Source organism: Corvus moneduloides, chromosome 21 (assembly GCF_009650955.1).
Source record: "Corvus moneduloides isolate bCorMon1 chromosome 21, bCorMon1.pri, whole genome shotgun sequence".
NCBI lineage: Eukaryota > Metazoa > Chordata > Aves > Passeriformes > Corvidae > Corvus > Corvus moneduloides.
In genome coordinates this window covers 4373673-4498228 of record NC_045496.1, presented here as the reverse complement: position 1 = coordinate 4498228, position 124556 = coordinate 4373673, and the positions used below count along the sequence as shown (strand labels likewise).

Here is a 124556-nt window from a genome sequence, read left to right as displayed (position 1 = left end):
CTCCTGCAAACTGGCAGGGAAGTTAAAAAAGAGCAATTGCAGCAGCTGAGGGAAGGAACCATCCGTGTCCCTGTCCCCATCCCCATCCCTGTCCCCACCGTCCCCTCTGTCCAGGGCTCTGCAGGGTCTGTCACGGAGCTGCACATGCAGAGGAGAGCAAAGGACAGTGACACATGGGGCCACCCATGTGTGCCCAGCCTCTCTGGTATAGAACAGAGGCGAGGGTGGGCTGGAAACACAGGAAACGTTTCAGCTTCTTTTCCTTTTGCTTTTCAGGTGAAAAATCCAGCCCTGCAAAGAGAGGTGGGCAATGTCCCCACTCTCAGGGATGCTCCAGGCTTTGAGCTGTGGCCGGGAGTGCTCCCAGGCTCTTCCCTCGTCACAGCAGTGGGAGCAGCTCCCGCAGGAGGGGTGGCCCCGGGCCCCCTGAAAGGCTGCCCCGCTGCAGGGTGAGGAGCTCTCAGCGAATGCACTGCGTTCCGTCTCTCTTTTTTGCACACCCCGAGTTTTGTGCTGTTAGCTCTGGTTTCAGCCTCGTTCCTGTATCTCCTCTCCTCCTGGAGCATCTCCGTTTGCCTGGGCGAATGCGACGCTGCTTAATTAGTGCCTGCCCAGCGCTGGCTCCGTCATTAACCCGCCCGCTGCTCCCGGTCCGAGCGGGGTCTGCTCCTGCAGAGCCCAACCACGGCTCAGGTCACAGGGAAAGGCAGGAGCACACCCGGGACACCCAGACCCCATCCCTGCCATGCCTGGGGTCCCACACGGGGTTGCCTTTGCACAAAGGTGGGCAACTCGCTGCCAAAACCCCAGACAAACTGCGTTCCTCGCTGCCTTAACCTCCCCGGGCAGGGGGCGGTGGGCACAGGGGGCTCAGCTCAGCTCTGCTGCTGCTCCCCCCACTCCCTGCTGTCCCCATCCAACCCCCCCGTGATGCTCCGGGAGAGCCTCCAGCGCAGCCCTGAATTCCCGCAGCTCCCTCCCTGGTGCAAAGCCATTCATCAAGGCGCACAAACAGCTCGGCTGCTAAAGGCCACGCCGTGACAAAATGCCAATAGCTGTATTTACATTCAATATGTCCCGCTAATCTCGCCTTCAGGAGGCGTCTGCTGAACCTGCCCGTTCCTTCCTGGGCATCACCTCTTTAATCAGCCTCTTGTTACTGATCACAGATTGATTTCCGTTCCAGTAGCCAATAGGTTTTCCTTTTAATTTTCAGCATCATGTTTAATTAAAGCAGGGTGGGTCCGACCCCATCAAATCATATCAAAGTCTGTCTAAGCCCCAGGTGAGTGAAAACACCAGCATAAATTATTGATCAAACTTTGTTCAGATTAATCTATCACTGCCTCTCCCCGGGCAGTGCGAGGACGGAGCTTGTGAGGTGTTTGTCTCGTGGCAGCTCTTCTGTGGCAGCTCAGGACACCGTGGTGGCCCAGCCAGGGAGATCAAAACTTGCTCCTCAAAAGCATCACATCTCCTCATCCTTTCCTCCCAGAAAATCCCAGCCCAGGGACACAGCAGGTGCTGGGAGATGCTGCTAAACTTCCCGAGCTCATTATCCACTGGGAGGAGGATGCAAACCACAGTGAGAAGCCAGGATTAAAGAAATCCCCATTTCTGCACAAATGCCAGTCTAAAAGCCCTGGAAGAACAAGTGTTTTTCCTCAGTCTTGGAGGCCCTGGAGCTTCAGGGTCAGTGGGAGTGATGCTCAGGGCAGGAAAACCTTTCTCCCCTGCCCTGCTGCAGAATTCCAAGTGATCAATGGAAACACAGCTCGTACCCGGAGGCAGCTTTATGTCAGCGTGAAGAGGAGATGAGGAGCAACAGGAGGTGGCTGTGATGGGCAGAGAAAACCAAGCAGACACGATGGGAGGTGCTGCTGCCCCTCAGCCCGAGCATTTCCCCCTGAGCCGGGAGGGGTTTCTGCTCCTCTCGGGCTGGGCAAGAGCCTGAGCTCAGAAAGGATCCAGAAATGCTAAAAAATCAACAAAGCCTTGGAGCACCTAAGAGGGACCTAAGAGGGTTCAGCCGGAGCCGGCTGCTCCGGCACTGCAGCAACCCCAGCCCGGAGAGCAAACACGCCTTTGGATTATGAATAAAGATGGAGGCGAGGCATTCCTGCCGCTCCCAAGGCTCTCCTGCCTGAATACTAATTGCTGGTCTGAGCTAAGACTGCTGAAAAGCATGTTTGGGGCCAGGGTCTGGAAGAGACTGCAGTGCATTTGCATCATTCGGGGATAAAACAGGTGGTTTTGCCGGATTCAGAAAACTTCTGTTCTTGGAGTAAACTTTGGATGCTGCCAAAACCCGAGAGGGGTGAAGGGCTGCATAGAAATAGCTGGAGAGTGGGGAAGGATTGCCAAGAGCATCAGCTCAGCTCGTGAGTCAGCAGCATTAGCTCTCACCTCAACAAGCAATCTGCAAATTGTGCAAATCTGCTTTTCACAGTTCACCTAACCTGCGAAATGGCCTCAGATTTACAGCCCCGGCGTTCACGCTTAAAAACAACTGAGTTAATGAAGAAGTGGGAGGGAGGGGGGGAATTACACAAAGGCAGAGTTTGGGTTTCACCTGGAGCCATGGCTGGTGCCATTCTGCATGAGGGTTTCTGCCACAGGATGCTCGGCCGGGCTCGGTTTGCAGTCCCGTCCCTACAAACACCTGGGGGTGGTTCCTGAACCAGGCATCCCTTTTGCTTCCCTATTTTCCCACCTGTTCACTGCAGCTGCAGCCCCCATCTGAACCGAGCAGGGGGATTCTTTGATAAGGCAAAGATTTCCAATCCTTTCGGATTAAAACCCTCCCATCATCAGACGCAAAACGGACAAGGAGATCAGTCTGTGCAAGGAGAAGATGAAAGGGGCCGTGTTTCCCCTCCCTTTGTAAAGTGGGGAGATCAATACCAGGTTTCCAGTGGGATAAAAGAGCCAGCTCGGCTGTGGGGAAATTGCTGGGGAAGGAGGAGGCAGGAGCAGAGTGAACCGGTGGAATGAGCCACCCCAGGGTTTACCTTTAAAGTATTTTTAGTACTGAGCTCAGAAGAAAAAGCTGCAACCAAATAGTTCAGAGCAGGACAAGTAGAGGACATGGAGGAGTTACCTTTGTGCACAGGTCGAGGGGCAGAGCTGGGAATGGAGAGGGAGCAGAGGAGAGGAGGGAAGGTTGGGACAATTCCGTCTGCTCCTTGCACTGAGCTTCTGGAATGCGTGTGACAGGAGGGTGGTGGCTTTGAAGCCTCTCTTGGGGCCTTGCCCCTTGGATTTTAGATCTTTAAAAGAGAATCCATCAGTTCTTCATGCAGGGCTGTGTGTGAGAAGGTACCTGTTAGTCCCATGTGTGTGAAATCCCAGTGTTCAGAAACCCTTGGGTGATGCTCTGGATAATCTCCAGCATTCCATGGAGCTGTGCCACCGTTTGGCTCCTCCAGCCCCATCCTGGCCCCGAGGCTGAGCCACCCTGAGCAAAACTTTGCCCACATTTTGCTGCCAACCTGTGCACCAGGGGCTTTTTAATGGGAACAAGGAGTCACTCACCTTTTCCTGCAGAAACTGGGACTGTCAATCCCATTCCAATCCTAATTTCAGATGGTGTTTGCTCTCTTTCCAGATAATGTCATCTTAATGTTCTCCAACGGGCTGCTATTAATCTTGTGCTGCAGACAGACGGATCATTAGGGATGGGGGGAGTGGGGGATCTGCAGCACAGATTGATCAAGCCCGTTACAAAAAGTGATGTGATTTATGTCCATATTACACCCCACGTATGGATATTTCTGTGGGCAAACCCAAGCACGTGCCCCCCACACAACGAGCACGGTGTGGAGGCATTTCAAGGGCTGTAAGCAGATCCTGATGGGGAAACAGCTTCCTGCAAACTGTGGCTGGAGAAGAGGCCAGGCCAGGGCTCCTCCAGCCTGTACTGGGGGCCTGACACCTCCTTGTCCATGGGACAATGCAAAGACTGTGGGGTCTCCCCATGGATCACCCCCCATCCCTCTTCTTGAGGGTTGGATCCCTTCTCTCTCTCCCCTCCAGGCTTCATTTCCCCTTCCCGCACAATGACTGAGGTGAGCATCAGACAGAACCTCCCTTCTCATCCAGCACTGCTTGGAGCACACCTGGGTCCCTGAGCCATCCTCCAGGTCCCCTCTGTCTGTGAGCCTCCGTCTTCAGAATGTCCCAAGCTCAGTCAGAGGCTGCAGGGACGCCCTTGGAGGGGTCATTAAATCAACACTGGAATCCAGGCTCTTTGCCCAGACCTATCTCCAACCTCCTGCTACTTCAGGGGTCAGATCCAACCCACGAGCTCCCTGTGTTTTATTCAGGCTGACAAAGCATCTCCACTTGTTCTACAGCATCACCCCGTGAGGTTTAACAGCTGCTGCATCCCCCTGTTGCACTGCTGCACCCTGGGACCTGTCCAAGATCTAGGGAAGCCAGTGGAAAACTCCCATTGGCATCAATCAATCTACGATTAAACAGGGGCTGTAAAGCCTGTGATACCTGAGGGATGAAAGATATAAATATAAACTCTTTTTCAAAATTTACATTTTAAAGCAATGCAGTTTTCCATGATGAGTAAAACCCCAGCATTGCTTGTTGTAGTGAAAATGAGGAGATCGTTCTCCTGATTTCAGGAGACACTGAGCACAGGGGGAAAGCTGCTGAAATCTGAGTACAAACCTGGAGGATAGAGAGGAGCACGTGTGCCAAAAGCACCTCAGAACTCAGGCTGAAGGATGCCACAAGCCAGGAGACTCTTCAGCCCCAATGGCCTTTGAGTGCAATGAAGAAAAGCCAAGAAACTCTTTATTTTTTGTGGTTTCGTTGAAATAACAGGGGGAGAAGACAAAATGCCAGGTATCCCGAAGTTACTTCTTTGAAACAGGAGCCTTAAATGGACCAGTTTTATCTAAAGGTGATAAAACAACAAAACTCAAATGGCATCTGAGCAGACCAAAAGCACATTACTGCATGCTAGGAGCCTTACAGGAGAAAAGCTCTGGCTGGCAGCAACAATTTAAAATGCAGCTTAAAGACCAGCGACTTTGAGGTAGGTTTTTTGTTTCTGTTTTGTTTCATTTTTAAAAAAATTAATTACTTTGCCTTCTGAATGCCCTTCAAAAGCTTTGCTTTCTCTATCCAGCAATTCTCACACAGTGCTTGGGCAGAGCCCTGGTGGCACCAGACTTGTGAAAAATAGAGTAAATCCAACTTTTAATCTCAAGGGCTGAGGGTGTTAGGTTTTTTTATATCACCACTGTTTAATGTTGAATATTTTCAGCACTTCTGATAACCAGGGTGAGGGTGTATTGATTTCTCCACCCTATGCTATAAGGTGGCTTGTATTAAAAAAGAGATAACTCAGCTCTTTTCTAGTTCAGAGCCTGCCCATGTCTGGCTGCCCCCAAGAAAATCCTTAGAAATATTCATAGATGAAAATTAAATACCAACTTTTCTGCTGAGTTTTGTAACAGTCCATTAACAGTAAAACAACCAAAAGGATTTTTAACAGAAGCAAATAAACCAGTTTAACTGATGTAACAGGAAACTGAGGTGTCAAATGTGGGATTATACCCAAAGATTAGAGCTAAATTTGTGAGGAAAATTCATGGTTTTAGAGCTTCTTGAGCAAGTTTGGGAATTTCTGCCTCGCAGAGGGCAGGAGCCCCTGCACACCTGCAAACTCTCCAGGGATCAGCTGTGATGATATTGGAGAGCTCACCTGTATTTTCCCAGCACGGCTGTCAGGTGAGTTTGGCAGGACTTCCTTCCTGATCCCCCACCACTGCTTTAAGGATGGAAGAATGTCCTGTCACAGCAATTTAAGTGTTCACCAGCCTGGCCTTTCCACTCTCCTACCTCAGCAATTTGCAGTTTTAATTTCACGGATGTTTGTAATTACAGCAAGGGGCTCAGTGAAAACAAAAAGCAAACCGGGAGAGCTTGGCAGCTCCGCTTCTTGGCGGGGTTTGTTGAATACTCTGGGATTAATTTCCTCATGTGTTTCTGTAGGAGAAAAGTACTTAATACAATGAATCTAATTTGGCTGTAACCTTCCACGGCCTCAGACCCAGATGGCACCTGAGCTGAGCTGAGGCCAGGAGCACATCCTGCAGCAGCATCAGTTCCTTCATCCACAGGTCCAGGGGAGGAAAAACCACCCAAAGCTCAGAGAACCACATGGGGCCTCAGCAGAGCAGACCTTGATGCGAAGGACCAGCACAGTTTCTCTCCCTCCCCTTAGCTGGGAGCACATTTCTGTCAGAAAACCAAGGTTTGGGAAGTTGAGGAAGAAGGGTTTGGAAGCGAGCGCGAGCATTTCATCAGAGTCACCTCCTGGCTCAGGAGGAATTCATCACGAGAGCAGGATTTACAGGAGAGCTGGGTAAAACCTCGGAGGAAGAAAACAAAATCTAATTAAGCCTCCTGTTAAGGTCGTGGTTTAGCAATTTTTGCTCAAATTCAGCATCTCGGGACATCACCCGCCTTTGGATGCTCCGTCCCCCTCCGGGACCGCCTTTATTCCCTCCCTGGGATGCGGCACCAGCCAGCAAATCTCCCGAGCTGCCATTCTCATCTGACATTTCCCTTCCCCTCAGGTCCCCCAGCGGGTTCTGGCCTCTCCAGCTCCGGGAACCGATGCCTGGCAGAGTTTTTCATCCAGCAGAAAATGAGCAGTGGCCACAGGTCACCTCTGCCTGTGGGCTGCTCTCCGGATTGTTCTGAACCAAGGGGAACCCACAGCCCATTGTCACCCCCGAGCCCCGGCTGAAGACACTTTAAAAAAGCACTCCTGCTTTCTTTTCAGCATTTTAAAGAGGAATTGTCAACAGTAGCGAGGCTGTAAGGAAAGAAAAAGGGCTAAAAATACCTTAATAAACCCAAAACACAGGGAGGAGGTGCAGATGGTGAGAGACAAGGGCACGGCAGCGCTGCACAGACACAGGATGCTGCTCTCCTCCATCAGCTTTATTTTTATACCAAGGCTACACCGAAATTTCCTGCTCATAATTCTTCACCTGCGGATGCCGAGGGAGCAGCTTGTTGTGAAACTCGATAGCTGGGACGTTGGTAGCACAGGTTAATTGTAATTGGGTACATCAATCCCAGCCTGCATTACTGTCCCGAGCGCCACTCATAATCACGTCCTCGACGCAAATATTTGTTCTCATGAATTCGAAATGATCTCACCATTAATATTTTTCACGTATTTGTTGTTTTCTGGCAATACTCCTGAGCTGATTTGCAGGAACTGTTGGGAGATGTTGAAGACCAGAGCATGGGGCACCTTTAAACCCAAAATGCTCAGTCTCAGCACCTGAATAACAAAACTTCTCTGTCCTTGATCCCGGCCCTCTGGTTTTCAGAGCAACTTTTTAATCAGCACAACCCTGTCTATTACCAGCTACAAGGACTCCCATTTTAAATTAGCCTCCTTATTAACATAAAAAAGTAAATAAAATGAGAAATGCTCAGCTGTCCCTGGGTTCTTCCACCTCAACAGACAATAAAAGCCCATTTACATTCCTATGCCATACTTCATTTTTTTTAATCCCCCTTTCATTTTTATGACACAAACCCGGTAATCAGGTATTAGTGCTGCTGTTGAACTTCACAGAGGATAACATGCCAGATGATAAAAAATCCTGCTTGCTGCAGGGACACACCCCTGCCCTTCCAGAGGGTCACTGCTCTCCTTGTGTTAACAAGGAGCACGTCTGGAGATGTCTCTTGTTTTGATCATTTGCTTTTAAAGGGGAAGAAAAAAGACAGCCTCACAAAATCTAACAAGTTCATGACACACACGTCTTTATGAGACCTAATTATCTGATATTGGAATCACTGTCCCTCAAAGCAAGAGAGGAGACACAAACCCCAGTGACTCAGAGCCAGCTTTGTTTTGGGGCTGTTGCTCCCAAAACAACCAATTCCCTCCTTGCCCTGCTGCTTCCAACCAGGGAATAACCATGGAAAAAACAGCTGATGTCTGATGTGAAGAAACCCAGCTGAAGCCGACCCTTCCCAGGTGTACTTGCAGCCAATCTCCTCTTCTGAAGGACACCAGGTGAGTTTAGAACAGAAGCCCTGACTTGCAGTGGTGCGTTCGTGATGTCCGGGGCATCGGAGACCTCGGCTCGGGCTGTGGGATTCAGCCCCCATGAGACAGTTCCTGCTCAGTGCTGGGGGAGGGAGTCCAGGACATGGACCAAAGGGCCAAGCTCACTGATGAAACCTGTGTTGAGAGTCATCTTGAGGCTGATCTGCCACCCTCTTGCACAGATGTGAGCTAAATCCATGCACAGATCCATGCCGGGGTCACACCAGCGCAGGTGTGGCTGGCAGGAGGAACATTTGAGGTTTTCCTGCAGTGTTGGGTGAGAGCTGGAATGGGACCCTGAGCCTCCTGCCTCATCCCCTCCATGCCAGCATCTCCCACCTCCAGGGGCTCGGCTCTGGGGTGTTGGTAGAGCAAGGAGCGATGGATTCCCAGGTAAATACTGCTGGAAAGTCCAGTCACAGCGGTGTGAAGGGGCCAGTCCTGGCACTGCCCTCATGCAAACCCTCCATGGAGTGTGGCCAGTTTCTCTGGAAGGTTTTGCCACATCTTTGGAATTCACAGCTCTGGAGACACCAGAACAAGCTGTGGAGATGCTCAGGATGGGGGATCCTGCCACACACCAGAACCCCCCATTCCTGCTCTGACAGGGCAGTGCTACCCAAAGGAGCAGCACCCAAGACAGGACTGCAGCACCACAGCACAACACAGAGCCCAGAGGCTGCCAGTGACAGACAAATATCCTCATATTTAAGCTGCATTTCTACCTTGAAAAGCAATTTGCAAACCCACAGAGCGATTCTGACAAGCCTCACTGAAACCACGTACTGAGTTCGCAAGAAAGATGCTTCTGCCCACCTGCCAGCCCTAGGATTCATCATCAGGGCTTAAAAGTGCTCTACAAGGCAAGCTGGCTCTCACATTTGCAGAATTCCAGCAGCTTTTGGAGCATTGCAGCAGCAGTGGGGTGGGTGAAACCTGTGAGCCTTCAGAGGGTTTAGCCAAGGATGTCAATTTGGGATTGAAGAACCTGCAGGAGCCCTGACAGGCACCCAGAGCCCAGGAGATGTTGGTGTGGCCAGGGGTGCTGCAGTGCTGTGATGGGATTCCACTCTGCTCTGTAAAATTTAAAGCCAAAGTGAGAGGCCAAAAAGGGAAACTTTTCCTACGTCTTTTTCAAGCCCTTCTCCAAAAGGTTTAGCTTTGAAATGGGAACACACCAACAGCACTCTCTTACTGCACCCCTGGGTTAATACTTCCCTGTAGATTCCTCTGGCTGGTGCACAGCACCAATTAACCCAGAGATTAATTCAAAAAAATGTATTTGTTTCCTAGCCAACATTAAAAACTTTGGGAAAAGGCAACAAATATACAAGAAAGGAAAGAGAACAAACAGGCTTTGGTTAGAAAATTAAAGTTGTTTGCCATGGCTTGATGGCTTAATCAGTCGATCAATATTGTTCACAGGGCAGGCAGGGAGGGAGCCATGAGCTGTGATGAAAAATGCATGAGGGGACAAGGGAGACCTGGGAGTAGAAAATTAAAAAGTCAGCCTGTTACATTTGTCCAATATTGGCAGAGAAATTAAAGCGGTTTGGGGAGGGGTGCGGGGAGGGAAAGGGGAGCGGCTGCGAATCTGCTGTGGATTCCCTGCACCAGAGAAACTTTCACATTAATTAAGTTGCTTTCTTAGCAAAAAGATGGATTTTGTAACCTTTAGCACTCGCCAGCACCACGAGCACAGCGGGAGGGGTTTGCACAGGGGAAAACAGAACGGGATTTCTTCCCAGAGGAGCACGTTGGGCTCAGGGTGGGTGACACCAAGTGACAGTGCCCAGGGCAAGGGGCTGCACCTGTCCTGCAGCAGGAGGGGAGCTGGATGGATCCTGCATAGAAACAACCACGCTGGGATGATGCAGCTCCATCTCACACAGCCAGAGCCACCACAGCAGCTCTTGTTTCTGCATGGCCACCACCTCCCTTTTCTTTCTCTGCTCAATTTGGCTGCTCCTGATTCCGCAGCAGCACTGGCCTCGCAGAAATGAGCGTAAGGAAGCCTGGAAGATGCTCTGGGAGAGGTGAGAACCAATCACTCCTTACGGATCACGGTCCTTGGTGTTTGCCTTAGAGATTGGGACTGCTTTAATAACTGCAACAAACTCTAATGGTAAAGAGCAAAGTCACTCATTCTGCAGTTAAACTGCTTTTGGTCACCCATCCTTTCTAAGGGTGACAGAAATAATTAGAATGCCCAGCATCCAAGTGACAAAGCTGAGAAGGAACACAGGAATTCTGTGAGAATGGCTCTGTACTTAGGAGTGACCTCCCAGTTTTCACCCCTCACATTCAGAACTCAGAGCAGCCTCTGCTTTCCTTGGAGATCCACATCGCAGGGATAACCACGCACTGCCACCAGGCACACGGACTGCCAGGACAACGAGCAGGGACGAGCACAGGCTGAATCCAAACTGCTGGAACTCCTGAGTTGAGTTTCACTGCCCCAAATGAAAACACTCCAACCTGCTGCCCTTAAAGGCTTGTGGGGACAGAAATCCCTGCTCCTCCCAAGGCTCTGGCGAGGGGAGAAGATCCTGATCCTTCTGCTGCGCTTCCTGGGGGAAGGAATGTGACAAAGGGGTTTGTGTTGCACTTCAGTAAGACAAATTATTTTTGTACTGAGGTACCTGTGGTGAATTGTGTGACTCTCCATCAGACTCCCCAATTACAGGTTTAAAATTTCAGGCTCAATTAACAGACTTGGACAACGCTGTTTTCTGCAACTAATTATCTCCAAATGCCAAGACACGATTCCACACACGGTACTTTTGTGAACCTCAGGATTTGCTTTTTACACCATTATTTAAGCATAAACAGAAGGGAGCAGCCAGCAGTGCCTAAAGCAGGCTGGATATCATATTATGACCTTTATAGTAACAAAAAAAAAATGCTTATGCTATCAGAAAGCCAGGCCTTCTAATTAGCACAGCAACGGGATGGAGAGGGGGCCGATTATTTCCAAGGCTCGGGCTCATCCAAGATGCAAACGTTGTTCTGTCTTGGCTGATCTTTGGACTGAGAAGGCTACTTGGGTCAAATAACAGCACAAAAAGTTTTCATTAGGTAATTCAACTGCAGCTGGGTTTGAAATGGCCATTATCCCACTGCTGTGGTAATTCTTCTGTTTGGTGATTTGGAGTATTATTACTACTAATAATACGGGAAATAAAAAAAGAGATCTCACTACCAACATTCTCACACACACTCATTCTCCACACACAATGTTGTGCCTCCACAGTCATAAACACGCATTTTCTTTCAATGTCTCTTTCCTACAAGCCACTCCTGCTACAGAAGCTTGTCCACAGGCAGAAGGAACCTCAAAAATTACTCTGCAGCACTGTCAATTTATCTGACAATTAATGGAGTGACAAGGGACCTCCAGAGTTCCCCTTCCCAGCTCCCAAATCAGCCGATTACTGAAACCTTTGTGGTTTGTAGAAGAACAAGGTGACAATGACAGTGGAATTAATCAAATTGGCTGTCAGGGGGTGACACAGGAGATGTGGAGTCATGAAAATACCAGAGAAGACACTTCACCCACTACGCCCCAGGGCTGGGACAGGACCAGGGACCTTTCCCTGTGTCTGGGGGAAGCAAAAACAGCCAAGGCTCATAGGATGAACTTTCCCATCCCTTCCAAGCTCAGGGATTGCTGGGAGGGATCCTGCTCTTCTCCAGCGTGTTCCATGTACATTTTAAATCATTTAGGAAACACTGGATGTCTGTGCTGCAGAAACTGCTTTAGGGCTGAATTATTTCACTACTTTCAGTTGTAGAACACGACTGTCACTGCTCATCACACGTTTTCTAACCACTTAATACATGCAGATTTTGTTAACATTTCTCATTACAATTTTAGTAAAGGAAAACATCTGTTTCCCCCCTGCCTTAGAAAGTTACATTGCATCTTCCAAGCTGCCACATGCCTTTGAAATTCCATGTTTAATCAATGCCATAATCTTCTCTTCCACAGTAAAAATCCCAGCACTCATATAAGCAGCCTTGCAACAACCCCCCCACAACATTTCAGCATGTTTAAATGTTTCCAGTTTTCCTAAAGGAAAGAGCAGCACTGAAAAATCCACACCAAACCCGAGGGTTTTGTTGACCAAGTAACGAAACGAACAGCACAAATTTTGGGAATACAAAATTTATTTCAAACTTATAAAAGTCTTCAGCATTGCAAATTCTGTCACAAAATGCAAACTGTACAATGGATATTTTCATTAAAGCTTAGCATAATGATAATTACTGCCACATCTTCCCAGGCAGATCATTTCAGATCACACACAGCTCCTTCCCATCTTCTTCAAGATGTATCAGTCTCACTTGTGCCTCGCAGATGGCTGCTCCAGAGTCAAATGTTTCAGTGCAATCTCACTGCTTAGGACAGGGAGGTTCAGGAGTGGAACCATCAGTGCTGTCCCAAAGCCCCAGAGTGCTGAGTCCTCGTGGTGGCAGGGTCTGGGCTCCTACTGCCTGCAGGTGTCATGGAAAGCCTCGAGTGTTCGGAAGTCCCTCCATGTGGGTGGCAGGCCATCCTGCAGGAACTTCCCGCAGCGCTGGCACGGAGCCTGGAACAGCTTTATGTAACTTCTTAACCAGGTCTAAAAGGAAAAGGGAGAGAAATTAAAGAAAACTGGATGTGGATGTTTCCCTTTGTCATCATTCTTGTCACACAGGAGCAGCAAGGACAGAGGATGTGCTTTGGCCAGGCCCCAGTGAGGCGCAGGTTGATTTTATAAACACAAGCACACTGAAGATTACAAGGTCACTGTAGAGATGAATTCTCCACTTTATTAATCATCTCTTGCTTTTTTAGTCACTTAAGCAAATTTTTTAATAGAAATTCCTGCCCTGTGAGCAGCAGGCATTCACAGCTCCAGAATCGTGAGGGAAGGCGGGTGCTGCAATGCCTCCTATTTTTACTGGGATATGATTGTTCCTGATGGTGCCTTCTCCAGCTGAGCAATGGTTTGTCTCTTGCCATGGCCATCTATCACCCCCTGCTGCACTCCCACTGCAGGTTGGGCTCCTCAGAGCTAAGACAGAAGGACTCCCACATCCAGCTAATGAACTTCCTCTCTAATGCGATTTTAGGATCAATACTCACTGGTCATAAAAACACGGAGCCATTTTAAACCTGATTACACTGATGACTACATATATATATATATATAAAAGGCCAGTGGTGCTGAACAGCACAGGGTAAGTTCAGATGTTCCCTCATGAAGCTCCTGCCTCTGAAATGGGTTGTTCCCATTGTCACACGCAGCAATGAGCATTACATAACCCAATTCGCCACTCAAGGAGATACACAGCTAAAAAAGCCCCAGACCAGCAGATTTATCCTGTGAAGGATGCACATGAATCTTGTCATATAAAGTCCTATTGAATTACATCGATAAGAGAAAATTGTTCTCTGAAGAAGAGGTCAGCTGAGTTTATTGAAACAAATCCTTCCATCTTCATCAGAGTTTTCTCTATAGCAACCAAACCTTGGGCTGTCAATAACTCTCCTCCAGAAGAACTAGATCTTGTCTGGGCTGAGCAGTAAATATGGGGACAAGGGCAACACAACTCTACAAGTAAATTGCTGTTATTTACTTCAGCTTGGATGGGCTTTGCTTGCACTACCGAGAAATCGAATTTTCTGAGCCATAATACAAAAATAGGTAAATGAAGTTAAATTGTGCACTTGAGACATCTCTTGACAGAAAAGAAAGGAATGGGTTCTTCATTCCCATCAGAAAATTAGGGCTTTAGAACATCCTGTCACATGGATTGCACAAGAGACAGGTGAAAGGCCCAACATATTGACACTTGTGCTGGTTTTGCTTTGTTGGAAGTTTTGGTGTTTTCTCTGATCAATACAGCAGGGCCTTGGCTCACACAAACGACTTGTTCTATTAAACATTCATTTTCAGGACCATGTTGAACATGGATCTGACCAGTAATGGTTGCTTTCACCTTTCAAAACCTATTATTTTAAGATGTACTTTGCAAATCTCTCATCTTAGTGGCCTTTTTATTAAATAACCAATCCAGCACAGCAGGGAGGGGAGCCTGACTGCTCTGAAATTACACACTGGAAATTAAGGATGCAAAAGAGTGAATGGAAAAATGAGATTTTTGTTTCTCAGTCTCAGTTGCATTGCTCCAGGTGAAGGGGCAACATAAGGGAAGGAAATGGAAGAAAAAGCCTGAATTGCAGAGAAAATCTCCCCCCAAATCCTCCACTGGGAGACTGTGGCAGAGAGAACAGCAAGAGCCTCCACTGCCAAAATTCATCTTGGTAGAAGGAATTCTGAATTATAATTCCTTGTTCTCACCCTCTGATTAACAGGGCTGCTTCTTATACAAGTTTATTGCACAAATACGATTCTAAATAGAAACAGAATTAAAGGGGATAAACCTAAATCTGTGTATCAAGGTAGAATAGTATTAGATTAGTTTTATTCAGTAAGAAAAGATCTGAACACTCCAGTATTTCCTTGCTTCTCCAAACACCTGCTGATGTGCTGGAGGAACAAAGTTTGGATACAGCAAAATGGAACCTTCTGGAAGTAGTGCCCAGCCCTTCCCAAACTGGCCGAGCTGCCTCAGCTGGAATACACCGACTGGGAATTTCCTCTTACCAGGGAACTTCCAGTGGAGCAGATTTTGTCCATCCAGAACTTGCACAGAAGGAACAGGCAAAGGGCTGGGCCATAGGAAAGAGTTTGGTTGAGGGGAGTTTTTCCTCCTGTCGTGACAGATGACCCAGACCTTTGCAGACAGGAATCATCAGGCCAATTTTGAGAGCTGGGACAGAAGAGCTGTTCACAGCTCAGTTTTCCAACACCAATTACCCCAGGGAAATGGGAATGAGCTCTTCATCCCTGTCCAGGTATGAGACACCAAGAATCACAATCTCCACTGTCCAGCTTGTTTGAACTGGGGAAATTACAACTGCATCAGAACTGCCTGATGTCAATCACTGCAAACACCCTCAAATATAACTGGAAAAATGTGTTTTCCACCACACTTACCATGAAAGACCTGACCACCACATCTGGCATCTGGGGCAGCTGGTAGTGCAGCAGGGCAGTGGTTGCATGATCTGTCACCTGCATCAGACCAAAGGAGAAAGAAAATACCTTTATTCACTCCCCATTTCAGACAAAGCAATGTTAACCTGCAGGAAAACTGTAAATTCCATGGAGAGGCAGCAAACCAGGAAGGACAAGGATTACTCAGTTTCATTTCCTCTGAAACCAGGAATCAATTAATACGATTACGGTTTGTAAGTACTTCCCTTACTAGAAGATTTCTGATAAAAAGCCTTTTAATTTCCCAGACAGAGCCATAACAAGATCATACATCTGGGAATTGCACGTGGACACAATACATATAAAATGTGTATTTATAGTAACAAGAATAATTAAAGAAAAATCAGGAAAACTAACCAGTGCTGACAGATTTTTTTTTAAATAACTACCATTTAAAAAATTATTCTGAAGGGGCAGTTTCTGGCAGGTATAATACAATTTTCTAGCAGTATTCAGCCTGTCAACTGTTACCAGCACAGTCAACAGCTTACTGCTTCTTAAAAATCCCAGGCTGAATGCAAGAATTATTGGAAAAACTCTTTAGGCTGGACAATAAAGAACTCAAAACAACACAACCACAAAGAGCTCTTTCACAGATTTCAACTCCTAAACCTCAATGGTCCTCATCAGTAATGTCAAAGCTTCCAACAAAATACATGACTTTATAGAGAGTGATTAAATTGTATTTTCTGGTTCTAACATGGAGAAGTGGAGCTCTTCTCAGGGCCAGTCTACAGACTGCAGCAAACTTTGAGTAAGAGAAAGTGAGAACTGAAATTCCCATTGCTATTCTCAGCTAACTCCAGTTGTTCCCTGTTTGCAGTTCAGTCTAATTCAGCACTGGGAGCTGGAACACTCCAAGTTTCACTGGAGAAAAGAGAGGCTCACGCTCGACGCTGTTCAGGGAGGTGAATCTGCCAAAGGATATATTCCTGAATAAATCCATGAATAGCCAGGCTCTCATTCACACTGTACAAACTTCCTCCACAGAACAGTGCATCACATCAGGCTGTCCCACACCGAATCCTGTTTGAGTTTTCCTGCTATTTTAGACCCAGGATCTGCTGCCATCGTTCGCACACTCCCGGCTCTGAGAGCGGCTCCGTTCAGCGTGAGCAGGGACATGTGATTCTGACATTTGGAAGGGAAAACTTTCAGGATTTTGCACATTCTGGTGAGTTTGCAAAAATATTCACAAAATGGACCTCGGCCTGTTTTAGCCATTTATGTGTTACCATGTAAAAATAAATATGAGAAATAATGTGATGAACTGTGCATTAATAGCACAGCATAACTCAAACCAGCCATTTCTTTTAAACACATCTCATGTGGTGCTCAGAAGCCAACCCAAGCCCCACCAGCTATCTGAATTTTTTTAAGATGGTGCTTTTATAGGATAGTAGCAGACATGTCAAAGAATAGGAAGTTCTGAAGATATTTATGAGCAGCCGTTCTCCTTCTGCTGTATTTCTACTTCTAACAAACTGCAGTTTGTTTTTGTTTTTTTTTAATCCTGAACAACAAAGTTGTTTTCTCTTGGTACTGAAAAAAGTTGCTTAAAAAATACTGCTATTAACAAATTTAAATTGACTGGCCACATTGGCAAAGTTGCCCATATGCTGTTCCTATTGTAATGTAAAGATAATGAGATTCCTTGGGGAGATAAAAGCCATCCCAACATTGCTGGAACACTAATAATGCCTTCTGCACGAAAAGAAGGCGATTTCTACCCTAAGCAAGAGCTGGTATCTAAAAAAGATCAAAGTGGGTGTCAAATTTGAGGAAGAAGAGTAAGGAAATGACCTCCCTCCCCTTCCTAACCCAGCAAAGAACGTGATGTCAAACAGAAAAGAGCTGGGCCATGGATAAACTGCTCAGGGCATGGGAGTGAGGGAGAATAACACCCCCCAAGACGATGAGAGAAAACACAAACTGACCAAGATTAAAACAGAAGAGGAAAAAGAAAAAAAAGAGGAGGGGGAAAAGAAAAAATCCCAGAAGATCAATACCCAGCTTTCCTAATGGCAATACAATTTCACACCAAAGCAAAGCAAAACAAACTGTGTATGTGCCAGCTCGCTTAAAGGACACACTTTTTCTTCCAGCCAAGCTGGAATCAGAAACTAATTTATTCTGGCTATAGGATGATATTTTGTACATCTCAGGATTTTATTTTATTAACTTCACTTTTATTGTGGTGCCTTACCTACTGCTATCTAAGTTATCAGTCACTTTCTAATTTCTCTACCTCTTTTTACAGGGAAGCATATTCAGGGGAGCACACATTGATTGGGATAGCTCTGCTCTGGACCTTGAAATGGATTTCCAAGAGATCTTGCAGAAGAGCTCAATATTTCACAATTCATCTATTGAAAAACATATGGGTTTCTTGTCTGAAAAAAAGGTAAAACAAGGCAACCTCCTGCAGCAAAATTCTGCTAAATAAAATAGCCATTGTTTAACTAAGCACTTGGAGACTGAGGAAAAGAGACTTCAGTTACATGGGAAAAACAAATTCTGACAAAGAGATTCAATTTTTCACAGAAAGAGTTGTAATGCATTGGAACAGTACTGCTCTGCTGAAATGAGTTTTCCAAAGGTGACACATCCAAAAATGGTTTTATTGGGCTTTGATGACACTGTTTAGTCATACAGCATTTCCAAAGCTGGAAAATCCATTAAAAAAAAATTAAGTTATACAATTTACAGGTGGAGAAGGCTGAGCAAGTACTTCCTGTAACTGGGATAAGCAAAGACCTAAGGCACAGCTTTGCTCCACCACAGATCAGGTGAACATAGCTACACACCTGGCCTAATAAAACCATCACATGACTATATTATAAAAGCTCTCCCTCCCCCCATGTATTCTATCTCACTGCCAGGAAATACCCTTTTGGAAAGTAGGTGCAGAACTTCCTTTAAGAGCCACAACTTTCCTTGCCACTTACTGGTTTATTCCCTCAAGCATGGCACTGACAACTCCATCTAATATAAAGGGATTCTTTAAATCCCCTGAAAGGTTTTTAATTTTTTCTTTTTCTAAACCCTTGTAAGTTCATGGCCTTAACAGTAGCCTGTAGCAATGAGCTCTGGAGGCTGATCACAGCACTAAGGGAAAGAAAAAAAGGAAGTTATTTTGTTAGTGTTTAGATCTTTTATAGCATGGAAAACTGCATGAATGCCTTTGTTCATTTCCAAGGATTCCCATTACTCAATCTTCTCTCCAGGAACACATCTGAGTCTCTCTGGAGGGAATGTAGAGCACAGAATGTGGTCCCCGAGAGGTGCTGGGAAGGATGATGGATGCAACAGGCACTGATGAACTCCACACAAATCTTTACACACCCTTCCCCACTCCCAGTTCAGGAAAACACCACCACACTTCTCTGAAACATAGGATTTATCATTTGTTTTCAGAGCTCACAAAGTGTTTAGTTATTATTTCGCTTGTTCTGCTTATCTGGATTGAGTCACAGAGTTTCATTTCGCTCAGGGAGGTCTTTGAAGAGAGGCAGGGACTGATCCTGCCCAGGAGCAGCCGTGCAGGTGACCCTGGAACAGCCCAGCTCCTCTCCTTGAGCAGCAGCAGCACAGCCCACGGTTTGTCTCATGCATGCATTCATCCTGCATGTGATCTCACTCTGAGATTATTGACAAGAATACATCTTCATACATTACAATACTTATGTGCCCTTGTGGTGGTGAAAATGCCATCACTCTGGGATCACACAGCTCACAAGCAGCTTCTCAAAGTTCTGGTTAAAATGTGCTTTGGGGAGAAGCAGATCAAGCCAAAATACAACCAGTTTGTGGCATTGCTAAAACTGGTAAGACTAGGTGAAAATAAGGATGGGACTCTGAGATCAGAGCGAAATATATGGGTTTAAAGCCTTTGCATATGATTTAAATAGCCAACCTCATCATAGTACCCAGCAACACCAGCTATGCTGCTCTTAACTGAGCAGCTGTTTGATACCATCTCCCAGTTTGATTCATTCACAGCAGTTCCAAAATTCTTTGTTCTTCCCTCTGTTTTGAATGCAAAGTTATGAACATTGCACCATGCTTTACAATTGGAATTTTGAACCCTCTGCACAATGGCTGGAATTATGCAGCCTTCATGTATACCAAGCTTTAAGCCCCCAAATCTTTCCTTATTTCCTGTTTTATTCCTCTTCTTGTGTTAGTGGATCATGAGACATGAGGTGTTAAAATAAGGAGGTTTAAGATGAAAACAGTTGCTGCTCCTGTGGAGTTTAAATGTCACACCAACATGGAAGTCTGAAAAACCTTTTCTTTGCTCCTTGTGCTTCTGCCCTTTCAGCCTTCCCTTCCCTTCTTTCCCAGCTCCATTCTCTGGATCTAACCCTGCTGGTGTATTCAGTGCCTGTAAGGCTTATTCACCCCAGGACCAGATTCAGGAAGTCTCCAGGGAACTGGGAAAATGACTGTACACTTGAACAGTAATGGGCCCTCTGGGAGTGGCCCCCATCAAATCACACACAGGTATCCTGCCTAATAAAAAGGAGAGAGAAAAGCCTTGCTGACACAGCCAATGTTTGCAAACAAAAAGTCAGGACAAATTTAGCTTCGTTTGACAGGGTTGGATTGAAGATCAGAGGTCTCAGGTCCTTAACCTAGAAAGTCATGCTGCAGCCCTGGGAGAATTTGACAGGCCTGCAGCTCCCCCAGGCAGGGATCTGGGGAGCTCCAGATGTTGTTATAGTATCATTGAAGACAGAGTTTGGGAACTTGCTCAGGGTTTTAAAGAGGAACAGCCCTGTCCTTCAGAGGGGCAATGGATTTTACACTTAGAGGCAGCAGTGAAAGGGCTTCCCAGCCTCCTCCTTGGGAGGAGCAGTTACTCATCCCTATTTTTCCTTCTTCCACATTGCCATATTGGTGACTGCCATGACAAACACATTTCAAGAACATTCAGATTTGCTCTGACACATTTACTCATGATTTTTTAGTGGCATGAAAACATTTGTTCTGAAGATCCTGCAGTACAGATCCTACCCTGGTAACAGAGTATAATAGTTTCTGTAACACTGTTTTATCTATTTCCTTCATTTTGCTACTGCTAAATCACTGCTCCTGGCTATTACAAGTAGACACAAGTGCAGCTTTAGACAATAAAGAGAAAATCAAACCAAGCACTGCACCACACAGAATTTACTATGCTGAACCACAGCGCTTCCTATCACCTGTTTGAAAACTTGACGTGGGTCCCAGCCTTAACTTCTTCAACTATATGCTCAATCTACACAATCTATTGATTAGAAGGTGCCATCACCTTGCATTTTTATCACATTTCTCAGGCAAGAATCTGAGAGCTCTATGCAACCAATTCAGTGAGAACTCTTGTGAAGTCAGCAAATATTACCCCAGCCTAAGGGATGAGAAACTCATCCAAAGAGAGGTGAAGTTGTCCAAGGTAACAAAGTGACAGAGCCAGCAACAAAATCTATAAAACTACTATTAAAAAGCCCCACAGACAGTTGTTCAAACTGGTTACAGGACACCTTTTCCCTGAAGTCTTTCTGGGTTGGTTTTAATTTTTTGGTAAGTATTAACACTTTGGTATTTATCAAGAGAAAACTGGACAACAGGAACTTAGGAAGAGAACAAAGATTCTCATTTATCCATACTGCAGCCACAGAGGCAGCAGTAAGAGGGGTATTTTATGTTTTCTCATTGATCTCCGCCAGCTTCTGCTCTGAAAGCATCACCTGCACATGAAGGGAAATTTACTCCACCTATTTATGCACTCCGAGTTCTTAATGTGGACATCTAAGCAAACTGTACGTTTACTCTACTCTGTTATCTTGCTACAGACCATTGTATCATCAAAACCTGGTTATTTATTATCATTTAACACAAATTACAGCAATATGACTTTACCCTTCAAAATTATTCTAAACCAAAACATCCAGGAGGACAATCTTATGCCCAAATGAGCATACAACCAAACACACACATTGGGAAATTGAGATGATGCAGGTCATTCCAGAACCTTACATTTATTCCACTGCAAAAATCACTTTAAAGCAGGCTGATAAACAAATGCTGGTTTTACTTCCTGCTCTATTACCCTACTTGATGCTAAAATAGAAAGAATATTTAAACCACTAATCTCTGGGGTAAAGAATCAACTGAAGCACAAATTCACTTTAATGCCAGGCAGAGAAGGGAGAGCAACCAAGCTCCCCAAAAGCTGTCCTTTGTTCTCCAGCAGGTTAATATCCCAGGTCAAACATCTCCCCTCCTGACTGCATCTGAAATCTTGGAAGGGAGCTGCATAAACACAGCTAAGATACCACATTTTTGACCCCTGTTTTTACGCCCTTTCGAGTCCCTGACCCCCATTTGTTTCACAAACTGCAAACGTGGATTAAAGGAGCCAGTGAAGCAGCTGGAGCCTCCAGCTCCTTGAACTGGGGCTTGAGGGTAGGGAAACTGGAATTTAACCTCAGATCAATCTGAACTTACAGCATTCTGACAAGAGGCCTTCAAAGAGAAATCTTCCCTTCCTTGAAACTAGCAAGATATAGATCTTTCTAAAATACACTTTAACCTTCCTAGCAGTTATATTTTTATTGCTGCCATTCTCTCATCCGTCTTCTCTCACTTTATGGCAGAACATTCATTCCAGGAAGTCCCTCCTCTTGCTTACACCATCATGGGAAGAAGGGCAGGCAAAAATAACAGCATGGAAAATATTTCCAAACTCATTTTGGAAAGGGAGTTCCAGTGATTTATTAAACTCAAGCCCTCAGGAATGTGAGGCAACCAATCCCAATGAAAACAACAAAGCAAAATACAAATGAACGTGAAACAGTCCTTTCCACCCCAAAAGATGTAAACTAAAGAAAGAATGCTCAAAGATTCCTCATGAAATTTTAAGACTAGTGTAGTATAATCTCCAATTCCCTATTCCAAACCATGGACTGGAACTGTGATGGGAAATAAATCCAAATTAAATAACACCAGAAGTGATCTTCTTTTCTACTCACAGTTTTCCATCATTACAGATTATTGTTTGCTATTTGCAAGTTGTGATGACAAAGAATAAATTCTGAATTACTTAAAATAACGGCCCAGATATTTAAAATCAATTCCACATATGTGCCTTAGGTAGAGAGAAATGATGTGAGACTTACCTTCTGAAAAACTTGATAGTTGGATTTAGACCATATGTCAAGCTACAGTAGGAAAAAAAAAAGTTATATATTACTACAGATAAAGAAGCAGCTTTGGAGAGAAAATGGATCAACAAAGATGTATCTCTGAGTTCACTCTTTTGACCCCTTGCCCTCACCTCTTGATTCCAAGAAAGGGAATTAATAACATAAGATTTCCTTTGTATTGCAATGAAAAATGAACATAGTTCAACACAGTTTCAATAAAAAAAAATACATACAAGACCTGTTGAATTAATGAGTTCTCTTTAAAAAAGCAAAATCTTCATTTGTATGGGGTTGTGGCTGATCTATGCAAATATTCATCAGCTTGAGTCTGTTTCTAAAATGAAGGCATTTTTATAAGTTTATGCTTGTCTTGTGTTGAATAAGTGATTCAGTTACAAACGACACAAAGAGCATTTAGCTGCATTAAGCCAAAGCTTTAGGTCTACTGGGGCTAAATAAAACATCCCTCAGGAAACTGCATTTACATTTGCAGACAAAAATCATACCGAGAGAAGTTTAAGGTTGTAGATGACTGCACACATCCATGACTTAAATGTGTGCTCACCTACATACAAAGTAAAAGGACAAAACTGAAATTTAAGTTTTATTAGCCCCCAAACCAGAAGGTAGGGCTGTCCTTGCCTTGCCCAATGGCTCTCGTGTTTAACAATTCCAGCTGACATGTTAATGCTCTCTTAGCCCAGCCCTGTGGAACATTTTGGACTCTGTCAAGGAAAAGCAGCAGGGAAAAACAAGAGGAGCTTCCATCAATCCTGGACTTGCAAATCACTTTTTTTTTTTCAACAGATCCCAGTGTACTCAACAATTCTGTATGCACAGAACTTGTCACGGGAAAGGTGTTTGATAAAGCATTAATCTCAGGAATCTTGGTCTAGACAGAAGAACTTCTGAGTGAATTTATGAAGCAGGGGTAGCTCCTCTGGTGCCTGAAACCATGGTTGGACACACATGTTCTCACAAGGGGGGGTTCTCTCTTCTGCTGGTACAACTGATTATTTTAGTTCTGCCTTACGTGCCCATACATTCCAACTGACAGTACGAGACTTTTCAAAGGCACAAAAAGAGTCTGAAATTAAGGAAGTCACATGAAGTGAGTAAAACACATTAAAGGAAGGTGAGGGAAGCGAGGGGGAAGGATGCTGCATCCAAGTGATTAATTCACCATGCTAAAAACGGTCAGAATGCTAAAAGCTCTCATTCTTTTAGGAGCAGCAGTGTGAAGTGGCCCATGTCCAAATCCTGCACAGCAGTGACTCCTGAGTCCCCAGTGCTCAGTGTGGACAGGCTGTGATGCTAAAACTTCAAAAGCCAGTCCAGGATCGATGTTTCACGGCTCAGCACCGCTGACCTTGCTGTGAGACAAAAGGCAGCTGAGGTCTCAATGCCTTTTCCAGGCTGCAGACACGAGTACCCTGAGGCACCTCCCTACAAACCTTTTAACATTTCCTGGCTCTTGGGGTGGGATCAAGAACCAATACTCATAAGGTGCAGCCCAGACTTGGACCCAAGCTTGATTTACATGGTATTATCCCACCTGTGTTTGCTGGGAAGGCAGCATTGCACTTCCAGATTAGAAAAGTCTACATTTGAAAATAAAAAATTAATGTATATTTAAAAAAACCCTTGTTTTAATGTAATTTACAGCTTTCTTTGACTGCAGAGTTGCTTTAATTGGAATGTATAGATGGTTTGCTAATCTCCAGTGATCAAACCAAGTATGTGATCCTCTCTAGTTAGGCTCAAAAAAAGTCCACTTCAGATGCTGCTTTAAGATGAGTCCAACAGGTTCACAATGTTCATTAGCTGTCATGGAGATGGGAAAGCTGAAAAAGTAATGAACGTCTGTCTTGCAGACATGATGTTATCCATGAGAAAGAAAAGGAAAAGAAAAGAAAAGATAAAAGGGAAAGAAAGAAAGAAAGAAAGAAAGAAAGAAAGAAAGAAAGAAAGAAAGAAAGAAAGAAAGAAAGAAAGAAAGAAAGAAAGAAAGAAAGAAAGAAAGAAAGAAAGAAAGAAAGAAAGAAAGAAAGAAAGAAAGAAAGAAAGAAAGAAAGAAAGAAAGAAAAGAAAAAAGAGAAAAGCTACTAGCCCCTGCTCCATGCATACATCCTAAATGAGTGCCCACCTTTCCCCCTGAAACTGAGGATTAAGGCAGAGGCAGATTAAAGAATGCATCGTTATAGGTCTATTATTCTTCAACTTTTCACTTTCAATCAAGACACACATTTGTAACTAAAAAACTGCTGAAAGCACAAGTTCAGGGCATCCTTCGCATGTGAATTAAACAGGGGCTTTTTCTCCCCAGTGCCCCTCTCCCCACCCACCCCCAGCAGCTGGAACAAGAGGCCGTTTGCTGAAGGTCGTCTGAGTGATTTCAAAGGCGATAACAAATCAGAATGTTCCCTGCATCCCATATCAAACAGGTCCGGTGCCAACACTTATTAGAGAAATCGGATTCAGCCCCCCCTTCACCCAAACACACACACATCCAGCTTTGAAGTGGTGAGAATGCAGGGATCAGAAATTACCCGAGAGACAGCTCTGCCTGTCTTTGAAGCTTTCCTTTGATACTACCATTTCTTCTCCTCTCTTACGCTAGGAGGCTAAAAGCTGCCTTTTCTTATTGATATGGGGTAATTAATGAAGCCATAGCATTAACATAACCCAAGTTTCTGAACATGAGAATTCAACAGAGACACTTATGTTTCTTTAGTTAAGTCTAAGGGACGCAAAATAGGAATCTGGCTAGGCAGTGATGTGCCCACATGCCCTGTCAAGGTGGTTCTTGGTCTCTGCATCCAAGGAAAAAAGCATGGTATTATTATGCCAAAAAATCCCAATATGGTTTTTTGTTCACAGGCCAATGGCTCAGCTGCCCTGTGGAGATGAGCTGCATAGCTTCATTTATTCAGGAATCAGGAAAACACAAGTAATTAATTACTACCCATGGTTAAATTTCAATGCACAACAAGCATGTCACAGGCTGAAATTAAGGGTGGCACTGTGCCACCACTAAAATCATGAGGGTAATTAAAATGCATCAGTCTGTGGTGGACATGAAGGGTTAGGATGGTGAGCAAGAGCAACTGTGAGCAGGTCCAGCACCCACGACATGTCAGTGTGCCAGATCTCACTCATTGTTTTTGCAAAGTGTCACCAAAAATGTCCAAATTACGCAGCTGGCAGCTTGGCAAAGACATATTCTGCAGGGTCTGTGAATAATTCACGAGAGGTACACGAAGCACTTAAGAAATGCAGTGATTCTGTCTGTATAAGCAAAGCTTGAAAATAAAAGCCCAGAATGGCGTGCCTTGTTTTACTCACTGCAAGCTTAAAACTTCTGCTTTTTCACCTTAATTTTGAAAGTATTTAAGTGTGTAAGAGGGGGCACCCAATTTAATGAGACTTCAGCAGAGACCACGTGAGGCTTTCAGGGAAGCACCTGTCAACCTGCACAGTACAACGTGTAAGCACACAGCAAGATAAAGCAACCCAGAAAATGCAGTGTCAGCTTCCCTGAGTAACTGCTGGTGTGCCACTGTGCAGCTCCACAACCAGGAGAAACACACAGATTTGGGCTTTTTTCCTAGACTTGCCTGACTGAAGGACCAGAAGAGTCTCAACAGCCCTGCTGTTTGCAGTTGTCTCTTCCTTTTTTCCTCCCAGTAATGCAGAATTTGCTAAAAACCAGTGTATTTTCAGTAATAAATGATGACTCCCCTGATCACAGGGTAAATCTTTGGCCACTTCTGTGCACAGTCTGTTTCTCACTTATTGTCTGCGTGACCACTCTCCCAGTAATGGCCAGTTCTCCTTTTTTAAATACCCCATAACACATTTGGTTGCCCCAAGCCCCTCTCTTCTTGGAAAAAGTCTCCTACTGAATTTCCCTTTTTTGTACTTAAAGGACTTTCACCGTGTGCAGTTTGGAGGGTGACTCAACAGACCCTCATCCAGTTATTTCAGTGAAAAGAAAGTACAATGACTTATCCAGTGTCCCTTCTTCAATGTGCCTTACAGAAAAGAGGCACTTCAGCATTGTCAAATTGCATGTTAGCACCTAGTTCCTCTTCTCCCTGTTGTTTACAAATATTAAACGTTTCTTAGGAATACATAAGCTAAGTCCCAAATCAACAATGACTGTGTAAACTGCTCCCTGGAAAAACCATCACCTCCTACTGTGTTCCTGAGGGTTCTCCATATTTCCGTTATTTAATAAAGATGATACTCACTGATCTTTTTCTTACTTTTTTGTGTGTTTCTCCTCAATGCTAGTGCATTTTTCATGCTATCAGGCTAGCAACTGAGAAGCCAGAATCGTGTAGAAACCTCACTGAAGTACCTTCCCAACAGCATCTGTTGTGACAGGGAAGGAATTGCAATGGACTCTGTTCATAACTGACTGCAATCACTCATTCCCAGCAGGCACAATAAGGAAAGCAAATCATTGTGAGAGCACAATCTTAATTCTTATTCTCCAATTACCAGAGTAGTTAATTAGTGACAAAAAAAAAAAGGAGCTCACTGTTTGTCAATATGTGCTCCAGTTGGCAAAACTAGCAAGCTACGCATTTATTTAATCTTCCAAGCCAAATTTGCTCATGATTTAAGTGGCTCCAGCTCCAATTCTACTTCAGTCAAATGAAATGTTCCTATTTATACCTAAAACGGAGACCTTCAGGTTTGCAAAATCTCTGGGATGCCCACTGGAACAGCGAAGTGCCACGTAAAGGTCACAGGTTTGTGCAGCCTTGCAGGAGCAGTCACAGAGCCCAGGCTGGGACAGAAAGCTAAATGGGTAGAGAACAGACTCCCCTGCAGACTGGCTTAAAGCAAGAAATAAGCCAGGTGTTAACAGCAATGCTCTGGAGGAGCAGAACTGCTCCCCACTGACAGCAGGCAAAGGTTAGTGCCCCGTGCCCAGAGCTGGCCTTGGCAAGTCCTGCTGTCCCCTGGCAGCAAACGATGGCAGAGGAACAATGTGCAGCTCCCAGGAGAGTTCACCTTGAGCTGAACAGAATCCCAATGCCAGATGCTGAGTTTCAGAAAGGAACTCCTTACTTAGCTTTTCAGCATATATAGCATTATTGTATTTCAAGGGAGCTTCAAAGGAAACTGGATTCATCAGAGAAAACGAGCACACCCAAATGAAGTGTGACACAGGAATCCATCACACACTGTCAGTGCTCTCTCAGCAGACCATCATTTCACTTCCATGCAGAACTTGGGGTGAAGAGGGGCTGGTGCTGCAACTCTGTATTTGTATGCAAATATACAGGGAGTAGAGAGCAGCTGCTTCTGCGGCAAACTGGTATTTAAACCTGCCTATCTGAAAAAGGCAAATCAAAATTAAGCAATTTTTATTTTACTACTTCTTAGGCCAATCTGCCGCCCTTTGAGGGAGAATGTCTCACCTGGGAAATAGAGCTGCACTATTTCCTTCAGCAGCTCAGCTCCTGGCCTTTCCCAGAGAACTGAGGCTCAGACTCAGAGCAGCTGAACTCTGGGTCAGCACACAACGTGCTTCTGTGTGCTGAAACACAGTTATCACTTTTGAAAGGAAAAGAAGTCTCACCTCATTATAACATGGCCTATGGGTGCCAAATACTCATCTTGATATCATGAACTTTTTATTTTAATAGGCTTCATAATCAGAAGAGAAAGCTCCAGAGAGACAATGTGAAACATGGAGGTATTTAGTGCTGTTACTGGCAACGGAGAGTCCTGGAGGATGTCTTGGGAACAGAGACCATTCCACCCTGGAAAGAGACCCAAGCTGAGCTAAGGCCGTCAGGCCCCGTTAACATCTCCTGATGTGCTGAGGAGAGCCATATGGAGTGTGTGCAGGTACAGGAAATCTCAGGGTTCAAGCAGGGTGAACTGTTCACAAAACAAATCACTTGTGGGAACAGGTAACAGTTGCTGTAGTAGCTGCTGTTCAAGATGTGCTGCTGCTGGCAAGTGAATTCTTGAGGAGCAGCTACCAATGATCCTCTCGGTTGTTTATGAAGCCAAAAAAAAACCAGCCCAAGATTTCTCAATGGCTCTCAGAAGAGAGAAAGCTGAACCTTGGGCTGTTGATGTGCTGGTACACTGCTAAAATGTTTTCTCAGCAGACACTACGAACACAGCAACTGGGGTCTAAGGTGATAAATCAGAAATTCAAGCAAAGGCTTCAGAGCTTAGAAAGAAGTCAAGAGATTTGGGGATGCAAAATCCAAGCAAAGTAAGACAAATTTTAACTGGAACATTCTGCAAACATCCAGAGTCTTTTGCCAGTGTTATGTTTCCAGTGTACTTGCAATGGGATCCCAGTTTTCTGCCATGTAAGTAGGTGGTACAAACGCAATAGGGTGCTGCTGGATGGGCCATAACCCACCTTGCCATCCTCGGTGTAGACGTTCTCGTTGTACCCTTTGACGATTGTGCGGTCAATGAAGAGGCTCCGCATCACCACGATCACTTTCAACACTTTTCCTAAGGTAACCTGTGAAGAACAGGAGAAGGACAAAAACGAGCTGAGGGTGAGTCGATGGTGTCTGAATTCTGTGTCTGAATTCTGTGTCTGAATTTGTAAGACCATCGAGTTAACAGCTTAAGTTGATGCAATTTCAGTTTTCAATATTTTGTAAAGAGACCAAAATAAAAGATCTAAAAGCAGTGTGTGTTATGAGGAGGAGAGAGACTATAAAGTGCAGAACAAACATTCATTTGCAACTGAAAATGTATGAGTTCACAGAATTCCCTTGTGCAGACATGACACTGCCAAGCAATTCTCTCCATTTTATTAACACCACAACTCAATAACTTGTCAAAAACAATGGGCAAATGTGATTATTTTCGATGAATTTGATATTCTCCAATACAAGTCGATTTAGAGGAAAACAATTTGAAAGAAGAATCGGACTCTCCTAATGCTGGCTTGTAAAAGCATGCCATGAGTTTAATGGAAAACATTTTCTGTCCAATAAAAATGTAAAATTATTTCAAAGGAAACTACAGCTTAAAGTGAAAATGTTACATTTTCAAAGGTTTCATTTCCTTCTTGGAAAGTGTTAAAGTGAAAAGAATAAGACTAGTATAATGGAAAATATAGAGAGTCAGTCAGAGTATAACAACAGAAATAAGCCTAAATTTTCTTATTGACACAAATGCAATAATGAAGGCATTTTAATCTAGAAATCAATTTACATTTCAAAGATGAACTTGTACTTCAATACAGCTGTGTGTCTAACAAGAATCCTGTCTTTGTATTTTGTTATGCAGAGATTATTAGAGTTTTTCCTCACCCACAAAAGCATAAAACAGACATAAAAAATAAACAATTAGTTCATTTTAATATTTCCCAACCAGCAGCAGCTCATTTTCTGCCTGTCTCCCTACATTTCGTCCTGTATAGATTAACACACACTAAAACAAATGTGTTTTTACTGCTGACCTCAGCAGACAAATCCGCACCCAAAGAAATCAGTCAATACGCACCTTTATTGATCTGTTGGATGTTATTCCTTTCTAACTTCTGTTAATGACTCCTACCCATCACCTTGTTCCAACACCAGCAGCCCCAACCTGAGCTAACTCTAATCACTACAGAGCTGGACAGAGCCACAGACCCTGGAAAGAAGTGATGACAAGCCTTTGGCATGGGACACGGAGAACTCCAGCAGAGAAGGGTCTGAACAACAGGGCAGGACAACTTCAGGGCAAGAGAGAGGACAGGGAAACAAGAAGGGAAGGCAATGAGAGACTTCAAAAAGACAGGCTCCCAGGCATAATACTGCAAGAACATAAAAAATGGGTCAGAAGAATGGGTTATTTCTGAAGAAAAAAATGTGACAGGCTGAAAGACAGAAACTTATATCAGGGCCTGAGCCATGCACACACCAGGAACCGTGAAGATGTATGGAAACACCATGTTGTGCTATCAGGTGCTCTGAGTTTTGGTTTAAATGCAGTATCTTGCCAGGGTACTCTTCAACAAGACCTAGTTGGTCTGCATATATGGAAAATTGGCAGAGTTATTTCAGCACCTGACACTGTATTAATTAAGGTAAAAATGCGAAGTCATGACCCAGAGGTGCCTAAGCTATGATGCCGATCATCCACTGGAATCACAGAGTTTTGTCATAATTGCTAAGAGGAGGAAATGAATAAATTTTGAGAAAAGTTGCCAGCACATTTAGAGTTAACAGTTTTCAATTTATTTTTCTACCTTATTAAAATTGGCACTTCAGTGGGATACTGGTCTGCTGAGAGAACAGACTCTTATTTATAATTCCGCACTAGATATCAACCATACATAATAAAACTAAAAGGAGGAAAAGAAGACCTTTTAAAGAAAAAGAAATCTTAATGGAAGAAGGATAAGGCTGCCCTACAAACACCCAGATCCAGCTTTATGTATAATATTTCCTATTCCCATTGCCTTCACACACTTCAGTTGATGCTCCCTTCTTTCCTCTTTCTCTTTACATTGTGCATTCATGGCATCTCCCTTTGCTGCCAGGTAGAAATAAATCTGAGGTTGATCTGAAGCCTGTGTGGGATGTTCCTGAAAATCCTCAGAGTGATCTGTGGAACGTAACAAGCTGAAAAATCCTGTGTGTGGCACTCCAGCTTGCTGGAATAAACTTACTGCTGGCCTCAAACCTCCCGACATGACTTACCTGCACAAATGCTTCTGCATTAGCTCCCTGCCCTGTTCCAGGTGATCTGACTTCATACCCTTCCAGTGGTTCACGCCATACTTCCAGAATCCAACACAGCACTGAAATGTCACATCCTGCACAATGTCCAGGACAGTATCTTGATCACCCGTTTGCCTGACCATCAAAATTCCAAATTCTTGTCTCCCACGTGTGTAAGGAGCTGTGTAAACCCAACCCTCGCTGGGTACCTCAGTGAACTCCCTGAGAAAGGTCTTACTGCTGCACCCCCCCCCTTTACAGGGGGCACCCAGGCACCCTGGAAATCCAAACTTTGGCTGGGTCGGTGCTGGGTTGTCTAAAATGGCTCTTACAGTGCCCTGGTACTGGAACAAAAACTTCCCTCTTTTGTACCACTCTTGTTTTGACAAGAGATTCCTGTAGATTTTACTCTGGCTGGAAGAGAGATCGGGACTTTCAGATGATTTCTGTAGGACTGTATCATTAGTTAAGTCTGACAGAAGCAAGAATTTCGTAAAAGAGTAGCTCACAGAAATTACAGTTCATCATTTTAACAGCACTGAAAGAATGAGGGTAGTAGTACAAAGAATGAACAACAGCCTGTCACCAGACTGGAGGGTGCTGTTAGATGTGGAAGCCAGAACTATGCTCCACAGCTATTTTCAGGGTGAAGCACATTCCATATTGTACACAGTAAATGCAATACCCTTTATTTTTTCCTCCAGTAATCAAGATTTGTAACTGTTTCCAGGGCTTAATGTTTTTGTTCTACTCCACTGTATTTTACAAATCATGTTTTTCAGCAGACCATTTTATTCCAATCCCTGCTGAACCTGGCTACTTGGAGTCTGTGTTCAGGAAAGCTCTATGTATGGAATGTAATTTACACTCATAGTCATACAACTGTGTCCCTACAGAACACCTGAAAGAAGGTAATAAAAACCTAATGGCTTTGGTAAACCAGTAATTTGATAGTTTTACTCCAAGCTCCAAGAGTGCAGGTCTCTCCTGGAGGTCCAGACTCACCCAGATGGTCCCTATTTAATGGGCACTGCATTTCCACGGTACCAACTGAAAGAAATTTCTTTCCTTGTACAGAAAAGATACCTTTCAATTGTGACAAAAAGGCAACAATTTCCTTTCTAAGCCAAGTTTTCCTATTAAATTTTGACTTCTCCTGTCGATATCCTGTTAAGACAGCACTTGGCTTTTTAATATTTCGCCTGAAGGATATATGCCAACTCGTCCTTGATGTAGAAAATTTTAATTCAAATCAATACATGTACAAGGTCACTTTAAAATTCAATTAATATGAATGAAAAAATATGCCCCACAGTTCTGTGAGCTGAAAATGGAACAGTTGCAAGTTAAATACTTCTGCAGCTTCTGTTTTGGGCTGTGTAATAACAATGTACTTCTAACTTCCTTTTAACTAAAGTATACTAAATTCAGACAGTTAAGTTATTCATAAATCCCCTGCTTCCTAAAATGGCAAGCCCCAGAAGAAGGTAGGACAGGCAGCTGACTGAAATCTGCAATATTATGCAGCTTTTCTGACAAAGACATATAAAATAAAAATCTTCTTGAAATATCCCAGTTTTAAAAATATTTTGTCTATCACCAAGATAAATCTCAAGGAGCATCTGACAGACACAGTATGCCAAGAAAGGGAGAGGGGGAAACAGAATAATCAGGGAGAATGACTTAGATAATTTCTTGTAAGACTGCTAAAAAAAGTTCCCATTTAACACCAATTATAATCGGAAAAGAAGAAAGTACCTTTCCAAGTAAGTCAGAAGCAGGGTCCAAATGAGTTTCCAAAATGAAAAGGATCAAAATTAATTTACCATGCCAGAACTCTGCCTGGAGGAAAGAGTTTGAAATCCCCCCTTTAATTTTGCCTCCTCACTGAAACTAGTATCAAGTGCAAAGCCCTTTTATGAACCATTTAGGCAACACATTAACAAATGTTCTTTCTTAAAATTTATTTAAGTTTGGTATCAGGAAAACGTAAGCTGACAACGCCAAGCTCCAACACTTTGTGAAAAATTCCCAAAGCTGCAGATTTCCCCTCAGCATTCCAGGGAATTTGTTGCTGATTTGAGCTGCAGATGCTCTGCAATGCAGAGCTAAAAGAAAGAAAACATTATTTTCCGTTAACATGGGCACCTCCTCGCTTCTATAAAAAGGAGCACAAGTGTGTGGGGGGTTTTTATTCACCTCAGAAATAAGGCAACATCCAACCAGAAATGTAACCAAGCTACAGATTTCCAGCAAAAGGCCAGACACCTGCTCTTTGCCATGGAACCAGCCATAAGCTCGGCCTCCCACTCGCAGATCCTTCTTACTAATCAGTACAATGCATGGAAATCACATTTATATATGCTGGGAAAAAAGGTTTTGCATTAAAAATAAAGTTTAAAAAAAACCCCAACACACACAGACTTTCAACTGGAGGTTTTTTCCCTCATTTTTTATGTCTCATCTGCTGCTGGTATGGCTGCGTTTTCCCTCACATGCTCATTATTCTTTAATGATGCCTATTTGTAAATAGCAAGATAAGATGCAATTAAGCCATTAGAGTCTAAATAAACAAACATACTAATTAGGTTCTTTACAAGGATTTCTTTTTTTATGCAAGAGCTGGAATTTACCTTTCATTAGTCTAACCTAATTGCAATAGTGCCTGATAAAAAGTCAACATAAATGAAGGGCTTTAAATGCTTCCACCATATTAAGGATGAGCTGGCTCTTCTCCCTCAGTAACATTCCCTATTCTCTTAATAAGGCAAAAAATTGGCACAGGAATATTGTTCAAAGGTTCAAGGACAGATTTTGCCAGTGGCCAGTCACACTTATGGAAGGGTCACACCAGTCCAGCATTTCTACAGAAGATCAAACGGATTTTGTCTCTTTTTTCCTTTCTCAATTAGAGCACACCAGGAATTTTACACGGATGAAAATGATGTCTGATCTTCCACAATATAAACCTGTGGGAATATCAATACACACCTGGGAGCTTTGGGCACAGTAACCCTGTGGAGGAAGCAAAGCTGAGGCCATTTCTCAGAAGTCTTCCTCTACTTTTCTCTATGCTTGTTCCCTTTTCCCAAGGGAAAAGACTCTTCCTCATCTTCCTCATTCTTCATTAGACAAGCAGAGAATACTTGTTCAATTTACTTGCCAACCCTTGCTCGTGTACTTTGTTAATTCAAGACATTCTTCCCCTGCCTATGTCACCTCAAACACTTAATGCCCTTTAAATGCTGGTTTTAATGCTTTTTTAATGCTGGTTCTCCATCTTAAGGCACAAACTGTGAAGCCACTGCAGTCATGAGTCCCACTGTGAGCTCAGGAGTGATTCCTCGAGCTCACAGGAGATCCTGAAACATCCCAGGAGTTCCATCAAACACCAAAACCAAGCTACTGTCTCCAAGGCAGTAAATCCCTAAATGAATATTCATCCTACAGGCCTAAAAATCAGGTGCCTAAGCCACCAAATGTGACCACCAGAGCTACATCCCTCCCATGAACCTGCTTTTAATCCAGTGCCTGCTGAGCACTGGTTTCCTGATAAACCACCTGACAGGCAAGAGGGAAGGCTTACACTGCAAAGCACTTTGGAAATGAGAAATTGTTTTGGAAATAACACCACTGAATTGTTTCCAATCAATATAACATCGATACTGATTTCAAATCACCTTGCAAATTCCAACCCCTCCTCCCAGTTCTCCAACATCATGCACAGAAATCAGTCTGGTGCCTTTCCTAATGGGCAAATAATAAATTTCAGCATCCATTTTCCCCACAAAAAAATAATAGTTTTATGTAAAACACTAATAAACAAAAACAAGACACAAGGAATTATTCAGTTTCAAGGAACAGATGTCTGGCCTATTTGCAGTAATACAACCCACTGCCACACAATCAGACTGCTTCAAATGCCGGGAACAAGATCTGAAAGTTCAAATGCAAATGTGCCTGGTTTTAAGGAGAATGAATAAAACTTTATAAAATCCTGCTTCATATTTTTCTATGACAGATCTATTAAAAAGCTAGGCAGCAGTAAAAACTTATAAATTTTATTCATTTTATAAATTTTATAAGCAAAAATTTGTAAGATAACCTGGAAAGAAGAAATCATGATTTATGCCCTAAGTTTGGCAGAAACAATTCCGTTTTTCAGACTGAAAGTTACTTGTACATATTATGCTTTAGAAATAGAAATTACAGAAAATGGTTCCTGCAAAACAGTATCTGCAAAAATATTTACCCAGTGATTGTAATTTCTGTAGTAGTTCTTTACAAATATTGAGGATAAAAAGAATTTAAAGACAAAGTAGTTCCCAGATGTAGATAAGAAAATAAGCTTCTTCTCTGAGTAGGCCTGGCTGAGTAAATGATGCTAAGGAATTCATATTTGTCAGCTGAAAAAGTAGGGCTAAAGTTTACTGTTTTCTAAAATATATCTGGTATTAATGAATAAATTGTACATAGGATTTGTTTCACACAAAAAATATTTTGAATTTTGATAACGGAAACAAGGTGTGTGAAATAATCATAAAATAATTCTATTATTATAGTAAAAAAAATAATGTATCTAGGAATACAACTAATTATCCAAGGAGAAAAAAATCTAGGTATTTTCATTCATTAAAAATTAGTTAATGTTTTCTTGATATACAAGGTAAGGTTTATCTATTTACCATTCCTGGCATTTGACCAACAAAATCTCACAAAAACCTTAAGGAGTCCACAGTTCCCTGTGCTGCTGCTGGAAATTAATTTTGCATAACATAGTTACTAGAGCTGATATAATTCTATGTTTAGTCTATTTTATACATAGTACTATTAAAAGATTAATTGAAAAATCACTGGTGAAGATTGGGATTAAACAGCACCTTGAAATTCCACAATAAACTGTTTTTAAAATCAGCCGAGGATCTCACATGGCTCTGAAAGGTTTCAATTATTTATGTGTTTGGCCTGTGTAGCATAAATCCAGACTAATGAGATACAATTGCTGTGTATAAATCTAAAGCATAAAAAACCTCCTCATTTTTTTTCCTCCTCAAATGTCTGGAGGAAGCAGTTAAATTTTCTCACAGAAGTTTGCAGCTTCTGGTCAGGGAGAGCCCAGCTGAGCACAAGGGTTACTCACCAGTGGAGTCTGACCAACAGGCTCACAGAGCTCCTAATTATTACAGAATCCCAGAATGGCTGGGGTTGGAAGGGACCTCTGGAGATCATAACCCCAGAATTGTTGGGATTGGAAGGGACCTCTGGAGATCATAACCCCAGAATTGTTGGGATTGGAAGGGACCTCTGGAGATCATCCCATCCAATCCCCTGCCCAAGGCAGGGTCACCTGGAGCAGGTGACACAGGAATGTGCCCAGGTGGGTTTGGAATGTCTCCAGAGAGGGGGACTCCATGTCCTCCCTGGGCACCTGTTCCAGAGCTCTGCCACCCTCCATGGACAGAAGTTTGTCACATAATATTCTGAGTTGGGAGGGACCCACAAGGATCACTGGGTCCAACTCTTACATGAATGGCCCCTAAAGAGATTGAACCCACAACTGTGGCATTATTAGCACCATGCCCTAACCAGGGGAGCTCATCTCAGGGTTCTTGCTCATGCTGAAGTGAAACTTTTTGTGTTTTAGTTTATGGCCATTGCTCTTCATCCTGTCACTGGGCACCACTGAAGAGAGTCTGGCACTGACTTGACACCTCCTGGAGATATTTACATGGATTGATGAGATCCCCTCTCAGCCTCCTCTTCTCCAGACTAACCCGGCCCAGCTCCCACAGTCTCTCCTTGTCAGAGAGTTGCCCCAGCCCCCAAATCCTCTCTGTGCCCTCTGCAGGACCCTCTCCAGCAGCTCCTTGTCCTTCTTGAAGAGAAAGACATCTTCTTCCAGAATGAATCTTAGCGGTGCAGGTCCCACCTCTACAGCTTAGGACATAAACTGATTTCCATGTGCACATGAAGTTGTAGAGTCTGGGCTGAGACTTTCTCTCTTGGGTCTTTTTCCTAAAGATAATTTGTTTGGCAAAGGCCCCAACATTTCTTAAGTTTCCAAGAGTCTCCCAGGCCTCCTTTCCCCTTCTTCCCCATCTCCCTCCAATAATTTACACATTTTTAAGATATGGATAGTGCTTACCAGTGTATTTGAAGATGAATGCATGTTTTTTTCTGGTAGATGGAATGAGTGTGTTTAAAGATGGTACAAAAACTGGACCTTTGCATAAAGGACCTTCCTAAGACACCAGGTGTGCTATGAACAGTTCAAGGATGAGCATGGTTGAGATTACACAGTTAGGTAATTAACTCTGGGCAAACAATGTGGCTGTGAAGTATTTTTAAATAAAATGAGCATTATCTGGAGCCTTTGGCATTGTGGTAAAGCACACTGCTGCAAGGGAGCAGCTCCAGATGTAACTTGGGCTAAGTTCAGAGTGAGAAATCACAAGTGCTGAAGAAACCTCCCTCCTTCTGGGGGAGGTGCTCTTCTCACTGCCCATCCCGCAGCACCTTTTTCACTAAAGGATCTGTGGCTGAAAACAGCAAAAGCTTTTGTAGCAGTCAGGGCCAGATGGAAAGTGCCATATTGGCAACATCAACTGAGACAGATGGGGAAGAGGGAAAACCTGGCTAAAAGAAAAAATGATAAACCCATCACACAATCACATACAAAAATACTTTAAAAACAATCTTTTTGATCTCTGATCCAAGGAAAATACACATACCACTGGTTCAGCATGGGGCTGGGATCTTGTAGAAACAAAAATGTCCTTGATTTAGAGAGCAACTGCCACGTGGAATTCACTGTGTTACTGCTGCTGGTGAAGGGTGCTTCCTTTAGTTACCACCTAACCTTGTTCCTTGGCGGTCACATCCAAGATAATTTACCTTATTGCCTAAGTGTGCCTGAGTCTTGAAAAACATCATCTATTTCCTGACCGCCTCAAAAAGCCACCAAAAGTGGAAGGTACTTCAGTATGCAAAGAAGGGCTCCAAGAGAATGGAAAGCGTTTCAAAGTTAGGAAGCAAAACCAGACATTTTTTCTATAGCAAAATAGATAAAACACAAAGTCAGCTTAAGAGGAAATGCAAAAACTTGTAAGACTTATAACTTCTTAGGACTGCACTGATGAATCCCATTATTTTCTGGAATATATTGTTCCACTTGGTGAATCCAACAATTGCAGATTAAATGTTTTAATGCCAGCTGTTTATTTTAACCTCTGACTCAGTTAATCTCTTGTGAGTTTGTGGCTGTTCAAAGAAAGTTAATAATGAGATGTTAGACAGTTGATTAATTAAAACTAAATACAATTAAAATACTTGAAAATTAAAAATAATCACAGCAATAGTTGCTATAGCGAAATTTCCATGAGAAATGTGAGATGGAGAAGACTGAACTGGCCTCAGTTCTTCATCTGTGTATGTGGTGTTATTTTCTAGTTTTATTTAAAATTTGGCAAAATACGTGACTTCTGCCTTTCCCTAGAAGGAAATCAGCTCCCAGCTGCCACGCCATGGACTCCTCTTCCACTTTGCTGTCTTAGAGCTTTGAAGACTTCTTATGCTGTAAGCACAACAGCTGTAAAAATGGATGTGAACAACAGGTTCCTCTTCAATGAAATCTTGCTTGGTCAGGCAGAAATAAGTGGAATGTATTGGACTTGTTTATCTCAAATCCAGCCTTTACTGCTCATTTACTTCAAAGGCAAATTCTTAACTTCATCATATAACAGAAATTCACTGACCCAAGAGCAATGTGAACAAATTTAAATCATATTGGTTTCCTTCTTCTTTTCTTTCTCACAACATTCTCTTCCTTCTTAATTATCACGATTAAGATTCACTCATTGCCAAGTCTGCCGAAAACCACAGTGAATATTTGAGTTTGTGCTCATACTTCTACAATCACAAAAAAACAATAAAAAAAGCAATAGATTTCTTGTTTAAAGGGGAAATTCTTTTTATCACTTATTTGCCTAAGAGCAAGGAAGATGCTGCATTGCTGTGACAAATGAAGAATGGTATGTTTCTGGAAAAAAAAAATCTTTAATAACCTGCATTTTTGGGACAGTAATTCAATTTGTTAAGAAAATGAATTCAAGGAATTCAATGATCCAACTTACCAGAAGCATTGCAGAGGTTCCATTTGGCCGGGAGAGCTGGATAGACATTTCAGGGAACATCCTATCAATCCGATTGATCACATCATCAACGTATCTACCAACCAAAGCAAACAGCAGCATTAACACACAGGCTCTCTCTCACAAACTCAGATTATAAAAACTATGCTTTTAAAAAACATTTATCCTTTTTAGTAATCATCCTTTTAAAAATCACCCTTTTTAACCCTGTTCATGGGACTTCCCTGAATCAATTTCTCTCTGATACCTGCATATTTTTCAAAAACACATGCAAGCAAAAATTCAAAAAGTTATTGATAAGAGGAAACAAACCAAAGCCCTCTGCAAGTTGTTTCGAAAATCAATTACTCTGCCCTTAAAAACACTCACTCACTTAATTTTTAGTCCAAATCTGTCAGCCTCAAACTCCTGCCATTGCATTTTTATACTTTCTCCTCGGGGGGTTGAAGGACACATGATTAAAATTACTCTTCCAGTGTAGGAATTCACAGGCTGTCATGTCCTTACTCTCTCTTTGATAAACTAAACAGATAAAGGTTTTATCAAAGTCTTTGGATGATTCTTAGGGGTGTTTTTTTCCCCTGAATCGTTCCAATTTATTTCATGCACTGGTGACTCTGACATTGGCTGGTAAATTCCAGATGTTTCTCCGGAGCAATCAAACACAAAGGTAAAATAACATCCTTTCTGCTGGGTATAGTCCCTGTTTCTGCAGGCCAAGGTGAGCTGGCACACAGTTGTCCTGTTCCCTGGCATCAAATTAAGAGCTGACCTCCATTAACACTGAAAATGGCCTTACAGAGACCTTGTTTCCCAGGACACATCGCCCCAACCCATGGACATGCCTCCCATCCTTCAGCCACTCCTCTGGACACATTAAAATCCAAGTATTTGCTTTAGCAGTGTTTACAGGACAGTCTGTATCATCTGTGCACTCCATTTACAAACTCTGCAACTCAATCAGATCCATGAATGAATTCTTAAATAAAAGTGATTTCATGCTAATCCACATATGTGCTCTGAAAAAATAAAAAGACTTTGGAAAAATTGGTTGCCTGAGTTAGATTAACAGTAAAACTAAAAAAAAAAAAAAAAAAAAAGCTAATAATTTCCCTTTAATCTGCTTAAACAAAGGCAAAAAAATGTTGAATTCTTGCTCTTCCAAGTAATTAGGTTCTAATGTTAGTGCTAAAACCCCCTGAATAACAGTGAGGTGCTATGCTCCAATTGCTACTTTGCAAAGGATTAAAACAATCAGGAAAAAAAAAACCAAATCAGGAAAGCTACACCTCCACAGCTGGTAAAGTCAGCTCTTAGAAGTAACCAAAGAATGAAATGAGTTATGACAATTTTGCACAAAAACCTTAATCCACACTTGTCATTGTGCAGAAGAAAGTTCCCCCATTCACTGCAATGACTCATTAGCACTTGCTGCTGATAAGCAAAGCCAAAAACATCCAGAAGCCAAGAACTTCCTCAGCACGGGGAAGGAGGAGGCTCATCAGACACTGCTCCAGGAGGAAGAAGCTACACATGGACGGCACGAACCCAACTCATTTCAAACACTGCTGAATCCCAGACTTATTTCATACAGCAGGAGAGTTTATACTGTTTCATAAATGCCATTACTCCAGGCTCTGCAAATAAATTAATCTCTTGCTTGTGGGGGACCAGGGGTGACTGGCTGTGGTACAGGCAAGGAGAGATTCTGTGGTTCTGAACATGTCGTGATGCAGATTTTTGCATAGCTTAAGTTTTCCAATTTGCCAAGCTTTAGGCAGTAAGAAGGTAAAAACAAACACAATAAGAAGTTGCAGCAAACAAGACACTGACACAGTCAATGCATTAAGGAAGGAAAATGCAAGTAATTTTAAATCATGTGAACAACAGTTGGACTCAGGCATTTAATCTGCTTACGTCCTTCAGAAAATCCCAGTGGACACGTACACGCATCCTTTGAAAATGGGATCCAGGCTGGCTGGAGGTAATCAATTCTTCAAAGCCTTTCTTAGATATGATTATTTTTAAATGCAAAACTTGTCTTGACCAAGAGGCTTAAAATCTGACTCAAACCCAACTGTCACCTTTTACTTTGTGAGTAGTGTAAGACAGAACGGGGAATTCACAGGGTTGTGAAATCTTCCCTTTAAATGAAATCACACATACAGCAAAGCAGAAATCTTCTAATTTGCATTAACAACCTTCTGAAAGCACTTAAAGGTGACTTACTACGACTTTTTGGGCTTAGATGTCTGTTATTTTGTACTGCTTTTCATAGACCAGTTGACAGAAGGAAAGTTAAAACCACATGCTCCAGGAAATGTGATGTTTTACTCTGGGAACTCTATCAGGACCATCCACACAGGTAGCCTTTGCTTCTCTTCCCAGTCAATGGGATGTCAGAGAAGATCCCAGACCAATGGAATAAAAGAGCATTGACACACATAGAATTGTTTTGTGCCCCTATGCCTTTTTTCAAGCAGACATCAGGCTTTTCTGAGCACTCATCAGAACAGAAAGATTCTTGAACAACATACATATAATGACTCAATTAGTGTGACTGCATTGGGCCCTCAAATATAAAATGACAAGCAACCTAATCTAAGGCAAAATTCTTCTGTCGATTTGCCCTTCCAAGAGGATATCTGGTAAGACATCTTGTGAAGGGATGGACATGAGAAATCAGACACAGAGAAGTAATGTAAAAGAGTAACTGGTGATGACTTCAGAGAAAACTGAGAAACACATGATAAAGAAGAGATAAAGTGCACTCCTGAGGCTGTCTGGAAAGAGGGTCAGAGAAAAAGCTGCTGTCTGGAACTTATTTTGTAGAACTGAAATACATAAATTTAGTGCCAAAATAAGCACTTACAAAATTTACACATCTCTGTCCAGTTTTAGCTCAAAATACGATAGTTCCTATTTATGTTACAGAACCTCTTGCCCAGTCTCAGAAAAGCAAAGCACTTGAGGATGGAGAAAAGTCTAATTTTACTTTGCCAACAAGCACTCCTAACTTCTGACGTCCCTTGCACATCTCAGTTCTCTCCTACATACAAAAGATGATGGTTGGAATGAGCATTTACAAACCCAGAGGAAATAACGCAAAGCGGGGAAAAGCAAATGGCAATTGATTTGCTCAGACACTTTGCCTATTTTCATCTTAAGAAATTAATGGAATTCTCAGAATTACACACAAGATGGAATTTCATGTCCTAGAACAGGCATTGTTCCACCTATGAAGGGCTGAATAGTGTCTAGACAAACTCCCCATCGCTTCTCCAGGACGCAAAGGTTGTTCAGAAAGGTTTGAAGTCAGACTGCAAAAGATTGCAGCCAGTAATCCCCATTTTACAGCACAGAATTTAAACTCTTTATAGACAGAATTTCATATTGTGAACTATCCAAGGTCTCAAAAAACATTTAACAACTTCTTATTGCAACGTCCTGAGTTAGTCCCATTCTATTCAAAAAGGCTTTAAGTAACTTCATCAATGCCTGCATCCTAATCCAGATCCATATGGACCTCCTAATCCAGATCCCTAAACATCCTACTCAGAAAAGAACAACAGACTCAACCAACAGGACTTCACCTCATTAAACCTTATCAAGCACTGAAACAATTTCCCCAATGTAATTTTACTGGTCTGAGAGGAGATTTTTAAAACATTTTCAACAGCAGGTTTGTACCAACTTCCCTCTCCCATTTTTCCTTCTTCTTTCCTTCATGACAGAGGTTCATGATTTTTAAGGAGGTATTAAAATTGTATTTTAGACACAAAATCTTTACTTAGAAAATGCTAATAGTATCATTCAGGGGTTTGCATCTGAATGTGCAGAGCCAGCCAGTCCATCAGATGCTCTCAAAGGCTGTCAATGCTATAAATCAGTACTTTTATTTTAATGTAGAAGAGTGATTTTTTCCAAACATGCCAGATTAATAGTACAAAAGTCAAAACAAAATAAATCTACTTAATGAACATCAGCAATAACTAAAATTAATTCAAAACATTGCACTTCAAATCAAGCCTTGTTATGAACACACAGAAAATTCAACACTAGAACAAAGTAATAGAAGTATTAGTTGCAAAATCTCTCTGCCATTTTGCCAGTAAGTGTACACATCAATCCTTTAGTCCCTATTAACAATGCCTGGAACAGGCAGAAGACACCTTTGAAGCCAGTTAGAAAATACTGTTTAGAAAGGCCTAATTATCTATGCAAAACATTCACCGAGAAGTTTCATGCTAAAACATCAGGTTGACAATGCAGAAATAATTCAGGAACCATTTCTGTAGATAAATAGTCTTGTACCATCTCTTTGATTCACATTAAGGCCCCCCAAAAGACAGCAATATAGGAAAGTAATTCATTATAAATGCCTTTCAATTCCACACTGGACAGATGGCTTCGCTCTCTAATGTGACCTCTCTTTTTCTTTTTTTTTTTTTACTTTTACTGGATTAGATCCAGCAATCCAGTGTTAGCGTGATGTTTAGCAGCTCAGACAAGACTTAAATAGCATTTATCCCACACAGTATTTCACTTGCATGCTGTTCATTTTTTCCACTCAATACAACAATTTAAAGATTAGAAATATAGGTATTACAATAATAATTTTATTTTGGAAGAAAGATGATTTTGCTAGGTGATCTTGGGAAGATGGAGAAAAAGAGAGAAGGGGGGAAAAATAAACATTTGTAACATGAAAGAGGTTAATCTTTCCTATACACTCAGTGGAGAACACCACACATAAGATGAAAATAAACTCTACAATTCTGCTGAATCTGGATTCATGATATTCTGGAGAGCAACAGGGGAAACTCTCCACACATCCTCTCACTTACTAACATAGTATTTACTTGCTCACAGATTTTAATTTTTTTTTTTTTTGGCTTTCAGTTCATATTTTCAATCCAGTTAATAATTTCTTTTCACATGTGTGATATTTCAGAAGCATGAGCTGGCCCTGCTGCACATGTTGGGTTGGTTGATGGAGGCATCGGGGGACAGCGTTTGCCTGCACTCATTCCAAGACCTATGGAACAGCTATTTTTTGCAGAAACAAGACTTAATATACAACTTAAAGATTTTAGCAGCAGCAGGATTTAAAATACTACAGACTTATAAAGAGACTTAATAGTTTTCAGGCAGCCTGATTAGAGAAATAGTACATTTTCACACATACAGGGTAATCACAGTTCTAGTGTGATTTATTCATCATGGAATTTAAGTTTTAATTTGATTCAGCTACCTGCTAGGCAAGTATCTGCAGGTAGCAAATTCAAGTTGATAGAAGGCTGCTCAGAAGCATCAATTAACAATAGTTATTAAAACAGTGACCTCTGCCAGCTTTGGTGAGATGACACTTCCTGCTTGGATAGGCAATGAAGAGCGTGAAAAGAAATTCAACACCACTCACGCTGAGAAAGTGACTTCATGTCTCGAGACTAAATTAGACAGCTGGCACCATCCCTGACATCTGTACAACAATCCTGGAAGTCTCTGCCTCCTTCTCCAAATTCCACAGGTTTTCTTGGTTTTTTTTTTATTATTGTTAACACAGGCCCTTGCTTTTCACTTCTGTAGAACCTCTATAAAATGCTCACGGTTTCCTGGCTCCAGTACTAACTTACTTGTTTTGAGCAACTTCTCCTCCAGCTAGGAGTTTCCTTGCCAGGCTGTTTTCTCATACAGTTGTTAACACCGTCCTCTTGTCCTTTCTGAACAAACTGCTTCAGCAGTTTCCTCTCTCTTCTCACCCAATTTCCAAGTTTCTCGTGGTGGAAGATTCCAGCCAGGATCCTCTTGGCTCATCTTTCTCTTCCCTCCTCATCTGTACACTGACTTGGTCTTTGCTACTCCTGCAATGCCTCCATTCCTGCTATAAAATCTTTATTCATGACATGTCAGAAAGGCAAAGTGTTCTTTCAAATAATTACCTGACTTCTAACTACCAGGAGGTGAGGTGAGGGCAGAAGGAGCAAATCTGAGCTGTGCACAGTTCTTCAGTCTTGAGGCTAAACCACAGAATGAGCAGGAGGGAGTTTCAGCACTGGAGAGCCTTGGCAATATGAATCCACAGGTGTGGGAAGAAGTCAGGATGTGTGGGCTGCAAGGAATTAATTTGCTAAGACACAAAGGTCCTAAGGAACAAATTTGTGCCCAACTCCACTCCACCTTCAGAGGAGAAGGAAGACAACACACATTTGAAAGCACTGAAAGATCCAAACCTGAGAGAAGGGAGACTTCCGTGGATTCTTACAAATCCGCTTGTTTTCAACTTTGCTACGGATGTTATTTCGGTCATAGAGGAATTATGCTTTCTTATTGAGTGGATGCAAAAGATTAAGTTATGTGCCTAAATAGTCTAGCAGTGTTTACACATAAACACAGGGTGGTCTGCTGCAAAAGCATATGCACACAGAGCTGTATCAAACACTCGCCATCTGCACTTCTCACTCACAAAAGGCCAAACCTGGTACAGCACTTAAGGATGCATGTGGAATCGTTTGGACACTTCTCCAGAAGCCAAGACAGAGTGGTTAAGGGTTGGATTTACAAAGACATTTAGAAACCTGAGGCTGTGATTCAACTATTTTCAGGCTTCAGCACCAATAGTGACATAAGGCACTGACACATCCCCTCCTGCACAGCATTCAGCCCCCTCAACTGTGCTGTAGGAGCTGGAGCTCACAACTGAGCTGGCTTGAAAAAAAAAGACATATTAGTTTAAATCTAAGCCAGTTTCATGATTCAACTCCCTGTGTGGCTGCACGCACCGTGTGCCAGCACAGTTCTTGCTGGCACTACACATCATGGGCCAGGAATGCTGTACACTGGGGTCATTCTATTACAACAATAAAATATTGGTTTATGGTAAAATGTTGTTACTTAAACGGCATTGTTTATACAGCAAACACAATTCTGAATTCTTCAGTGCCACCGTGAGTCCACTGCTAAGTGACGTGGTGCAGACCTGCTTGGAATGTCCTCAAAGTCTGAGCTGACAGTGATGGCACAAATGAACACAGATTCTGCTGCTGAAGGTTTTTGGAATGCAAACCTGCCGCTGAATCAAACGGTCTCTGGACATCTGTACATTTACATTAAATATGAACACACACCTCTGTAACACACTCTGAAAACACACGTTGTCGGTACATACTTTGCTTTTTAAGACAGAGCAAAAAGACATCTGTTCACAACACTGAATTCCAGTGCACCACCTTAAAAAACGTAGCTTTCATGAGGAAAACTTGGAGTTACAAATAGAGACCTTGCAGTCCAATTCCCAGGGCTATTTTATTATAGCACTGAAATAGCTTTCCTTGTACTTATGTGGAATGCTCTTCAAAATGCCTTTAATTCACAGCAGTAATCATGAGAGGAATACGGATATCAGAATGTGTGAAAACTGGTTAACAAAGCAAGCATGCATCTACTTTACAGTCATCACCAGGATCCTGCCTGAGCCTGCACTGGTCTGTGCTTTATAGAAAGCATTAACTCCTTTATACACACCTTGAGAGGAAAACCAGCCCTCCCTTAACCATGCAGCATCAGTGGTACAGTAATTTCAGAACCAAAACTCCACAGCACATACGTGTTGTTTATATTTCCACTTCTTCATGAAACACAATGTTGCACCACAACCCAACAATAAATGCTAACAGAAGTAATTTCCAGGGGCCTGGGTAAGAATCAGAATTATTACATCAGTGTTTATCTACAAAGATTGCTCCTGAATTATTCCTAACTTGTCAAGCAATTTGTGCCCCACACATCAGCCTAAATTTGCACATGCACACACGTTTCCATACAGGAGAGCTGTCTCAGAATTCCTCAGGAGAAACTCAAGCCAAGAGACCCAGCCAGAGTCCTTTAAAAAGGAAAAACAGCCTTTGCATACACACAGAGCTGTTCCCCATGGTGTTCCAAAGCTGGATAATGCCCCTCTACCCTCTTGGGGTTCATCTGGGGTTGCTGGGTCAGTGCTTTGCGGTGAACCTCTCTCTCCTGCACTCCCAGAGTTCTGCAGTGAGGGACAGGGGGTTAAGCTGATGCTGATCTCAGTAAACACCAGACGGTGCTTTGTCAAGGGCCTCAAAGTAAGGCATCAAGTTCAGTCCTGCTTTGAGGCAATGTGATGGGCTGGGATGGTTTCTAGCCCACCTGCCCAGCCAGATTCCCAAGGGAATTGAGTGGGGCTGTCTGCCATCTGGGAAAGGCCCCGCTGTGTGGACTGACCACCTGATGGGATCCTGACACTGTGCATTACTCCACACTGTCACTGAACTTGAGCTCAGCCTTCTCAAGCTAGAATTCAGTATTTTATAACATGCTATTTTCAACTCTGCTACTGAAGATTTACTGCAACAGCAAAGCCTTCTCACTCTCTTTCTGTGTGCTTTATTTCTCCCTCAACAGAGCAGAAATTACAGTACTTACCTCCTTTTATGAACAGCAACAGATGATGCATGATACCTATTATTTATTCTATACTTACGAGAAGCAGAGAGATTTTATCTTTGGGTGCAGCAACTGATGAACAGGAAACACAGGATGTTGTGCCCAGTTAGACCTTTAGTAGACTGGGCTTGACCATGACAGACACTGCTGGCAGGAAGAGATCTTAGTGATCACTTCTCCTAGGCACATCAACTCCCAGAACTTAGTGAAGGCACCACAAATTCCAGAGGCTGGGAGGAAGGGAGGATTAAGGATCTAATATATAGAGAATAGCTAATATATCAAAACAGGAGAGCAGAGCAGACCGTTTCATACACAGGACCAAAATACACAGAACTAGCCAGTAAAGACTCAAATTTTAGGCTTCATCAATAGACTTCAAACGGCCACTCAAAAAAAAATCATCCACTTCAAGATCTAGCACTTTGTTAAAATTATAAATTGTGGTATGAACAGGCAAGTCTTAATATCGCTAGTTCTAAGGGTACTTAGGATACTTGATATCAGCCTCTAAGGATCCTTAAGATCAATTTGTTCTTCTGTAATTAAGAGGGAAGCAAAGGTGAAGAAGAAAGCAGAAAATATGAGATATAAACGTTGTACAGCCCACTGCAATTTATTACACAAATGTTTACCCATTTCAAATTTTGTGAACACTTACTTTAAGTTTTCTTGAGGGAATTTCATAATGAGTCCTGGTTTTTAGCTCTTCAGAATTATGCTCTGACCAAGTACTTCGATCTGCCTGTGATACTACAGAGATAAAAATCTATCTTACAACTCAGAGGTTTATCAAAAGACTCCTTCAAGGTCATCTTCACACTTCAGTAGGAAAACTGAAGATAACAAGTACAATTAGGCATTTATAAACTTAAGACTCTCCCAGTACAAACATTTAGGAGAGACAAGCCCTTCAAAAACATTATTTTATAAAAAATACGCTTTCATCACTTCTTCCTGCAGCATGACAAGCTGTTCCTTAGGTTGAGATTTTTTATAGGGCTTATGGAAATTAATTGCGTGGCTTCCGCTGAAAGTCAACGTGGGGGAGGAGGGCGAATTCCCTTGAGGAAATTCTCTGAGAAAAACTCTTTCCTTGAACAAGAAAGTTGGCTAAAGGAAAGGGCTCATCATGGCTGTAACTCCTGGGCTCAGTGAACACAGTCCAGACATGGCAGCAAAGCGACAGCAGAAATTCACTGCACCTTTCTGGCCATTTTCCCACTCTTGTAATCAGATTCCCTCTCATTTGTTATTTCCACTCACACAAGGATCATGTGCAGCCCCAGCAGAGACCAGAGAGGTTTTAAGTTCACTGTGGCTTTTGAAATGTTGGAGCTTCTGAGCTGGAGTTTAAAGTCCTTCATGGGGCTGAGAGCTGGACTAAAGCCAAGTACCACAGTAAGAAATACAGAAATTCAGAAGTGTAGTCCTATACCTGCAACGCTTGACATCACCTGCAGAGCTTCCCTAAAAAGTAAAACCTAAGCTAGCATTAATGCCAAACATGTCTAATTTAGAATAAGCCCTGCAAAACTACCATGTCTGGGGCAATCAGGGAGAAAAGCTCAGCCTACTAAAAAATAACATGATTCTGTTTATGTAGGTAAACTAAGAGAGAGAAGTGCCCAAGTGAAATCCAAGGACTGAAGATCTCCCAAGGTAAGTACAAATATGATAATTAACAGTGCCTAGCTTAGTTCCTAAATACGTTTCCCTATCCACTTCATGAGTATCGAGCTCAAAACTCGTGGAGAGCAAATTCCTTTAAGGAATGTCAAATCGGTTATTCAAAGTAGAAAAATTCTAAATTGTCAGATAATTTCTAACAGTAAATAGGCAGAGATTAGGAAAAAAAAATAAGGACAGTCTATGCATTCACAGTCCTTTATTAAAAACAAACAAAGAAAAAATGAAGACTGTCCACTGTAATGTGACTGAGTGGTACAAAATAATCCACCTGTCCCTGGGACTGTACTTGGTGAAAAGCCAGCATCTGTACTCTGCCAAACGACATCTCGAAAGTGCTGCCAGGGAAGGGCCAATAAAACATTTCTTGCAGACCCTGCAGACAACAGGAGCCTGATGAACCCTTTCTTATCAGCAGCCCCAGTGTCTGGCCTGTCTGTCAATGCCAGTGGCTCTCAGCAGGGAGTGGTTTATTATTCTAATAAGGTGCTCCAGTAAAGAGAGGGTCAGCCCTGAATCACTGCCATGAGAAGATTTAATTAGATTTTTACACTGGCTAAAGACATTCCCTGCACACACACAAAATCTTAAATTTGGAGATAAACGACAGTGTATTTTAAGGCAAGGTTACTCTTCCTTTTGTTTTAAACATCCTGTTTCTGTTTTTCCTTTTCTTGAGATAGCTGTTTTACATTACAGTTACACTGTCCAAGCTTAAAGTTTTCTTCTGGAAGAGTTCAGTAATTTTCTGATGAAAAACTCACTAGGCAAACCTGCTGAAGTACTCCACCTAATACAGAGCTCTGTAATTTCCTAGGAAAATCTCTGAAAACCCATACCCAATTAAAAATTAGAAAAACCCAACAAAACAACCCAAATTTGCTTCATCACAGAGTAAAAGCTGTAGAACAGTTTGATATTGAATACATGTACACTACATACCAATGTATTATTGTTAATATGCTGTTTTAATTAAAAATATACTGGATAAAGAAGAGAAAGGGGCTCAGCTGTATTAGTCCACACAACTGCAAACTACCTGTATTAGCAGACAGAACGTTCATTAAGGGTAACCTCATATCAAAGATTTTTCTAAAAGCCACCAGAGGAACGTTGAAGTCAACCACGAGCGCCAGGGCCATTAGGGCTGTATCAATCATTAGGAAACCATTATCTCAAATTCATGCTGCTACCAGGATACGGGTTCACCCAGTAACATGACAGCAAATTATATGATTAATTAGCTCCCACATAGCTACTGTGAATCAACCAGTTGAAACCGATGCCCTACAGAAACAGATAAAATATTACCAAATGGTAGCTATTGGCTCAAAAGATCTTCCTGCAGTTACACTTTCAAACACTGGTGAATTTGCAGATGTTTTAAGGGAGCTCCCCACCCATGCTCACTTTGCATTCACTCCTCAGTGCACTGATGTGCACTTCTGTGTTTGATTCTTCTTTCACCATTTAATTATTTTCACTTTTTTTGCCTAATTGCAATCATCAAGTTTCCTGTAGATTCAAAACATAAACTACACTGGCATTCATCTAATGGCACCCGTTCTTAAGAGCACTTCAGAGGCATTTTTAAAAAGGAGACAAAATATATGCCATTGACTGTATTGTGTAACTATTTGGCAAAAGACACAATGAGACAAACATTGCACAACAACTCTGAAAAGGACGATGGGAAAGCTGGAAGAGAAAGCTTAACTGAGAACAAAACAAATTAAATTACATCCACCACTGAGAACCTCCCTGCTTGAACTGGTGTCCTGCACCCCACCCCATCAGCTGAGTCAAGTGGTGAGAAGTCAGCAACAGCAAAAAAACCAAAACATGGGCAAACAAAACAAATGGCTCATTTTATTCTTTTCAAGGGCTTTAAAAACCCCTAAAGCACATGTGTGTACAAACACTACCCGGTATTACAGTGCTCAGTGCTACCTGACACCTGGAGATGCTCTGCTCACTCAGAGCTGAACTCTTCTCAGTACATCCTCTCCTTCACACTCAGGAGATGGGAATGAACTAGTTATTTAGGATCTGAAAACAATAGAAGTCAACTATGGAGAGACCTTAATGTGAGAGAAAACAACTTCATCCTTGAAACTCTCCGAAACAAACCAGAGCAGGCTACGAGATAAAGAGATATTTGAAACAACTTGAAATCTACAGACCATCCAATAACCAGGTTCTCTGTGTACCTTCTTCCCACCAGCATTTTACGATATGTTGAGAATTTCAGCAGAACGAATTTGAGAGATTTGCAAAATGCACACCTTTAAGACCCAGTACTTATTTACTGACACATCAACAAGGCAATTAGTGCAAACGCAAACTGTTCACTTGCCTTAAGAGCTTTTTGGTGGAGAGTGATGCCTAAGACACCAAAAATTACCTGGCTTTAATACATACCAGCATAGAAACAGATGATTCAATCACGGCACTGCTGAGAAATGCAGAAGTACAGAGCAGAACAGAAAGAAGGGTATTACACTACTCAGGCTTCAATATCAGAATCTTTATCCCTATCGATGACTTCATAAAAAACTGAGGGAAGACAGCAATTGTGGAACAACAAAAAGAAATTAGTAGCAGCAGATAATATTTTAGTTGTACTAGCAAAAATTATAATTGATTTTCTGTCTGTGGTGTTAAAGTTGCTATCTTTGCTCTGAAAATAAATTTTCATTTAAAAAGCATAATCACATGTTAAAATAGTTCTACCTGGCATTTTCTGTCCACAGGCTCATTTTACAAGAGGGATACAAGAGACACCATTGCTCTGTCACGTCAAGAAATCCATTTCACTTCCTTAGGAATACCTAAGATTAGAAAGCATTAAATTTGTTTATCATCTACTATGCTGTAAAATCATGTTGTTGAAGAAGGAACCTTTTGTCTAAATGAGGAGCAACTTTCAAACTAGAAAAGATCATGGAAGCATCAACACAGAAACTGTTTTTAAGCCAAATTTCAGATTTTACAAAAATCATGCAACTGTTACTTCAAATGCCAAGCACTCCTCCTTGTAGCACTCCTTTCAATTAACGCATCAGCTTCTCACTGTGGGATTTTGAAGCAAGCTACTATAATCTACATTATTACTTAAAGTAGTTTCTTCAAAAATATCTGTTTTCTCCTTCCATCAGCCACCGCCCTCAAACCGTCCTTCTCAAGGGTTCACAAGCAGAGGGCTTTCAGCTCTTTTCAAGACCTGTCTACATGGCACACACGAAATCTGTCATGAGCAAAAGCATCATCTCTGCTGAGCAACTGTCAAAATGCAAAAGCCAAAATGAAAGAAGGTTCTGCATGTAAAACAGGGAAGTAGAAAAGCCTGGGTTTTGGCTTCAGGGCAGCTCAGCTTTGCAGGGCTATTTTGGACACAGAAACTACATTCTAACTTGAAACGCATCAAAACCGTAGGGTATTTTTTGCCACTCCTAGAGCACATTTGATTTTAATACCAAACACTGAATACAACAATCAGCAAAGGAGCTCAACAATTCAGAGGCCACAGAAGTTTAGGCAGCTTGACACACACTGACAGGCTCCAGCCAGGCTTGTGTGTAATTATTTCATGTGTTGGCACTTTGTCTTCCATCACTGAAATGAGCACCTAAAGGCAAGAACACAAAGGATACAGGATAATACATCACCACTCACTTACCACAACAAATGCTGACAGTGGATACTCAGAGCTTCCTATTAGGCCTTGCAAATAGGAATTATCTGGTCATTCATTCCTCACAACGTGTCACTCCTGGACTCTGGATTTTTAAAAAAATTACTTGGTCTTGAATAACCAAAATTAAAAAGGAGAAGTCCAGACTCTTTCCCTGGATGAAGGCATCTGCCTTGTGGTGTGGTTAATGCCTCCTCTTATCCCAGCTTTGTACCAATATTGCTCGAGTCACTCCCAGCATTCCTGCACAGCTTCCAGATGATAAAATTCCCACCATTCCCATGGGGAAACTGAGGCACAGAACAACTCAACAAAACAGTAATTTGCTCTGCAATAACTTGCTTAGGAGGCTCTGCATCTTTTTTAATTGCTTTCAAACATACATGGCACAGAATGAAAAGGCTGAACACTGTTCCACAATCAGGGATTGGAATCAAAGCATTACATGCAACAATGGAGCGTAATGATCCTACACAGAATACAATCTTCATTTCATTTCATTCCATTCCAGGCAAGCTCAGTAAACGTTAAATAAGTGATTCACTACTTTACCACAAACTCTGTGCCAAACTCTTACTTACTTTCCCAAAACTGAGTTTCAAAGAACAATCTTGAGCAACACAAAAGCATAAATTTAATTTCAATGCAAAAACTGCTGCATTAAGGTGCCTTTGGTTGCTAAAATTAGAGGGCTTACTATAGGATTCCCCTGGCCATGACTCACAGACAATAAAGACACGGTGTGTAGCCACAGAAAAAAGCCAAAGCCAAGTCTGCCAGTGTTAACAACATCTTCCCTGTCCAGTTTTCACTCCCTATGTTACCCATGGAAAGGCAAGAATTGGGTCAATACACAGACAATGAGGTAAATGTATCTATGTCAATTAGCAGCGTTCATCACGCTATTGATACACTTATTTTCACAATAACGCACACGCTGCTGAGTAACATCACTGAAATGGAAAGGATGGTGTTACTCCTGTGTAGGTAAAACCTACACAGCAAAGACCAAGTGCCTTCCAAAATTAACCCATCAAGAATGGAAATAACAGTAGAGCAGCATCTATAAAGGGATGAAAATTGAGTCACTTCACCCAGCGAAACTTCTAATGGTTCCATTTTATTTATTTTTTCCCACTGTGTGTTGGGAAAATGGGCCTAGAAAATAACTGTACCAAAATACTTCAAATCATTTAAAGTGAAGATTATATTTAGAGGAGAAAACTATGAAGGCATCAGCTGGAATTTGCTACCCCAAGCTTTTTTCATTTAACCCATCCATAGGGTTTCCTGTAAACACACAAATACCCAGAGAATGCCCTAAAGTGAAATTAAAAAGTAATAACAGTTATTTTTAACAGCAGGTAAAGAAAGCAGAGCAAAGCAGTTCTCCTGTGTATCCTCTGTAGTTAGAAGGGACATTTAGGCATCCTCTCACACCCTGCAGTCCTGCCATGAGCACAGCCAGAGCCCGGCACCACCACGGTCCCCAGGGATGGGAACAGCCCCCTGAGCTCCCAGGACACCCCCATGGTGCAGTTCATCACTTGGGAAAACTTCACCCTTTGTAGAGTTACTGCTGAAACTACACGGGGCTTTAATTGCCTTTATTTTTAGGTAAGATTTGCATTTTTGAAGTGTTTTTCCTGTGACACACACCTAGACCTTCCTTCTCCTCAAGGGTACAGGGTTCCCATTTGAAAGCACTTTTATCCCCCCTCCCACTGTTGCTGCTTAGTTCTCCTCTCAGACAGACAAAGGTTACTTTGTAGAGGTACAAAAATGAAGTCATTAATTAATACATCCACAAAGAGCTTATATCACATTACACAATATGATTATACAGTAAAGCTGGTCTGGCTGAGCCACCAAAATATAAAGACCTTCTCGCTCCACCTTATTCCAGCTCTGCTCTTCCTGCTCCTCATCTCTGACAAGGGAATATACAACCAATGCAGATGGAAACATTTGCTGTAATACATTTTTGAATTTGGCAAGAGGCAGTTTTAATTTATTCTTTTCAGATTGATTGTCTGCTGCAGTCAAGCAGCCTCAAATCCCCATCCCCCAAATAGCAAAGCTAAAAAAAAAAGGGAATTGGGGGGGGAGGTGGGTTTAAAACAATCCTATTATAAAATCACAGCTTTAGCAAAAGCTTTGATATCATTATTAGATTCATACAAATTTTCTCTCTTATCTAGCTTGTTCCTCACTGTCTTAATTAGTTCAACCACATGTAGTTTGTGTTCTTTTTAACTTTTTTTTTTTACACAGAAACAAGCAGTTAAACTAGTATTTGCAGTCTTTAATTACACATTAAAATCTTCATCCTTAACTTTCTTTGTTACTGAAAGTACAGGGATTCCCTACAGTGCAATATTAATGTTCTGCTCTAAATGCTGCAAGGGCATCTTCTAATGGTTGGGACTGTGGAACAACTTTTAATTAATTGCCACCTTTTAATGGCACAGTTCTCACACAAACATTACCTTTAAGGCAAACATACATCAAAGAGTCAGAAATTTGCTCTTTCACAACAGAGCTGCGCTCCCCAGTAACTCTCAACTCACTAAGGGTCTGCTGCTCTGGATCTGTGCATGTTCTGGAAACAGCAGATCAACACTGCTACACGGCCCAGAGTCTCCAAAAAGATTCATCTTTTCCACTTCTCAAATACAGTGTTCCAGTCAATCTTCCCCGAAGTAGATGGCAATGATTTCAAATCGCTGTGCTCGGTCACACAGGGCTCCACATCACACTCACAACAATCCTATTTTGGGGATTATTTGTGGAATATGACAACAAAATGTCAACAGCCACCAGCCCCAGGTGCTTTCTGCCTCATGTCTCCATGACAGGCACGTGCACAGAGCTCATCACATTGGTCCACAGTGGCTCACAACACTCTCGTAACAAGAGCTCTACACACAGTAAAGAAATTGTGAAATCTTAATTGCATGCACTCTCATCCCACAGTACTTGGTTAGAAGAGTTGTTGAAAAGTGAATAAATAAAATAGATTTTTCCTCCATGTTAAAATACACTGTGAAGTTTTACCTACTAACCAATGTTTCCTGCCCAGAGAAGCTGTGGCTGCCCCATCCCTGGCAGTGTCCAAGGCCAGGCTGGATGGGACTTGGAGAAACCTGGGATAGTGGAAGGTGTCCCTGCCATGGCAGGGGGTGGAATGGGATGAGCTTTAAGGTCCCTTCCAACCCAAACCATTCTTTGCTTCTTTAATGCATATTTCAGTCATTTACTACGGATAAAGCAACATCCAAGATCCTTTTGTATTGTATGGCTAGAAATTATTCTCCTGTTACTGAATATCATAAGGAACATTTCGTTTTAGTCAAAGTATTTCCTTTGGACAATCTGTGTTGATCAATGCCTGCTGGTTTTTTTAACTACTTTGTAAGAAAATATGCAGCTGCATAGTACTTAATGGAATGAAATTAAATTCAGCATATAACTACAGCCAAAAAAAAAAAAGCATTGATTTGGCATAACAAAACAAAGAAGATTACTGTAGAAGCCCCTGCTGCCAGATATATCAACACATTAGGAGATTAAATCAAGATTAAAATGTTTAAAAGAACTGTGTTTCTAAAGATGCATAGAGCAGCAAAGCTCGTGTTTTTTGGTATCTAAAGAGGTTACAAAGTACCTGTGAAGTCCCAAAGTTAACACGATACATAACCCAAGTGAACAGCACCGAAAACAAAGCAGAGACATCAAACAATTTAAGAGCACCTATTTTAAAATTTACCTGTTACACTGAAATAAAATTTCAACTGGATTATTCCCTTCTGCCTTTTTTGGAGAAGAGTTTGATAAGGTATCTTTGGCTACAAATAGTGAGATGACCACTGTTATATCCCAGGTATGTTACTGGATTTGATCTCTCAGGAGTTGCCTAATAAAGCCCTTCATGAAATCAAAACTGTACTGTGGAGTTTTTTCTTTCCAGTTACACTATACTGAGTACTAAACAGTAAATACCACATAACTGAGACAGATTGCCATTACATTTAATAGCAGACTGCTCCCCCCCACCATATTTAAACAAAACACACCCAAAGCAGCAGGATAAAGCAACAGCCAGTCACAGAGCTCTGGAACATTTGTCCCTGCTGCTGACATGGGCAACTGGGAAAAAAAAAAATCTGTCTTTAAAAGCTTAGACTCATCTCTCATCCAGATGACAAGGACTGTCACTCACTGGTTTTACATCTGAAATCCAGAAAGGACAATCCAACACCCACCCAAGGGCTGCTCCTTTGGAAAACTCAGTTCAAGACACGTTAATGATGTGTTATCACCCTGGAATTGTCCCATATAATTTGTTACACAGATGGGTTCAGTCAAAGGAGATGCTTTCCCACCGTTGGGATTCCACTGTCCTGGCCACACAACCCCCCAACAAACTGCAATCAGTATGGGAGTCAGGGATAAATGGCAACACACTGCAACTCCCACTACAACAGCTTCACAAAAGAGCTCTGCAACAGGAGTTCAACCATTAACTACAGATAAAAAGAAAACAGCACATTGATGTGATCCAAACTGTACACAAGACACCAAATACTAAAATTAATGTTTGATCGACATGATACATAACTGCAAAGTAATTAAACTTATTCTTGTAAATATTATTGTCCTACAGCATAAAGAACTAATTTTTAATCTTTTTTTCTTTCATATAAAAGGGGATTAATTTGTGGAGCAAAAGGGTCACATGTTTCAGCAACATGTTCTTTTACAGTTCCTGTTGCACTGTCTTGCTGAAATCAAGCTAAAGGAATTCCGTGAGAAACTTAAACATGAACAGGGATATGAAATGAGCTCCCAGTATTGAAAGATATTGAAAACTGATCTCTTCCTTATTAATACAATTCCCCATCATGTACAAAAAGATATCTCCATGTTCCAGAATGCAAACAGAGTTTTAATCTTTAATTACATTCTCAACCTCAGCTCTTCTGGAGAGAAGTATAGATGTGGGCCTGAGGATTATTGCTTTATTACATTATCATCTCCGTGGTATTTAATGAATATTGATACTTAATGCAGCTCTACCAGTACAGGCAAAGAAGAATTTCAGAACTGCACAAAGAACTTCCAATTATTTTTCTCAAAACAGAAAATGCAGCCACACACTTTGCTCTTCTACACTTGAATACTTCAGGAGGAGGCCCAAAGATTGGAGTCCAGCTCCTGATACTGAATTATTGCAATAACAACATTTGGCATGTTAAATAACCCCACCCCTACACCTGGTGTCACACTGAACTGAATCAGATTCCTCATGGAATCACAATGGTTTGGGTTGGAAGGGACTAACACAGCATAATTTAAACATGTTCTCTTAAAAAATACAAAACTTACGAACCTTTATTGGCTTAAGCATGCTTTGCCATTACCTTAAGAATAACCTGCCTCTTTCTTACATACTGAAAATCCCTGAACATAGGAAGAAATTAGATGCTGTTTATAAAACAAAATGCTGAAAAAACACTTTCCTCCAAAAAACTCTTGGCAAAGGGTTCATCAGGATTTTTCTTTAATGCAAAAATGATAATTATACAAGTTAAGTTCCAAATAATTTCTTTTGGCACATCTGATGACTAGGTGTATAGTTTTATATATCTATATAAATGTTAAAACCAGCATAAAACCAGCAACTTCTTAATTTAATACTAAATCCTTCCTTAAGAGTCAATTTCAGTATCCTGAAGAAAGCTCTTGACCAAAGCCAATAGAATCTGACAGAACTAATTATATGACAGAACCATTAAACAGGTAAGACATTAATGCTATGACAGAACAACACTTTGACTATGCTGGTATTGAATCAAGCTCCAACAAACACAAGAGTTTGGGATATCTGTACAGTTCTGATCCAAATCCAGATGAACAAATACCTGCTGAGCCAGGAAATTAACTCTCTAAGGAGACCACTCACTATGGAGCATCTTTAGCTAATGCAGCTCCAAAGGATGCAGGAAGTATGTATCTTTTGAATATATCCTTCTTCTCTAGAAGAATCGTCCAGATGAATTCTGAGGTGTAGACAGCAGATTAGAGACCTCCTCCATCTCACCCAGAACAAGCAGCAGAAACAAACTGGCCATTCAGAGTCTCTATATCCTCAAGTTACCTCCTAAAAGAAAAGTTATCTCCACAGATTTTTTTGCTCATTTGTCTCGAACAGTATCATAGGCAGCAGTGTCTTTTCCTTTATTAAAAAAAAAAAAAAAAAAGAAAAGTAATTTTGCTGGTGTGCTCCTAGCCACAGAGTACAAATTTACAGAGATTTTTACTCAATCTATTACAATATTTTCACTGTCATGTTAGGGTATACATCAGACCACAAGAGATTTACAAGACAAGCTGAAGAGCCTTAAAATAAAAAAACTGGACTCTCTTTTACTCAAACTTCTCTGTTCATTGAGCCTGAAGTTGTCAAACAAGAGCCAGACTTCCACTTGTTTATTGTTTATAGTGTGCTTATTTCTCCAAAACCACAAAGTGACAACAAATGACCCTAAAAGGCACAATAAAGGGCAAGAGTCTCAGTACCTTCTGTGGTGATCAAGTTCTTGTTCTGGCAATTTTCTTCCAGACAAAGACGACAGATGATTAATCTGGGAGCACTGAGAAAGCCCCACGCAACAGAGCTATCAAAGTCATGGAGTTTGCAACCGAGACCCCTAAAAATTCCCATTAAAACTAACTGACCCTCTTGTGTGTGCCACTGAACTCTGCTGCAACAATACAGACAACATCCTGGGCTTCCTCTTTTCTTCCTTCTCCAGCTCACAGTGGCTCACTGCTGTTGTTTTCCAGCTGGACAGTGACACACCAGATTCCCTGGGATCCCAGCACGGTGATCCAGCAGCAGGAATTACCTCTGTGGGCTCCCTGCTTTCAGCATCCCCTGAGAGAATTCTGCTTCCTCAGGGTCTCGGAGACAACTTCTTAACTGCAAATTTGCTTTTGAGATGTGGTGCCAAGCAAAATAATACAGGATTAATTAACTGCACCAATTACTACATTTCAAGAGGAAAAGAAAAGCTACGCCGTCATTTCTTATTGTCTTTATTTATTGATTCCCAAGCAGGAGCAGCCACCCTGGTTTCCAGCAGGGCTGCAGGCAGACGCTTCCCCAGGCACTCAGAAGGAGCTGACAGCTCTCAGCACTTCAGCAAACACTGCCTTGAGATTCCTTAACAGAAGGAAGGAACCAGCAGCCAGATGAGAGGCATGTGAGGGAACGCATCCATTAGCACGTACAGGGAGATGTCTTGTTAATAGAAGACAGAAGGAGGGACAAAGCAGGCAGAGAAAGCAGCCAGCAGTTAGTCATTTTCTCACACAGATCATTTGGCTGGGAATGAGACACACATCAATCCAGCCTTCCTTTCTGCACTTTCAGAGCCAGGGAAAACCAATACTGAAAAGCAAAACCGAACACCAAAAGGCCTCTCTTCAAAACTCCTCAGCACCCTTAGAAATAACAAATAACAAATAGTGAGAAAATGTAGATCTTCCTTATAGTGGTTGCATAGGGCAGACAACTTCCATTTGCAACACCACCTTTTGGATTCAAAATTGCTGCTGCTGTTTCATATATTTACTAGTGAAAAACTAAAGCTTCTCACCTCCAAACCAGAGCACATCAGAAGGCAGCCTAAGGCTGGGGAGGAAAAGGGGTGAGAGCCCACCAAGAATCACTTTTGCCATCAGCAAAACCTTTTCTCCAGCTCCTTCTGCGAGCGTAAAGCAGGAAGAGATGGCTGAGCCTCGGAGACAGGCTTGGGTTTGCTTTGTTTGACTGGATTCTTTTAAAAAAAGGCATATTGGAGAGGAAAGAAGAAAAGCAGAGCAGAGAGAAAGACTGAAGGCTCAAGTGAACAGTGAATTGACATTGAACTCGATTTTTCTGCTGTATCACCCCCTTTATGAGGAGAAACACCATTTGGGTATGTTTAGTTTGTGGAATACAACCCAAGTCTCGCCCCAGCAGCAAAGATCAAAGACCTGGATGAGCAAGAAAATTGCTCAGCTCACACCACTGCCACCGAGAACGTAAAGCGCAATAGCAGAAGTTACTCATGCAGTTTCTTCAAGGAAAAGGACCATAAATAAACAGATTAGTAACCTGCCCTCTAATACTACCTTTAACTCAAATGTAGACATGTTTACTAGCAAACTAGCCATGTGCAAAATCTGCATAAGAATAAATTGGTTTTAGGAGATTCTTTGCCCAAATCATCACCTCTGATACCTCCTGAGCAACTGTTTCCTGCATTCCTTTGCTGGCAGACAGGAATTACTGCAGTGTTGATATTTGCTCCAACCTGCTTTCCCGAAATGACATTTTGGCATACAGCTGGTTTCAACTACTTCTGTTTAAGAAAAGCTCTAGATAATACAGTTGCTCTGAACAACATTTAAGAAACACTTGACTCATTGTTACTCAGCCCAATGACTTTTCACTGAACTTAATTTTAATAGCATACATCAAAGCAAAAACAGACCAAGAAATAGTTACCCCTTTCTTGACGAATTAATAAAGCTAAAAAAAAAAAAAAAAAAAATCCTTGAATTGCCATGGGAATATTAGTATGCAGGATGCCCTTTCAAGGAGATCTGTAGTTTTGCACCTGGATGTTTTCTTTTTTGCATTTTATAAAGAATGAAGGGAAAAAAATACCACTGCATGATTCATCACTATTTGCATGAAACTACAGCAAAATCAAGATATTAAAATCCATTTGTCACACCTTTTTTTTTTTTTTTAAATACTTTTCATAAGCCTATTTTCATAAGTCTTTTCACAATCTGCTTCTGCCCTGTGTTGGAAACAAGATATTGAGCCCAACCGGTATTTGATTTGCCTTAATATCACTATTATTCTCTTAAGACATACCGAGATAGCAAACAAGAACAAATATGGAAAGGTCAAAGAGAAGCCAGAGAGGAGGAACCCAGTGACAGATAAAGGGCCAGCTCAGCAGAAACACATTTTCCCTGTGAATAATGCTGGAAGTGGTAATAAGATACTGAAACATAATTCAACTACTGGCTGAAGTTTAGCTACCACACTAAAATTTCAGTCTATCTGCAGATCCTAGATAAATCCACCACTGAAGGAAAATCATCTACAGATAACAAGAAATATAATACTTTTAAATGTGTGTATTATGTATCTCACATTAAGATTTATACAGCTGCAACTGTTTAAGAACAGATTTTTCTATGCAAAAATAGAAGTTAGCTCTTTATATATATTGCTATTAACTAGAGATGCCATGATTCAGAAATAAAACAAAACCCACCAAAATATTTTAAGACCTCTGAAAAAAACTGTGTCAACTGATATCACAGTACTCCAGTTTACAGACTGCCTGGAGAAGTCCATTTGAAGCTCCAGATACCCCAACAAAGGAGGAAAACTAATCAGCCAGTTTGCCACAAGATACCCCTGTTCCATCACACATATCAGAGAAACAACATCTGGTTTTGAACTACTGCTGGAGCCCCTTCAAACTGCTCTCCTTTGTCGGATATATTGGTAAAACAATCAAGCATTTTATGGATTCTTGAATTACCAGCACTTTAAAGTTAATATACAAGGGGAAAGCTCTATTGACTCTGATTTTTTTCACACTTCCTTTAAGGAAGAAACACATTAAACATACACCTGTGAAATCTGGTGACAACATGGACTTTTATTATTGCAACTATGAGGTTTTTGGTAGCACAGTGTTTATACATCAGTGACTCTTGTTTTGTGGAGAAAAGCAGGCAGTTTCCACAAACTACAAGGATGCTCAGCACAATGAACAATTGCTTAGCACTTCATTTTCTACATAATAATCATTTTCTTACATGTAACTAAATATTTCAGGTGGTTGATTAATTTTTAAGCTTCGTTGTGTACATCTCTGTGTTTCTGGCATCACTACATACAGCCTGCTTAAAGTGTTGATACTCTCTGTCCTCAAACAGTTTCTAAGTGTCCTCATAATTGCTTGTCACCTGTAAAAGAGGTTTAGATCCAATGCAAAATTAACATATGGTGAACAGATGGACTCGGAACAGACGTTTGCCGAGAAAGTACTCACACCAAAGACTTTCTGGCTTCAGTCTTTCAGGACCTTCAGAAAAGTCCTACTTGAAGCTCCAAGTCATACTAATCAGGTGAGCATCATTCCTCAATGACAAGCTCGTGTTGCAAAAAGTTTTTTAATGACCTGCTACAAAGAGAATGTGTATGGAACAAAACTGCAAGCATGAGGTTGCCTATTATGATGATTGAACATTAAACCAAAAAACCAGTAAGTTAAGAAGAAATATGCCACCCCCCAGCACGGAAACTCTTCCAAATATCCAATTACTTACTGAGGAGGCAGGACAAGAGTTGTTGGCTGGGCTTTCGGTCTGCGCTTTGCAGAGACTCCCATCTGGTTGGCCGAACGTTTCAGAGACTGCTGATTCAAAAGGCCAGATGCCAGCCCAGCATGGTACTGCAACTGGATAAGAAAAAACATATATATATATATATATATATATTAAAATACACCCCACTGCAGTACTCTGTCTGTGTCAGACCTCTGCTACCTGTGGCACCTGATTCAAATTACAGCCAGTCAGGACGTTAATGTGTGGTATTTCAGATATATTGCTTGGTAGAAGACAATAGGGACAAAAGCACATGGAAAAAGTCTGCTGTGAAATGGGTACGAGGAGCAAGTTGTGCATCAGGGCAAGTAAGATGATGAATCAAGGACTTCTTCTCAAGTCTAACTCAATTGAAACTTGGGCTTGCTTTTAAACATTGAGACTGCTGCTCCTCTCTAGGGACTAAGCATTCTCACTTTAGGAAGAAGATAAGAGGAAGACAGATGCAACCCTTTCAAAACATAAACCAGCTTTTTAGAAATAACACTCATCTTTTTATTCTTAAACATAAAAACACAAAACATTTGCAAAGGAGGTTCTACCACTGTAAGGAAAAATCTTGCTTTTAAAATACCTGCTCGCACATCTCCATAGCACTGCAGAACAATTCACATTCAGCAGCTTTCTCCTCTAAACTTTTCTTTTCCTTGCCAATAAAAGAAAAATTTCTGAAGGACACAACATGAATCGGCAGGATTTTGAGTGCACTCCCACAGCTCCCAGATTTAAGAACAGCTAGAGGGCTCTGCCTGTCCTGCAACCACCTCCAAGTGCAACAAGTTATAAATTCTCCTCTGAACACCTTCAATTACATACTGAGTTCCCCATTTCTGAACTGGAAAGGGGAGGAAGCCTCAGTGTCAGACAAATATAATTTCCTGCATCATTCCAGCACCCGAATCTCTGTGTTCGTTAAATTGTCTAAAGATTTGTTCTGAAAAAGCTGAACTGTTTCACACGTTAACACCTCTAACCCCAAGGTCTGCACATAAAAAATGGGTTATGGTCAGGAAACTATGATTTAAAAATGTTCAGAAAACAAAGTGGTCTTAGACTAAGCTGCTCTCCAGGGACTGAGCGAAAAGGAGGGAAGCAAAGCTTGGAAGTGATGTACTCAAAAACACCTGTGAACAGGAGGGCAGCAATCCCCTGAGCCAGTTTGACTCAGATGTCACTGCTCAGCACATCCATAAGGATTTCTAACAGGCTTCTGGTTCCCTTGGCTGCTTTGCCACGTGAGCTCAGCCGTGGCACGACATGAAGACACATTGTGTTCCTAATGGGAAGAGAGCTGAGCTCCACCAGGGAAGGGGGGGATTTTACTGCCCCAACCAATGGATTTTGCTCAAATTTGTTTTTCTCTGACAGTTTTCTGAAATGAAAAAAAATCAATGAGAGCGATGGAGGGTCCATGTTTGAAAGGCCATGTTTCAGTGTCAGGGGCTTAGTTTTCAATCTTCACTACCTGAATGTGCAGGGAGTGCAATATGCAGGGAATTAAAGGCAAAGATAGCTCTGCCAGAAGAGCCCTTCAACTCCAGGAATATGCTTTTCCTTTTCTTTCTTGCATCTTACCTCTTACTCTTACATTTTGTGCTGGTGACACCATTCACTGATGCTCTCTGCGCAGGTATTTCAGGTAAACAACATTATTTGGACACTTGCTCAGAGATGGAGGTAATCACCGGTGCTAATCAGAGATGGATTTTAAAGGCAACCTCTTAAAAACATTTTATAACCTCCCAGATAGTGACATTTAGTGGTCAGGCATAAAAACACCAACCAAAAAACTACAAAAGGAATTAAAAATAAATAGATTCTAAACCACAATTTTGTCCTTCAAGGCTGAGTCCCAGTGATTAAGTTATTTTTATTAATTATAAGTATTTCTTCATAATCTACCTTTGCTCTTATGAATGCAGGTCCAACTGTCAAAACCTGTAACGGCCATTAAATATTTACCAAACCATCTTTATAATGGGATAAAAGGTCAAAGTTAATAAAACTGACAGGCAGCTTCTGTCCAGCTTGATCTATACCTTATTAAAGCATCACATACTGTACCACACAGAGTGCTCTCTTTTTTGGGGACGGGGTGTTCACTGAAGGGATCAGGAAATTGTTTCTTAATCATTTTTCTGAGGAGCAGAAGCAAGACCTGAAAATAGTGCCAAAGCAGGACCACAAGTATCAAAACTATGGCCAGGAGATTTATGGTCTGATGGATAATAGAGGTGCCATTCAGTTCCCTTTTCCTCTTACAGAATAAACACCTTTGTCTGCCAGCATCGACCATGAGAGAAAATCTCAGCTAAAACTACACCAATCCCCCCAAATTTTTGCTTAACAACAAGAGAACACCATTTCCAAACACATTCTCTCCACTTTAGGGGAAAGTACTGAAATGCACTGTCAGAGGATGTTGTGGGTGCTAAAAGGCTCATGCAGGGAGGCTGAGATGAGCTCATGGGACACAAACCCTTTTTTGCGTTAATGAATACACAGAAACCACAATGAGCTCCAGGAGTCCTGAAGCCAGGGAATGCTGGTGGCTGGAATAACATTGGAGAGAACGTTGTGGGCACGTGCTACAGCTGGAGATGAGACAGGGGGTGACAGAGCCTTTGGCTGGACCAGCGGAGCTGCTGTGTTCCAGCACCTCAGAGGGGTCTGACACCCCACGACCCAACATGGCCAAAAGCTGCCAAGGTGCTGATGGTCAAACCTACTCTGCTGAGTGCATTCCCAGTAACATTCCCAATAACCTTCCCTCTGCTTCTGACACCTGTGTCCAGTTAAAGCAGCAGAATGGTGAATACTCACTGAAATGAGCACTGGTGCAGCACTAGGTAGTCCTGCAAATCATTCCCCTATCAGCTGCAAAGGAATTCCCCATCACTACAGCAAGCATCCACATTTTCAGCTTTGGGGAATTCCACCTGGCTTGTGTGAGACTAAGCTTTTCCTAATTAAATATTTTTCTGCGTAATATCAATAGGATCAATCCTTTTTCCCTAATACATGCAGATGAAACAGAAAATCTATTTCAGAAACCCAAGAAATCAAAACCAGCAACAACAAAAATCAATTTACAACATTTAGCAGCCAGGATATACCCCAGTGCCAACTTGTACAGGTTTATGATGAGTCTCATGATAGCTGATATTTTTCTTAAAACTGCAGTTCCAAGTAGAAGTGTGAATTCTACATTTTAAAATCAAAAGTGACTCCTCAGGAATGTAGGAAAGGTACTGAAAGTAACACTGCAATATACACAAAAGCTTTACATGAAGGCAAATGAAAACAGAACTTGCATTACTTTAAAATTATTTTTTAAGATTAATTATTTTTCTGTGTTAATGGCCACATGGCTGTATTTTCTAGAACAAAACACTATCACTAATGGTTCCCATTTTCAGTGTTCCTGAGTACATGAAAACTATATTCATGTATTAACAGCTCTTAATCTTCCTCACTAAGTGAAGGGCATCAACAGAGAAAGCACTTGGGAGTCACTTTCCTCACAGCTGTAATTGTAAAGAGAACAATTTCTTCATCTAGGTATGTTAGGCTTTCACATGAACTATTTAAACAAAAAAAAAAAAGGTGTATTAAAGAATTACAGAATTGATTTAACTCTGAAAGCATTAATATTTTTAAAGAAGTCAATCACATAATATCTTTTCCTTATTCTATCCCAGTGACTCTTCTTATCAGAAATAAGGTAATGTACCTCCTAAAACAACAAAAATAACCAAAAAGAACCTACCCATCCCCAAAAAAATCCTGTCTTGTGCAGATATCTTTAAGATTTGGAGCAGACAGAAAACTTCTGCTACAGCAAGAACCCTGCAGAAAAGGTCCCTTTGTTCAAGTGAAAAGCACTGACCATATTGTGACAGGTTTCCATCTCAGCCTGTAGGGTTACTCTCAGTGAATGTTACGAAACCACAGATATGGGCATAGTGTGCATTTAAAACTTTGAAAGCTAAAGCTTCATCATTAGAATCAAGCTGGGTCTAGAGGTCTTTAGTTTACATAATTCATGGACTGGAGATTTTGCATGTGCTGACTGCTGCCCAAACAAGTGAGTACACTGCACTTACTGACAAGGCCATCCAAAGTTGCAAAAACTGGTTGAAAGAAGGTAAGAATCAGGGAAAAAAAAGAATAAGAGAAAAAGAAAAAAACCAATCACTTGGAGCATTAGCAACTGATCACATCAGCTCAGCTGCACATTACATTTTGCCATTAATTAAAGCTTTCTAAGCACCAACACTTTAAAAAGTGAAATCAGAATAATGATTTTCTTTGTAATCACATTACCCTGTTATTTTTTCCATTCTTATGTAAATATTTACTGACCATATACATAAACAGAAAAACGTTTTCTCAGATCTTGGTAATGTAAAGTTTATTTCCATTCCTCCAAGGAATGCCTTTTCAGAGAGGTGGCTGACAGATACTCACTCACCGTGGCATTTTCTGAGTTCACTCTAATCCTGGTGATGCACATTTGCCTCCTTTAGGATGCACAGTGCTCTGCCCCTCATCATTAAACTACTTCTCCCTTGCAGGTAACAAGGGATTTGTCTATTATGATAAAACTCTACTTGCTCTTTTGAAAAGAGCAAGGAGCAAGCAAGCAGGACACTCCCACGGTTTCATCTCCGCAAACTAAAGTAGGCAAGAGAGAAATTATACCACCTTAATTGATATCTTTAAGCTTTTTTCAGATAATGAGGCCTGTTTGGAAATTCTCTTTTTCTCCAAACAATATTTGATCATTTTAGGACAGCTGAATTCTTGACTTGACCAAAACAGCATCAATAAGACAAAAGAAGAGTCTTCAATTTCTTTACTCACTGGTTTTCCTCTTGTGGAGCTAGGTTGCAGGCTTTTCAATTAATAGCAAAATTAGACATTGTCGTTGCTCTATTTTACTATTTAACGAGGACACTTTATTCTATTTTTTTTAAAAGCATTTATGCCCCCCCCAAACACCTTCCAGTTTACAAGAATATTTAAGCAAGAAACACCTATCCACAACAGGAACAAAGGCTGCTCCCATCCCACCTTTTTTAAATCCCTGTGCAAAAGTTGTTACACCTTTTTCTAAACATCCTGATCTGACTAAACTGTGACAATAATGAGCTCATACTTCTCTTACTGTCCTCTCTCATGCCTGGGCTGGGACTTCCACTGCAGTGAGATGCCACGGCCTCATCCTGGTCAATGAACCAGGATACAGAGCAGGCTGGGAACATCAGCCCTGCACATGGCCCTGCACAGGCCTTCTCTCTTAGGTCTCTCTCCTCCCTCTCTCCCTGACCTGGGAAGTTCAAAAACAAGTTGAGACATTTTTATTTACCTATATAATGACACAACAAACAGAAATGCATTGATACACATCCCTGTTTCTTTTAACACCTTGTCTTTGCTACGGATTTTGTTCCATTGTCTCTGAATTCCTGTTTTTGCTGAGAGTGCTGTTTTAATTAGTGTCAGATTTCAGCCTTAAAGTGTGTTCTCCCCATACTTTTCTTTCGAAAACATTGAAGTTCTGCTGATGAATGACTGCTGATGAATGTTCCCTCACTCCAATAGTGCTTGCAAGTCTTTGGCTTTTTACCATGCAGAGATAGCAAATCTGATGGCACTTTCTTCAAGGAATTGGTCAAAACTTCAGCATCTGCATCCTTGCTGCCAATAAAATGACCTGCACTGTTCAAAGTCTCTGCAAAAGCCACTGTCTCACTCACGTTTCTTTTTTTAAAACTCCTGGAATCCATTTAATAGTTACAGAAGTGACATATTCTTGCTTTTTGGATAATGTCAACACAAAGGGACACTACACAGCCACCAGGCTGAATTTTAAAGGGATGTAGTGTTTGAAATGGATAAAGAGGCAGAGTAATCACAATCTGGGGTTACAAGCTACTTTATTTACTTCTTTAGAAGAATAACTGTATTTTATGCTTGAAATGTTTATACCTCCAGGTACTCTGAAGGGTTTGAACACACATATTTACTGAAAGATAACTAAATGAACTGGCATTTATTTCATTGTATATGCAGCTACAACACAAACACATAACAGAATTACAAAAACCAAACTAGAATTATTACATTGTGTTCTGCATCTAAATGACAAAATAAAATCAGGTGCAGTAACAAACAGCAGCATTTTCAAGTAACCCTGAGCTCAAGGCAGGTGGTTGGTACAGAGGTTGTCCAGAATGGGCAAATGGCCTTAGTGTCACTCTGTGGGGTGTGTTCACAATTGTGTGTTCCTTTAATGGACTTCATTAAAGTCTGAAGACCCAAGAACTCACATGACCAATATCTGACAGAAAATCCTAATTCCTTTTTGACAGAAGCATTATCTTTGTATAGGACAAATAATCTGTAGCAGGGGAAAGTCATCATTAAAACTCCAAGATAAGGACACAATTAGTACCTTCCCCCAGCACTGCCGTGCCCCCTTAAACAGCCACCAGAACCCTGGAGACACTCCTCTCCTGCTAAAATTAATATTTCTAAAGCCCTAGACTAAATCTTTGGTGTCAGGGGCTCAGGTGGCAGGATGTCAGTATGAAGAACGACCTGCTGCCTCTGTGACAGGGGGTGCTCCGGTGCTTAGATAAGAAATGGGAAGATACTTTAAGCCCAAATGGCAGAATAAAGGGCTGCAATCAGGTACAGAAACACTCCCCGAACTGCCCAGCACCATGCCTCGATTTGCAGCTCTGAGGGTGGGCTTTACTACAGCAAACAAAGCACTTTACAGACAAATAAAGAAATTAATATTCTTCAACAAAATGTCTACACGGTGCAGCTTATGTAAATCCAACCAGCACAGGTGCACAACCAGACAAAGGGGAGACAGGCAGTCAAAGCAGAGATGAGGGAAGCCCATTAGTGGGTAAGCAGTGGAACAGTAATAACACCACCCAGTACTAGTGCTGCTAATTTATTCTTTCCCTAACTCATTAAATTTAATTATTTTAACTTCTGTTAAATGCCTTTCCTTAGCTTTGGTCACTTGCACAATAATTAAAATGCACAATATCTTTAGACTTGCAGATAACCATACTGTGTGTCTGACAACAGCCCAGCTGAGGGTCTTCCTGCCAGCACAGGGAAACCTGGCTTCCCTCAGTCTCCTGTGGACTTCCTGAAGGGGAAATTGGAAGATCACAACTCCACAGTCCATCCTGAGGCTCTGCCAGCTACACCAGACATCACCACTCTCTTCTACTCAAGGTGACCACCCCGCTGTACCAGCAGAAGGGGTTGAAGGAATATTGTTTAAACTGAGCCAAAGTCGCCAAATTAGGAGCTAATTCTTCCTTAAATGGTTACTTTTGGTACTATCTTTCTTTAAATCTAGCAGGCATCCTGAAGCAAGGCTGCAGGGAATGCTAATTTCCTGCCCACTAGCAACAAGCAATTAAAGCTTGAAGCTGGAGAGTTTTGGAACAGAATGCATGAGGCTTATTCCCCTGTAAGAACATTCCTACTACAGCTTCAGAATATTCATGATCAGATTAATTTATCCACTTTTTCTAGATACTATAAAGCAACCCACAGAAAATATTCATCCATAAATAAGAGCAAATCTTAAATTAAAGGTCACTGTTCCCACTAGTTTGAGTAAGAGGTTTTAACTCTCATCCTTTCCATGTAGCACCAGGGACTTTTACAGAGATAAACCCTGGAATCACCACAGGTGTCTGGAACTTCTGAAAAATCAGGTTAAAAGATATGTCAAGTTAGACGTCCAAAAAATAAACAGACATTTATAAAAGTCTTAGGCAAATTATTTCTTTAGACGTCAAAGAGTTAAGTTATGAATGTTTTTGGGAATGCAAAAAGAATCTATCAGGTTTGATTGATAAAAGTGTAGCTTTTAACTAAGACTGAAAAAATGGAAGACTGGCAACATTCTTTTCCAGAATAATATGCTTCCTCTGCTTTTTTTCAGCATAGTGCACATAAATCAAAGAAATGTTAAAGAGGCCCATACATCACAAGCTGGCATTTCTAAACTATTTACAAAATCTGTAATAGTCAAGAGGATGGAAAATATAAAAGTGTGACCAGCAAAGTTCCTGAAAGAAAAAAAGCAGTTCTACTATCCCAGCAGGGTTAAGGTTGGAAACTACTCTTCATTGTAGACTTTAAAAGCACTGAACCAAGACAATCCTGATAATGCAGGGTTGCAAAAAGCAAACAGGATGGTGTTATCAGCCAAATCTAGTGTCAACTAGACCAGAGCACCGAGTGCCACCTCCAGTTGTCTCTTGAACCCTTCCAGGGATGGTGACTTCACCTTCCTGGGCAGCCCCTTCCAACGCCTGACCACCCTTTCCGTGGAGAAATTCTTCCTGACATCCAACCTCAACCTCCCTGGCAAATGCTCTAAGGAGGTTTGAAGTACACACAAAAGCAGGGCTGACCTCGCAGCTGCAGACAGCCCCAGAAACAGCCGAACTCCAGTGCGGAGCTGAGCTGTGTCTCCATCACATTTTCACGTCCCCACATCTAAGCACACAACAGACTTCGACAGATTAGGTTTTCCCTCAACAACTTTTACAGATGAGAATCTCATCTCCTCTTCTGAAGGGAAAGAAGTGGATTATGGAAAGTTTATGTGTCCATCTGTTGGAGATGTCACACTCTGACTAGAGAGTGCAAAAAGCACAGAGATGTTTTACAACCAAATCCCAAACTTACTGTAGTCTGAACGAGTGGAAGAGCCATATGCTTTGCAAAAACCACCTTTTTTGCTACACACTTTTTTTGCCACAGCACAAAGAGTAACAGTTCGAAAGCTGCTGTAATCTTTATTTCTGAAAATAGATCACATATTCTTACTCTCATCTGCCACACTCGGGTGAGTTACTGATCGGAAACCAGAAAAACAAGGAAATACTACTCTGGGAAATGCAAACTAAAGACACTCTGCACCCGCAGCTACAGTAAAGGGGCAGCTCAGAGAGCCTGGGACTGGGATGATGCACAACAGAAGGTTTGGTGCAATGACACATGAAATGCTTTTACAGTTTCCTCTGTTGAAGACTTGCAGTAGGAGCATTTGAGATGAAGCCAGGGGACCTCAGAAATAACTTTAGGAGTAAAACAAATGGAATACACTTCATCCTATTTTCATGGGAGCTTATAATGATATTATAATTAACTCAATTACACCACAAGATTAATAGCCTTTAAAACGCTCCCAGTCATTCATTACAGGCCTAATTAAAACTCTCTTTTGGTGCTGAGCCAGCAAGAAATAGGAAACGACTTGCTAGCAACCATATAGAAGTGTACAAGGTATTATCTTTATTGTGCTGGTGTTTCCATGGTCACAATTCAGTGAGAAGTTTGGGTTTGGGTTTTTTTTTTGTAGCATCAAAAACAAGAAAAAAGGACAAGATCCACTTCAGAGGCTCCAACACCTGCAACAATATATCAGCTCACTACAGCTAACCAGTTTATTTCTAGTTTTGCTGCAACAGTTAAGGGCTTCTACAATAGCAGATGCCTCTCCTCCCACACATCAATTAATTCGCAAATGCACTCAGGTTGTAGAAATAATGAAGTGCTGAATGCTTCTCTATTGACAAGTTTTGCTGTCAGGAGGTGGATGCTGTAGGCGAGGTGCTAAAATCCACTGCTTCTCTGTGCATGCCAAAGGAAAGACACGCCACACGAAACTTGGACATGAAACTTGGTCGACAGCTAACAGGGCACATCAATTACTTTATTTACTCCTCTCTCGTTGGAACCAAAAGGAAGAAATCCTCTCCAAAAGCTTTTTATTGTATTTATTTAGGTATTTATAACACACCGTTTACAGGGAGGCGGGAGGTTTTGTGCTGACCTAAGAAATATTGTATATTTGAGGAAAAAAGTAGTGTTTTTCCTGTATTTTTAGGTATGCTAAAAAAGTCACATTAAAATTAAGGTTACAAATGAAGAATTCGGTAACTAGGAAATGCTTCATAATGCCTGTGCAATCTGAATCAGTCTGCCTGTGCTAAGGATTCAGACTTTCATTATGTGCTTCTTTCCAGACCTCAAATTACCACAGTCTGCAGGATCTCATGGATGAAGAGGCAGTTACTCAGCACCGTTTTCATGCACAGAATGTTATTTGCAGGATCTCACACAATGCCCACACTTCTCCTCTCAGATGCCTTCTACCATATTTCCCTGCTTTATCTTGCTTCTTTACAAATACTGTTAAATTTACCTTCACAATTCTTATTCCACTCATGCTGGGTGTGGATCTGAGGAATCTCAGATTTTTAAGAACACTAAATGTTTTTACTACTTACTAGATTTGTAGTAGAGTTTCTACAGATAATGACTGCAGTCAGGCGCTGAGCAAGTCTTCGAAGCAGCCAGAAGAGGCTTTCAGCCAGGTCATGGCAAGGTAGGAATCTCTACCCCCACTTCTATCGCTTGAAATAAAGGATTAGTCTGGAGCAGTTCATTGCAACTTTCTGTCTGGACCAGACACTAATTGGAAGTAAAGCACATCCCACCAGATATTCTCTGAAACCAAGTTAAAAATGGAGAAGCCGAACTTTCAGTTCCAAGGAAGGCAAGTCCCAGACTATTCCTCTCCAATTCCTTCCATGCTTAATTACCACAGGTGTTTAAACCATCCACCTCAGCAGCAGTCCAAATTTGTTAAACTTTTATTTTCAATTACAGATTTGTTTTGTTTTGTTTGCTGTTATGAAGAACCCTCTTACCCACTTTGCCCTCCTCAGTATATGTTGGGACAAAGCAGGTGAACCATCCATTACCTTTTCTTTCATGACTGGAATAAATTGACCTTGTTTGATCATAAAGGAGGAGCACAGGAACCCAAATGCTTCTGGCTCAGTTCTTCTGTCTCTCAACTAGAAAACCCCGTATTAATGAGCACTAGACAAATGGTAACTAGGTGATTTTACAATTAAAATTATGCTTAAAACCATTTTCAAGTGTTAATAATCGAAAATGTTATTAGTAAAGGTACTAACAGGTAAGGAAATTTGCTGTTAAAAATAGATGATTTTCTGCTTTTTAAAATATGCAATTTGCAGGCTGACCTTGTTCCTTTTAAATTTTTATAGCATCTTCAGTTCCAATTTGAGATTTTCATATGGGGTAGGCAAACCTTCTTATGTTCTGTATTAAATGCGAGACACCTCCTTGGCATGATCTGCAATATTAATAATATAACAGTACCAATTTCAGGAGCAACACTGTAGCATCAACACATGCATACCTGCATGAATCAAAATTTAACCATCTACATCATGGAAAACTTTAATCTATCACAAGAAAAAAGCAGTTCTAAGACAGCTCAAACACAATTTGAGATTTCCTCTTTTGCCATATAAACACATGACCTTGTCATGCTTCACAAGGTAACACCGATGTAGCTGATGCAAGAAAACATATGCTTCTCTTTACTGGGCTCAAAATAGGAACAGAGGGGACAGAGAATGATACTCAGGGCCAAACTCAGGCTTCTGAAGACCAGACTTGCAGCTGTCACTGTAATGAGCAAAAACCATCCCCGCCCACACCAGCCCTACAGTATTCCTAACACTGACTGCCACTACAGAACTGGGAAAATACTTTCTGGAAATTACAAACATTAGAGATTCATTACTTAGCTAGGAATTTGCACTGGTGTTATCACAGGGTTTTAAGACTTGGAGATTGAGCCATTTTTATGTTGCTGTGGGACACAGTTAAAGCCACAGGAAAATAAAATTATTATTTTTCATGGATTTCAAAGGAGACTGACATGTATTTGATTTTCCATGCACTGGCTGTCTTGCAGGCACTTTTCAACAATCCAATTACCACTTAAATGTCTACCATTTAGCCCACAGACATTTCAGATCCTCATTTAAACCTGGACATACCTTACTTCTGTATCATGATAATCACTACAAAAATCCTACCAGATCAAAGCCCAGCCATTTATCAGTACCTCAGTTCAAGGCACCAAGTAAACAGAAATTCCTCTCACTGCTTTGTGGACTTCATTACTAATGAAGTAAAAACTGCAGACATCAATCTATTGCTTCAGATGGCCATCATCAGAAAAATAAACAGAAATGTGGCTGGTCACAGTGGCTCATCTGGCACATTCACTGGAAGGTAAATTAAAAGCACTAATGACCAGAGCATGACAAGTGAGGGAATAACATTGGACTGGAACAGAAAATGATTCCACACAGCTTCATTCAACCAAGACTGTGTTTCCTCCCTCAATCATAATAAACAAATATCAGTGATTGTTTTAACTCCTTCACCCATCTCTGCTGAAGGCCACGCTGCCTACAAGCCCCTACAGAACAAATGAACACTACTGGCCTTTTCCTCTGAATGTTCCCCAATACCAAGAAAAAAATGAAAGGGGGGAAAATTAAAAAAAAAGAATTCATCACAATATTACTTTATCTCTTGAAAGAGCCAGGGAGGCTCTGAGGGGGGGTTGGTTCTCCTTCCCTGCACCGGCATCACCCAGTTCATAGCTGTTCACCAGTCCTGAGCTAGATGATTTCAAAAAGTCCAGCTGACCCTGGGGAACAGCACTGACCTCCCTACACATAGTTTGTGTTGTACCAAAATTTCAGCATCACCCTATTGTGCACTGATATCAACCTCATCCTATCAACTGCTTCTCATAAAAACCTCAATGCATCCCATATATATGGTCTGCCACCTTCCAAAACTTCCCAGTCCTGAACAGACACAGAATACCCTACCTTAAATTCTCATTTATTCTCATTTTCCTCACCTCAAGAACCAAAGCAACTCTTTCTCCAACAGTTCTGAGCTGGCCAGAAGCAAACTCCCCATGGAGCTGAGCACAGCATGGTGCCTATCACTGCAGTATTGTGGGTGCAGAATGTTGGAGAACCACTGCAAGTGGGAACATAAAAACACATCACGCATGTGAGAAAAAAGAAAACAAAACCCAAACCTGTATCTTTTGGTCTCAGAGATAGACAGAGATAAATAGAAATTACATTTTAAAAAAACGCGATGTAACTGTTACATTACATTTACAGTTGGAATTTTACATTACAAATACAATCTCGAAGCAGACATGAGCTGATAAATTCAGCATTAAATTTTCTAAAAGTATCCTCAACTCTTCAGCAGTGCACATACTTACACAACCAAAAAGGATCTTTCTGTATGAGCTCATAGCACCAGCAGTATGACAAACTGGTGTGCATTTAAGGAAACTGGGGCGGTGGTGGAGCGAGACACTGCTTCTCACACACCATGATTTTTGAACTTGTTTCCATCACTTCTCCAGCTACAAAACCGTTTTTAATGAGGACACTACCTACCTCACAAAGTTCATTTTATCAAGCCAATAATTCAGCAACATGAACAACTGACAATTCACTCAACTATAGTTTTTGCCTGAGGCGTTCACAAAAACATAAAAGAGCAAGGAAAACTTAAAAATTATGCTGGAGAGCTGAAGCCTTGCTGGCAGCACGCTGAACAAACAGGAACAATTGAAAGCTAAGGAGCAGTCAGTAATTTATACGACTGAGCCCAGTGCCTGGACAGTAAGGAAAACAGATGGCTCTGCAATATGGAGATGCTCCATGAAAAGCAGTCGGCACAGGGATGCTGCAATAGCTCAGTAGCAATAGTTTGCCTGGCTGTAACAGCCACAGCAAACCAAATTCCATCATTTCAGAGGATAAAACAAAAGAAAAGTAAACGAGAGTAAAAGAAAACAGAAGTTCTTATTACAGTTGGCCTACATTCCATGATAAAGCGTGGGCCCTTCAGAGTTCTTCCATGAGTCCTGCATAGACAGTTCTGTGCAAATAAATGAGCTCCATCCACCTGGCAGGAGCAGCGCTCCTCTTCCTGTCCCGGCCCCCTCCCAGGAATTCTGCATCACACCAAACGTCTCTGAACGTCAGCTATTTAGTTCTACTTTTAGCTCTGCTTTAAATAAAAGTGTGTGGAGTGCAAGCTGCATAATGAAGGCTCAAAACCATGGAGATGGCACACTCTGCACTGGGCAGCACTACCAAGCTGAGGGGGTTTTAGGGTCTGCTTTTCTTTATGGCAGACTTATTTACATGGAACAAAACCAGTATTTGCCAAAGGAAGTTTCCAACTCCATGCTGGAGGAGACAAGAAGCTGGTTCCAAATGGAAATGGCCCTGTTTGAGCCTTGAGGACGCACCCAGAGGCAATGGCAGAGAACACATCAACAAACACATCAACACAGGAAAGAGCAGGTGAAGGAGTTCTTGACAAGTGCATAAGGACCTCAAACTAATTTTTTTAAAGTATTGCATTTCAAGGCCATCGTGACTAAGCAATATACCAGTTATGCAAGGACTTAAAATAAGCTAGAAATCTAGCACAAAACTTTTCAGAAAGGCGAAAACATTATAAACTCTTTGACCGTAAGAACCTCTTAAAATAAATATATACTCACTATGGAATCAGAGCACAGGTGAAAGCCTCAATTTAAAGCCAAGCATGAGATCCTTCTTCCTCTGCAAGTTTCCTGTGATAAATCAGGTTGTTGAAAGGGCAAGCTCAGTAGCTGGATTTAGCAGAGGAAATATCATCTTGCCTTGCACACCATGACACGTGATGCTACTCAGCTACAGATTATGTTGACATATTCCTGTTTCACCTACAGGATTATTTTCATTTTTAAAAAAATCCACTAAAACTAGTGTTTTACTGTAGAATTTGCCTATTATTTTTCTTAAATCAAAACTCACTGACACAGTTGCTGATGTTGGTAAAAGGCCTCTGCACAGTTTTCCAAATGGTTTAGAATTCAGCATGAGCACACAACCACCTGCACTTGGGTAGACTTGTAAAAGAAACTCAAAAGCACAAGTTTATCATCCCTCTCAGGGAGTAACCAAATGTTACGGTTCTTTAAAGTAATAATCAAGTAGCAAACCAAAGCAAGTTCTTTTTAAGGAAGATGCTTTCAGACATATTTCTCTTTTTCCAGACTTAAGCCTGAGACATTGTACCAGAATTAGAACAGAACCTGCAGGTACAGTCCCAGCATCCTCCTGCCAAGACTGTGGCCACTGGCATTGCTCTTCTCAAGAAAGCAAACTATTAAGATTGATGAAACACCTTTGTTCAAGTACTCCTGCTAATAAAGGGATCATTCTTCCCCTTTTCTAATGGGTATTTTATTCTGGCAACTGATGGATCTTATATTAAACTGTTTCAATTCCAAGAGGCATCTGCTGCTACAATTACCAAACTGAAGAAAGAAGGGATATAGAGCCCTGTGATTTGAAGGAAAAACAAGAAGAGAAAAAGGCATAAAGTTTACATGACACTAACAATCCTGCTGACAGGTTTTTCTGACTTTGCAAACTTCCTTTCACACAGAAATATTCTTTTACAATCTGACAATTCCCTTTAGCCTGAAAACTTCATGAACATGTCACATATTCTTGTTTTCAACCTCTTTGAAGTCCCTGCAAGAATCTTTCTAACCTACTGGTCAGGATGACATGCAACTGCAGACATGAAATTAATAACTGCATTTGCAGTACCCTTCTCAAACTACTTCTGCCCTTTACAAGATTCACTGTTTCCCTAAGTACACTTTTAATGAAGACAAACAAACATCAATAAAGGTTAAAAAAATAAACAGATTTAAGCAACTTTCAAGAAAAGAAAACCCAAATCATTCTGTCAAGGCACTGTTTGACTTCATCACTGGGAAAACCACAAAGGACGTGCTGCTGCTCCAGTCTGATCATGCAAGTCTCTGAAAACTTTCCTTGGTCCATCATTTATTTAGAAAAAAAAGAACCTTTCCGGATTTACCATAAGAGAAGTGAACATGAGACATTAGTTTTGCAGACTTCACAGTGGCTGACAAAGCAAAACACAGACTGAATTTAGGCAGCCAGCAGAGCAAGAATCTCTGAAAAAGGGCACCTTAAATAAATGCACAATAAATGTCTCCTCAGCCCACTCAAGCAGAGCCTTCAGCCACTGCTGTATGTCCATGTCTGCTTTAAAAGCAGGTCATGGATGCTTAGAGAAAAGCTACAGACCTTGATTTCCATCCATCTGGGAATTACTACATTTTGCAAGTTAGCACATATGAAAATGCACTAAAGACAGTACTCTCCAAGTTAATTTAGGCTCAGAGAGTTCTACCACAAATAACCTTTGTAGAACAGTTAACATGACCTACAACAGATTTTTTGAAGGAATGTGACTCTTGAAAAGAATCATCTTTTCATGTTCTGCTAACACAACAAAACCTTTTCCACAGCCTGACCATCAGCAAATATGCATTTACTAGCCACAAAAAAAAATCATAAAGTTACTTTGAAATTTGTTTGAAGATTAGCTAAAAGCATCTGCAATGCTGTACTCTCCAATGCAGAACACCTTCCAAGCCATGAATGTCTATTCCATTTTAAACACTTCTCCCCTGCTATTCCATGGAAGACCCACACAAGTTTATCAGTACAGGACAAGAGCAAAACTTCATGAATAAAATCCAGTCAAACTGATATAGCAATAATATGGTTCGTGAGGGAACAAACTTTAACAGTAATTTGCTTTGGTTTATCAACTAAAATGAAATCTCTTTCCCCCCATCAACCCCTTCTTCATTTCAAGACTCTTATTTTGCAGGGAAAATTAATTTTATCTGAGCAGGTGAATATTCCATGTCCCTGCTGCTTTTAATTCATGCAACCTGCTATGGCAACACAGTTGTTTGGGCTCTTGCAAAAAATTAACAGGAAATTTTTTCACCTGTGTGTGCAAATATTGTTGCCTATTACATGGAAATACAACTTTGAAACACCGTATTTACAAAACAGAATATTCCAAAGCTGCGTGGTCTCTGTGGACATCTGTATAACACCAAAAACCAGGAGTAATGGGAAGTTCTTTTGAAGGTCCCCACACATGAAAGGGGGGTTATGCTGACTCTCTTGCACCTGTGCTGCTCTTTGAACAGACAGAATCATCCCTGGGATGCGTCAACTCAAGCAATTGCGTGGATTATCTAACGAGACAGCCAGACTGCAGCTTTCCTCACAGCTTTTCCCTGGAAGAGAGATTTGTTCCTTCCAAATCCGTCGGGTGCAGTGAACTCTTCTCTGCTTCAGCTCTTCCAGAGGGAAAGTATTGGCTTGGAGGAAATAACAACTAAGTAGCTCCCTCATCGACAGCAGAAAGCGAGCATATTGACTTGTGCCCTTTCTGTATTGATGCTCTGGCTGAGTAAATGAAGATGTACAGGGGAAAAGCAAAGAGCACCACAAGCGGGTATGCGACCCAGAAAAGCACAGTAGCAATTTTATATCTTCTTCAATCTTCCTGAAATGTGATTACAGTTGACCTTTAAATCTAGTAGATCAACCAATTGATTCTGCTGGAACAACCCTGTGTGTGATCTAAGAGCATGCCCATGCTTAAAAAACTTCCCATAGCTGCCTGGCATAGTCATTTTATTTTGTTGTAAAAGTTACCAAGATTTGTCTGAATTGATTTTGCTTGCAAGAAAAACACACCATCAAAACTGCAGCATCAGCAGACACTAAAGGTCTTAGATTCTTGCAGGATGAATGCAATATCAATACAATTAGGATGTATCCATATGAGGTACACAAGAGGGATGGAAAGAAGATGTTTCTAATCTCACTTAATCCTAATGCAGCCCCAAGTCCGCTTTTTTAGACTGTGGGAAAAAAAAAAAAAACAAACAAGGAAAGCTACAAACACTCCGAAGTATTTGCCAGGCAAAACACTGAATTTGGAACGGAAAACACATTTAACAGCTCTTTGGGAAGTAAAGCTTTAAAGCTTTGGTGTCATGTTGGACAGTAGTTTTATTTCAGCTGCTAAACTGTCCTTCAAAAAAAAAAAACTCAAAAGAGACTTCAGGATGGTATTTGTCCATAGTGGGCTTGGAAGTGAGGATCAGCAACACCAGAGATCCTACTCACGTACAGCATCTCGGATTTCTCTGAGCATTCACTCTGTAGCACAACCCTTATTTTATAGTGGTTTATTTTATAGATGGAAAAAGACACGCACAACAAAGTGAACAACTTGTGAAACCTCATCCAGCAAGCTGAGGACAGAGGAAGGAGGAGGATGTACAACTCCAGAGCCCCTCCAGTCCCATGACAAACTTGGCAACACTGCTGCTCCCAAAACCTTCATCCTCCCCATCAGAAGTGTTCTGAGAAGTCCACATCATACAATCATGCTCACAGAGTCAACTACACAGCAAGTTCTTTTAAGCTGAAAGTTATTAACTTCACTCCATACTACATGTGGGGTGTCCAAAAGAACCAGAAAACTGGAAATGAAAGGTTAGCTGGTGCTTTATCAGGCACAAGAGAGCTCACAGACTTGATCAGCTCTGTCATCTATGAAATTTCTACAAACAGCTTTGGAAGAAGCATCAAGCAGTGCAGCCAAAAAAAAAAAAAAAAAAAAAAAGAAAAAAAAAAAAAAAAAGAAAAAAAAAAAAAAAAGAAAAAAAAGAAGATGGCACTGAGCAAACTGAAAATGCTACACTGAAAATTCTGAAAATACAAGATTTGACTCCAGAGTAAAACTGAAGCAGACGGCAAACCAGAGAACTTGTTAAGTCTGAGTGCAGAGACAACTGCAGAGAAGACTCTAAATAGAACCCAACTGAAAGCAGATGGGTAGGGCAGGGAACATTAGAATAAAAATCTAACTAATGGTAAAACACACAGGGATGTTTTTTCTCAAAAGAGAAACATATATCCACCCTCACTGAGGGATAACCTCGGAGGGAGGAGGAAGCCATTATCTTTTTGACTGCAGCTTATTTGATACAAAAGTGACATTTTCTCTGAATGAAGAATTCTTTTCCCATAAAGAAAAGCCACCATCTGAAATGAGACAGAGCCCAGTAACACTGCAGTAGTTGAGAATGTCATGATTTCCATCAGAAAACTGTTTTGCAGAGATCAGGAACAGCTGTTTCAAACTGAATTAGACTAAAACTGGAAACAAGCTGTCAAAACCCAAAAAATATATTTTATACATAAAAGAACGTATTTGATTCAGCTGTTTTATCATGGTGGTCAGCCAAAAGAGAAATAAAGTAACATTCTGAGATCCAGACATTGTCGCAAAGACTCTCTCATTTTAACACTCTTTATGTAGATTTATTCCTTTGAGCATTTGGAATAGGAAAAATGTCAAACAGCTCATATCACAGATTCTTGAATATTTTCAAACCATGGGCAGCTTAAAACAGTTTAAAGACACCTGAGGACTCTTGCTGCTCCAGTCCACATTCTCTGCATCTTCCTTAGCAGTAACAGGCTGGTGCAATAAGGAAAATATACTGAATTGATGTTGACATGAAAAGATTAAAATAATTCACTTTAACCCACCACTTGTGGGTAATAGCACATGCATCCAGCTCCTTTTTGTGCATGCTTGCAGATCCTGGGAGGCTTTTAGTGGGTATTTTCAATATTGATTTCCCCAGGAATTGCAGTTTCATATAATGAGAAGTAAATACATCTATTTTAGAATATATTGTAGAATGTCACATCAAGATACAACTCCTTTGTGTCTAATGGCCCATGCAGTACACAGAGCACCTTTAGTACTCTGCCACTACCAGTTACAGGAGCTTAGAGAATCCAGATACAACAACCAAATTAATCAAGGCTGCGCTGGTTTTGAATAGAACTATTTGTTCCAAAGCACAACTCTGAACATCAAAGACCTCTGTGATTTTATTACACGCTGTAAGATGTAGCCATTATACCCTACTTTCCAACCAAGTCTGAGGTAATCTTGAAAATACTCTTAGCATTTCAACATGGTCATTACTTCTCATAACGATGATTCATGCTAATTCCATCTAATAAGGATATTAGTTATTACTGCCAGCTTGTCAGTAGATGGGCTTTTGAAGAAGAGGTATCTGAGAACAAGCAAATCATGAGCATATAAAAAAAATGTACACCCCAAGAAATGCATTTTTAACTCACTAGAAGACCAGGCAAGTGTGCAACTGCAGCCATGTGCCATTTCTCCTCTCAGATTACTCACCCAGTCCAGATTTAGGCATTTTAACTTGAGGGCTTAAGTTTTCAGCACACTCAGTGCAGCTCCAAAGCATGACTGAATGCTTCACACTAAGCCAAGAACTTCACAAAAGAGCACAACAAGATAACTGCTGCTCAGGATACAGAAACTTTTGATCTTTCTGTGAAAAGATCAAAAATGTGAAAGACTAGCACCTGGTAAAATCAATCAGCTTTCATTAAATCTTCTTTCATTAATTCAGAGGACATCTTTTTCCACATATACTGTAACTGAACAAGTGTCAGTGGTTAAAAGATTTTATTCATGTTTTTTGTTTCTTCTGCAAGAATCATTACATTCAGGCACTTAAAATTAGATTAAATGAACTGCTATAAATGCTTGGGCTAATCTTATATCAGCAAAGGACATGATAACACGTACTGATAAGCGTCTTTATTTCCAGAATTTCAGGATTTTACAGCTCTAGTAGATTTAAATGCTAGCTCATACCAAGAAAATATACCAGCAGCAAATGGAGTTAGGAGTGAAGTAGCTCTGAGGGTAATGATCATATTCTGATCTCTCCTCTATTTTCCTATCAACCCCCAAACCAGCCCAACCATGGCACCGCTCAGATTTCAGGAGAGCCAAGACATGGCTCTGGAACTACTCAAGAAGCCTGACAGCCAGGCACAGGGTTACACAGCCTACAGTTCTTATCCAATAATGGTCCTGATGTCATGATCTGTAATTTCTTATTCACGTTCTTCAACTGTCACAGAACCACAAAACACCACCATTTGTCCAGGGCAGAATTATTCTTCCCTCTCAGGAAAATAAAAATCAGTCTGCATTGAACCCAAGAGGCAAGAGATGCTGAGGGTCACCACAGACCTTCTGGTTTACACACCTTCAACATCAGCAGCTCAGTATTAACTCCTGCTGAACAAAAATCTGCTGCCATATTTTTGCCAAATGCACATTGCCACGAAGCAGCAACCAGTGGTCAGAAATGCAGTTTTGATTACAGGCTTACACAGTTCCTTACACAGCCTAGTTTCAATTTTATTAGCTGTTAGGCCATCTCCATGTTTTGTTACCCAATTATCAACGGCATGAGATTAAGATACAACAGGGAAGAATTGAGCATTGTTTATATGCAATTCAAACAAATCCACTGTGAATTGTCGGGGGGGGAGGGGGCAACTTCAGTAACTTCAAAAGAGAACTCCAAAGAAGAACACAGATGAGTGCACTTCTGCATTAGAAAACCAAATAGCAGTCACAATAAAAGACCTGACAACAACAAAAGTAGAGAGCAACAGGGTGACATCATTAAATTTTCCATTTTATTTGATTTCCTCTAGCAGCTACAAAAAATCTTTTCCATACAAAGAATATCTGTGGGATGCTTATCACCTGCATCAGTTATTTTATATTAGTGTTCATATTCTTCGAATGCCCTTCATATGAAGGTCACTGAATGCTTTACAAACATCTTTAATTTGCCTCAAAGAAAGCAAGACAGGACACTGAGTCTCTGGAAACACCCTTTGTGTTTTCATGGTGGCACTGTCCACGACACGGTCAGGCTTTATCACCAGCAGCAAGTCAGTCTGAGCCATGGAGAGCTGAGGCAGCAGGAGAACTGGAAATTCAAAGGAACGCTGGGTCTGAGGGTTTCTTGCAAGGCTGCTCTTGTTCTGCAGTCCTGCATATTCATCAATTAATCCCCAGACAACATGGATTTCCAGTTACACTTTGTTGTATTCCTCAGATTCTGAAAGTAAAGCTTCTTCTGCTGCTCTGATGGCTGTACTGGGAGTTACCCACAGGCCACATTTCTGTGCCTGGCTTAGCTGGATTCAAACTTAATACAAAGCAAGGCAGTTTTAATTTGGTTTGATGACCACACTACACAGCTTAGAAAGAGAGAGTGATCACTGACTTATAAATTACATATTTGAGCTGTGAATTGTATGAGGAGTTCTTGCAGAGGGAAAAAAGGAGTTAGGGGAGGAAGAACCAAGAGTGGGCAGAAGCATTTTGGTTAAAACAGAGCCACATCAATCATTTCCATCCTGAAATAGGCTAACAGCTAGAACATTAATACTTATCAAAGAAACAGGGGAAAAAACCCACTCATTAGCAAATAAAGGTGTTGCAAAGCATTAAATAATTCCCACCAGCTGACAAGGGAGCTGTGATTTATAGTAGTGTGTTATTGATAGATCACTTCCCATAATTAGGAAAAGTGAGACTGGTTCTGCTTACAGCATTATTTTGATCAGAGCCTTGAAAAATACTGTTGAATAACAACAAACACTAGGCATAACAATAGAAAAACACCCTATCACTGCTCTCAGGCTGCTTCAGATTTGAAACAAAATACTCTAAAAAAAAAATTCAGTGAGAAAGACAATTCTGTTTGGACACATATCACCTTACTTCACAACAGTATCATGGTGTGAATTATTACTATGATAACTCTGGGAAGATCACAGATATAAAACATTCAAACTATGTAGCAAAAATAAGTCAGAATCAAAGGCTAATTATTTCTCTTTTTTTTTTTTAAGCAACAAGTTACTCCTCATAACTCTTCTCTTCCTGAAGTATCAGAGTAACCTCAGTCTACTAAAATGTCAAATAAATCCAACTAATTTCTCTACTAGCACAAGTCAGCATTTGTTGGAAATTCTCACCTGCCATGATAACTTTCCATAGTGCATAGAAAAAAAAACACAGGGAATTTTCATTTCCTTTCATTCAGATTATCAGGTGTCAAAAACACTTTTATAGCTTTAAGATAAAAATAAAATAGTTACAATAGCCCTGGCTTGGACTTTTGTCTGAAACCAACATAGGAATCAAAGGCAAAGTAAAGAGAGCCCAAGAGATGAAGATTCCAGGGATTCACAGCTGTGGAGGAAAGATGCATCTTCCACAGAGAAGAGGGACATAAGTGATGTTATCCATCTCCAATGCCCCAGACACTGCTCTAGGCAGGACCTCTAGGGAAAACAAACCCTATCTAACAAGCAGCAGCTGGTAATTCTGCCTTTACTGTTGCTACTGTTATAACCTTCCCTGTTTTTCTTATGGTTTCCACTATTTTCCCCACCTCACTATATTCACTTTCTTTTTTAAACTACCATTGCAGAGCTCCGAGACCCTCAGAAAAATTTCATGCCCTACCTTTTTCCTTCTACAGTAAAGCACATGTAGACTATTCAAATTACATTTTGGTACAAGCACTTTCTTCCTCATCAAATCTTTTCCAGTGCTTTTCCCTCCCATCATTATAGTATCAATGATAATTTGCACGCTACCTGAATTTGCCATCCCTGCCACTGCTAGTCACTAAAATCAACCTTGAAATAGTAAAAATCAGTATTCTCCAGGCAGACAAGTGAGCAGTAATTAATAACTGCAGCAGTTGGAAGCAGAGAGGTAACCACCTGTTTCCCAGCCATATTAAAAAAAACAAAAAGAAAAGGAAAACCAGAACATTAATGTAATTCTGAACAGCAAGGGCATTTCACCAGACATTTGCCCAAAATTACACAGAATTAAAAGCCCATAAAGGGCATTTTTCCAGACTTCCAGGCAAACAACATTAGTCACTGGCTATATTATACTTGGCATCTACAAAACATTTCTGTCCCAAGAACTCAACGCACTTGAGACACATATAGACTAGAAACTCTCCCAAGAAGTAGGTTAAGTAATATTATCCTATTTTATCTGCACGAAAAATGAGGCACAGAAAAAATTCATGCAGCCTGTTCAAGGTTACAACAATTAGTAAGAAAAGCAGGAATAGAATGCAAGTGGCCCAGCTCCTATTTTGTGTCCAGTGCACAAAACCCACCAGTCCACGTGCCATTCATTTCTCCAGTGACAGGAACATAAACTCCTGGGGCTGATCTGCACAGGAAAGGAGCCCACAGCTGGACCTTCCAGTGCAGCTCCCTCTGGGAACCTCTGGTTCTGCTCTTTACACAGCAGATTCCTCCAAAATCTGTGGATTTCCACATAACAGGATGTCACAATATTATAATGCTGCATTTCTGCAGAAAAAAAAGTCCTGAAAGGACAAAATTTTGGCCACCTGCCTGGAATTCCCAAGAAGTGCCAACACAATAATCCAGTTGCATTATCCATGCTACTGTAAAACTACAATAAATTCACAATGTTTGAGCACACCCAAAATTCAAAATTAATGTTCCTTGGAATGAACATATCCTTTTATAATCAAGTTGAAGTAACTTTTTTTCCTGTTCTGCAGTGTTTCTCTACTATCATGGTTAACATTTAATGTCATTTATTGTCATTAAACTCAATATTTGTGTCTAATCAATACTAAGCTACCAAGTGCAGCTGTAACAAGTCTGGTCTTTCTCTACGTGCTCTATTGATTTCTTTTTTTTTGGAGCCCTACAACAAACACAATTTATACAAATAATTTATCAGGAAACATATCAAAATAATTTAATAAACAAAACCTATCTATACCTTTTCTCTTCAGTCATGTGACAGAAAATCATTTTAACTCATTAATGGTAATCTTAACAGTTCGATTTTAAATTTATGTAAAAACAAGAGGAAGCCATGAAGCAACAAATTTAAATCCAAATATTTTTAGCCTATTTCCACATGCAGATCAACAGTAATTTGTTTTCATTTTGTATTTCCCAGCATATTACTTTCAAATAAATTTATGACAACTCCTGTCCACCTTTGTTCACTTGGAAAACTTGTAATGCACAGATATAATGAAGTTTATCCAAGCTGCCAAAAGCATCTTTTCACAGATAAGTAAATTAAATAGTTTGACATAAATCCTACTTCCCCAAAAAGTTACCAAGTCAGAAAAGTTGATTTTTTGCTTCCTGCTTGAAGCAGTAGAAAACAGCCTTCCCAAACACGTGGTTATCACGTTTTGTAAGCCGCATCTCATGAAGATAAAACAATACCACCACCCCTCACATACACCTACACACGGGTTCAAGGAGAGTTGGAATTGAAGTAAAGCACATGGATAAATCCAACTCTGAAAACAGCAGGGAATACAACACTGCATTTCAGTGAAGTTAAAAATCAAGAAGAAAATTTAAAATAACATCACCTGTTCCAAGACTACAATTGCTCTCAATTTTCCCCACTTCTACCACTGCTAATAATATTATTTAAAGTCTGAACACAGACCCTTTACTGCAAAGGAAGGGGGAGAAGGAAAGATGACTTGCAGAAGACTATTTTTACTTGGGCAAGTGCACTCTGCTGATGCTGCTGTCACTCAGCAATGCAGGGGAGACTGAGTTTGCTGCTCTCCAACAAACACAGCATTCCTTCACTGGTTGAAAGTAATTCTGGAGTGTTGGTTTGGGAGTCGATCCATTCTGCACACACCCTGCACCTGAACAAACAAGCAAAAAACCTCTACAGTGATTAAAGCTCAAGTGTGGGGCATGAACTACCTAACAGCATCCCAGCAAGAGAGGGGAAACCGGCCCAAAAAAACATTTTCCTTGCTCAGTGGACATAAAATACACTATCTTCTGTTCCACTGGAGCCAATGGAAACACCTTAACAGGCACTGCCTCGGGCACCCACAGGGCGAGGGCATGGAACACTTTGCCAAGGACAAAGGATGAGCAAGTACACACTGCAGGCCATAAATAACCTCCCTGAAGCTGCAGATGGAAACCCAAAATTTATACCACTCAAAGAATGAGCTGACACTCCTGGACTCCAAAAACCTGCACCTACTCTGACCACCAGCATTACTGTAGCTGGATCAAGTGACCACACCACCACAAGCTTTATTAAACACTTTATGTGTGGGGAAGAATGGCACTGGTTTAATCACAGCACCAACAAGTAATTTTTCCCCCACAAAACCTCTCTGTCATCCAGTATTGAGAACAAATATTGAGAAACACGCAGTTGCTTAGTAAAGGATGCTGATATTCATCAGTTGGTGGTCTCATCTCCCGCAGAAAACAAGCAGCACTGGGAGCAGGGAAGGATGGCACAAGGGCACCTGGCATAGAACTGTCCTGAAGAGCAAGAGAAGAGAGTTCTTACAGTTTCTTCCACAAATCTGAGGTGACATCTCTTTTTAAAAAAAAAAAAAGTCAAAACTTAATCAGTATTTCGGTCTAGAAAGTGACTTTCAAAAATTCCTTTAATCTAAATTTAGCTGATGCCTTCTGCTCTGTGGTGATTTCCCTTGAATTCCAAGATAATGCAGGAAGCAGGTACCTGGTAATGAGGGGTAAGGCAGAGCCTCTGCAGACCCAGTCCTGAGTGTTCCAGGCAGTATCAGGCCACACACACACACAAACCAGGAGCCCTCCTGACTGCTACTGTCATCTCAGATTTCACCTGCTCAGACACAGCAGTGTATTATTACAAAAAAAAAAAAATCAACTGCCAAGATGTACATAACTACTAAACCCAGAATTCAAGTACAATGACTCAACAGAGACAGTCCATGAGAAAAAAAACCTACTGCTATCTACAAACTTCCTATCTTACCCATAATACTCTCTCTGCATTAACTTTGCAGAATGATAGCTCATTTTTACCTTATCTAATATTGTATCTTCAGTATTACATTAGAGAGTACATATGGATCCTTCTGGGAAACAGCACTTGAATTGTAATAAAGATAACCTCCTTTCTTAAATAAAATTGAAGAGGAGGGGAAAAAATTTTTTCCAGTAGACCTAAATACTGCTCCATGGCTACTATACATCTCCATGCACTCCACAGGAAGCAAAGTAATTCACTTCCATGATTTCTACTGATACATAAAAATAAGCTAAAGCAAAGAAGAAAAGCCACTTAGCTGTTGCTTGCAATACAATAAACTTAAACTTCCTGTGTTTTTCAGCTATGGCTTGGTGAGGGCTGTTAAACACCTGAAAAAGGAAAGTTCCTTTACAGCTGTGTGTGTATGCAATTAATGCATTTGACAAGCTGTTGTGTTCCCAAACAGCTGCTTCCATTACATGGACAACTTTACCATCTGCAAAACCATTGGATAAACTACAGTAAGTAAATATCAGGAGAGCAGGTGCTTATAAATAACAAGCGCTGCCAAGATAACACACTTCTGTAAGGGAAGTTTTCATTCTTCCCACTGGACTTTTTCTTACTCCTGAAGCAGGTAAATTTAAAATCAGAAATGGAGGAATCAGTGCTGTGACTCACAGGAGCAATAAAAAAAGGTTCAGGGCAAGTATCTGTGAAATCACAATTAAATGAAACTCATCTCTACTGCACTCAGCCAAAGGGGTCAGTAAATTTGCACCTGAAAGTGGGTCTTCTCCAAACACATAACCAAGCACAGGTACAAGTATTAATTATGGAAAACAAAACAAGCTGATAAGTGTCAGGTTAGTCTAATCTCCTATGTCAACACTCACATCTTAAACACACTATTTTTCATTTATGTCTCTATGATCTTCACTCCATTTCACACACAGCACTGCTACTCAACCTGAAAACTTGTCCATGCATCCAAGACCAGAATGAAATCAGGCATTTGCTGGTCCCAACATCAAAACAAAGCTGCAAATAGAAAGAAACAACTATTCTAACATCTACTATCTCATGAACCACAGGAGAGTGCTTTGATATACCAAATACTAATTTGCTTCTCATAGATAGCCCAGTTATTACCAACCTTACTTATTATGGTCCTAAAAGTGACTTCTAACAGTCTCCTAAGGTCTCAAAAATAAGCAGAATGCATTGAAACATGCAACAGTCTGTGCACTCATTTTCCTTGTATTTCGTGAATGTTCTTTTGGAATGGCACCACAGCCCCAGAAGTCTCCTCCCCTGGCAGCCATGGGGCTGCTCATGCCATCAGTAATGCATGAACAATCAAAGGCAGAGGAAAATGCCCTTATCTCAGCTCATCAAAAATACAAGAAAGCAAGCCACAAAGGGGTCACAAATTAAAAATTAAATGCAGGCAGACCTAAAGTGTATTGACAGACCATCACTTCTAAACCATCCCCGAGAAGCAGCTGGAAACAAGAGACACATAAGAATAGAAAGCGGCCAGAAGAAGTAATGAAATAACTCTTACTCAAGAAGCGTATTTAGCAATGAAGAATTAAGCAGGAACAGAAGGTTCAGTGCTGGTAAATCCAGCAGCTCACACTCTCACACAGGCAGCACATCTTCTGCAACCTAGCCAGTGGTTTTTTTTAAATCTCTGTTGTCTCTGACTTCTGTTTTACAGCTAAAATAAAAGGTACTGTTTTTCTCCTGCAACATTTCACTGTGTATATGAGTGCACAGGATAATAAAACTTCCAGCTTTCCGACATCAGAATCCAGGATTACAAAAAATTGCTCTTCAAAGCTCCGTAACACTCTTAAGTTAATAAAAAACTACATTAGAATAGCTCTGTCAAAGCTATTTCATCACTGCCTGAGTTTACTCTGATAATGACCTAAAGAAGTAATTAAATCCCTGAAGGTTTAACTGCCTTACAAGTTTAGACGTCTTCCTACTTTTACTTTTGCTGAAAGTAGCAAATTAATTATTTTTTCTTCAGTGCCAATAATCTGCTGCTAACAGCAAGGAACACAAGCAAACAAGAAATATTTTCTCAATTACTAAATCTCCATTTAAAAATCTTTCCTGTTCCCCATTTTCCAATCATACCAAATTTCTCTCAATGCCAAATTCTGCTGATTTTAGAAAACATTAATACATATTTGTATTTTGACACATTACTGTATTAATATTATTGTGGTATTCATACAATTATTGCAGTATCCTATCTTAAATCTGTAGAATGGTTGGCTCAATGTGTAACAAGAATTTGCCTACAAAGTATTTGTGAACTCTCAAAGTCTTTTTGGCTCATGTACCATAATAAATAATTTAAAGTGGATCTATTTCTTTTAATGCTCCAAATATTTTCAGATTTACTATTCCTGCTTACTCCTGCTGCCTTGCATAAGGGTATTAAAAGCTACAACTCCAGACACACTCACTACTAATAATTATTGTAACAGAAATTAATCCATCTTTTATATTTCTTAACAGCTTACAGTATTTCAAACATAATTTCAAGAAAACTTTTAAATACTTATTCATTTTAATATTTCTATAAAAATTAATAGGCATGCTCAAAAAAATCAGGATGGGAACAGGCAACCTGAAACATAACAATGCTCAGAGGCCAACAATAATTGCAATGCCATGTTTTCTAATTTAAGAAAATTAGGTGAGGAAAGGAGTGGTTTTGACCAACAAGTAGATTGTTCAGAGGAGAAAAGGAAACATACCTATCCAAATCCTACATATATTCAACATACAGGTTTATGAAACTGAATTATGTAGCTGAGAAAGAAGTTTCTTTCAGCAAAAACTATTTTTTTTAATGTAAAAGACTGCATTAATATTATCTGCCTTTTTCTTTTACACTATTTAAAATTCAATGCCATATATATGGCATGCAAACAGGAGGAATGTCAAAGCTGCTGAATACAAAGTCGCTTTTGAGACCATGGGCAGAAAATGGTGGGGAAAGGCTTCAAGATTCCTGATGGTGACAACTTCCCTATAGGACTCTTTCCTAGAAATAGTTTGGAGGTGACATAAGCTGTTGATTCTCTGTTCTAATATCCCACTACAGTGTTTACTGCCAGATACAAGGACATAACATACTTTTAATTTATACCTACGTAAGATGCTAAATGTGAAAATGCTTGGGAGTTAATACCCCCTTTGAGATCAAGGGCACGCCTTGGAATCGCAGAAAAGTCTCCTCTTAATTAAAACATCATTTTATCCTTGAAAGTACATTTAGGTACATATTACACTCCTCAATTCTAAAAAAAGCCAGCCCTTCTGACAGCCCCAAACACTCAGAAGTCTGCTGTACCACTAATCCAACATGCAATGGGAATACACAATCAAATCACACAGATGTATTTTGTTACCTTGTTTGACCACTTGTAGGCCTGAAGAAGCTGGCTGTAAAGGGGGGTTTTGTCCTGCACAGGGTCGAGGCTCAGGAGCCCACTGTTGTGCAGGGGGTGGTTCTCTGAGGGCTTCCCAACGAGGTTGCTCAGACGCTCCAGTTCACTGGAAGAAAGCAGAAGGGCATTTTTTAAAGTCAGATCTGGGAATCGCAGATATACAATCCTCCAGGGACAGCAGCATGCACCAATTCTATTTTAGTAGCTAAATGAGTTTTAAATATGCCCCAAATTTGATTTAAAACACAATCACTCTTATTACCCAAACAATTTGAAGCAGTCTGTTGGTCGTTAAGCTCAGCTCTTCTTAGGAGAGAAAGTACAAGTCAAGAGTCTTTGAAAACAACCTGGAAAGAGTCAGACTATGGCAGGTCCTGTTCACAACCCAGGGCACCTCCTGAGCAAAGCAGCCCCTCAGAAACCACAAAATTCTGACTTTAGCATTGCCTGCAATACTAGAAGTAATTTTTTAACCACCAAGCAGGCAGATGTCTCATTATTTCATTAGAGAACTCCAAATTAACGTTGTCTTCATACAAATACACACAAGAACTGGCATTAGTCCTAAGCCTAGAGACAATCCTGCAAAGGCTGTGATTACTCTAATCAAGTATCTGCCTTCCAAGTTCTCAGGACAAGGAAGGATCTTCTGATTTCCATGAGGAATTTGTATATTTGTAATGTAAAATACTCAGCTGAAGCATAATAAGCACCATTTTCCCATGAAAAAATCCCTCACTGTGAAATGATCTATCATTGCTTCATATCTCATTTGTCAAACACAACATTTAATCATAACAAAAGTTAAGCAGTTTTTCAAACTTGCATTAATCAACTGTAGAAGAAAGACTGGCCACTTTGCACAGATATAAAAAGCAGTTTTTCAAGTGACATGACTAATCAAGTGCTTTTCCTTCTGACTGCCCAGTGCTACACCCTAGTCTGAACTTCAGAACTTCCACTAAATTAAATGCAGCACTCAGACTTTTCAAAAGGCATCTTATGAAAATATCTGTGAAGAAAAATCCAAAGTATCTCAATTTACATTTAAGAAAGGTTACAAAAATAAACTCCCAACAATCAGGGAACTGACAGTTGAAAGACTTCCGCACTTCACTACCACAAAATTAATCATCATTCTTTCAAGTTTCCTTGGCCTACATTCCTTCCAAGCCTCTGGTGCTGGGAACACTCACAAATCTGTCTAGTACTCCTTGACAAAAGAATACAATAAAATAAGTGTGACTAGGCATAATAACTGAGGATTTGCTGAACAGAGACAGCAGTCAATACTTTCACTACATCAAAGTCCACTGGTAGCATTAACTTCAGTACACCTTGGAGTATTCCCTTGCTACTCGAACAGGCCAGTTCATGGAATACCCTGAGTTGGAAGGGACCCACAAGGATCCCAGTCCAACTCCTGAGTTATCTATTATTGTTTGGGAATGAGATTTTGGGGTTATACCTGATAACTCTTTAAAAGGCCACAGAGCAAGGCAAGAAGGATAACCAATGGAACAGCTCAGCTTCCACAGAGGGAACCATGAGGCCTCCTCAGCTTAAAAACTAAAAACCAAAGGGATACAACACCTACCCCTAGAGCTGGGTACAGCATCATTCATGAGAAGGGTTATCCACCACCTTTCCCAACAGAAGAGAAGTGGGTAACAAATTATATTACCATGATCACAACTAAAAATCAGCAAGGCCTTTTAATCAACAAGAAACAAAGTCTTGCACACAAGACCCTGAACCAGAAGACGCTCTGGGAAGGGGTGGTTAAGCACCTGTGGACACCTCCCTGGACAGTACTGATGGCACCCAGGAGGATACAGCCAAACCCAGCAGCCCAGTGGTGGGACCAACACGGACCATCAGAGTCAGTTAGGCTGGAAAACACCTTTATTATCATCAAGTCCAAGGATACACCTCACATTGCTAAGTCCACCACTCAACCATGTCCCTAAGTGTACACTAAGTACTCAGTTCCTGTGTCTGCATAAACAAAACTGCTGAATGAAACTGTGAGCCAGCCTCTCTTCTGCCCATAACTTCCCTCCACGTCTTCAGCCTCAGCAGCTTGTCCCTACTAAAAAAACCCCACACCTGCTGGTACTAAGCAACTACACTTAGCTGGGATAATTTTCCAGCCTGACAAGTTCTGGTAATAAAACGATCGTTCTTGAACCCCTTAGATGCTACTGAATAGTCTGCACCTAGGAAGTGTTTGAATTTTTAACAAAAAACTTCAAAATACACAGAAAAATCTCCCTGCAGCCAAACACAGCCAAACCTTGTCAATGCAATCCCACCGATTTAACGAGGTCCTTGGTGAAAACAAAACGAGAGCAAAAACCAGAACAAAAACTCATAAATATTATGAGCACGTTCAATCCTTTGGAGACTGGAGCGGAACACCACGAAGGGGTAACGCGCACGGTGCTGGGGGGAATAAAATGGAGCGTTCTCGCATTTATACGCCTAAAACTTTTCCCTGGAGTGAAAACGGCCCCGCCGGGCGCTGAGAGGAGCCAGGACACCCCGGGACCCCCTCCCTGCCCACGGGGGGATCCCCCGCCGGGGCCGCTGCTCACCCCAGGTCGCGGCTGACGGAGTGCAGGCTCTCCTGGAAGGCGGCCACGAAGCCCTTCTCGCGGCCCTCCAGGGTCTCCTTATTGCGCATCCCATCCTTGAGGCAGTCGAAGACCCTGGTGACGCTGGAGCGCAGCGCCTGGATGGCGGCGATGGCCTGGGAAAATGCCTCCAGGTTCACGCCGGGGCTCAGCGCCCCGTCCGCCATCTTGGCCGGCGCGACCAGCCCCGCCGTGCCGCCGCGGTGCACGCTGGGAAATGTAGTCCGGGCGTGTGAGGGGGGAGGTTGTTGATCGCCGCGACGCGATTTTTAGAGACTTTTATCTGCTTTTCCTGGGCCACTTACGTCAACAATCACGGAGTCGGCAAGGTTGGAAGAGACCTGTAAAATCATGGGATTAGTTCAGTTGGATAGACCGTGGTGCTAGTAACACCAGGGTTGTGGGTTCATGTGAGGGTCATTTACTTGAAAGTTAGACTTGATGATCCTTGTGTGTCCCTTTCAGCTCGGAATATTCTGTGAATCTGTAAATCATCAATTCTAACCATCCACCCAGCACTACTACTGTAACCCCTAAACCACATCACCCAGCACCAGATCCAGATGCCTGGAATCACAAAATTACAAAATCATAGAATCATAGAATGTCCTGAGTTGGAAGGGACCCAAGGAACATCAAGTCCAGCTCCTGGCCCTGCACAGACACCCCAACAACCCCACCCTGGGCATCCCTGAGAGCGTTGTCCAAATGCTCCTGGAGCTCTGGCAGCCTCGGGGCCGTGCCCATTCCCTGGGGAGCCTGGGCAGTGCCCAGCACCCTCTGGGGGGAGAATCTTTCCCTAAATCCAATCTAAACCTCCCCTGCCACAGCTCCATATCATTCCTTCAGGTCCTGTCACTGGTCATCAGAGAGAAGAGATGAGTGCCTGCACCTCCATTTCCCCTCTTGTGGAAGCTGCAGACCACAATGAGGTGTATATATATAGGGTTTATTCCCTCCCTTGGAGGTTCTGTGGTTCTGTAGGGTGTTTTCCAGGCACAGAACCAGAAATAAAACCATTTAGAACGGGAAGCAAGGGCCCCAGTCCTGCTGCAGTAACTGCACCGAGCTTTATGCAGGCAAGAGAACTTCCATCATCCTGATGCTCCCGGGGAGACTGGAGATATATGGTCCCATATCATAATTCCTGTCTTAGTGATGGAGACACCTGGAGCAGTGAAAGATGTCCCTGCCCATGGCAGGGGGTGAAACGAGATGACGTCTAAGGTCCCTTCCAACCCAAACCAGCCTGTGATTCTGTGTTTCTATATTTCAGTTGTGATTACTGCTGAAACAAGGCCCTCATTACCCAGCCTTTGCAAAGCACTGCAAAGTTCAGGAGTGCTTTCAAGCACTAAACAGTACTAGTTTGATTTTGTAGGAGCTGCTTGTGTTTCCTATGCCACTGCCAGCTCTTTTCACCCTTAGAGTGCAGCTAAAATAAATAGAGCTAAAGTAAATGAAGCACTGCACAGGCCAATAGCTGCTCCATACAGAGTAAACTGCAGCACACGGATGGGTCTTTTGTTTTCTCAGCTTCTAAAGTAAATAACAACCCCTTTCATAAAGGTATTAATTAAATTCAGTAAGCAAAATCCACACAGATCCCTTAGCCATAGGTGATTTTTTTTTCTTTTTGTATGTAAAATAGAAATGAATACGACAAGGAACAGCTGAGGTGTCAGTGGCCAAGTGAAGCGAAGCTTCACCCTCCACTCAGTGACACTTTCCTGTCTGTCAGGTGATGGATTCTGAAAATTGTATCCAATCAATTAAATGCTCTCAGAACACCATGTGAGGTATTGGAAAGTGAAACCCTATTACTTAGCATGAAGAATGAGAAAATGAAAGGGCTGTGGTTCCTCCTCTCTTGAGCTTAGGGACGCTGTTCTATCCGAGGAATGGGGCAAAGCAAACCTGGAAGCAATATAGGCTGAAGCAATGGAGTTCAGCCTACACAGCCAGTGAAATACATAACAACATGCTTCAAAGAATCAGCAACAGACTGAGCACACTTAGTAAGGCAAATAGGAACAAGATAGGAATAGTTCTTTGTGTTAAAAAATACTGAATCAAAGAAAAGCAGCCAGAGGCAGAAAGGACAGGACTATCTCAGCCAGACTGGCAACCTAAGCCTGGTTTATGGATCTATAATACTAGTTATTTTAAACATAAAATACCTTTCTTTGGACTAAAATAGATTGGTCAAGCAGATACCGTGTTATAAGGGAATACTTGCAGGCTGAGAGATCATTCCTGCATGACATTATTTTTTTCCTCCCTCTACAAAGCTCAGACTCTGGGTGCACATTGCAGATGTCTGTAACTTATGTGTTATCACTTGGAAATGAATGATTTTTTTCCATTTAATATTTAATATTTTTAAACATATATCTTTAGATGTCAATACTGCACTTACTTTAATTATCTCCAAGATCCCTGTCATTGCGGTGCCCAAATGCAAGGAGTTCTGATTTTACATCCTAGCTGGAACAGTAAAAAAGGTTTGACAGTTGTTTTACTATTTTTAAACTAATGACAAAACAGTGGCCTGAAAACAAAGCCATAAATATATAAGGAACCATTTGGAACTTGCCCCTATAGAACAAAGGGCACCGCATAGCTTTGCCTTAGAAATTCAAAGGAGGGCATTCACAATTTTTTGCTCCAAGGATCTGCTTTTTCTTGCATAAATGAGGAGCCAAGTTCTCCTGAACAGACAACAGGCAATTCAGAGCACTCAGAGCTCCACTGGCTCCCTGGGGAGTCAACGCAGGCACTGCTTCAACACCTACAGATAATGGCTGAAGAAGAGAGCAGGAGCTCCTTTTCCCCTTGTTATTCCTCCTGTTTTGCCACATCTAGGAGGAAAATACTGCATCATTTGGTGTGCTCATTTGTAGGGCATTGCCATGCCTATGTTGCTCGTTTCTTTTAAGCAATATTCCTTAACTGGCAGCTTGCCCAAGCCAAGGCAGTATGTTCACTTCATCTTCATTATAGGTGCATTGTAAGGGGACATTATGGATAGAAAATATGTGGAAGAGGCATATCTCCAAGGTACTGATAAAAATCTTCTTGCCTTAAAGTCATTAATAAAACATAAAAGCAAGAATCCAGCTGATGTTTGAAACATCCAAAAATCTTATTATCTGACAGCTGTTGAGTGGGCTCCTGCAAAATTATCTGGCTCAATGTGGGCAGGTTTCCACACCTGAGCAAGCATCAGAGCTGGTATCTTTTACCCTCTCCACTAGAAGTTCAAGGACCTAGTGATCTCCCACCAAAAAAAAATCACATTTAAGGCATAGGGGGCATATCCACATGGCACAACTTGGTGTCATGTGGAGAAGTGCAAACAGCAGCCCTGCTCCCTTAGAGCAGCATCCTGCCCACGCTAATAAACTCTGTGTCTCAGCCTGGCTAATTAGCTGTGGCAGACCCCTGTGCTAACCCAGTGATGCTCCAGCCAGCCCAGTTCTCCCATCACTGTTGCAGAGCCCAGTTCTCCCCATCACTGCTGCTCCGTGCCGAGCAGAGACACTACGAGATGGGAGAGAGAAAACTGCTCTGAGCTGCCAGTTCTGGATCTGTTCTGTGGCTAAAGAGAGAATTTCATTTTGGGTGCTGTCAGTCTCAGAACGTATATAAGCTCTGAACTCACTTGGAGAGAAGGGGGGGGAAAAAGTAACAATCCAGCCTGGCATCACATGCAGCAAGAGAAGTTCCATTCCCTTCTCAAGCAGAAGCCTGGCTGGGGGAGTGTGTAATTAAGATGAGCCTTTCTCAACAAAGTATGTTACTCAAATTGCAGCTACTAAGAACCACGTGGGCTGTAATTAATCGGCAACATCAAAGCAAAGGGATGACTTCAGAATCCTTGCAGAGGTACTGTAAACAATTTGTTAGGGAAGAAAGTGTCCAATTAGAAATGCATTCTCATTTAAGAGAAATTAATTTTGTTGTCAGGAGAGACAATTAATGGCCACTATTGGGTTTCAAAGCAAGTGCAGATAATCTCTCACAAAACATCCGACCAGGGCTCAATATTTGAAATAACTTATAACATAAGAAATTATCTTTATCTTCCTCTGACAGAGATAAATGCTGATATTTATTCTATGGCAAGCTGGACTGATATTCATCACCAGAACCTCTTCATTTCTTTATACTTCATTGCTACATTCTTGACAGCACTTCAGATAAATATAATAAACTGATTTTGTTGTTGTTGTTGTTCAAATAATTGTGATGCTCGATAATGCAATTGGCAAGATGTTCTTGCTATTTTTACATTCCTATTAATTTCTTTCAGGTTTTCAGTTCTCAGTTAGCCACAGAGTTTACTACACGATGCATTATTGAAACAGAAGAGAAGCTGAGGGGTTATCGACTCATGTTTGAGGCTTCTGCCAAGAGAAGGGAATGCGTCCTGCCTCCTTTTAGAGAAGGCTGGAGTGGCAAGACATTTTCAGATGTGGAGGAGACTTGCTCTTCAGTGCTATTTCTTTCCTATTGTTCCCTGAATCAGAATCCCCCACTATATCCAACAATAGTGAGCAAAAATCTTATCTGAACCCTCCTGCTGGAAGAAACAGTGAAATAATGAACTGAGCTGACAATGATGTAGTTATCATCAGATTTCCTGTGGGATGAATAGAGTTAGCTTCCTATTGTTTCATGCTCTCAGGCGACCAGGCTCACATTCAAAAGGATCTTCTCCCACATCATGGTGGATGGAAAAGAGACCTGGAGGCCTCCCTGTACCCCTAGGGGGTCTCTGTAACTGGAAGAACTACAATTTTCGTGTGGCTATTCAGTAATCCAGAGTGTTTTCTTTCAGTTTATGGTTATAAAGTGTCCCCATGACACACAGAGGATCCAGCACGTAACAGATTTTTCTGCAGAACCACCAAGGGCTGGCTGGATTATGACTCTTCGATTCCCTCTTGCCTGATGAAACTGGCACTCTTGATATCAGTTTTAAGAAAATTGAAAGAGATCTGCTGTTGTGTTGTGCTGCTTCTGGAACTTGGTTCCTTGGAGATGTCAACTTAACACCTTATTCCAGCACCGAATTTACATGAGAAGTGTAAAGCAAAATACAAAAAGTAAACCATACCCAGCAAAACTTATGGTGTTATTTTATGCATGAGGAATTCTGTCCCAAAATATGTCAAATTTTACTTGCAAAAATAAAGGGCTGCTGTTTTATTCTGTATGTGTGCAATCTGCAGAGAACTCAGTTACTTCTTTTCTTTAAACATTCAGTGATCAAATGGGGAATCTGCTGTAAAACCGAATGGGAAGAAAGTACCATTATTTAAAGGCTACAGAACTGCTTAAAATTAGAGCTGTGAAGGCACCAAAAAATACCAGAAATCACAGATGGTTTGCAGATAAATTCACATTGCATTTAGTCCACTCAACATCTAAAAAAAACCCCTATGCTTTTGCCTTGCTTTTCAGTCTATCTGTTGATGCCTGCTGAAAACATACTTTCTTTAAATTGGGCTTTGAGTCGTGTTCTGTTGCCCTACACATTCAGATCCCAGTCATTTTGAAAAATCTGCACAAATAAGTATTTTTAAATGATGTCGTTAAAATTTAATATAGTCTGCATATTTGCAAAATCACAACTATCCTGAGCAGGTTAAATAAGACATTAGCAGGGATGAAATAGTAGCAAGAACAGACAAGTAGTTCTGCAATATGCAAGTGGCTGAGACAGAATGACCCAGTTGTTTCTTCTTGTCTATATTGATGATTCTGCATCATTAGAGTCAGTTAAACATTGTTTTCCCTACCCAAAGACTGCAGGATCAGGCTTGTACATAATTCTGGAATATTCGTGTATTCTGTAATTTAACTAGTTAAAGCCTATTTGCTTTTTTTTCCATGCCTGAGCTGTATTTTCAAATGCTCTGTCTTGTCCCCTGGGTTTTCTGTCTGATACTGGCTTGCTTTGGGGAAAATTCCGCTTCCATTATCATGAAAGATCAGGATTTGGCACAATCATTCCAGCCTCACTGCCTAGCAGCAGTCAGCAGAATTTGTTGAATACATAATGCTCCATTCTCCTCCTTACCAGGTTCTTGCGGAGGGATTTTGCAGCAGGCGAGGGGAAGCTTGGAGAGTGATGGTTGTTCAATACCTGGTTGAGACATCCAGTAGCTCTTGCTCTTCATTGCACAGGCACAGGGAAGTTTTAGTGTGCACTGTACCCACCGTTGAGACAGTCACTATGATGTTCATGGTACAGTATATGGCATTTCTTCTCGCCAGGAGCAAACTCTCACCTGCAGCCTGGAACAGCCGAGGCTGCTTTTCCCCCAGCTCGTTAAAAAGCCTGACACAGTAAAAATCCCTGAGACAAGTTCAGAGAGTTCTCAAGTCCCTGATTAGTAAATATTATTTGTGCAAAGTGTAATCTCAGGACAATAAGGCCTGACACGAACCAGATTTAGGCATGTGTTTGGCAATCCACAACTTTATTGCTTCTAAATACAAATGCAGCATGCCAAGCAGCAATCTTGCTTACTCCTAAGCTTAGCTTTCCCCATTCCACCAGCCACTTGCCAAGAGTCATTTGCTCCAGTACTTCTCACAAAAGCCAAGCTACTTCTCATAACTCTCCATCCTAATTAAGCTACTTGCTGGCTTTTATAATCACCTCTCCATACACCAATCAATCTCAGCAGGATTTTTAACAGATGAAACTTGGCTGATTTCCCCTTAAAGGACCAGCCATCCTGGAACAATAAGGTCAGGTTTTTTACTCTTTACTGCTTTTCTTGCAGGTCCTTTTTCTTTTCCACCTGTCAAAAGGGGAGGCCAACAACAAAAAAAAATATAGTCAAATATGCTTGAGGCTGAATGAGGGCATGGAAACCTGCCGTTTCCCAGACAAGTCAAGCAGTTCTAGCAACTGCATAGATCACTATGTTCTTCAAGCTATTCCATACTCACTATTTTTCATCAACCCATCAAAGAGGACAGACAGCCACACTTTTTAACAGATATCCAGACAAAACAGGCAGAAAAAACCAAAGTTCTGGGTTATTCAGAACTTTAGCATTTCAGAAATTCAGTGCTTCATCTTGACCTTTACTCAGGAAAGCAGCTTGAACTAAACTTGGAGTACGTTCAATCAATCGATAAGCTCTTCTACAGCACTGCTGCCTGCTTCAAGACCCTACTCTGGAATCTGCAGGGCATCTAAACAAAGCTCAGTTCACAGAGTCTACAACCAAGAGAGCATTGCCTCTGGTGGGGGTTTCGTGTGGAACACACATGTCCAAAAAGTGCACAGAGCATCCCCAAGTCACTGCAGCACTCAGCACGTTTCCAGGACCCAGCTGACACTGCTCGAATTGCCACTGGACTGGATTTAGCCAGAAGCTTCTAACCCCTCAGACACTGTTATGGAAAACATCCTACATGAGGGGAAAATAAAAGTTAACCAATTTGATGTCAAAGGCAGCAGCGTGTTCCTTCCTGTCTCATCATAAAAGGGACATCAATACTTGGAGATAGCGCAGGCACAAGATGATGTGGAAACAAACTGGCTTCAAACAAAAGCCTGGCTTCCTTTTGTCAGGACAGAACCAGAGCAGATGCCCTCACAGTGGGTCCACAGAGCTTCCAGCACGCCCGAGCAGGGGCAGCCCTTTTGGGTCTTGCCCCACCGAGAGCAGCAAACCTAAAGCCACACGAAGGGCTGTGCGCTGTCGGTGCCGGCCTGCTGCCACACCTCTGTGCCAGCTGACAGTGTCCACAGGGCTGGGGTGTGTGGCGTGGGCAGTGGATACAGAACAGATCGGATTTTTTCCAAAGGCTATTATCTGAAAAAGACTTTGCTTTATTCTTGGGCCAATATGGTAAACTGCATCTAGTTAGCTCAGGGAAAGGTCAGACATATTTTAAAGCAAAGAAAGGCCATCTCTGGCAGGTGTATCCAATTCAGAGAGATATATTATCCCCAAAGGAACATGAGAAAAAAAAAATCCTTATTTATTTTATTTCTGCATATTCCACTTAGAGTTACCCTGGTGCATTCATGATACGGAATTAAGCAATGTTTTTAAGCAGAATCCAGCCAGTCTTTCCTAAAATGAGACGTAGTTTGTCTAAACAGACAACCATTTCCTGGAATTTGCAGATCTAATTCCATACTTCAGTATTTAAGGTCTCCAAAAAAAGTGACATCCATCTTCCCTTTTATAAAAAAAAGAAGAAGAAAAGATTTTCCTTCTATCTAGAGATTATTTAGTGCTCTGTTATTGACACTGCTTCTATTGAAAGATTTAAAGATAAAAATGCAGTGTATTCAAGTAGTGATCATTTTTCATTGTCACTTAGTGACAGAAGATCCTGTAGTCAATTCCAACAGATTTATCTTTTCTGCTATTGATCCTGTGGGGGGCTGAGCTGTGTGCAGGGACCTGGCTGTGGCACTTCAGAACTCCAACAAGAAATGCAAAAGGAGTCGACAAGACAGGTGCCAAGCAGTCTTGTTTTCATTCTCAAGCTGTTTAATTATTTCCCTCTAAGTGGTGAGACAAGCTGCTAGAAGATAAGTTGTTTGTAGACACAAGGCACTTCCTGATGGACAAAGAGAACAGCCCATAAATGCTATTTCCATGTGTAGCTCATTCTACAAGGTGTCCCAGAGCTGGGTTCAAGACATTGGATGCAAATCAAAACTTCAGGTACCGAAGGGACAGATGTTTTGTGAAAAGTAGGAACTGCCAGTCACGTCCCTAAAGCAAACCTCCCATAACCTCCTGTGGTGAAGATGTTCTCTTGTGTTCTCATGAGGATTCCCATCACATCATGGAAAGAGTCTTTCTGCTTTCTGAAGCCCAAAGAGAATGGAAAATATTATCCTGAGACTTCGGAGCACTCCAGCCTCCAAAGATCCATGACCAATTTTTATACTTAAAACACAGAGATTAATTCTGGTCACCTTCTGAGTTTAGAGTGAAGGGGAAAAAACCAACACAACATTTAGATGCAAGGTAGAACCTGCATCTTCTCAAACAGTTCAATACTGGATCCCAGACTATCTACTATTTTAAACAGAGCCAGACTTCTATATATGCTCTTCTTCACTTAAGCCAAATACATTGGTAAATGCTGATACAGAGGCTGTGAATTTGATGGTTGAATAATGTTTGAATTCTTCAGAGATCAGAAAGCTTTCTCCAGAAGCTGTCATGCACCTCCTGATGGATCACTGCTCATAAACCATAAAGGCACTTAATGTTGGGAGCAGGCAGAACCAGATCTCCAGCTTCCTACAGCAGCTGCTTTGTTATTGAGCTAAAAGGTGCTTTTGGGCTTGTTTCCCTTATCAGGTACTGGCTGAAATGTGACCCAGACACCTTTAAATTTCCTATACATCAGGTGTAAGTTTTAAATATAAGCTGGAAAAGAGACACACAAAGAACTTGAAGGAACAGACAATGGTGCCTCTGTGCTATTTGCAGCTTTCTCATTCTGCTGATGCTATTTATCCACAGTCCCCACTGTGACTTTGGGTCTGTTTTTTAGGTATTTCCCATGTGGGTCAGGAAGTGGAGAGACAAGCACTGGCCTGAACAAGGAGAGCTATTCTAGTCCTTGTGGCTGGGGATACCCAGCAGATTAATTCAGACAACAGCAAAACCCCCAAACATTGCAGCTGCAGGAACTATGTCAAGATGAAAATCACAGACTGTATTCGAGAGGCAATAACTTAACCAAAGCCCAGCAACTGTACAAATAAAACACATATACGGGTTCATCATGTATGAGCTCGACAGTGTTCTAGCCCTTCTCTCCTTCCTTAACCATGAGCTTCTGAGGTTTGTTTTCTAATCCCTTCTGTGAAAGACGTTCTTCTACAGAGACCTAATCTTGCACTCCTCTGCAGCTCTGGCTGCCTTGTCATTTCCTGATCCAAACCTTTTTGATTAATCATCTCTGAACAGGTTTATCAATCTGTTCTGAAACCTGCACACAGGAACATACATGTTCAGCAGATACTTCCTCTGTAACTTTCTCTGCTACACTATTTTGGAGAACTGTTGCAAACTGTGCCAGCTAACCCTTGCTATTTGCAGACATGGGAGATGGGATTCTAAGTCATGAGGATTTGCCAAGGTAGCTATATGGGTGTGGGCTAGCAAAAGGATATTTCTCCTACTGTATAGCTCATTCCTGCTCTTCAAATAAACTGTACTAGTAGAAAGACTTCCACTGCCTCAGCAGAAGGGTTTTGTTGATAGATAATTTCACCTCTTTCACTGCAAACCAATGCAGCAGTGATAATGCAGCTTTTGACCAGGGTGAGTTGTTTTCTCCTCAGTATTCACAGCTGCCAGAGAAGGAATATGATCACTGTCTTAAAGAACAAAAAGTGGCTTCATTTTGTCCCCCAAAATAACCTGAACTTTAGATCCATTCTGAATTCTTTCTCTTGCAAGGCTTTCCTGCACAGAGAACAACGTTAAACAAATTAGCAAATTACTCTCTCTGCAAGAGCCAGGTCATATTTCATCATTAGAGAAGGAGTCTGATTTTGGTTGGGTGAAAATAAATCCACAGTAACACCATTTGCTATCATTCATGTCTCAACATTTCCCCTCAAAATAGTTTCATTTTGTTATATTTAATGCTTCAGCATTACATCTTAAAATAATGCCAATAATTACAAATCTCACTGTTTTATTTTAGGCACTGTTCTCCTGAAGTGACAGAAGCACACAGATTGAAAATGTTGCTGAAAGATTGCTGGAAGAGAGGAAAAAATATATCCAAGATTTGCCTAAGTGGTAAAAAGGAAAGAGATGCTCTTTGGACACAGCCAAAGGAGATAAAAAAGTTTGCAATATTCGTCATTTGCTTAAAGGCTGAAGAGGATTTTGGGACAGCAAACGGAAGCACTGCAGTGTCGTGGGTTCGTGGTGCAATATTTTGGTCCTTGTGGGATGTTACACTGCAATATTGAAATGAAGGATCATCCTCTGAAGTCTGCAATCTGGTGCCCCTCTCTGGCTGTCATACCCAATTTTAGGCAGAAGAAACCCAATAAGGGATATTGATCAAACTGTCTGATGTGTCAGTTAAAAAATAGCCCTTCATATGTAAACAAAAAACTATGCAGAGCAAAAAAAAAAAGTATTCAAAAATTTCCTCTTCAAGTTATTAAAACTCTTTCTGTTGCTGTACAATGAGAATCTTTGTATAAGTTTTATGAGCTCTGTTACTGATCTACTCATTTTCTAATGCCTGAAAAATTACAGATCTTCTCCTGCCTATTGAGTGAAAAAGCAAAGCCCTTTACAAGCCTATTAGGAAAACAATATTTACAACAAAGCACCAAGGAAAATACTCCCATTAAATTTTACAGCAATTTCCTTGGAAGAGTCCTTTCCACTGAGAACAGCTGGACTTAATTGCAGATGAGCTGACTGAAGGAAGTACATCTGATTGCAGATGTAATAAAATTCATGCTTGACACCTTAATTTTTTAATATATATTGGCCACCATCAAATCACTGCATTTGCTGGTTTGCAGGCTAAATCTATCAAAGTTCTGGCAGGAGAACAGACAGGGAACAGAAAAGCTTGTGGAGGCCTTCAAAGCTTGGTGCTTAAGACACAGCTTTTTAATGCTATTGATTCCTAACAATCAATATTTTTTTCAATAAGAAGGTCTCATATTACCCCTTTTCCCAACCACCCTTCACAATGAACTTAGTTAGGATGAAAAAGCACGTAATGGCTTTCTTTTGAGGTAATTTTTTTCCATCTTCATTGCAGTCTCTTCTCCCTTACAAAGTTCACCTTGCTCAGCCCTTCTGGTTGATGCTATGTGGTTGTGGAGTGGTTGACCAGATGTTTTCCAGCATAACGACCTGCCATGAGCTTAAGATTTGACCCAGAAGAGCTAATTTTTTTCAAATAAAAGACATTGCAACCACATCGACCTACAGCCTTTAAGGTTATTTGCTCAGACTCTACCATAAAAGCAAAGATTTGTTGTTCTTCCTCAATCCTGTTGAAATTCTGTGGATAATTTAATGCTCAATGAGTTTCACAAACAAGGGTTTTAAGTACCTTTTTACCGTTAAATTTGAGCCAAAGCTGTTATTTCTGTTAAGAGTTTTATACAGTGACTTTTCAAATAGTAGAGTTGGTCATCTCCTGTTGGCAGATGTGGTCCTTGTGCATCATGAGGATGTGGAAATTGCTTAGAGAGAACAGGGGGAGTAAGAACTGTGCTCGCTGCCACTTGAGATTGCCCAGGAACTGAGTTGCATTGCTGACTAATTGCAGGCAAATTGCTTCTGCTGGAATATATTGAGTGAACAGCAGCAACAGTACTTGCCTGGAAAGCAGAAAGTTTAACAAGGATGGAAGAAACACTAAATGCTGCCTGAATCCTGCTGCAGTGGGGGTATGTAACCCCCTTCCCTCTTCAGTCTGTGATACGGGGTCCTCCTCCCATCTGCCCTGTTGTTCCATTTTCTGCTGAAGAAAATATTGGGATATTCCTCCAATTCTTTCCTATCCTCTGACCTAACAGGATTATTCCTGGATAGAAACACACATTTCTGTGAAAGGAAAAAATAGTTCTCTTTCATCCCTGTGTTGTGAGCTGAAGCTAATGATCAGGACTCATTACAAACAGAGGCTGCTTGTCATGCGTGGGGTTTTTTTGTTTGCAGAGTAACACTGTGTGGGCATCCCAACACTTCAGAACCAGCCTGCTGCTCCTCAGATACCTAGCATGGCACTAATAAGAGCTTCATGAATTTTTCAGAATCTATAATAGAAACGAAATTTTTTTAAAAGGAGTAGCATTCACTGCTTGTTTCTGTAAGTGGCTGTTTAACCCGGCCTGCCAAACATTGCAGGTGTACACACAACTGCATTTTAATCAACCACAAAAACACTCTGTAGCATAAGTAGTTAGGCAGCTATGCCCACAAGAGCACAGGTAAGTGGGCTAGTAAATATTTAATCAACTATTGTTGCATGGGATAGTAAACATGAATATTTAGTATAATATTTACTTACATTTATATCCTATGTTTAGAATAATATTATGTTTAAGGACAAGTATACATTCAGATGTTTGGTCTGGTAATACTGCTCATAGACACCTGCTTAAGCAAGTTATTTAAACACTGTCATGATGCAGGCAAGAAAAGGAAAGGATTAGTTTATAAGATATATACACAGGCACACAGCTACTGAACATACTTAGTTTTCTTTGTGGAAACGGTGAGAAACAAATGCAATGTACACATCAGAATGTCTTTGCAAGGTGGTAGATGTTGGGATTTTAACATCAGACTTGTCACCTGGCAGGGAATGACCTTGGGGGGTTGCATTACAAAATGCTGGACTGGCACAAGGGCAGATTTCTAATGAACGCAGCATGAAGTGCAAATATCACTCCCCCAAGGCACAGCCCCAAGCACAGACAGATCTCATGCCTTTCTTACAGAGTAAAATGGAGGGGTTGGTGATTCTTTAGAGAAATGCAGGATCCAATCACTCCAAAGAAAAAAATTCCTTACCACAAGCCCTGGGAATGCACCAGCTCCCTGGCAGGACTGCGACTCATCCTCCATCAGGCTGGCTTTTGCCTCCATCCTGAAACAGAGGTGGCATCCAGTTTGACACATTAATATTTACTGCAGCTTGCAGTGCAACAATAGTCCTATATCAGAGCTGACTCTATTATAGAAAAGACCTGCATTATAGCAAGGGATGGCCCTTTACAGGGATTTGGGTTTTCGGCCTGATAACACATTTTGGATTACTGAGTATATACATTGAAAATTTCCTGTTACAGCCACCTTGCATTCATGATGACAGACAGCCTTTCTCTGCAACTGGGGGCCTTCTGAAAGAGTTCCTTAAGGCCTTTTTTTATTTACGAACTAAATGAGGCTTCTTGTAAAATATGTATCTGTATGTGGATGTACAGGCTTGGGTGCTGCTTAGTGCCATTTATATTGGACCCCTGACCAAAGCCACACCATCAGCTTGACCAGAATATTTTGTGCCAAAGTAGAGAAGTCATCTGAGGACCAGTAAAGCAGTAAAAAGCATTTAATCACTATTTCATCGGCTTGCAGATGTCCCATGTTATTCAGGACTGCTTTCACAAGCATGACCTCAGTGAGATGTGGCGTGGCAGTGGGTCTGCTCTTAGGGGGTACAAGTTGTCTGTTGTACAAACAACATTGTCACTGCTGATATCTCTGCCAGAAGGACCTATGTGCAGCACTGGGGTTTGTTGCTTTTTTCCTTAGCATGCACTGCCTTTTTAGCAATATGCCTGCTGAATATTAACCACCCTAACGATCCCAGCACAGCTCCACAGCACTGCTGCTGCCTTTAGTTCTGGCTGAAGTGATTTTCTGCTTTTGTAGCAGTTTCAGTAGAGGGGCCAAGGACTGGCAGAACTACAGCAGCTGAGCAACCTTCCTCCTCTTCGCAGGCAGCTCACAGCCAGGCACCAGTGCTGACGCACAGGGCAAAGAGATGCTCTGTCCTCTCAGGCTTTTTTGACAAGGGCATGTGGTGGTAGGACAAGGGGGAATGGCTTTAAACTGGAAGAGAGTAGGTTTTGATCAGATATTAGGAGGAAATTCTTCCCTGTGAGCGGGGTTAGGCTCTGGCACAGGGTGCCCAGAGAAGCTGTGGCTGCCCCATCCCCAGAAGTGTCCAAGGCCAGCTTGGAGAAACCTGGTCTAGAGGAAGGTGTCCTTGCCCATGGCAGGGGGTTGGCACGAAATGATCACTAAGGTCCATTTCCAACCCAAATCACTCTGTGACTGTGATTCTGTGACTTACACACCCTCCTCTGGTTGCACTTGGACTGGCTGATGTGGCTGTGTTTGGTTGCCCATCACTGCTCTCCCTTCTGTTTACCAGCTTGGCTGTGTTACTGGGGGTGAGGGCATCCAGGGGAACTGACCCAGCCAAGACCCTCCCAAAACAGGGTCTGCCCTCTCTCTGACCTGCCCCCAGCCTCTCTGCAGGCACACTTCATTTTTCATTGACTGCCTGGTAGCATTGTGCCTGACTTCATTGAGAGGCTTTTAAAATCTTCAGCTTTGCTATTAGTATTGATTATCTTTGTCCTCTTAGCAGGCTATTATTCCTAATTTTTTTTTTTTTTTTTGGTGTCTCCTGGCTTGTTGCATCATCAGGTTCTGTATTGCTCTTTAGGGTCCTTTCCATGGATTTATAAATGTGAATACAGTTGGGGACAGCTCTGGGAAGGGATGCTAATCTTCTGAACAAACCTCCCAAACCATCTTTCAGTATTCAGGAGACAATTTGCAATGAGAAAGAGGACAGACAATCTGATCATTGCATCTGGGCAAAAAGGGAAGAAAAAGGAGAAGAAAAAGAGAAAAGAGGGGGAGCGAGTTGCTCTTCCAAAGGGAGAAAATGAGTGTTCAGTAACTTAGTGAGCCAATGCACCAACTCCATTCCTGAAGCCATGGGTCCTGAGCTTAAAAATACAGGAGTAGTAATTAACACTTTGCACTTACATAGCATTTTTGCAGATTAACCTCTCCACCAAAATTTCACCTAAATCTAAATGCAGCCATTTCTGGAGTGGAAAATAGTGGGTGTTTAATAATGCATAGAAACACAATGCAAGAAATCAAGTCACGAATATTATACAGGAATAAAAATGCAGGGGCAACGTTCATAGTGAGAGAACTCAGCTACTCAGGCTGAAATTGCTTTGTCCCGTCCAGCTAATAACCTGCCTTACAAAGTTGTTGCTGAATTGTTAAAATATTACAAGTAGGTGTTACAAGTACACTTCAGTTCCATATCTCATCTTACAGCCAGCATCTCCCAGAGCATGCTGCCTCCAATCAAATCCCCCTGGATTAATCTGATATTTATTCTGAAGAAACAGAGCTTCTGAGCCATCCAAACAATGTTTTGCAGCACAGAAGGTTTCCATTGACATCTGTCCTCCAGCCAGACCCAGCACTCGCATTAGTTGTGAGAACAGCAAATATCACTTTGCAAGGTGCTGCGGGTGCTGCCCATGGATTAGATGGTCTCATCCTCATCCACTGGGAATGCATCCATTGCACAGTTCAGTGAGGATGTCAGAGAAGTACTGCAGGCAAGAGAGCCGCCTCAGAAACTGATGACAGTTGTTCTGCTCTCCCTGTTGCTAGAAAGTGTTGTCTGCCATCTCTATTCTTCATTCAATGTCCCCAGTCCTCAGCATTGTTTGGCATTGGTTGGTTGTCCAATAGAATGGGGATCAGGAGAAATTTTTAGCCACTTCCTTGGGTTCTTGTGCCTGGGGTATGATGTTGAGCTGCCTCCTCATCAGCTCACTCATCTCCATGCCTGTGACTGCAGACCATGAGCTCTCCAGCAGAACACACCTCATCCTTCTGCTGTGTGGAGAAGTCCTGTGACATCTGGAGCTGGAGATGTTGCTGATGTACAGTGAGCTAAGCTCATGGAAGAGGGAGAAAATACTCCTTAGAGGGGTGTTCACTCATTAGCTGACCCCAGGTATTCCTTAATTGGACTCTGCTTCCCTCAAAATTCTCTCTTGAGGGTTGAGCTCTAATCAAATTAATTTGTCTCTTGGCCAGTGAGGAATAACAGTAAATCTGAAGTCCCTGAAGGCTTATGGAAATTGGCCCACATGAACCATATAATTTTTAAATATGAAGGAGAAAACAGATTTGCAAAGGAAGTTTCTTAGCTGGCAAAATAAGCTATAACAGAGAGCACAGCAAAAGGGAGAAAGTAGTCAGGAGAATACTGCAACACAGCTGGAACACAAGGTTTTGTCTGAGAAAAGCACTTTCTTGTATTTTACCAGAAAGGCATTTCACTCTGAAAATGAAATCCAGACAGGATGTTACTGAAGGTCCACATCTTATTTTCAATAAATGATGAACCTTCATGTCCCATGAAATATGAAAGTATAAAGCTGCATTTCTATTATATTCAGCAAAGGTGGGGAAGTTTTGTTCGCTTTTGTTTAAATATATTCATTATCAAAGGTGTAGTGCCCTTGAGAAGCTGACACAATTGCTTGTATTGCTGTGCAAGGAATTTGAGATACTTGGTAAAGTTTTTATGAACAGTGATGCAGAGATGTGTAGTGTGTCTTTCAAGACCCCTGATCCATCCATCCAGAGCTGACACTTGAGCTGTAAAGAGACATCCTTGTCAAACCACTTACATATTGCATATACAATGAGATAGTCCCTCATTTCTAGCACACCAGTTGCAGGAGGAAGAATTTAAAGCAGAAGAGCTCCAGACCTCTTATTTCAGATTCTTGTGGCTCCAAGTGTGGAAATCACATTGGCAATAAAGAAAGGTCAGTATCTGAAGGCACAGTTTGTGAGAGGGCATGAAAATATTTTGATGAGAGAGAACCTGTGCTTCACAAATTGTCAGTGTGCTACAAATCTGAGGGGGTATGGAGGGACAATATTTGTTTGGGATGCAGATTATGCCTGTACATCCTCTGTTTTGTCCTGCAGTTAGGAATGACACGATGGAAAACAACCCCACCTACATGTACCAAACAGACCTCAATACAAAAGAGAGGGAAAACTATCTCAAATGGTTGGTTTCTGAAAGTCAGTAAGAAAAATAAGATTCAGTTCAGACACCAATCGTCTCATTTTATGATTCCTCTGTACCTTTTACACCTCCTACTTGCACTATGATTTAATTTTAATAACACTTTTTCTACCTTCTTCCAGTCCTCTAGACACACTGGTTACTATTTCACATAATATTTTCATTTTTTATCTGTGTGATACCCTCACACATGGTTCAAAACCAGGAAGAATTATTTATTTTCTCAAAAAGTAACAATGGTTTCTATTAACCAGATTTTGGTCTCTGCAGTGCCATCAGGAAGAGGTGACTCAAGTGACTTCAGTTATAACCCAGCGAGTGAAGCAACCAGAAATTAATGCCTAAGTTGACAGGAAGCTTTCTCCTCTGGCTGTGTATTTCCAAAGAAAGTGCAAGCACTGCTGGGTATTAAAGGAGATCCATTTTATGCCAGTTTTTGTCTGTGACAATCTCATCAGGAGCCATAAAAAATGATATGAAAAATCTGAAGATGGATGTTAACAATTCATTTCCTAAATTTCCATAGTTAATGTAAACTTAATAACTTCCATGTACCACCAGCTTGATTGTGCCTGCTGGAGTTCACTGCTTAATTCTCCCTGTAAGGAAAATGTACCACGGGCATCATCTGGACCAGCTCGTTCACTGACAGGAACTGGGATGATTTCTTAGACTAACAACGATCGAGGCAGCTTTTTTACAAATCACTGCAAGTTTCACTCCTGTGAAAAGGGTTTTCTGAGGAAGAACTCGCAGGCACAGCATGTTTGGAGGCAAGCAGGAGTTTAAGATTCCCCTCTGCCTCCATGGGAACAACACCTTTCCCAAGGCACCACTCAGAGCAGCAGAAATCCCGCACGACAGCGGCTCAGTCTTACCAAGGCAGGCTCCAAAGGCTGCTCCAGCAGCTGGGAATCTTTAGAGGTGCTTTATAAATGTGCCCACTCTTACAGCAGGTGCCACATCTTAGTCCACCAAGGAATTTTCCCGCATCTGCTCCACGGAGAGATCCGTAGGAGGCTGAAGGTCACAGCTCTGAGAAGTCCTTGTGTTAAGTGACCTCAGCTGGCTGGGCTGTGGTCCTGGGTAATGTCTAATGGGTTTCATATGACTCAGGTTTTTCTCCTTTGTCCTTCCCTCTCCTTGCCCAGCATTTTGCTAGTTAGTGGTTCTGCAGCAACAGCTGCAAAGTACCATTTCAAGGCAAATTATTATTAACATCACTTTGCCAAATTGGCACGAATTGTTGAACAAGGAGTCACAGAGTGGTTCGGGTTGGGAAGGTCCTTAACGATCGTCTAGTTCCAAACCCCCTGCCATGGGCAGGAACATATTCTTCCAAGCATCATTCTTCCAAGCAGCCTGCTCACTGCAACCCTCCAAGCAGAGCACGCATTTTTAACTCCACCTGCTTCTTTATCCTAGGAAAGGCTGGAAGGCAGGGCCTTGGCTCCAGCAGCGCCGAGCACAGCCCGGCTCAGCCCCGCTGCGCTCTCCCAGCGCTGCGGCTCCGCTGCGAAAGCGCTGAAGGAAAACTGCGGTAAGTGAGCGATGCTGTGCGATGTGGCAGCTCCGAGGTGCCAAGCAAAGCTAATGCTCCAGAGCGATACTAGAGGGCACTGTAAACCTGGCAGTTTTGACTTCCGAATGGGACGAAGCAAAAACTGAAGTGTCTGCTATCTGTGGTCGTTAAAGCTCTCCTGGTATTTAGTGCAAAATTAGTGCCAACCCCCGGGTCCTGAGCAAATTAATTTGTGGAATTACATTCTGCTGTCGTAGATCCCCCTTCCAATCTGGGATCCTTATTCATTGCCAGGCCCTGAACTGCTGCATTCCACTGCTGGACGGGCTTCTCTCCCAGTAAACGTGCAGGCTTGGAGGAAAGGGGAGCGAGAACCATTATGAGAACTCAGCAACTTTTTTTTTACATCTATCACTTAGCAATAATGTGTTCATTAATTGGCAGCCAGACCCCTGCCTGGCTTCACTTAAAACCTGATGGTTTCCTTTCATTATGGTAGCAAAGGTTTCATCCTGCATCTCCCCTATATGCCAATATTGTGGTTTTTCCACATGCCTGATTAAGGATACACACCTATCAGAGAGGAGGAGAGTTCCTGCACTGTGATAAAACAAAATTGTTTTAAAAAAAGTCTTTTAAAACATATTTAAAAATAGGAACGTGTTACTCTAAATTAAACACTCCAATCAATGTGATCAATAGATTAATAGGTTTCAGTACCTGTCTCCTCAGACAGTCCTCATACAACCATCACTGTAATTTATAATTCAGTGTTCAACTTAAATTAGTGAAATTTAAACTGAAACAACAATGGGCTGACAAGTAAACAACTTCCCAATTTAAATGTAAAATGTTTACCCAATATGCAGAATCAAGCTCTCTGCTCCCGCAATATCAGCGCCACACAAAATAAACACAGAGCCACAGGGAATAAGAGGAAAAGGCATCTTGAGAGGTCACCTAGTCCATCTCCTTCCCCCAGGGTAGGATCAACCCTGCCTAAATCGGTCTTGACAGGAGAGTTTCTCTGACCTGTTCATCATGGAGGTTTTAAAGGAGATTCCACAAGCTCCCCAGATGGTCTGTTCTGGGTGTCAGCTATTCTTATAGACGGAACATTTCCCCCAAAGTCTAACCCAAATTGCTTTTTCTGCAGTTTAATTCCACTAATTCCATCTGTGAGCAACAGCTCATTACTTTTGTAGCATCTTTTATATTTGGGGAGATTGTTACTGTATCTTCATCAGCCTTAGGCAATGGACCACAGTTCTTTCCCTCTTGGGAGGTTTATTTTCTAGACCGTTCTTTTAATTTTCTGTATTTCTCTGGAAGTCTGGTGACAAAACTGCTCCTCCCCAAAACTCAGCAGAGATGGGAGCAAGGTACCAATGCACCACACCACACTCTCTTTATGTACAGCAGTGTCAGCTTTGCTTTGCTAACACCAGGGCACCACAGTTGGCTCAGGGTTAACTTCTAGCCCATGGTATTGTCCCTTTCTCTTAGAAATGCTGCCTATGCAGCCATTTCTGGACACACATTTCAATAGTTCTCATACATTCAGCTTTGCTCTCGTCAATCTCTTCTTTCCAGCCTGTTTCTTCAGTTTGTTAAGATATCTGAACCTTTCTCTTGTTATCTGAAAGCACTTACAGCCCCTCTCAGCTCAGTATTGTCAACAGATGCAATAAGTCTCCTCCATATTCCACCACCCAAGTCAGTGATGAAAATATTGAGTAATGCCAGAGCCTGCACAGACCCCTCCAGCGCCGTATTGAAGCCATCCTTCCACTCGGACAGCAAACAGCAAACAGTTTTCAAGGTGTTTGCCCAGCTGGTTTGGTACCTTGCAGCATTTCTCCCCATCCATATTCCCCCACCTTGCTCCTGGAACACCCCATGAGTGAGAGTCAAAAGCCTGACTGCAGTCAAGCTGTACCACAGCAGCAGCTCCTCCCCTCTCAGAGACCTGCTGCCCTGCCACAGGAAAATTAGATTGGTTTGACATGATTTATCCTCGACAAAACCACAGCTTGTGGGGCTACCGCATCCCTCACGCCACTGCCATGCCTTGCCTTTGGATCTAGCAAGCAAAATTCTGTCCCCTTTGAAGTAAGGGATAAAACTCCCATAATCCAGGACTTTACCATGTCCAGACTCCACCCAGCCCCAGAAGCAGTGGAAATACCATCACATTACTGCTCCTGTTGGTAAGCAAGGGTTTATTTCCACTGAGAGCTGCAGAGGCAGAACGTAATCAGGGATATCGCACCTGGGTTTGAGCTCTGAACCCCCTGAGTACCATCACACTGTGGGTGCATACCCCCTCTCCAAAACTGGTGCTACCTTACTTCCTTGGCATTCTTGGAGCAATGGGTCAGTTCAGCAGAGGTGGGAGCAGGTAAAATTTACACTCTAAAGGGAGCTGCAAGGAGGTATAAATAACTCAAGCAGAAGCTACCTAAGATTTACTTAAAATTCACTCTGAATTTGGGACCAGATATGTAGGAGATAATCAAGTTTTCCTTTTTGAGATCTTGTGTATTTAAAACCTGCTGTGTTTAATTTTTGCAGTCACAACAACGCTCATTCATAAATATTTCCTAATGTTTGATCCTATTAGTACGTACAGCGCCGTGTTTGATTAATGGACTAGAACAATGCGATCAAATATATTTTGGGCTCCAGAATACCACTTTGTAATGCCTAATATTTGATGAGATATTCCAGATAGGCTTGTCTTCTGACTAGAAGTGATTGCACTTGAATTCTGAGAAACTCAGATACAGATCTTGGATAAGATCTGAATTTCAAGCGAGTCCTAATTACACAGCACGCTTGACCAAAGCTCGAGGTCTGCACATTTCCAGCGTTGGATTCTTCACAGCTCAGATGCAAATGTTGTTTCTTAGCCCTCTCTCTCAGGAATTCATAACATATTCATCAACTTGTAGTACCTAAGAGCCCTGTCTGACTGTATTTGGAAGACCTTAATTTGACTCCGGTAGGAGTTTAACAATATTAATAACTAATATTAAACTGGATTCCTAACGGGGATGCCGGGACAATACTCTTTGATCACTGCATTAATCTGGTGCAATTGTGTTTATATCAGCCTCGTTCATCCCATGTGAGCTCAGTGCCATCTTGGCATGAATATGAAATATGCAAATCTGAGGGATACACGTTAATAGTGAGTCCATCTGCTTGGATCTTTTATTAAAGGGAAGCGTGAATGCAGTTGCCATGCAATACACTCTTACACACAAAGACCACGAGTTACGAAAACAAGAGGAAACATCTCATGCTTTGGCCTTATTGGTATTTCACATTCGTCGTTTCTGTGGCCGGTTTTCATTTTAATTTAGAAATTTTCCCCAAAACGAAATTTGAGTGAAAAAGCTCAACAGTTAGCAATGACTGTGCGTATACACGCACGCACATCTCTTCCTCTCTAGTGACAGACAGGATATTACTTTTCCACTGCATATGAAATTAATACCAGAAGCACAAGAAAAAACATGTAAATGCCATCCCTTAAAGCCTGATCTGGATCTCACTTCTACTGCTTAAGACATATATAACATCGAGGAAAACTAGCTGTTGGAGTGAAAAAGAAGGTAATCCAGAGCTGGCTTGGGAGAGCCAAGCCCAAACATGAGCTCAGCCTTGGCTATGGAGTCATAGCCCAATGCCTCCACAGGATATGGATGAGCTGCTGTGTTCTGCTATTCCACGTTCTCTGTAATAAATAACTCTTTCAACTCTATCCAAAAGGGAAAAGCTCCTATGGCTCATTGTTCCCATGCACTGCCGTGTCCTTAGCTCGTCTCCCTTGGGTGTGTGCTGTTCCATGCTAATGGTTTGGAGGGAGTGTGCTGTGATTTATTTAACAGTTGGCAGGTCAAACCTCCGTGCCCCAGATATGCAAGTGCTGACTCGGATGTGGAGGGGAGAAGGTGCCCTGATGACATAAAGTCAAAGTATCCACCTTGATGAGCATTCTTAATCCAGGAACTCTCCTTCGTCCACCACCCTGCAGATACGGAGAGCTCCTGGAAGCAGTTAGTTCTGAGCCTCACACTCATCCCAGAAGGCTGGATTGAGCAATCATTTTATTCAAGGACACTGGGATCTGATGTACAAAAAGGGCCCTTATTCTCCTCCTTGATTCACAGATATTTGAGTAGGCAGCAGAGTAAGCAAGAGGAGTTTTTTCCATATCTTCAATATGCAAATAGATGAGTGAGCTCAGCTCTCTATTCATTGCTTCCAACATACATGACACAGATGATGCTGTTCCCATTGTCACGCTAAAACTGGGGGCTTGATGACAAGAAATTCACTGAGCTTCCATCTGCATAGAGCTGAGATGATGGTTGGGTAGGGAAAGTCACTGCATTGGATTATGTCAGCTCTACTGTCTGCATCCACAGTTTATTAGCTGTGCTTGGGATCTGAAAAGCCAGTTGAAATCCCAGTGATTCCTGCATGATCAGCTCTTGGTGCCACTTGGGGTGGGCCTCATTTGGCACTACCCAGGGACTGGCACCCTTCTCTCTAGTAGGAGCACAGGGACTGTGCTCTGAGCTGAAGCCAGCGAAATGACTGAAGGGAGTGTTCAACCAGCACGTGACCCAAGAAAATGTTAAGTGTTGAGATTTATTACATATGTATTTATTAATAGCATATTAGCATAACTGGGTCAATTATCTGGGAATCAGCACGTGTGCCTGGGAGGGGGACATGTGCATGGGTCTGCTGGTCCTGTGCTGCTGAAAACATCACCTGCTTGGGTGAGAATGAATGTATTTATCCCAGTGCTAAGAAAAGAAGGAAAAAAGAATAAGTCAACCTTCCACAGTGAGCTGATTATGCATTTTCCACATCAAATTGTCAGCATTTATTCAATTACTTCACTCATTACAAGTGTGTTCTTCAGCCACTAACCTAAAACCCCTCCCTGCTGCTGTCAGCTCCATTAGAAGTGACATGTTCCTTCCTCATGTTAAAAAGCCTTTGTGGAAGGCGTCTCCTCCCAGGACAGGGCTTGAGCTGCTGAGGGAACACAGCCCTGCCCTGGGAAGGGAGCTCCTCTCCCTGTGCTGCCCTCCCCGAGCACAGGAATCCATCCACAGGATTGAGGTGAGTCCTCCTTGGGGTAGCAGCAGTTGTTTTTAAAGCCAGACACTCTCTAAGGCAGGAATTAGAGGAATTCACAGGGCTCAGCCAAGGAGATCCCCGGAGCCAAAACTGTATATTCTCCAAACACTTCCACTTTAATAGTAAGTTAAAAGGAAAGTTCCCCTTCTGAGGGGTTGTTATTTATAGATCCCTCCTTTAAACAGTCCTCCTGTTTTTATCCATGCTTACACCCCCACAGCTGGTAAAGATGAGGAAAGCTCTACCTTCCCCAAAAATCAAATACATCCGAAATGCTTCCTGAGCTGATTCACTTGGCTGGGCTCCTATTTGATATTTGAAACAAAAGACAAGGCAGCAGAAAGCAACATATTTTCCCTGTGTCAAGGTGAAGCACTTCCCATCACCCAGCCCATCTCTGCTGGGGTTAATGCACATCAATAATATTTAAATGATCAAAGTTTTTCAGCAGAGACAGTGATGGGGTTTTTTTCTGACTTGTCATGCTTGTTTTCCTTAAAGAGGCAATGACCTGCTGTAGTCAAGGCTTGCAGTTTGGCACACAGGAGCATTTTGAGAAGCGTTATCTCCCGAACAGAACAGCAGCCTCATGTTTCCCTGCACAACAACCTTTCTTAGCCTAAAATGCTTTGCATCCCATTTCCTTGATCTGGCTAAGTGCTCGCATGCTGAAAATCCCACCCTCCCTCCAGCTGTCCTTCTGGCAGGAAAGAGACAGCATCTTCTCTCTGGAGAGTAAGTCACTGCTCCTTTGGTTATCTAATCAGGGAGGGCAAAATTCACTCAGGGCCCTGAGAAACCGGCTGAGCTGCAGAAAATGCATCCCGAGGTCTTGTGCGGGAGGGTGGGAGGAGGCAGCCGGGGAAGCCTCCCCTCCCAGAGCAGATGCTCCCTGCCATTTCCCCAGCAGCTTTCACAAAGGAAGAAAAATGTGGAGTACTCCAGGGACTGAAGCATTCGGCTCTCCTGCTCCCCGGGTCTGTGTGTGCCTCGGAGCGGGGCCGGGGAGTGGCTGCAGGTCTGGTGCTGAGGCCAGAGCAGCCTGTGGGGAGGGCAAGGAAATAAATGTCCCCCACCCACCCTCTCGGCCTGCGTGTGCCAGAGCTGGCTGGTGCTCAGTTCCTCAGTCTTTGTGTGGGTTTTCCAGCATTTCTCCTAACTACAAAATATTATGCCTCTCTGCCTTCTAAAACTCCATGATTTTGTCTTTGCACCAAGCACGAGGAACTGGGAAGCACAAACCTTCCCATGCTGATCAAGCTGGGAACTTTCTCCACATTCAGCTTGCTAAGAACAAAAGGGCAGTACAAGGGTGGTGAGATGAGACAAATCCCCCCTGCAAGTGCGAGGTTCACTTGGCTGGGCTTTGCCTCCGTCATCTGTAACATCCCAAACAAAAGCACCTTTAAGTCATTTCCTCCCTTTTCCTGGCAAACTTCTCCCCAGAGGTCCTGGTGAGCTGGAGAAAGCTACCACTGGAACAAGGTTTGGGCAGAGCTGTGCTTGGCAGATCTCACCCCTCACAAAGGGGTCCCTCACCTGCTCCTGGGCTCGGAGCACAATTCCAAGCCGTGTGTTTCCACCTAATAAAATGCTTACTCACTTGCAGGAGGCACTTTGACACCCTTGGCCGCACGCTGCTAGATAAGGAGCATAAAAAGAACACGTTGCTGTTATAGGGGATACAGCAATATGTATCCTCAAATGAAAGATCCTTTATAAGCCTGGTTATTATTCTGGCAGTGATCTCGGATCGCTCTCCACAGGCTCAGCTCAGCTGAGGTGTTAGCGAGCACATCGCCACTGCGAGCGGGGACTGCGAGGTGTCACGTTTACCTTCTGTTGTTTCAGTACATCCTCTATCATCCCAAGTCAGAAAACACTTCCCTCGTCTTCCGCGCATGTCAAAAGCACCATTTGCCATTTAGATTTAGGGAGCCAGAGATAGCCCTGGTATAAACAGGTGCGAGCCCGCATATGTCAATAGAATTACACCTGATTTTAATGGGCTTACATTTGGCCCTTGAGCCCTGGGGATCCCTCTGGGGGCAGAGGCTGTATTAAATATTAAGGGCCTTATTCTCCACCCCTGCCTATGCTGGAGTAATTAAATCTCCATGCAGACCCATTGATTTTCAACCACGTTCTCCTCATGTGAGGAGGTAGCACTTGGCATGAGGGAGGGAGCACAGCTGTCCCCTCGAGGAAAAACACATCCATTTTTCCTCCTCACAGAAATTTCATCCAGAAGAAAACTGTACCCAACATTAGGTATTTGCAAAATGTGCTTGGGTAAAAGAATGCAAATAGTCTAAAATTAAACGATGACTCCAACTCTTCCCCATTGCCTCCTGCCTGTGACAGCACCACTGCCACTGCTTTGTCGCTTCCTTCAGGCTCCCGGCTCTGTGAGTGCCACAGACAATCCCTCTCCTTCCCAGCATCAGGACCATCGGAGCCAGACCTGCCAGGAGCTGGGTGATTTCCCATCCTCCAAGCCTGCTCCTGGGTCTCCTGAATCGCTGTGTAACCTTGGACAAGTCCCACAGCTGCTGCCGGCCTCTCCAGGGGGTTACTCTCATTAGTTAATTCCGGTGCTTTGCCTGGAGCTAGCGCCTTTTACCTGTGTCTATACAAGTATTATTGCCAGCTTCTGATCTTTTGAGCTTGCAGGGCTGTGAAAAACGACTTTGGTTTTTCCTTAAATGCCACGGAGTTTAGAAGTGTGACGACTCACACTGTGCTGTTATTCTTTCCAATTGAAACCTAATGATGCGTGCATATCACTTAACTCTGATGTCAATAATCAGCACACCACTTGGTCTTTGCCGTGGCTATTAGAGGGAATGAAAATGAAATACCAACTCCTTTTTATCCTGTTACTGTACCATAATAACTAATAAAGAAGTAATAAGTGAGACGTGGGGAATTTCCAGGGGAGTCATTACTACAGAGCAGACCTAAAGGCACAACGTGAAATCCAGGAATATTAGCCAGCCCTGGATTCCCAGCCAGTGCTTATCACTTAAGTTTTACTGCTGCTGTAGAATAAGTGTTTACAGAAGAAGTTACCATGTGGAAAGTATCAGACCGTGTCCTGGAGTGGAAACCGAGCCAGAATCAAAGACATCCTTGCAGCTAAAGACCACCCTGTGCCTCAGCGTCGCATTTAGGCTGGGCCACAGTCAAGACACAATGCCAGCATTCCATAAATCTCACTTACGCTCCAGAATATGGGAAACGTTTCCCAGAAGAGCTCTAAATCACCTCTGTCTGGTTGCAGGATGAATCGTGTGCTTTCCAGGGATTCTTACATGGGAGAGCCCACACAGAGATCTCAGGGCAATGGGTGAAAGGAAACCATGTAACAAAATACTGAGTCCATGAGGTTCAAACCACCTGTAAAATGGACAACACATTTTCTGGATTAAAAATTATTGAATTCATGGTTAGGAAGGAGCACTCATTTTTTGGTGGTCATGTACATAGGATGCAGTAGTGATTCCTTGGTTTTCCTCCCCATAAATGAACTGTCGTTTATCCATGAACTGTCATTTACCAACGTGTCAAAAAGCTGTCACTGCTCAGGAATTCTGTCTTCAGCAGCTGCCTGGTGCAGGGAAAACTTGGACCTTTACCTGGCACAGTTGTATGCACCTTGTGTACAGCTGGAGCCTCCTCTGCCCCTCAGCATGGACACCACAGAGTTGACCTAAGCAACCCCAGCTGCTCCTCCAGCCCCGTGCTGGAAGGTGCTGTCACACCTTACAGCCCAACATGTTCATCCCCCCCCCCTTTCCAAAGCAAAACCTGGTTCGGTTAAATCTCACAGCACAATCCCACCAGTATCAAGCATTTCCCTGCCATCT

The 124556-nt window shown here is 41.8% G+C and overlaps 1 protein-coding gene and 1 long non-coding RNA gene across 2 annotated transcripts; both read right to left on the bottom strand.

Annotated features, from left to right (window-relative positions):
* Positions 1-12253: 12253 nt before the first annotated feature.
* Positions 12254-96547, bottom strand: MED27 (mediator complex subunit 27). Its single transcript, XM_032130896.1, has 8 exons — positions 96306-96547; positions 93670-93814; positions 63524-63654; positions 39241-39334; positions 28801-28908; positions 22374-22415; positions 15151-15228; positions 12254-12726 (listed from the first exon to the last, which is right to left on the bottom strand). Exons 1-8 carry the CDS (start codon positions 96509-96511, stop codon positions 12592-12594), a joined length of 939 nt encoding a protein of 312 aa, XP_031986787.1. The 5' UTR covers positions 96512-96547; the 3' UTR covers positions 12254-12591.
* LOC116454368 lies at positions 62831-63506 on the bottom strand. Its single transcript, XR_004244077.1, has 2 exons — positions 63247-63506; positions 62831-63160 (listed from the first exon to the last, which is right to left on the bottom strand). It is a non-coding gene; the product is annotated as an uncharacterized LOC116454368 (long non-coding RNA).
* Positions 96548-124556: the final 28009 nt, after the last annotated feature.

Coding starts and splice junctions, on each gene's coding strand:
- MED27 (XM_032130896.1), bottom strand. CDS start 96,511: ATGGCGGACGGGGCGCTGAGCCCCGGCGTGAACCTGGAGGCATTTTCC. Junction 63,655..93,669: donor CCTACAAGTGGTCAAACAAG/GTAACAAAATAC, acceptor TTTCTTATCCAG/TTGCAGTACCATGCTGGGCT. Junction 28,909..39,240: donor GAACCTCTGCAATGCTTCTG/GTAAGTTGGATC, acceptor TGTTCTTCACAG/GTTACCTTAGGAAAAGTGTT.